Below are 144,179 nucleotides of genomic sequence, written 5' to 3' on the forward strand. Positions count from 1 at the left end.
CTCGCTCCTGTTGCTACTCTCCATGTCTTCGCTCACTGGTTCTGCAGTTGGTGCTGTTTCTCCAGTGGTGCTGTTACTCTTTTCAAAGTCACTGTTGCTATTGTCCATGCCCCACTGCAGGATTTTGTAGCACTTGGCCATTCTGGATTGTGACCACACCTTGCCATCGCTCAACAAGGCAGTGCATGTGTATAAGTCCACGACTCACAGGGGCTCACTGAATTTGCTATCTTCTTTTTGTCCTGGGTGGCCCTTTTTGACCCGGACCAAGTCGCCCTCCGTCAGTGTGGCTTCAAGCACATTATTCCTTTTGTCATAATGGGCTTTGTAGATGCATTGTGCTTGCAGATGCATTGTGCTTTCTCTATGTTGCTCCGGACAATGGCCGGGGACCACTTGCTCTGGAGTTGCATGGTCATCCAGGCTGTATTGTCTCTGGTAAAACGTTCTCTGCCTCTCAGGATTTTAAACGGGCTGTAGCCCGTGAGAGTGGGCGTGATTCGATACGCCCACAACGTGCTTTTGACTTCGGACTCCCAGTTCTTCCCGGCACTGATGGCTGCCTGGATCGAGCCCATGAGCACTCAGTTAAAGAGTTCCACTTGGCCATTGCCCGACGGGTGGTAGACAGGTGTATGTTTGGACTGGATTCTGTTACGGTTGGTGAAGTCCATCCATTTGGCTGATGTGAACTGGGGTCCTTTGTCGCTTGTGATGGTTTTGGGGATGCCTTCCCTCAGGGAGATGTTGGTGAGGAAGGTGATGACGGCGTCTGAGTCTACTGATTCGTTGATTTCGACTTCTGGCCACTTCGAGTATCGGCCCACTAAGACGATTAGGTGTTTGGGTATACCCCAGGTATCTAGAACAGGGCCTACAATGTCAATGGATAAGTCCTCCCAAGGGTTGTTGGGAGTCTTGAACTCTCCCATGGGGGGGTCTCAGGATGATGAGTGTTTTGTCAGCTCTGACGCAATGGTTGCATACTCTCACGAATCTCTCTACTTGGTTGTCCATGGCCGGCCCTCAGTACAACAGTTTCATTCATCTTATTGCCTTTACATTGCCCAGATGACCTTCATGGTTGATGTGGAGAATGCGATTGTATAGGGCCTTCGGGGGCACCACTCTGTCGCCTTGCAGCAGGAATACTGAGTCATCACCAATATAAAGTTCATTGCAGACTTCCCAGTATTTTCTGAAGTTGTCCTTGGTGTGCGTCTTCTCTGGCCAGCCTTGTGTGACATACATCTTGACCTGTGAGAGTTCCCTGTCCTGCTCATAGGTGTCTGCCCAGTCCTGGGCGCTGATGGTGTGTTCGTGATCTGTCATGAATGCAATGCTTTAATCGTCCAACCCGAATGTGTGACAGACCCTTCCATGGCGGCAGCTCTGCTGAGGAAGTCCGCCACCCTGTTTTGTGGACCCAGGATGTAGTCCACGTCGTACACGAAGTCCAAGAGGCGTAGAGTCATCTTTGCAATACGAGGGGTGGCTGTCACATTGTTGCTGGATGTCAGGACTTTGATCAGGGGCTTGTGGTCGGTGCGGAGCGTGAATCGTGACCCCCACAGATATTGTCGGAATTTCTCCAACGCCAAGATGGATGCTAGCATTTCCTTCTCGATCACTCTGTACTTCTCTTTGCTGGGGGTGAGGGATTGCAAGGCGAACCCCAACGTGGTCTCCGTGCCATCCGTTGCTCTCGAGAGAGGACTGCTCCCAGCCCTTTGTCAGTGGCATCTGTGGTCAGGATGCTAGGTGCAGCGCCATCAAATCTGTGTAAGGGGATCGCCCCGCAAATGTTTTTTTTTATGGCAGAGAATTCCGCTTTTGACTCGTCAGTCCAGTAAAAGGCGTTCCTCTCTTTTAGCAATTGACGTAGGCTGTGTGTTTTGATTGCGAAGTTCCTGACAAATTTGCTATAAAACTCCGCCAGCCCTAGGAAGGAGCGGACATCATCCTTGTTTTTTGGTGAGGGAGCAGACATGATGGCTTCCACATTTGCCGTTTTGGAGAGATGCCTGTTTTGCTGATTTCATGGCCCAGATAAGTCAACTTGCGTAGACCAAATTTGCACTTCTCCGATTCCGCCGTGAGGCCGTTGGCCGGAAGCGTGTGCAGAACGGTGTGCAGGATGTTGTCGTGTTCGGCCTTGGACTTCCCAATTACGAGGATATTGTCTTGGAAGTAGAGGACTCCTTGGAAGTCTTTGAAAATTTTATGCATGAGTTTTTGAAAGACGGCCACCACTGATGCAAGACCAAATGGCAACGGTCTGAACCTATAGCATCCAAAGGGCATGATGAAGGAAGTGAGTTTCCGGCATGACGTATGGAGCGATACTTGGTGGTATGCTGCTTTGAGGTCAATGGTGGAGAACCATTTGATACCCTTGGTCTGGGCTAGTAGTTTGTTTATTTTGGGCAACGGAAACTTGTCAACAATGATGTTCTTATTGAGTTCTCGGAGATCGATGCAAAGACGTATCTTCCCGCTCTGTTTACACGCCACCACAAAGGGCGCAAGCCATTCAGCACACTCGATTGGTTCAATGATGTCGTTGTCTTCCAATCTTTTAAGTTCTAGCTGTACCGCCTCTCTGCAGTTGAACGGGATGTTCCTGACTTTGTGGGAGACTGGCATGGCTCCGTCTTTAAGCACAATCTTGTGGGTGAACATGGACATTTTCCCGATGTGGTCGCTGAAAACTGTCGGAGATTCCACTTCGAGCGAGGAATGCGTGGATGGGTCGTCCATCAAAGCACTTGTGTGTCACCGCCTGGGTTGAGTTTGATGCCCAGTGCTCCTTGGTCCGCCCATCCCAGGACGGATGGGCCTTTCTCCGCGACGTATAACTTTGCTGTCGTGTGCGTGCCTTTGAACGCGAACAGGAGCTGACGGAACCCCACCATGGGGATCCGTTCCCCTGTGTATGTGACTGGATGGACATCAGTGGGGTGAAGGTGGTCCCCCACCACGGGGGCGAAGTCCTGGTCCCATATCTGTCTTTGGATGATTGTGTATGGCGAACCGGAATCTGCCACCATTCACTAACTTGCAGGATGGCTTTTTAGGTGCGACGCCTCCGATGCCCAGAATGTGGTACTAAATGCAGAGTATGCTATCTTGGTTGGATTGGTCTGCTCCCTCTTGGTCGTCTGAGTCATCTTGAACGTATTTGACTGCGGCGCTTCTGGGCTTCCGTCTGCAGACTTTGCCGAAATGTCCTGTGATTCCGCAGAAGGAGCATTTTACGTGGAATGCTGGGCACTTCCAATCAGGTGCCATGTGGGAGTGGCTGCCACATTTGTTACAGATCTTTGCTGGCCCTGAGGGGCGCGATTGGGTCCTTTGAATTTGGACGTAGCCTTTCTGTGGGAGGCCGAACTGGAATCGGCCGTAGTTTTGAGGTCGGAACCTTCCGGTTGGTTACCTTGCACACTGTGGGCTGTTGGACCAGTTCTTTCTTAGCGGCAAGTGCGCACCGCTTGGACAACTCGGCTCGCTTGACTATTGCAATGATCTCCGGAAGGGACGCTTCACCACTAACCCATAGCTTCTCCTAGACGCTAGAGTGGGTAGTGTGCATAATGATTTGGTCTCGTATGAGTTCATCGTGCAGGGTGCCTAACTTGCAATTGATGGCTAGCTTCTTGAGGGCCGCTACGTAGTCCTCCACCGTTTCCGACTCCGTCTGTTTGCGTTGGAAAAAATGGTACCGGTCGATGGCTGTGCAAATTACCGGCTGGTAGTGGTTGTCTAGGTCTTCCAGGGCATGTTGGAAAACGTCATCATCAGTAGATGCCCTGGGCTTCCTTACCATGTTGTTGTAAAGGCTCAAGCCTCACGGACCCAGAATATTCAGGAGTATTTTCGTTTGATGTTTACTGGAGAACTCCTCCTCACCTTCATCCTCCAGCGCCGATAGGTAGTTCACGAAATACCCCTTCCAGTGGGCCCATTTCATAACCTGTTCTCCAGGTTTTGGTAAAAAGGGTACCGGGTTGGTCAGGGAGAAGGTTTGTGCGCACATGGTGTGGGGGGCGTGAAAGACGGTGTCTTTATGTGGTGCGGAAGTTGTGTGGAGACCCCTGTGGCCTTATAATGGGGCAAACCCTGTCGTGAGCAAGGTGTCCCTCATGCTGACTCGCTGACTGCTGCGTGCTATGGACGAGACGCCCCTTGCGCTGAGTGGCTGGCACTAGGGTTGCTGCACCTGCAGAGGGGCCTTGGAAGGCCTCTCTGGGACACTTCGTGCAAGGAGGGTTGTCTTGTGAAGGACACAGACCCCTGGAGCAAGTATTGAAGGTGATAGCTGGGGCAGGGGGTTTTGTGAGGTGGGTGACGAAGTGCGCGACGAAACTCACACGGTGGACTTGCTGCCCCCACTGCAGTCAGTACAGGCTGGGCGCAGTGAACAGGTTGCGCCCGCCACAGAGTATGCGCCGGCTCTTCCCTACCTGGATGGCGGCCGGAAAGGCTCCTGGGTTCTGCTGCCTCATCGCAACTGTGGAGTGGGGAGTAAGCCTCTCGGTAATGAGGATCCGAGACTGGTGGGTAAGATTCGCTAGGTTCTTTATTCGTACATAGAAGGGGAGAGCCGGCGATTCCACCTTCGCGTCGCGATCAGACTCGCCGCTGCGTCACGTCACTCCCACGTCAATCCTTTGCGGCGAGTCACGTGACGTTGGGAGGCTAGACTGCGATGCTACAATCATATTGCACAACTCAAGGCTGTTGAAGTGTAAGAAGGATGTGCACATATCACACAGTCCAGTGGAACCATTGTCATGCAGATAATGACAATGGGCCAGCACTGCGTGTGATTTTCTTGTTTGGCTTCACGCTCAACTTACAGCGGGAAGTACATGCCTGGTGGGGGAATTCTTGGATGTTTAGGGGATAGTGAAAAAGAAAATAATGAAGACAAAGGAGAACAACAAAAAAGAAATAAAAAGGACTGAAAGGTGAGAGCAAATATAAAGAAAAAACAAGAGCTTGTCCAAAGAAGCGGAGATGGAAAAAGGGCAAGGATTGACAGTAAATATAAATATGCACTGTATCTTGCGGTTTAAAATGGCAGAACGGTTCAATAAAATTACTGCAACTTTCTGTGTCTGATCTGCAGAATGCTGTTTAGAAAACTGATGAAATGTTAAATTGGCTGAGATTAGGTGTAGTATGCAGGCCTCAGATTCCTTTTCCCACTTCAGGTTTTAAATGGTTTGTTTTATGAGTTACATAGCAAACATTTTCAGGGCTCGGTTTGTGCAAGGCCCTAAGAGTCAAACCAGTCATTTGGCTCCTCATGGCTCTCCCTGCTAATTTGGGTGCTTACCCACATTTAAGAATAATACACAATCGCCTGGTCACGAATTTAATGCTGTTTTTTAATTATCAGCAAAAAGAGAGCTTCAAATGAATTAGACAGCTCATGTGTTATTTCACTTATTTTACATAAATTTCATATAAGACATTACTTCATTTCTTATACGAGGTTTTAACACATTCCAACATGAGATATAGACACATTGTGCTAAACAAATCATAATTCAAAACAGTTTCATACATGAATAAATCATTGCAGTTCAATCTGTTATCAATAAACATCATATAAAGGTACACCAGACTCAATTATGTTTCAGTCCTATCTGCTTATTTTTCAATATAATTCAGGACTGATTTTCACCATAGGGCTTGTTTTAACCTAATGTGCCCAAATTGGACACCCTTTTGTTTTCTGCCCTTGGCGAATGGAGCGACGAATCTGATCGGAAAAGCCCACATTTACGAAGCATCCAATCCTTATCTCCTTCTTCCCTCTCATCCCCTACCTTACAGTTTGTGTCAGTTTGCCCCACTGAGTCACCTACCCAACCGACCCATCTTTATAGGTCGAAACCTATCAGACAGCACAGATGTCTGGTTTGCTAATTACATCTTGGGAACATTTGGAATGTTTCACTGAGAGTGCATTCCGCACGTTTTTTACCATTGGCTTTGTGGTTTGTAACTCACATTTGCTTGCTTTCTATTTGCTAGGTTTATTTGTTTTAGGCTGTCCAGCTTGAGTTTGTCCCTTCCCTTGCTCGAACCTTATTTACTGCATTCTTCCACCTGTACTGGATTTCTGTAAACAGGCTTTACATTTTCTTCTAACCTTGTCACATTTGCTATACAGTCAACTACAGAGGTCAAATGTCAGGCTTTGCCTTCCAGGGAGATTGGTATTTACTTTTCTTTCTCTGACTTCAAGGTGAGATGATTTATATGAGGGTGTGCTGGTCGGAAGTCTGTAGGAGGTTATTTCTTTTCTAGCACACAACAAAATTTAAATGTCTATAAATGAACTGTACAGGTATTTCAGAATATATTGGTAAATTGGAATTAGAACATCACAAATGAAGCAATTTTTTTGATAATTCTGAAATGTGGTGGAAACAAATATACTAGTACCATCAAAACAAATCAACACACTAGGTGATGACATTTCCACACATTATGATTTGTGCACTGTATACTTTTATCAATAAAACGGTATGCCTGTACAAATGTAATAGTCATTTCAATTGAAGATGTGCTGTCTGTAATGGCAGTAAGCTACCGCACCATGCATCTTCTGCTTTACACCTGCCCATGCCACTGCGCTCAACTCTGCACCACTCCACACTGTGTCACTGCGCTTTACTCTGCCCCACTCCACTCTACGCCTCTCTACTCTATGTAAATACACACTACTCCACTCTACTCTACTATGCACCACTACACTCTTTGCCACTGTCCTCTACACTACTCTACTCTATGGCAGTGCACTCTTCTCTGCCCCACTCCATTTTACGCTAGTGCAGTCTATGCCAAACCACTCTATGCTCTACTCTACTTTTCACCCCTGCCCGCTACTCCACCATACTGTACCCGTGCACCTCTCCACTCTACTCTACTCTGCACAGCTTCACTCTACACCACTCTACTCTGCAACACTGAACTCAATGCCTTTGCACTCTACGCCATACTCTATGCCACTGCACTGTACCCTGACCCACTCCACTACGCCACTTCACTCTACTCTGGAACAACCAACTCTACACCACTGTATTCTATGCCACTGCACTCTACACCACCCTATTCCACTCTGCGCCACTCCACTCTACGCCACTGCACTATATGCCAATGCACTCTACATCACTTTACTCAAAACTAATGCACTCTACACCATTGCACTCTACCCCCAACTACTCTGCACCACTGCACCCTAGGCCACTATACTCTACCCGTGCACCACTCCACTCTACTCTGAAACAATCTACTTTACAACATAATAAAAAACATTCAAATAATGCAATTAAAAACTTGACAAGTTTTTAATTGCATTATTTGAATGTTTTTTATTATGTATCATGTTATGATAAATTGAGTGGACACGTAAAAAAAATTGAAAAAATCTATATGATCTTGTTTTAAATAAATTATGTATACTGAGTATATGAAAGAAACAGTTTTTAAAAAAAGAAATAAAATAACATTTAGATACATCAAATGTTATGTTTTGACTTAAATGCAATGTTTGGTGGGCTGTTGATATAATTGACTAAAACAAATGTTATTGTTTATCTAAAATTTGAATACACAGAAAGGAATTTTCTTTTTGGTTGTTATATCTCCCAGTCCTTTCTGGGTCAAACAGGGAAAACTCTCTCTTTTTATAAGAAGACAATCTACTTTATGCCACTGCACTCCAGGGGTGTAGAGTTTCTATTGTCCGACAGCCAGAAGATATTGTTTGGGTTCAAGGACAACAAGTTTTCATGTTTATTTTGTCCTTGGACATAGTATGCCCAACCTCCTGCCGCACCAACCCTTTGGCTGTCAGTTTACAATGGCACATTATGGATTGGGGAAGGCATTGTCTATAGTTACATAATATTTGTATCCATATGTTAATACTGTTCCGACTTATGGTTCATTAATGCATAGCCTTTATTACTAGGTGAGCACTCAAAGGAAATGTTGTAAGATCGAACTGCACCACTGACAGTGGTTAAAGTATAAAAATGTGTACACATGTTTGCAAAGTTTGTAGAGTAGAAAGGCATGGAGTGCTGCGTCATAGAGTGCAGTGAATTACAGTAGATTGCAGTATGCAGTATTGTAGAGTAGATTGGCATAGAGTGTAGTGGTGTAGAGTGTAGTGACAAAGAGAGCATTGGCGTAGCACTCTACGCCAATGCTCTCTTTGTCACTACACTCTACCCCACTACACTCTATGCCAACCCACTCTATGATACTCTAATCTACTGTACTTCACTGCACTCTATGACCCTGTGCTCCATGCCTCTCTACTCTACACCACTCTACTCTATACCAGTGCACTCTACCCCACTTTACTATGCCCACTGCACTCTACACCATTCCAATGCACTCCACTCCACTCTACTCTGCTCAACTCCACTCTACACCACTCTACTCTGCAACACTGAACGCAATGCCTTTTCACTCTACGCCATAATCTATGCCACTGCACTGTACCCAGACCCACTGCGCTCTATGCCACTTCACTCTACTCTGAAACAATCAACTCTACACCACTGTATTCTATGCCACTGCACTCTACACCACTCTGTTCCACTCTGCGCCACTCCACTCTACGCCACTGCACTATACGCCAATGCACTCTACATCACTTTACTCAAAACGAATTCACTCTACACCATTGCACTCTACCCCCAACTACTCTGCACCATGCACCCTAGGCCACTATACTCTACCTGTGCACCACGCCACTCTACTCTGAAACAATCTACTTTATGCCACTGCACTCCAGGAGTGTAGAGTTTCTATTGCCAGACGGCCAGGAGATATTGTTTGGGTTCAAGGACAACAAGTTTTCCTGTTTATTTTGTCCTTGGACATAGTATGCCCAACCCCCTGCCTCACCACCCCTTTGGCTGTCAGTTTACAATGGCACATTATGGAGCGGGGATGGACATTGTCTATAGTTAAGTAATATTTGTATCCATTTGTTAATACTGTTCCAACTTATGGTTCGTTAATGCAAAGCCTTTATTACTAGGGTGAGCACTCTAAGGAAATGTTGTAAGATCGGACTGCACCACTGACAGTGGTTAAAGTATAAAAATGCAAAGTTTGTAGAGTAGAAAGGCTTGGAGTGCAGTGTCATAGAGTGCAGTGAAGTACAGTAGATTGCAGTATTGTAGAGTGGATTGGCATAGAGTGTAGTGGTGTAGAGTGTAGTGACAAAGAGACCATTGGTGAAGCACTCTACGCCAATGCTCTGTTTGTCACTACACTCTACCCCACTACACTCTATGATACTCTAATCTACTGTACTTCACTGCACTCTATGACACTGCGCTCCATTCCTCTCTACTCTACACCACTCTACTCTATACCAGTGCACCCGTCCCCACTTTTCTATGCCCACTGCACTCTACACCACTCCACTGCACTTCACTCCACTCTACTCTGCACAACTCCACTCTACACCACTCTACTCTGCAACACTAAACTCAATGCCTTTGCACTCTACGCCATACTCTATGCCACTGCACTGTATGTACCCTGACCCACTCCGCTTTACGCCACTTCACTCTACACTGAAACAATCAACTCTACACCACTGTATTCTATGCCTCTGTACTCTACACCACTATATTCTACTCTGCGCCACTCCACTCTACGCCACTGCACTATACGCCAATGCACTTTACATCACTTTACTCAAAACTAATGCACTCTACACCATTGCACTCTACTCCCAACTACTCTGCACCATTGCACCCTAGGCCACTATACTCTACTCTGCAACATTCCACTCTATGCTGCATCACTCTACTCTACTCTGCATCACTCTACGCCACTGGGCTCTACACCAATGCCCTCTACATCACTCTACTCAAAATAATGCACTGTACGCCATTACACTCTACCCCAACTACTCTTCACCACTGCACTCTAACCCAATATTCTCTGTGTAGCACTCCACGACACTGCACTCTGCGCCAGTGCATGCAACTCCGCTCTACACCATTGCACTCTACATAACTGCACTCTATGCCACTCTACTCTGCACCCTTGTACTCTGAACGCTGTACTCTATGCCAATGCACTCTATGCCACTGCACTCTATGACACTCTACTCTGCAAGACTGCACTCACTACCACTGAACTCAACGCCACTCTACTCTGCACAACTACACTCTAGTCTGTACCACTCAACTCCACGCACTCTACTGCACTCTATGCCAATGCACTCTACGCCACTACTCTCTACATCACTCCACTCCATGCCAGTCTAATCTATTTTGCACCACTGCACTCCATGCCACTGCACTCTACACCACTCTACTCTACCTTACTCTACATTTCTGCACTCTACAATGATCCACTCCACTTTGCACCACTTCACTCGACTCTGAAACAATCTGCTCTACGCTACTGCACTCTACACCATGCCACTTTACTCGACTCTGTGCCACTCCACTCTATGCCATTGAACTCTATTCCACTGCAATCTACTCTGCACCACTCTACTCTATGTCACTGCACTATATACCAATGCAGTCTACACCACTTTACTCAAAACCAATGCACTCTATGCCAGTCTACTCTGCACCACTCTACTTTAAGCCACTTCACCCTAGGCCACTCTACTCCACTCTACAACACTACACTCTAAGGCACTCTACTCCATTAAACTCTACTCCACTCTATGCCACTCCACTCTACAAAACTCTGCTGCACTCAATCCCACTCTATGATGCTCTAAGCAACTCACTCTATGCCACTCCATGCCACTATACTCCACTGTATTCCACGACACACGTCTCCACTCTGCTCCACTCCACTAATCCACTCTACGCCACTCAACTCTATGTCAATCTACCCTGCACCACTCTACTCTATGTCACTGCACTATATACCAATGCAGTCTACACCACTTTACTCAAAACCAATGCACTCTACGCCAGTCTACTCTGCACCACTCTACTTTAAGCCACTTCACCCTAGGCCACTCTACTCCACTCTACAACACTACACTCTAAGGCACTCTACTCCATTAAACTCTACTCCACTCTATGCCACTCCACTCTACAAAACTCTGCTGCACTCAATCCCACTCTATGATGCTCTAAGCAACTCACTCTATGCCACTCCATGCCACTATACTCCACTGTATTCCACGACACACGTCTCCACTCTGCTCCACTCCACTAATCCACTCTACGCCACTCAACTCTATGTCAATCTACCCTGCACTACGCCGCTCTACTCTACAACACTCTACTCCATTCTGTGCAACAGCCTCTATGCCACTCCATTCTGTTCTACATGACTAAACAACACTCTATGCTACTCCATTCTATGTCACTCAATTCTACTCCACTCTAAGCACTTCCACACTACGGGATTCTAATCCCTCAACGACACTCAACAACAGTCTACACCACTCCATTTCACTCCACGCCACTGAACTCTACATCACTCCATGCCACTCCACGACCCTCTACGCCACTCTATAACACTCCACTCCACAACACGGCACTCCACTCCGTGCAACTCTCCTTTCTGGTCCTAATATTTAACCATGCTGAACAGTAGCCACGCTGGTGTACAACATGGCTAAAATACAGGCCCGTTCCTAGCGGGTGAGCCAGGAGGGTCAGGCCCACCCAAACATGACCATTTGCTCTCTCAGTCAGCTGAAGAGGCCATGGAGAATGTCCAGTGAAATGCTTCATCTATGTGGACTGCCAAACCTTGTTATGTTTTTTCACTTTGTTTAAATTAAAATAGGTTCTAGAACAGTGGTTCTTAACCTGTGGTCCAGGCCAGGGACCCAAGAGGGTCAGCGACACCTACTCAGGAGGTCTGCAATTGCTTAGAAAATTAAATAATACTAACGTAAATATAAAAGTGTATCTAAATAAAGAAACAAAATGGAAAACTGAAATTTTTTAAACATTCTGTGAATATGAAGGAATTTGAAATTGGAGGGTAAAATTAAAGTTTGTATATTCAGCGGTGTGAGAGCAGTGTAAGTGCATAAAAACAGATGACAGTATGGGCGATGGGTGACCTCAATTGAATTTGGAAAAGCTCCAACCTTCTCATTAAAATGTAAAATGTTTATATTTGATTGAGAATTAATTCAATATGTTATCATGTGTGTATTTGTTTGATGAATACTTGTTCCTGTTTGTTTGTGTTTGTTTTGTGGTTGAAATCATTGATATTGCTTATGCTGGTGTCTGCAACAGCCAGTAATAGCTCAGTGGGGGTCCCTTGATTCAAATAATTGATTCAGTGGGGGTCCCCAGATTCCATTAATGATTATGTGGGGCCCCACATACGCCAAAATATTAAGAACCACTGTCCTGTGGTTCCTTAATGACCAGACTAATAATTAAAGTGCATCGTTTTTATAAATGCTGTTTTAAGTATCCTCTGATAAAGGGGAAAATACCGGATTTAGGTGATTTTCTCTATTTTTGTACTGGCTGAGTCTTTCAAATACTGCTCATGATGGAAAAAAGGTGGCATCTCTGGTTCGTGTGTAAGCTCAGATGTAGTTTGACAGTATGCATTGGGGGAGTTCAGGACAGGGTATTACCTGCTAATGCTGCAACAGGTGCAGTGGATCCAGTGCCCAGGCCTGTTAGCATCCTTTTACATCTCAATAATGTCTATTTCTGTGTGGGGGTTCTCAGAGTGTTTATGTAATTTAGCCCATATATGATGTATGCAGCAATATACTGTGGTAATGCATGCCTCATTGGATGAGCAGCCACAAGGGATTCATAAATGCCTGGCTATTATATAAGCATAAATGTGGAATTACAGTGCCTACTAGAGTATGTGTGCCTGGCTTTTCTCTGCCAGATGCTGTGGTATATCTTTAAAATATTGTTCTGGGCTGAATTTATTCTCACCAGTACAGCAGGGTTACAAAAGTGAGCATTTCATATTCCGATATCTCAGTGTTGTTTTCCACATAATTATGGATGTAACGCATTTCGCACATAATCCATCATCTCCTACATAATCTGCAGATTTAAAAAAGACTGTTCATTTCTTAAACTAATCAAAAATTACTGAAAATGCTTCAACTTGTGTTGCCACACAGCTGAAAGTCCTTCGCACAGGCTGACTGGTTACCTTTCTGTTGCTTATTGCTATACTTGGGTGGTAAACTTGTAGTAATGTCTTATTACTTACCGGTAATCTTCATTACCCCGATTGGGGTCCTCCCCGTCCCAGTCCTAACAACGTGAGGCAGTCCTGCCTCCACCCAGCCAATCACAACGCCAGTATTCAAAAGCTACATAAGCCCCTCCCACCTACCGCCATGCCTGTTATCAACAAGACTCCGACACAAACACAGCGGGAGGGCGGGAGGGTACAGGACTGGGACGGGGAGGACCCCAATCGGGGTAATGAAGATTACCGGTAAGTAATAAGACATTACCCCCTCATGGGTCCTCCCCGTCCCAGTCCTAACAACGTGAGGAACTCACAAGCAGAGAACCAACAAAAAACGCAGGACACCAGGGATCCATGCTGAGTACAAATCAGTAAAGATCAATGAACAGCAAAGTCCAAGACGCCAACAGAAAAACAGCCAGCAGAGGCATGCAAAACAACAAGCCAAGAAGGTAGCACAAATACGAGACGGGACAGCGGGTGGCCGCCCAACAAATTCCCGGATAGAAAACTCCAGCCGCCCCAGCCCAGGAAGCAGGCACAGAACGTGTCTAACGACCCAGCACCAGAGACTGAGGAGACAGACCCAAAGGACCGAAAAGGCAGGCAGACCGCCAAACGCACCCACTGACCAACCTCAGAACCGGAAAACCATATCCCCCAAGCCACACCTCCACAGGAGACAAACAGGGCAGGAGAAAATGGAAAAACACCAGGGAACAAAGGTGGGAAAAACCGGAGAGTCCAGCGAACCACCAAGGAAGGGGGAACAAGGGACCCCCGCAGCAGGTAAAACAGGAAAAACACCTCCAGCTGCCAAAGGAAACGGGAAGAACCCCCAGGCAGAAAGACCGGAACAAGCCACAAACCAACCCAATCCGGCAGGAACTCCCAACAGGGAAAAGAAATGAGCAGAGCACCCAAAGCACCCAACCGACGAGCAGAGGTGACGGCCAGCAAAAAAGCCACAGTAGCTGACAACCAGAACAAGACAGCCACCAGCAAGAGCTCAAAAGGGGGCAACATCAGACCCCCCCCCCCAAACAGCAGGCAAAAACCCAAGAAGGCACGAGTACAGGAGAGACCGGCCGACTAAGCCGAAAGCCTAGAAGAAACCGACTCTCCAAAGGGGCAAAAACCACCAAGGAGGCTCCAGGACCCCGACAAGCACGAACCGCCGCCCACTGAGAAGACAAAGCGGAAAGGCCAAGGCCCTGCAAAAAAAATGTCCTGAGAAAATCCAACACAGAGGTAGGATCCCCCAGCACAGGAACGACCCAATGGGAAGAACACAAAGAGAAAAAAGAACCCCAAAGACGACCACAGCACCCAAGGGCCGAAGGCCGACGTGACAACGGGACGCCACGAGCCACCACAGAGGAACAGCCCAAAGACGCCAACCACAGCCGCACAAGAGCCAGGCCGTCAGAAGCAAGTGACATCAGGGCAAAAACCAGCTGTGGACCAAAAAGCGGAGCCGGAGTCAATGAAGTCCGGCCAAACCCGACCCCCGCCAGCAGCAGTAGGAGCAGAAATCAAAGACAGAGAGGTTAACGATACAGACACCTACACAAACCCCCTCACATCCCCAGACTATGCAGGAGGAGAAATAGGAGGGAAGGCACACAGAAAGCCCGAAGGCCAAGGAAATGTGCAGGGGCCATGCAAATCCGCACCAAATTGAACCAAACAAAGAAAATGCGCCGCCGAAGCGAGCACAGAGGGCACAAAACAGAGGACAGGAGGAAACGGCCCAAGCAGCGTCCATGAACGAAAACGCAGACAGTCCTGAACACAAACTCAAAGCCCACAGAGGAGACTCTGCCCAGAGAGAGCTGCGGGAGCCCGAACCACCAGAGGCAGAAGACACACCAATGAGCCATAGTGTCGTGGGAACAACACATGGAAGCCAGCAGGAACAGAGACATGCAACAGGTCCCCCCAAGAAGGCCCAAGCAGCAAATAGCCACGGGAAGGCCAGCACGAATCAAAAAACTCGGCCGCCACCAAGTACCCCAACGTGGCGCCCAACCCCAAGGACAGGCGTCCAAGGACAACAAGAGGAGAGAAGGGAGCTGAAAACGCACCCCAAACACCAGGTCGGGAGAGCAAAGCCACCAGGCCAAAGTAGGAACCAGAACAGGGGAGAGAGGAACCAGAGCCATGTAACCTGCACGGGAAAGGACCCAAAGAGCCAATCGGAAGAAACACCAAGGACAGGAGGAACAGGCAAACCCAAGGAACCACAGCCGTGGAGGCAGCCACCACCTCCTGGAACCGCAACCAACCTCAAAGGGCAGAAGGGCGACCCAGCAGGACCCACAAAAGAGCCAACAGGGAAGAGAACCGAGCCGGAGGGTGAAAACAACCCCCTGCAAAGTGACGAACAGGCCCCGAACAGGAACCAGAAGAAAAATGGCCAGAACCACAACGAACCCCAGGAACCGTAGCAAGGCCACAACGCCACCATCGCCAGAACAGTCACAAGGAGGGTGGAAGCAGAAACCGGACAAAAGCCACATAGGGAAAAGCCAACAGCACCCCCCAGGCGGTCACCCACCCAGGTATGGACCAGACCTGACCCTGCAGTAAAAAGAACAACAGGTGCAAGGAAAGCGGAACCGCCAACCAGCAAAAAACCTGCACAGCAGGAGCCAGCACCGCGGAAAAAACCAGGGGAACAGGAGAGAGGCCGAAAGGCAACTTCCGAACCAGAGAAAGGAACCCATCCACAGCAAACCGCAGGAACCGCGGACCAGCCAGACGGATGGAACGCGAAAAACAGACAACACCCAAATCCAGGGAAGCACCAGGAAGAAGGGAATGACAGACCGCAAGGGGAACAACCGACCAGCGGCACCAAATGGTATAAAGCCCCGGGACACAGAACCGTGCAGAAAGGAACCAACGGGCGCCAGGACCAAGAGCAAAGAGGAAGAGGAACCTTGGCCCGCTCCGCCACCGGAACCAGCACAACAGCGCCCAGAGACAAAAAGAGACCGACGCCCAAAGAAGAAGGTAAATGCAACACGGGTCAAAGGACAACGGAGCAACTGTGAAAACAGCCCAAAAAAGGGGACAGCCCGGAAAGGAATCCGGAAACCAAGAGCGAAGCCCGACAGGACCCACCAGTCGGAAAGCAGACCGGACCAACAAGCCAGGAACAACGGATCCGAGCCCCCAAAACCGTAACAAAAACAGCAACGGAGACAGGGAACCTACTGCCAGATGAACACCAGGAGTGGGACACAGACCCAAAGAAAAAGAGACGTAACTGCAACCACCAGGTCACAGAGACCCCCCTCCCAGGGCACAACAATACCCAAAACCCTGGACGACCAACACCCAGGGGCAGCCGTAGGCGCAACAGAGGCCGGGAACCAAACGGAACACAGCCTCCCCCACCCCCGACCACGAAAGGGCCGAGAGGAAGACAGAGCACCACCACACAGACTGTCAGTAGAGGGAGCCAAAAAGCCAAGGAGCCACAGAAAAACAGACAGTGGACCAAGACACCAGGACCAGGTCAGCCGAGGAGAAGACTCAACCCATCAAGCCAAGACAGGAAGGAAGGCCCGCAAACAGCCAAACTCCACACAACCCATGAGAAGGAAAAGTGAAGTACAGGCCGAACAAGAGCCAGCACGCACCCCAAAAGAAGAGGCAACACATGGAAATGCAGGAAAGAGAGACAAAGTCCGCCAGGCGAAACCACCATCCCAGAAAACGAGGAAAACCCTGCGTATCTGCCGCAAGCCATGCATCAGACAGGATATCCAACAGGACAACATGGCAGGAAAAGGTCAACCACCACAGAGTAAACAAACTGTGCGGAAAACCCCACAGCATCCAGGGATCTAGGGCCACAACCCAGCATCACCCTAAGAAAGACCTATCCTCAGGACAACGCAAAGTAGGCCCTGGCAGCGCATAAGGACAGCCAACACCAACAACTGTGGAAAAGCACAGATTGAAACTATATCAACCCAGGTAATTGGACAGCATAGGCAGGAAGATCTCGTGACCACCAGTAGCCCTTCACAGTATTCAGCGCAGCCCCAGAATCTGCAAAAGGTCATCCACCTGCAGAACCTGGAAACTATGCCGCATGGAAACAGCCAGGCAGGCACAGGTGAAGACGACCCTTCACACATGGTGAGTGAACCCGAGCAATCGAACCAAACAGGAACTCGCCACACAACAAAGGAAGTGCCCAGCAACCTCCAAGCAACACTGCCCCCAATCACCAAATCACACAATGTGAGACCGGTAAAAATAACAATGGGCAGCCCTGTAGTCTCCACCCACAGCCCCAGGTCAAAAGACCATGACCGTGGGGGCCGGTCGCTGCACTAGAACCACAGCGCCGGAACGACCCGGGGCCAGGACAGCACGAAAACTCCCCGCCCCAGCCCAGCACATGAACGGGGAGAGTCCCTGACCCCAGAACAGGAGCGCAGCTGACCGGGGGACCGGAGCAGCCGCACAGAGAGAAAAACCCACAGGAAACAATGCAGAAGTAAAAAACTGCAAATGAAACACTCCTGTGAAATTCACACAGTAAAATAGCGCAGAAGCCTAAAACTGCAAATGAAACACTCACGGCACCGTCCTGAAGAAAGCCAGAAACAGAAACAGGAACCGGGAGCACCAGCGTTCCGACAGCCGTCGGAGCAGAAAAAAAAACAGGCATGGCGGTAGGTGGGAGGGGCTTATGTAGCTTTTGAATACTGGCGTTGTGATTGGCTGGGTGGAGGCAGGACTGCCTCACGTTGTTAGGACTGGGACGGGGAGGACCCATGAGGGGGTAATGAGGTGCAACCTATGCTCAGACAGTGTTAACCAGTGTAAAAAATGACGAAATAATGAAGCAATTCCATCTCAAAATGTGGTGCAATACGCCGCATAATTTGCTTTTTCTTGTCGCACAGTTTATAAAAACCTGACTCTCAATTTGGTCTTCCCCTGCTGCATAATTTCAGTGGCGCTCTGTATATTGATTTGACTCTTTGACTTATTGAATCTACGTGCAATGTGACTGATCATAATTCAGTTCAATAAAGGGCTAACATGTTTTTATTAATTTTTATTTATGATTTTATTAACGACATACATTGTCCGAAACAGAACCACAGCATACAGATTACAACAGATTGAAAGCAAACTGACAGTACATTGCATATTATGCATGCCACCTTCAAACATATTATTACATGTTATACATACATGCGCCGTTACTCAGTTGAATTTCCTGTAAGATAGTCCACCAGAAACACCCAGTAGTCTTGTGGCCTAGAGCCAGTGGGCAGCTCTTCCTCATAGGTTTTCAGGGTGTCTTTACAGTATGCCATATCCTTAAGCCACTGTGTGGTTTTTGGTGTTTCCCTGCTGCCCCAGTGTAGCGGGATTATCCGTTTAGCTAGAATGAGGGCTACCATGCAAAATGTGCGCTTCATAGCACGGATATCCTTGATTAGTCCCAGGAGACATGTTTGTATTGTACAGACAATAGTAACTCCTATCATTTTACCCAGTATCCCCACGACCTCCGTCCAATATGTTCTAATTAGCGTACAGTACCAGTCAAGATGAATAAAATTACAACAGCCAGTCAAGCGCACACAACAGTTGTAATGGCGTAGTTGTTTATAGTAAAGCGATCACCGATAAGATCAAAGACACGATGTTCTTTCCGTCTTAGTTTTTTTAATTGGTGAGTGGTTGGGCCTCCTGTCCAGGAGAGACCAACGAACAAAAAGAAGAACCAGCCGACACGTGTTTCGTCAATCAGGGCAGTTAACCCAATGACTCTTCAGGGCTGTCGGGGAGTGAATGATTGTAGTATCGGGGGACCGGTGATACTTCCAACCCGGTCCTGGTCGGGTTTCAGGTGGGATAAAATAAGTCCACACCAGAGGTGGCACAATCGGTAATGCCCAAATAGTGTCAGTCCATAAGGCGGGTAATGCCTCAAGTATGGACCACGAGCGGCTCGTAGTGCCGGGTGATCAGGAGACGCGGAGTTGCAGGATGCGGGAAACAATCATTCACTCCCCGACAGCCCTGAAGAGTCATTGGGTTAACTGCCCTGATTGACGAAACACGTGTCGGCTGGTTCTTATTTTTGTTCGTTGGTCTCTCCTGGACAGGAGGCCCAACCACTCACCAATTAAAAAACTAAGACGGAAAGAACATCGTGTCTTTGATCTTATCCTTGATCGCTTTACTATAAACAACTACGCCATTACAACTGTTGTGTGCGCTTGACTGGCTGTTGTACTTTACATAAGGGTAGTCTAACACCCTTGGGTTGCAGAGTTTTAGGGTTCTCTCTGCACAAGCAGCACCAACCATTACGACTTTCTTGTGACTACTTAACCACTACATGTTGTGCGCCATTCTATTCTGAATACGAATAACCCCTCTCTGAACTGTAAAGATAAATAAAATTGGCATTGTCAGTACCACATCTTTGGCATTGTGCGGAGACCATATTTATACAATAGGGCCAGGGTATAATATGTCTGATGCAGATATTTGTAATGTAACAGGTGCAGATTGCCATTCGGGGTGAGCATACTAGTTATAGTACAACAGGTCTCCCACTCCTCCTCTGTGAGGGGAGTATCAAGTCTGCTGTTCCAGCGTTCCCAGGCCTTGTGCGTGTTATCCGCGATATCACCCTGAAGCTGTGTGTATAGCCGTGTCACCATGTGCTTATTGTGTGGCGCAGTAATCAACAGTTGCAGGGAATTCAGTTGCGGCGGTTCGTTGGGATAATAGGGATATAGTTTCTTAATAGCTGCCTGTAGTCTACTGTAGGTAAACTGGAAAAGTAACAACTAATTTTGTATGTACCGCAATTCTTTAAGTTACACAAAAGTGCCATTAATATACAGATCTCCCAGTTTATCTATGCCCACTTGCCTCAACAGTTCCGTTCTCACTTTTTCTTGGGTGACCGACAAATCTGGGTGGAACTGCAAAGGCAATTCTGGTGCGTATAGAGGTAGCTTATGTGCTAACTTTCCCATCTGTCGCCATGCTGCATTAGTAGCCTCTATCAGGGCCGGTCCCAGGAATTGGGGGGCCCTGGGCGAGATGGAAGATGCGAGGCCCCTCTAATTTGCATGTGAAATCACAAGAAGTGACATCATAAAAAAACGACATCCAGTGGCGGGGGAGGGTCGCCACACTGCTTTTAAGCAGTGTCACTTAAGGAAAAATAACATTATAATAGCTAAGTTGTTATTTAATTTTTTCATTATTGCTGCAGCTTTGCGGGAGGGACGGGGCGTGGCTGCTGAGCTGACAAAGCAGGGGACTGGAGGAGTGCTTTGCACTCCATAACGTGTACATGAACGTTTGGCAGGCCATTGGGGCCGGCCTAACATTAATGCGCACTTTGCAAGTTCTCCTTGCAGGCTGCATTACAGATGGTAGCAGAATAGTTGAGTGAGTTGCACCCTGGCTGTATAACTACAGATCAGTAGTTTGTATCTATGTGATGCACAATCATCCTTCCAGGGTCCATTATCTGTGCGTCATTATATAGTATAATAGCAACTCCTTAGAAAAAGTGGAATGAAACACTTTTATATGGTAGTGGTAATTCAAATGACAGGCAAAGGCTCAGAATAACATCACCATTAACAAGCACTGGCAAAGCCAATAGGTCTCGCCTATGAGAGCAATTGGCTTTAGCAATGTGTATTTGGCATGTTGTACACTAGCGTGGCTGCTGTTCAGCATGGTTAAAAGTTAGTGGCACACAGTGCCCTTGAGTGGAGTGGCGTGAGTAAAGTGTCATAGACTGGATTTGTTGGAGTATAGTGTTGCAGTGTGGAGTAGGGGGGAGTACAGTGTCATACAGTTGAGTAGAGGGGAGTAGAGTTCAGTGGTTCAGTGGCGGTGCAGTGTCGTATAGTGTAGTACGATAGAGTGGAATGCCGTAGAGTGGAGTGGGTTGGGTTGGAATCGGGTGGAGTGGGGAAGATAGGGGTGGATTGGACTGTAGAGTGAGTTTGATTGAGTGGAGTGAGTTTGATTGAGTGGAGTGAGGTTGATTGAAGTGGATGGACTTGATTGGATTGCAGAGAGGTGGATTGAAATGGGGTGAGTTGGATTGGATTGAGGTGGATTGGAGTAGGATGTATTAGATTGGTTTGAGGTAGGGTGGATTGGCTTGGGTGGATTGGATTAGAGTAGGGTGGTTTGGAGTGGGGTGAATTTTAGTGGACTGGAGGGAGTGGATTGGACTGTACGGGAGGAGGTGGATTGGACTGGATTGGGGTGAATTGGAATGTGGTGGGCTGGAGTGATTGGATTTTGTGGGGTGGATTGAACTGGGGTGGGGTCGATTAGATTGGGGTAGAGTGAGGTGGATAGGAGCAGATTGGGGTGGATTGGACTGCAGTGGGGTGGACTGATTGGGGTGGATTGGAGTGGGGTGGGGTGGATTAAAATGGGGTGGGGTGGGGTGAAGTGGAGTGAACAGGAGTTGGATGGGGTGGGGTGGACTGGAGAGGGGTGGATTTAAATGGGGTGGGGTGGATTGGAGTGGAGTGTTGTGCACAGGAGTGGGGTGGACTGAACTGGAGTGGGGTGGAATGTAGTGAGGTGGGCGGATTGGAGTGTGGCGAATTGGAGTGTGGCAGATTGGATAGGAGTGGGGCAGATTGTTGTGGATTGGAGTGGGGTAAATTGGAGAGGGACAGATTGTTGTGGATTGGAGTGGGGTAAATTGGAGTGGGACAGATTGTGTTGGATTGGAGTGAGGTAAATTGGAGTGGGGCAGAGTGTTTTGGATTGGAGTGGGGTAAATTGGAGTGGGGCAGATTGTTTTGGATTGGAGTGGGGCAGATTGTTTTGGATCGGAGTGGGGTAAATTGGAGTGGGGCAGATTGTTTTGGATTGGAGTTGAACAGATTGTTTTGGATTGAAGTGGGGCAGATTGTTTTGGATTGGAGTGGGGTGAAGTGGAGTGGGGCAGATTGTTCTGGATTGAAGTGGGGTAAATTGGAGTGGGCAGATTGGGGTGGGAGGATTTGAATGTGGTGGAGTGGGGTGGATTGGTTTGGTGTGGATTGTATTAAGTGGAGTGGATTGGTTTGGGGTGAGGTGAGGTGAAGTGGGGTGGGGTGGATTGGAGTGGGGCGGATTGGGGTGTACTGCACAGTTACGTGTCAAAGCATAATTTCAGAAAATACACATAAGAAAGAAGCAATGTTGTGCTTTGCAATAAAATAATCCTTATATTTTGAGAACAGTGTCCACAAGCAAATACAAAAGAAAGCATGAGTGCAAATTAAGAAAAGAAGACTTGGCAAAATAAAAGAAACTTGACTATAGAAAATAAATCTTTGCTATTATTTGTCCTGCTGGGCATGTTTATGCCAGTCGCATGCCTTCTACTTGCAGGGCGCTAAAAGTTAAACAGAACAGAACAGTACCTCAATGATGTCCGGAGCAATGGACGGGCACTGATTAAGTTGACTCAATCAGTGCTTGGTCACTCATCATATCAAGGAAGATGCTTGCTATGTCTACATTTGAAAAGGCAGGTAGCGAGGTTTCGTGGCTACTGTCTGACAGCGTGTCGCACTCTTCCACAATGAGAAACCTTGTCTAGCTACAGCAGATCCTTTCTGTCTACCCCAGCACCACACCCTCACTGCCCTGTTAAACAAGACTCAGGAGCAGCACTCGCCATGGGCTGTCAAAACTGTATCATGAAATCTCCTGCAAGTGATTATATGGACAAGAAATTACTAATTCACAGCCCCTGGGACATAAGTGGGCCGGGGAACTCAAAGTGTGTCATGGAGCAGTTAATCTGCTACAATCATGAAAAGAGGGTCCACAGAGCTCCCTGCTGGGGAATTGGGTGGTTATCAGGTTTTTTTGCACTTAGCTGCATTACCTCTTTAGCCCTCTAATTTTAGCACTGGTGGCATGCTCTGGGAAGCTAACATACTAGTCCCTCTGTGGAATAAAATGTAGTGATCTCACAGTATAGCGCTGTGAGGCCAAGGACAGGGCCCTCCTGCCCTGGGCCTCCCAGGACTACATAATGGATACAAGGTCCTGCAAAGGGGGCCCCACACCAGGACCTTGCAGCCTAATTGAATGCTGTGAGGCCTACCTGCCCTGGGCTTCGCAGGTCCCAGTGAAAGGGGCCCCCACAGATGACCTTGTAGCCTGATCCAGTGCTGAGGCCCAGGGATGGAAAACACCTCCCCTGTGCCTCAAAGCATTAGCAAGACACTTTGCTAAACACTGCCCTCGTGTGCCTTGCTGCTGTCACCTCCTATACCCAGTCTTTCCCACCCCCCACCACTGCACCTCTATGAATGACCCCACGCCGTGAGCAGGGAAGTCGAAGTCGAGACACCTCACTTGAAAACACATTAGCAGAGTGATTGCTTTGGGAAGGGGGCCCTGAAGGAGCAGGTGGGCCGACTAGGAAAGTGTGACCTTTCACACAGAAAGTGGCCCCCATGTGCTTGAGCTGAGCGCGAGGCCCTGGGCAGCTGCCCACACTGCCCATGCCTAGCGCCGGCCCTGGCCTCTATGGTATTAATGTGATGAGCATGTGGGGGGGGCCCGTTGATCCGGCAATATAGCATTCAGCGGGATTGGATTTGCATCCCCGTCCTCAATCGCTATATGCGGCAGAAAGGGCACGTGATGGTACCAATAATGTATGTATTGCGCCTGGGTGCATAGATAGTAATGGAGGAGATCTGGTACCCTGAAACCTCCTTTGGAGAAAGGCAAAGTGAGGGCCCGCAGTTCTATGCAAGCTTGTTTACCGGCCCATATTAATCGCGTTATCATAGTGTTTAAGCGTTGAAATACAGCCTTCGGTGGAGTAATGGGGATGTTGTTAAATAGGTATAAAAGTTTTGGCAGAACATCCATTTTGACAATGGCTAGTCTATCTGCAAGTGACAGCGGAAGCTGTATCCACCATCCAATATTCTCCTCAAGCTTGCTTACCATTACCCCATAATTCGAACAAATAACTATTTCGGGATCTCGATGGTACCAAATACCGAGATATCTAACTGGCTCTGTCTGCCATTCCAGAGGGAACTCCACTGGATGCGGGTGTGTGGTGTCTGTTAACGGGATAATAGTTGATTTGGACCAGTTAATTTGGAGGCCAGAATGGTGACCAAATTTGATATACTCTCTCTGAGGAGGTGCTAGATTTGTGTTTGGGTCTCGTAGGTATAGGACCATATCATCCGCAAAGAGCGAGATATTGATTGATCGTTGCGGAAAATTTAAAGCTGCATATTTGTGATTCTGTTGCACTTTACACGCAAGTGGCTCTAATGCTATTGCGAAAAGCAATGGGGACAGCCCTGCCTTGTACCCCTTGCAATTGTTATGGCGTCTGAGACATATTTATTGACTTTTATTTGCGCTGTTGGCTTTGTATACAGTATGTTAATCAATGTAGGAAGAGCGGGGGGAATCCCATTCTTTGCAGTATAGTTTGAAGATAAGTCCATTCGATCGAGTCAAATGCCTCTGCTGCCTCCAAAAGGATTGCAGCTGCTTTCATGTCTGAGGCCAGATAGTGCGATAATGCAAATAGGGTTCTGGTGTTATGGGTAGTTGATCGATCAGGTATAAATCCCGATTAGTCAAGGTGGCCAATGTTGGACATTAGGGGCTGTAAACGTTTTGCAAGGAGCTTTGCCAAGATTTTAGTGTCGGTATTTATCCATACTAATAATATAAAGAGAGAGCGCAAACCGTTGAGGCGGGTAAGCTTGGATCCACAGCGCCAACCGGAACACCGCATACAGCATTGGAAAGGTCAGGCTAAGCAGATGGACATAGGTTATACACCAGCGCAACATATACTTTAGAAGGGATAAAGCACGTTATTTGACAAAGTAGTCCGTTGGAAGTAGCACCAGCTCTGAGGTGGGCGTGTGCGTTCTGCGAGGGTGGGCGTGTGGGTGGGCGTGTGCGTTCAGTATTCAGCATTGTAATGTGTGAGACGCCTGCAGCATGAGAATAGTGTTCTATCACCGCGAGAATAGCATTCTATCTCGTAGTGAGGTGTGTCCTGCAAAGGTAGGCGTTTGCGTTCAGCATTCAGCATTGTAAAGCATGGAGACGCCTGTAGCCTGAGAATAGCGTTCTATCACCGTGAGAATAGCGTTTGAGCAAGTCATGAGGTGTGCGTGCCGTTCAGCATTGTTGTAGGCGTGTGCATTCTGAGACGCCTGCTGCATTGTAAAGAGGGGGATAGCGTTCGGTAAGGTGTGGCGGCTGACATGTCGTGGTGCGTGGCGTATCAATGCAGCACGCCGTGTTTGGGGAGTGCGTAAACCGACCAAGGCGCACGGCCTCATTGTGCAAGCCAGGATGGCTCAGGGGCATTTGCACACTGTCGATTTGGGAGCAGACAAACACACGCTCACCTTCGGATAAGGCAGGATGGCTTGGGGGCGATTGCACACTGTCTATTTGGGAGCGGACAAACACACGCTCACCTTCGGATAAGCCAGGACGGCACGGGGGCATTTGCACACTGTCCATTTGGGAGCGGACAAACACACGCTCACCTTCTCTGACAAAACCGCAGAGCACAGGCTCACCTTCAGCGGCACAGAGGCGGAACTTCCTCTGAGCCGGCACACAAGCGGAACTTTGGATAATTCATCGGCGGATGGGGGAGAATACCCATTTCACTGACACTTGGCACACGCACAGCATCGCGGTGCCGCTTTTGGACACTGTGAGGCCAAGGGACCTGACAGCAGCCACACATGCTGAGTCATAAGCGGATACAGAGGCACAGCTCACTGTGGCGATTCCTGACACTGCCTGGAGAAGCGGAGGCACATGTTCTGCTGCAAGGGACGACCAGCATTAGCGTGTAGAAAACGGCTCGACTACACAGGTAAAAAACATTTTCTTGAATTGCAAAAGAAAGCGTTTTACTTTTCACAACAACTACATGATGTTGGACCTACTAACCCTACTGCCTTAGCTACTGCAGCCGCTAAAACTGACTTTATTTGTGTGCTCATTAACCTTTCGGGCATTTATGTAGTCAGTCCCCCGCAGGTTCTGATTAAGGAATGCCACAGGATGCCACTTACAAGGGATTTGGACTGGCCACAGAGGGGGAGACAATTTACACTATATAATGGGTGTCGCACAGCTACTCCTAACAACTGCCACAAGTAAAGTGCAGTAACTATTACAAAGGACATGTTACTCCGAAGTGCGCACAATAGGTGAACATGGAAGTATGACCATTGTGCTACTTCATGCCTCGACTCATTCTCATTACACTCCCTTACACACACGCTCGAAGACAGAATACCACCCAGCCAGTGATTCTATTTCACATTTACAAGGCAACTCCGGGGACAATCCAAACATGGTGAAGAGGAAGACACAACTATCCAGGACAACATCTAAAACACGGGCACAAAAAATACAACGCATACACAAAAGCCAAAACCACAATGAGCAAATGGTAGCTCAGATTTCTGCACCGTCGACGTCTGCTGTTTGCAGTGAACAAACTCTGCGCCATTCTCACCGACTTGCTAACAGGAGTGCACGCATCCCAACATCAAGTGCTACAGAGCCTCACTCACAAAACCTGCTAATAGACAGACCTGCCACTTTGCTTGACGTGCACAACACACAACACATCGATGTAACACACAGTATTTCAGGGACACCAGTACTATGTCATCTCCAACAACCACAATTCACTGTAAAACAACACCCTCGCATTGGACACACAGTAAGATCCGCCTTCCAATACAACCCACTTTGTGACTACATCAACCATACAGATATCAACATTGGCAACATGGACAATGCATGTAACAAATGCAACACACTTAAATGAAAGGCTGAACCTCAAGGACTTTGCTGCTCCTCAGGAAAAATACATATAATCAACATTGAAGAACCACCAATACTCATTACACAACTACTCAATCGGACTCACCCGATTTCATATAATTTCCTAAATAACACACGCCGTTACAATACTCTCTTCCAAATGACATCATTTGGGGCTAATGAAGTGAGGGAAGGGAATTTTATGCCTACCTTTAAAATCCATGGGCAGTTATACCACTTAATTGGCAGTCTACTTCCGCAGGAAGGCAAACCTGCGCAATTTCTGCAAATATATTTCCTATCTCAACAACAGCAACTAGACACACGGTTACACATGCTGCCACATTTAAACATACAGCTTATTGAAGTACTACAGGACACTTTACACACACATAACACTTACATTCATTCCCTAAAGTACAACTATGAGATGAATATACAGAAGAAAGACTTGCACCTCCTTATCCACGCTGATCATCGTCCACCAAATACACATCAAGGGAGGTATAATGCACCGACCACGGATGAGGTTGCTGTTCTTTTAGTAAACGAGAATAAAGGGCCCGCGCGACATTATATTACATACTCGGGACGGCCTATTACGTAGAGTGTCAGAATTACATAGATCATATGATCCTTTACAATAGCCCATTCTATTCACAAGAGGGGAGGATGGGTATTGTCTAAATATACCCCAAAACCATTCCCATACTCGGAAAACGGTCACATGCATGCAGTACTATGCCTATACCCTTATGGTTAGATCCGGTGCTTTCAATACCTTGCATTGGTTCCGCAATCTATTTAACCAATGCATTGTGGATATGATGGCAAAGATGATAACGGAAAGACTGGATTTTATTTGTCGTAATCAAACACAACTACGCGCAGATAACTACATCCATTTAAAGGATGCGGTTAATCAGGATCAGCACGTCTATGCACTAGATATTGGACAACACGTTATATTGCCATCTACATTCACTGGCTCACCCAGGTACATGTACGAAAAGACACAGGATACCATGACATATGTCAGGCAGTATGGGAGACCAGATTTGTTTATCACCTTCACTTGCAATCCCGAATGGCCAGAAATTAAACGTCACTTCTTCACAAAACAAAGATCCTGCGATAGACATGACATCGTAGCGCGTGTGTTCAATTTAAAGGTGAAAGCACTAATGAAGCTGCTGACCCAAAAAGCAATTTTTGGTACAAGTAAAGCTTACATTTTTACTATTGAATGGCAAAAGAGAGGACTGCCGCACGTACACATTTTATTGTGGCTTGAACACAAAATACAGCCAGACGAAGTTGATCACAACATATCAGCCAAGCTGCCTGCTCCTGTCAACGTTCAACTACTATTCTAAATTGTCAAAAAAAACATGCTCCATGGGCCATGTGGGGAACACAACATTCTTTCACCCTGTATGAAAAACGGTATTTGTACTAAGAAATACCCAAGGGCTCTCACTGATGAGACAGAAACTGGTGTTAATGGGTATCCCGTTTATCGTAGAAGCCCGGAGCATGGTGGCCATACTGTCACAATCACAGTCCGAGGAGAGGAGGTCACTGTAAATAATCGGTGGGTTGTTCCATTTTCACCTGTACTGTGCCGCAGTTTTAATGCACACATTAATATAGAATACTGCCAATCCGTTAAAGCGATAAAATATATATGCAAATATATAAACAAAGGGTCTGATCAGGCAACTGCTACTATACAAAACAAACACAATGACATAGAAACATATGTCAATGGCCGTTATATTAGCACATCCGAGGCCGTGTGGAGGCTTCTTGAGCTACGCATTCATGAAAGGCATCCCACTGTCACACATTTGGCCGTACATCTACCAAATGGACAAAGAGTACATTTTAATGACACAAACATTAGGCACATAGCACAATACCCACCAGCAACAACCCTTACTGCGTTCTACCAGTTATGTGGGTCTGACGATTTTGCTAAAACCTTGCTATACCACGAAGTTCCACAGTACTACACATGGCCTCATTCAACCTTTACACGTCGGAAACGCGGCCAGGAGGTACTAGGTCACCCTGGGGTTAGAAAAGACTCTGCTCTTAGTAGGATGTACAGTATTCACCCAAACCAATCAGAATGCTTCCATTTAAGGATTCTTTTACAACATGTTCATGGGCCTACTAATTTTCAGTCTTTTGACTGTTAACGGGCAACTAATGCCAACCTATCAGGCGGCCTGTAAACAACTAGGTCTTATTGAAGACGACGAACATTGGAAGCATACGTTAGCTGATGCGGCGCTTTCAGAATCTACAGCAAAACTCAGGGAATTGTTTGTGACCATTTTGCTATTTTGTCAACCATCTGATCCTTTGGCTTTATGGGAAGAATTTAAAAATGATCTATGTGAAGATATACTACACACTATGCGTCAGGACTCTCATAATAACTGTATGCCAATCACCCAAGAAATTTGTGTTCAAAATAGGGGATCATGTCCTGGACATTGTGACCACTTTCCCGTACCTGGGTCTCCTATTCGATGAAAAGATCAAGTTTGCCCCACTGATTGAGGAGAGATCGAGGAAACTTGTGTCGGCAAATGGGGCCAGATTAAATTATGCTCGAAGAATGGGTCGTTGGTCTACTGAGCAGGTGACACTGTATAGCGCGGTTAGTACCTCGAAGGCTATCTACGGAGCAGAGGTCTGGGGTTTTAGGGATGCGCAACAGATACAAGGAGAGGAAGACAAATTTTTAAAAACACTGTTAAAGCTTCCCCAGAGCATCTCAGCAGCAATCACACACAAAGAGCTAGGTACCCCATATATATCTGACCTGATCAGAATGAGACCAATTTTGACCTGGTTTAAAATTTGGCAAAACCCTAATGCCGAATTAACCAGACAGATCATCAAGGACTGTTTACAGAGAGATAGATGGCTCCAAATCCCCTGGTTGAAATACATCAAAGAATCACTAGGGTCCATCAATCAAGAAATGTTATTCTCTGACCCCTCAAATGTGGATCCCTCCTGCAGACATGATGTACATAAGCAATTAATGGAAAAATATGATTGCAGGAGGATGGAACTTGATTCTACCAAATCCACGGTAGTAGCCCACTCGCTTGTATGTAATGAAATTGGCATGGAACCGTATCTCTTTTTAATGTATAGTCAACATGAGAGATTTTTAATGACTCGTTTTAGGCTCAATTTGTTGCACAATATTTTAGCTTACCCGTCTGGTTTTACGCTAACAATTGAGCAGAAGGGTGCCTGCGGCTGAGACAATAGGTCTCCACAGGACACCCTTCATTTTGTATTACTTTGTTCCTTTTATAAAATCCCGAGGCGGAGGTTTTTGGTGGACATTTTAAAGGAATCAAAAATTAACCATGCCAAATCTGCTCTACTATTCCTGCAAAGAGCAACTGAGATGCGTACCTTGTGTGGCATTATGAGTTTTCTAAAAATTGTGATCAAATTAATAAATACAAGGGGCTGATGGTGGACGAATTGAGATGAAATGAAATGTGCTGCTCTCCTTTTTATGTCTAAAGTCTGTATATAGTATTAACAAAACCCTTTTTAAACATGATTTTAATTCTGATGTTCAGTATGTTTTTATGTTGTATGTAATAATATGCATTTTTATGATGGTTTTCAACCATCGAAATAAATAAAGAACTGAACTGTATGCCAATCAACAATGAAATCATTAACCAGGGACTAATAGAAATTGAAGACTCACTGTATCTATTAAGCGAGAAGTCCTTACAAGATTTCAGCCTGCCGCCAGCAGTCAGGACTAACCAAACTGGATACCACAATATAGCTAACGGACATAATATACCTGAACTACATAACTACCTTGCTCAACACTTGCCGAACTTAGTTCCCGATCAACAACTCGCCTACAACACCATAGTTGATAGTGTTGAGAACAACCAAGGCAAACTATTGTTCATAGACACCCCCGGTGGGACAGGAAAAACTTACCTAATAAACCTCATACTAGCCAAAATTCGAAATTCTGGAAAATTAGCTCTGGCTGTTGCTTATTCTGGAATAGCTGCCACTTTGCTAACTGCTGGTAAAACCGCACATTCTACATTTAAACTACCTTCAACTGTTTCCCTTGAATAGGATTCTATATGCTCTATTCGAAAAAACTGACCTTTAGGGACACTGCTTCAAAATGTGTCTCTTATCATGTGGGACGAATGTACAAAGGCACACCGCTCACATATAGAGGCAGTTGACAGAACTCTAAAAGACATTAGAAATTCCTCCAACATCATGGGAGGTGTTACTTTTGTGTTTGCTGGTGACTTTCGCCAAACTCTTCCTGTGGTGCCTAGAGGAACGTGTGCAGATATACTAAAAGCATGCTTAAAAGCATCACACTTATGGAACTCTGTACAATCTATTACCTTACGCACTAATATGAGAACACATTTAGGAGGTGGATATACACTATTTGCCGATCTTCTACTACAAGTGGGTAATGGAGAAATACCTGACACAAATGGCATTATCAACATACATAACTTAGGTAAGCCTCTCTGTACCTTACATGACCTCATACAACATGTTTGCCCAGACTTTCAGCATCTTCTATGCAAAGATTACACAAGGATTTGCGAAAGGTCTATAGTTGCGCCCCAAAACTCTGCAGTACATCATATCAATGAACACATCCTACAACTATACCGGGTGAAACCAAAATATATAATTCCATTGATACAATATTAGATACACAAGACGCCGTGCATTATCCGCAAGAATTCCTCAACTCACTTAACCCTTCCGGACTTCTCCCTCATACACTCCAAATTAAAGTCGGTGTTCCTATCATGTTATTAAGAAACCTACATCCACCTAATCTCTGCAATGGGACGCGCCTCCAAGTTAAAACTCTTTTACCATATGTCATTGAGACTACTATTCTCACTGGCCCTGCTGCAGGACAGTTAGCCCAAATTCCACGAATACCCTTGATCCCTACTGATCTACCTTTTCAATTTAAACGCTTACAATTCCCTATTAACATTGCTTTTGCATCCAGCATAAACAAATCACAAGGTCAGACATACGAAGTCATTGGGATAGAACTTACGAGAGGACTGCTTCACTTATGGACAGTTATATGTTGCATTCTCTAGGTCTGGGAATGCCGAAAATCAATTTATTCTAAACCCTGATTCTCATGAAATAAGAAATGTGGTATACCATGAGGTTTTGAAATAAATTATTCTTACCTATTCAAACCATTGCAGACATTCTTTTTTATACCCGGACAACGTCGGAACAGGCCACTAGTCAAGGATAATGGCCTATATGATTCACATTGTTCAGGGTCTTTACCAGGTTTCAGCAGGGCAATGAGAATGGCTTCTCTCAGTGTGGGAGGTAAAATCTGTTTATCATGGTCGTCACCGTACATTTCTACGAGGTGAGGTGCAAGCTGGTCGATAGATGCCTTGTAAAATTCGCTGGTAAAGCCGTCTGGGCCTGGTGCTTTGCCATTCGGGAGTGTTTGGACCACCTCAGTAACTTCCTCCACCGTAACTGGTTGAGAAAGATAATCTCTTTGGTATCAGACAACCAGGCAATTGCTACATCTACTAGGTAGGACAGAATCTCAGGTGGTGTGGCTATGTCTCACAACGCATACAGTTCTCTGTGCGTGCTCATGAAGGCACGTAATATACTCTCTGTATCGTAGCAAAGTGTACCATTATCATATTTTATTGCCATAACTGTTTGTGGTGCATACCCTGAGCATATTTTGTGCGCCAAATCCCCACCCGGCTTACCCCCCTCGCATATGTGCGTGCCTATTGCCGTTTTGATATATAATTCAATTCATCTTCAGCATGTTCTTGATACTCTGACATAACCCTCCTAATGTCACTCAATAGAGCTGTGTTGCGTGTTTGTTTGTATTCGCGCTCCAGTTCCTTTAATGTGTTCTCTTGTCTGGACAGTTGTGCCCGAATGTCTTTTAAAATTCCCACATTAGTGCTTATACATACCCCACGTATGGTAGCCTTAAAGGCTTCCATAATAAACTGAGATCGTCAGTGGATGGTTGATTAAAATCAAAATAGTCGTGATGGCCTGGCTGATTGTGTCCGTGTATGTAGATTCCATTAGTGCATTTGCATTGAAACGCCACATGTACGGTGGGGGTGTGTATTGTGGGAATTTGGTGGTCAAGAGCACAGGGCTGTGGTCGGACAGAGTTTTGGGCAGTTGTCGTATGCCCCGTGTTCACAATGCAATCTCCTCTGTTCCCAGCCAGTTATCCAGTCGGGACCAGCTATTATGAATCATAGACGTATGCGTGGCCTCCCTGTGTTGTGGGTATCGCTGCCTCCAAATATCAACTAGCTTAGTTTCCACCATATTATCTTGCATCACATTCACTGCCTTTTTGTGTGGTTCTCTGAAGGTTCCTGATCTATCTAGTTGCTCATTTAGAGAAAGGTTTAGGTCTCCCCCCACAGTAAAGTAATTTCAGGTAGAGTATTCAATATACGCTAAATCGATTTATAGAATTCTGGGTCATCCACATTTGGACCATGCGTATTTATTATACCTATACGTTGCCCTCTAAGATGTCCAGTTGTAATGATGTAGCGGCCCAAAGTATCCGTTATGGTGGTATCTATATGAAAGCCTGTCCCCTTCTTCACTAATATTAGCACACCATCTAGCGTGTGTGGAGTAAGTAGAGCTTAGTACCGGTTCTGCCCTGCTGCTCCCCACAGTGCAATTATGCGTGGGGGCTAGGTGAGATTCATGCAACAGAGCAATATCTATTTGAAGTCTATCTAGATATGCAAAATCTGCCTTATTTTTTTCGGGTTATTAAGCCCCCTTCAATAGATTCAGATGAGATTTCTGTAACCTATTTATAGTCTCTGTTGCGATTCATACATATGAAAGGTGTGTACTTCGAAATAATTAAAGCAAAACAAATTTTGTTCAGTACACGCAGGTCCCCATCAACGAAATCAGCCCTCAGCTCAGCAGCATTCCATAACGCCCGGTAGCCAGTCCGGCCCTGTTCCAAACCCCAAAGATGCTGAGGAAGATTTTCAAATGGTTCTTAGTCAACACCGTAAAATTCATCACCTACACCCTCTTTAACAACAAAGTAGACTACAAGACCCTCAATGCAAGTATCAGCAAACATCTAATCGAGAGGCTACAGAACATCAAGAACTCGGCAACCAAAATCACCCTCAAACTCCCAGGACACACACCTCACCTCAAGGAGCTACGTTTGAAAATGTTCATGACACTGATTTTGTTATACAATAACTTTTTTTAACCTTACAATCTGTTAATTCTATGTTTCAGCCAAATCAAACAAATGTGCCATTTGCATTGGAGGATGCACAATCCACACTTAAAGCCTTAAAAACAATGAGTGCTCTCCTGAACTAACTCTTGGCCCATTCAGATAAAAATTCCTAGAACCGGGCGTGCTAAAACCAGTGCTTGAAATGGCCCGGTACTGTCCGATACAGAATATCAGCACTTTTTTTTATTTTGAGAGGTAAAGTGCCTGCACTTCTCAAGACTGACATTATAATTTTAATTGGAGAGTACCAGCACTTCTCAGAAACAAGCAGGTATTCTGTTACAGGGTACCTGCACTTCTATTTTTCCATTTCAAGCATTGGCAAAAACATATCCAGGGCTTTAAGTGGGCCGGGTCTCAAGGGGTCTGAGCACCGGCAGTTTTTTAAAAGGGGCCTCGAAACGGGTCTCTATCTGGCTCTGTTTTGTGCCCTGGCACAGGTGGTCTGTTGTTTTTCAGACTTCAGTGACAGCAGGAACTATGTGTGCTGCTCACACTGCTCACTTCTCACTAGTGGAGAAGTTACGGCACGACCTAAAGGGAAGGGAAATCCTTGCTTTTTACATCGCTCGTGTCTGCTTTTTTAAACACACGACTCCGAGCGCTGGTACGAGTGAGGGAGCCCTACTGAACAGCGCATATTGCCACTTATCTTTTTGAAGGTCAGGAATAGCAACATTGTTGTGCTGTCACCAGGGCTCAAAGTGGAAGCTTTTCACGTTCTATGCAAGCCTAGTTGCTGCTTATTTGTCTTATGCAACTAACAACCAATGACAAAGACGATAGTCCTGACTTGTTGTAGGTATTTTGTTACTTGTATCTTATATCTAGATGTAATGACAGAAACAACAAAATACAAGTCGGGCGGCACACTATGCTAACCACAGACTTTTGAGCTTATGTGTTAAGCCACGCCCCTAATTACATTGCCCACGCCCCTTTGAGAGACCCCCCAGTTTTTTCATCCCACTAAAGCCCTGAACATAGCTCTTGCAAGGCGAGACCTATTAGCTTTGCCAATGCTTGTTCTGTAAGGAGTCCACGACTGCACCACAATTAGATCCCTGGAAGCACTTTTTGAAAATCAAAAGCTCACCGGTCATCAACCTATATTTTTTGCCCCTAAAGCTACCCGGCGAGCTGTCAAAGTAACAGCCAATCAGAGGCTGCCTGAGCTGCATCCAATAGGAGCAGGGAAAATGGGGACCAATCAGAGCCTGTATCGCCCCAAGGGCGCAAATGAAGGAAAAATGCTGGGAACTCCTATTTGCTAGAACTAGGACCCATTACTTAGTCTGTTTTCTATTTCCATTTCAATCACTTATGATTGTAAGGTCAAGCACTAGACGGAGTGAAATGTAATTATGGCGGCCATATTAGGGGTACTCAAAGCACACTCGTATCCAATGAGAAGAAGAGACAGGATTCGTGGCCAATTATAAGAGTAAACAGGACCATCTCTAGCTCGCTGCTCTTTTATTATAGGCCACTGTAACAAACGTGACATGGACACGCCCCGAAGGAAAACCAGGCTTCTCTGTATGCGACTTAAAGATGTCTGCGTTGGTGCTCACCCGATAGTACGGCTGTGAAAACGAACGACTGTGAGGTGACTGATGACAGTCTGAAAGATGGCTACAGCTCCTGCAGGGTCAGGTACGTACGCCTGCAATGCGAGTGTTCTTCAGATGGACGGTAAATCTGCGCTTTCTGGGTATACAACTGAAGTAAATATATACAACTTGTCCTTCTACATAGCTTTGACTATAGTTCTGATAACTTACTCAGCGAAACTTAAGCGAGCCCTCGCATCTTAGCTAATATTTATTTGTATTCTGTTCGTCTAGCGTCATTGTTCATTTGTTTTAAGGAGGGTCTTTTGGTCATTATATATTTAATTTCTCTTACTCTATCGATCCAAGGACCGAGCATTATCCATAGTGCTTTGCAATTGCATTATTATGTGATGCGTGTCGATTCTAAGGCAGTCAATGCTTGTTATTTCTTGTAAATCACGTCTGTTCAACACACACAATATGGTTAATTAGGCTTAGAAAAGACTCGGTGACAAAATAAATAAACAAATGAATCGTATTTGCAGTTTTTTAAGTGGTATGGAAAAGGTGACTGAGGGTCTTTAAGAAGGACGTGGACAAAGAAGAACAAACAGGAATCCTTTCCAAGAGATATGGCCTATGTAATTAAGGGCCTCTCGGTGAGTTTTGTAATTGCACCAATCATGTCACACAACAAATATTCCTAAATCGAACAAGGTCTGCTGGCTTTCCTCTGCTTGTCTGGAGCATCAAACAAAGGAATAAAACAATGATTTGATACAAATTGGAACTTTAAAATGTTTCCGTTTCGAAAATGAGACAGTGAATTAAACACTGCTAGAGTCTGTGGGAGGGTTAGAGGTCTTTAAAGTCTTATCACTCCTGTTCTCCCTTTCACTTCAGTTTACTCAGTTGCACATATGCCCCTTTTCTCTTAAAAACTTTCCGAAATCCACCATCTACATACGTCCCCTCCTTCCTCCTAATCACTGTCCTACATGAACTTCCCTGCATCTCCCCTTCCCCATGCCCCCAGCTCTCTCTTTTTCATAAACCTATTCCCTATACTTCCTTGTAGACACAGCATTTTTGGGGGACTGGAGCGGTTTTAACAGCTGTGTAAACCTCCATCACACACATTTCACCTGAAATGGTAATTACAGTTGTCACACATATGACTGTTGTTCTCTGAGCTCTGCGGAGAGGCCAATGACAGGATGAGCATGGAGTAGGAACATCTGTATGACTCGCAGACACTGTGAGAAACTTGCACTGCCTTCAGACTTAATTGCAGGGCTCTCATTCATCCCTTGTCATGAACACCGACCCACAATATGTACTCACCCAAACACCTGGAGGTGACTCATTTCACAGTATGCAATATAAAAAGTCCTGTGTTGCATTAAAAACAAGCACTGGCGTTGCCAATAGGTCTCGCAGTAGGAAAGTTGGAGCTATTGGTTTTGTAAATGACAAAGCCCTTTATGTTTTTAAAATGAAAACAAAAATAAAAGGCATTGTTATTTGCAATTGTAATAGCTCCAACTTTCCTGCTGCGAGACCTATTGGCAACGCCAGTGCTTGTTATTGCTGGTGCTATTATTTATTTTATTTTTAAATATATTTTTATTGCAGGAATTAGTAAATCGTTACAATATCGACCAGCATTGTATCACAAGCAATATCAACATAGTAAAACCCTCTGGCCCCCCACCGTAAGTTTCGTACACAGCCAACCGGCCCACAACCCTGGGGTCGGGAGGCGATATGCAATGGGGGCTCAGCAGGACGCTTGAGCTGGTCCGGATGATCCACTGTCCGTCATCTGCTTTTCCAAACAAGCCTATAAACCCAAAAGAAACCCCCACCCTCAAAATACTACTAACCAAAAGAAACCCCACCCAACCCCGCCACTAGCGCCTGGGAGCCACCGTCACAGGATCTGCCATGGGACCCACGGGGACAACAATAGGACTAACAGTGCAAATGTTTCACCTTCAGAGTCGCTGGGGGCACAATAATCCCTGAGGGCCTGCACCAACATTTCCCACTCCAACGCGGCCTCCTGCGCCTTCTCATTATGCTGCCTCCAAGCCAGTTGATATCTCAGCGCGCTCTCCCCCGCGGCCCACTTCAAAAGCTCACTGTGCCATCTGCTGCCTGTCGGACCAACTCTTGCCTTCCAGTTCCTGGTCACCTCTCGTTTCGCAAGGAGGAGCCCTAGGTCGATAAACTTACTAGAAATTTTATTCCTGGGGGTATGGGGGAACCAGTGTAGGAGCCCCACCGCCGCATCAAATGATAAGGATCTCCCCGTCACCTCCTCCAGGGTCTTCCCTACTTCCTGCCAGTAAGACGACAATCCCGGACAGGCCCATAACATATGTAGGAGGTCCGCTTCCTGAGCTGGGCACCTAGGGCATTCCGCCGAATTCGTGGCAAAATACCGCCTAATTTTCACTGGGGTCAGGTACGCTCTATGGAGCACGTAATAGTGGACCAGCTGGAAACGGGCGTTATGTGTGCCCTTCCAGGCTCGTCTCACCAACTGGGCCCAGGTCGTCTCCGGGATCTCCCTGCCAATGTCCTCCTCCCAGCGGTTTCTCAGAGTGGTGAGGGGAGCCAACCCTTCGTTAATCAACCTGCCGTAAAGGCAAGTGACCGCCTTCACCGTGCCCGCAGACATCATCACGTATTGGCACACCTGAGATAAGGGGGGTTCCTCCTGCCCGCTCTTCCAGTGTGCCTGGATTGCTCGGACAATGGCCGAGTGCAGCAGAAAATCACCACGGGGGATCTCGAAGCGGTCGATAAGATCCTGGAAGGACAAGAGCACTCCGTCCTCGTACAGATCTCCAACCAGCTGTAAGCCGGCATCCTCCCAGGCCGCCAAACGTGACCAATCCCCTCCATGGGGGAGGGCCGTCAGCATCCCCAACGGTATTTCAGGCGCATATGGTGTTCTCAGTTGGCCTCGGGCGTGAGCCCGATTCCAACACAGGCGGACAGTCCGCTCCTCCATCGACAAATCCCGCAGGGCCAAACGTTGTCGCAGCGCTACAAAGGAGAGAACATGCCTGGCCATGCCCGTTCCCCTCCTGTCTTCCGGGCCCCGGAATTCCCTGGCGATCTCCTGGGTGAGGGTCTGGAGCTGCGCCGCTAGATAATACTTTTCAAAGTCCGGCACCGCGAGCCCCCCCTCGTCCTTCGGCCTCACCAAGGTTTTGAGGGCTACCCGCCGGCGGCCCGACCCCCAGAGGAATCCGACCACCATAGAGCGTAACAGTCGAAACGTGGCCGGTGGGACCCAGATCGGTAGAGTCCGAAAGTAATATAATAGCCGGGGAAGCGCCACCATTTTAAGCAGGGCGATCCGTCCCGCCACCGAAAGCGGCAGCGTGGCCCAAAAGTCCATGCAGCCTCGGAGTGCTCGAATGCTGCGGGCAATGTTCCCATCCAGGAGGTCGGGTTGGTCGTGATAGACGAACACCCCAAGATACTTAAAGCAGTCGGGTTCCCATCTAATCTCCCTATGTAGGGTAGGGGCGGGAGCACCTTTGCGTACCGGAAAGAGACAGGTCTTGGACCAGTTTACTCGGAGGCCCGAGACCTCCCCAAACTCTGTGAGCGCCACCGCCGCTCCACGTAAAGCGTCGAGCGGGTCCTCTAGGAAGAGCAACAGGTCGTCCGCATACAGCGAAACATAATGCGGGCCCGCAGGCGTCCACAAGCCCGTATAGTGGGCTCCCGATCGGAGGTGCAGCGCGAGTGGCTCCACCGCCAGCGCAAAGAGACGTGGTGACAATGAACACCCTTGCCGCGTGCCTCGTTCTACCGGATACTGTGAGGAAATCAGTGGACCCGCCCGGACCCTGGCTGATGCAGAGGCATAGAGAACCGCGGTCCACCTGACAAAGCCCTCCCCGAGGCCAAATCTCCGCAGCACCGTGCAGAGGTAGTCCCACTCGAGGCTATCAAAAGCCTTCTCTAGGTCCACCGACAAGACGACCGGGGACGGGGCATCTACAAATGGCTCCCCCAGCAAACGGAACAGCCTGCGAATATTCATAGTCGTGTTTCGCCGTGGGATGAAACCAGCTTGGTCGTCATGCACCAGGGAACTCATGTGTCCCAGCAGCCTTGAGGCCAAGATGCTGCTCAGTATTTTATAGTCCACCGTCAACATCGATAGGGGACGGTAAGACCCCGGGTCGGACGAGTCTTGTCCCGGTTTGAGGAGAGGAACCACCAGCGCCTCACACATCGAGCTCGGGAGTCGCCCCAGTCTCTTCGCCTCCCTGTAGACCACCAACAATCGAGGGGCTAGGAGATCAGCGTAAGCTGCATAAAACTCCACGGGTAGGCCATCCAGGCCCGGGGTCTTGTTTCTCGCCATTCGTTTAATGGCGCCGCGGATCTCCCCCAATGCAATGTCGGACCCCAGGGCCTTCGCCACTTCTTGCTCCACTGCGCGGAGCTCCAGTGGACGTAGATAATTATCGAGCCGGGCAGGGTCTCGTGCGGAGCGACTGCGGTACAAACGTTCATAATAATGCCGGAAGCAGCTAAGAATCTCCGGTTGAGTGTGTACCTGGGTGCCGTTTGCCTCACGCATACTTGTCGTCAATTGGGACTGGCGCGTAGGGTTGGCCAACCATGCCAGCAGCGCGCTCGATCTGTCCCCCTCTGCGATGGATCGGACCGTATAGGCTTTATAATCAAAACAGCGAAGCCGTTCAACCTCTGCCGCTACCTTTTCCCTCGCCTCCGCCGTTCGTACCTGCAATTCCGGGTGCCCAGGGCGGCGAATTTCAAGCTCGCGGAGTTGCTGGTCCGCTGCATCTAAGTCAGCCAGAATAACGCGCCTCATGCCCACTTTCTTAGAAATACAGTAACCCCTCACCACTACCTTAAAAGCGTCCCATTCTAACGCTCGTGTACTCGCGGTGCCGCCGTTGGACGCAAAATATTCCAATATCTTGTCTCCCAGGTCCGCTCTGAAAACACTGTCCTCAAGAATCTCGGGTCGCAGCTTCCAGGTGGGGACCGCCGGCGCCCCGGGGAACCAGCGAAGGTCCAGCAGGAGTGGGTTATGGTCTGAAATGGTTCTGGACAAGTACTCAGATCGGATCGCTGCCGAAACCAGTTCGGGCGACCCAAGAAAGCCATCCAGTCGGACATGCAACTCATGCAGGCCCGAGAAGTATGAATAATCCCTAGATGCGGGATGATGCGCCCTCCAGATGTCCGTCAAACCCCATCGGGTCTGCCAATCCTGACGACCCTTAGCCGTGCGACGAACCGGAGAATCGGGAAGTGGGGGATGGGAGCGGTCAATATCCACGTCCACTACGGAGTTGAAGTCTCCCCCAAGCAGAAGGGGCCCGGAGAAGAAGTGGGCCAACGAGCCCGATAACCTGGAAAGGAAGGCAGTCTGGTCCACATTAGGAGCGTACACACAGCAAACGTTCAAGTCCCTCCCTCCTAGAGTGCCCGAGATGGCCACGTAACGCCCCTCTGGATCTATCTCTGTTCTCGTGACCTGGAAGGGGACCCCCGCTCTGATCCATATTAGCGCCCCTCTGGCATACGCGGAGTACGACGTGGAAAAGACCTGTCCCCTCCATCTACGCTGTAGCGCCGCCCCTTCCGCCTTGGTCAGATGAGTTTCCTGCAGCAGCGCCATTTGCACTCCCCTACGCACTAAATAAGCGTGGACTTTGTGGCGCCTGGACATAGTATGAAGCCCCCTTACGTTCCAAGTAACACATTTCAAGTTAACAACATCAGCCATTGTCCCATAATGTTCTCGCACAGTCTCCCCGTCCGGGCTCCCACAAAGAAAAGACATCATCCATCCCAGCACTGATGGCGGCCATTTTCCCCAACCAAAACCAAACAACCCAAGAACAAATCGAACTCCCACCCACCCACCCCAGAACAGGACCCAAACTGCGCCATCCAGATCCCATCCAAACCTCGCCTTCTATCAACCCAACAACCCCTACTACTCCTACGGTCGCCACCGTAGGAAGGCCTTAAGGGCCAGGTGCGGGCCGGGCGGAGGCAGTGGGCCCTCGACGCTCAGGCCACCAGGACTAAAACAAGCCCTAAACAGTACCAAAAACCCCTCGGGGCAGAAACAGGGGCACCCCACCCCTCCCTCCCCCTTTGTCAGCATCAATGGACGGCAACCGCCTCCCCCCTGCCGGGCCCCCACCCAAAATAAGGCAGCACACCCCGTTACCCTTGTCCATCCAAAAGGTCCTCCACCGACTTCGGTGTGATCACCGGTGTATGGGCGCTATCAGTCACTGAGTCCTCCGATTCCGATGGTGCCTCCTCATCACCCGGGTTGCCTTCCTCCTCAATGGCTTCGTCCCGTGCACCAGACAACTCCGACAAGACTTCCAACACTCCCCTCCGTTCCGACGACGTCTCTGCAGTTGAGGGCCCTCCTGTGCGGCCGCGGCGATTCCTGATCCTCCTGGATCGCCGTCTCTGTTCCGGCTCATCAGCCTGTTGGGACGAGGAGCCGAAGCCATCTTTCCCTGCCCTGTAAAGCTCAAGCCAGGCACAGACATCCTCCGGGGTGTCGAAGAACTGAGTTTTGTCATCGACAATGATGCGGAGCCTCGCAGGATAGAGGAGCGAGTACTGGATGCCCTCGCTCCTGAGCTCGCGCTTGACCGCCAGGAAGGAGAACCGCTTGCGTTGAGTCTCGTAGGTGTAATCCGGGAAGATGTTCACCTGATTGTTCGCCACTTTGAATGGACCATTATGTCTGGCGGCATTAAGGATTAAGTCCCTGTCCCGAAAGTGCAATAACCGCGCCACCACCGGTCTCGGGGCGCGCCCCTGTTGCGGTGGTCGCGCCGGGACTCTGTGGGCACGCTCCAGAGTGTAGAAGGAGGATGGCCCCTCCGGGGCCACCGTGTCACGGAGCCAGGTCTCCAAGTATGTCACCATGTCGCCATCCTCGATCTTTTCCGGGAGGCCCACTACACGGATGTTGTTCCTTCTGTTGCGGCCTTCCGCATCCTCCGCCCTCTGCTCCAGGGTCGCAATTCGGGATAAGGCATCCTTCATCGTTGCAGCCAAGGTTCGCTGCGCCGGCTCCAAGGTTGTCACCGAGCTCTCCACTTCCTTGACCCGGTCCGACAGTTTACCATGGTCCGCTCTGAGGAGGCCTAGGCTCGTCGCCACCTGGGCAATGTCCTGTTGGAGGGCCGATCTCGTGGTCGCTATCGCCTCCAGGACGCGGTCGAACTGTTGTTGCATCGGTGCGCCACCAGAACTCTTTGAGTCCCCATGTTCCTCTTTGTCCTGGGCTTCCGAGTCCGAGGCAGTCGGGGTAGTCCCCTTGGCTCCTCTAGGTTTCCCCATGTCACCGGGGGCACTCCGTGAAGGTCCCGGAGTAGGCGTCTCCGGGTGTAGATGCCGACCACGACCCTCCCGGTTACTGGTCTGCCAATCAAGTATGGGAGACCTCCTTCTCCAGGGCCCGTGGAGACTTCTCCGCTTCGGCTCACGCCACCGCCACGGCGTCCGAGGGCACCGATGAGGGGGCGGAGACAGCCGCCGCCGAGTCGGGCAGGCCCGCTCAGCCGCTAGAGACCCGGGGTGGGGGTCACCAACTCCACCGGATGATTTGTGGCGCCAAAGTGTCGCGCCTCCCATGGAAGTGGATTGGCCAGGAGAACGTAGCTAGGTGCGGTGTCGTGAGTTGGGCCACCGCCTGGATCACAGGGCGTCCGCTCCCGGGGTCCCCTATACCGTGGGCATCCGCCCAGTCACCCAACCGAGTGCCGACTCGTTGTAAAAAGTCCGATCAAATTGATATCTAGTGCACAGAGCAGCCGGGGATGGCAAAGCCGGGCGCCAGTCGCTGCTCGCGAAGCTCCTCCGAATCAGTGGGTCCGACCAGGGGGACAAAGAAGTCTGGGCGCCATGTTGGGTCGCACTCCGCAACTCCGCAAACTTCGGTTTCACTCCGGATCAACCCTCGTCCGAGCCTCACCAGGGGCCCCGGCAGGTCTCCGTCGGTCCGCTCAGCAGAATGCGGGGTCTGGGGTGCCCCGCAGCCTCCGTTTTACAGGATAATTCCGGGCTCAGTCCCGGAGCCGAGCTCTCAGGCGACCATCGCCATCGGCGCCCAAGCCACGCCCCCCGTTATTGCTGGTGCTATTGATATAACAAAGTCAATTCGTAATTGGCAGAGAGCTGCGGCTCACAAGACTATAAGGGTCTGTACAAGTGCCGCACTGTTTACTGGTCGCCGAGATCTCGAGCTCCGTGAACAGCACTTGTCTGTCTGTAGAGGACCGGGCACATTACCCAGAGCTGTGGCACGCACCGCAGAGGCCTACACCTGACGCACAGCCCGCCATTGGTGACGGAATGTTTGTGATTTCATGAGGAAACGTTACGTACCATATGAAAAAAAGGTTGTAGGATTAAAACAAATAACCTTTGGATCTTGTTTTTATTTGTATTAATTAAATGCTTCCGAGTCCACCATGGGCAATGCATAAGTGAAGTCATATTCGAGGTTATTTTCATGGAGAATTCCGTTTTTTTGTCCTTAATCTGCAAACATGCATGTGCTTTTTATTTTACCTTTCCCAGGACAGTCGTAAATAAGTTTGATAATTAAACAGTGCCACCCGCTCGTCAACTCTGCATTTCATTCCGTGTGCTCTCCGACTGTTCTTTTGGGTGTCTTTTAGGATGCCTCAGTTTAATCAGAGCGGTACAAAAGTTTAAACAAGAAGGAGTGGGCGAGAAGGGAGGGGGGGAATGGCAGCAGCAGATGAGCCTGATTAAAGCTGATGAAAAGGGAGGGGGAGGAGGGAGTGCGATGCGAGCAGCAGCAGGGAAGGGGCGGAGAGGAGGCTCTGATGGAGAGCAACGCAACCACGACCATAGAAGCCCTGCAATGTAAAATAATGAATCACGTAAAGCAGGATGTAAGGCTGTGACTTTGAGTGTTTGAAAGTGAACTCTACAGTTCTTGTTGGGCAGCTCCGAGAATTACGAACAGGGTACATAAACACATGAATACCAATGGTGTGACTAAACGTACACGCCAACAACCCTTTGGCTGCAAGGGTGCACCCTGGAATTAACAGATATAAGATGTGAATAGAGCACCCTCCTCAAGTACTATACCCAATTATGCTCAAACAGTGATGCTCACAAAACACTAGACCCGTTTTTTCACTGCTGAAATCCTTAAATAATTCCCACCAGCATAGACTATTAGAGCGAAAGGGAGAAAGAACGCGAGGCAGTAAGACAAATTGGGAGAGTCAACAAACGATGCGCGCTCTGTGCTGGGTGAGGGGGAGGGCCATTAGCCTTTAAGAACTCTGGGCGAGATCAAAGGAAGGGTGGGAGTGACATTGGCGATCGAGGGGTGAGGGGGTGCAGCCTGGTGAGCTGAAGTGACAGCAGAGAAAACACAGATGCAAGATTTACAAAAGCCAAACATTATAACAATCTGGAAATACTCGTTCTCGAGTGCGTTGCAGCTATCACAGACTGCATTTGTGCTGAAAGAACTGTTCTACTATTGTTACACATAACACATGATTTACAAATATATCTGTATATTGTACATGGTGGGCCACTTGCGAGATCAAAAAATGAAAACAATCCTAGAGCATACGTCTGCTCATTCTCCAATGTGCAGATCTTAAAATAGTGAAATAAACACCAGCAGATCCTGGGACTAGTGTAAAACTGAATTCGCGGTATAAAGTCATAGGAATTTTGAGCGCTCCGGTGCTCCAACAGAACTTTACTGCCAGCAAAAACGACATGAAATAAAGAGGCGGACTCAGCACTTCATGCCCTTCTGGGAAGTCAAAATAGGTGGGGGAAAGTAACGCGTCCTGAACTGGCGACAGCAGTGTGAAGGGAATCAACGCGACCTCGCATTGAACGAAAGTGAATTGGCTGCGCGTCCAAAGGAAACAAGAAAAAAACGCTACAATGAGGATTGCAGCGCGTCCTCACGCTGTTGATAGGTATGAATAGAAGCGTAGTCTGCACGCAGGAAGAAACACAGCTGTGGAAAGCAGTGCGACCTCGCTCTCAAGAAAATACGAGAAGGAAATACAACGAGAAGGGAGGGGAGAATGGCAGCAGCAGATGGTCCTGATTAAAGCGGATGAAAAGGGAGGGGGGAGGAGGGAGTGCGATGCGAGCAGCAGCAGGGAAGGGGGCGGAGAGGAGGCTCTGATGGAGAGCGATGTAATGTAAAGCCATGCTTTGCAGCAAACCCTAACAAGAAGAGACATGGAACTCGGTGGGCTGTGTAGGCAATCAAGCGGAAAACGAAAGCCGTGCAAAACTAGATGGGCCGGCCAGCAGTGAATAATTAGTGGAGAGAGAGGGGAGGTGCAAAAAAGTTTACAGGTTTTATTTTCCGTGGCGGGAGAGCCTGGGTCGGGAATGCGAGCGAGGGGAGGCAGGCAGATTACGAGGGAAGCCGGATGGGGGCGGGAGAGCCTGGTGGGGGAGCGTGAATGCGCGAGGGGAGGCAGGCGGATTGGGAGGGAAGCCTGATGGGGGCGGGAGAGCCTGGTGGGTGGGCGTGAATGCGAGAGAGGGGAGGTGCTGGTGTGGGAGGGGGGAGATGCTGGTGTGGGAGGAGTGCTGCTAGGGGAGGAGAAGCCGGATGGCGCGAATGCGAGAGAGGGGAGGTGCTGGTGTGGGAGGGGGGAGTTGCTGGCGTGGGAGGAGTGCTGCTAGGGGAGGACTGGGCTGGGCTTGGATGCGATGCGCGTGCATGTACACGGGCACTGCATGAAAACCGCGGGGCTGAAAGCCCTTTGGTTTGAAGATGTTTTCGCCACATGAATTCTCGATGCGCTTGCGCGCATCGATAGGTCGCGAGACCTAAAAACTACACACACATGTAAAAAAAAATTGCTCTTAAGGAATGCAAGGTTAAGAAACACGTGTGAAATGTGCACAGGGATTACATCACTGAGATGGATTTTCTTAAGGATTTTTACAGTTGTAACAACATCGATCATTGTCTGTGTGTAAAGTTAAGGTTATGAATATAGATCGAGGTAAGTTCTACTTAAAGCCCAGTGTCCATGTTAGTTACATTTAACAAGCCGTGCAATAGCTCTTGCTAGCGTTTGAAATCCTGACTAAAACATTTGAAACGGCCATCCAAAAAAAGCTTTTCCTCATACCCAATCTTGGATCACTAACTAGATGGCCACTTAAAAAAGCCTGCAAGTAAAAACCCCTGTAAGCATGACTATTCCTAGTGTCTGTGTAATTCGCTGAGTGTTCGTTTGGGTTCAGCGCCAAGACACACATTTTTTTAAGGGTAACCGCTTTGTTATGAATAAAACATTTGTGAAGCAATGTAAGGGGGTTAAAAACTCAAAATACTTCTACTGTGCCATTTTCTGTGATAGAAGATTCTTCCAAACTAAATAGTGTCTACGGCATGTAGAGTGATGTCACAGGAATTTTTTTCACCTGCCGGTTTTATAGCAGTGCAGCAGTTTTAAAAGCCCTGCAAAGTTTCTTGTGTATTTAGCAGGTTTCAGGCAACATTAAAATGTCAAGATAACCCTGGTGATTAATGTACCTGCTGGAGAGTGTCGGGAGTTTTGTCTGGTGGCAATTTTGACTCCTCTAAGTAGTGTTAAGCGTTCATATACTTGTTACAAAGAACATGCACCATGCATATCAAAGAAGACTATTTTATGTGCATAGTTTCGAGGGTTACTGATTTTGTCATAGAGATTCTTGTGTTACTTTGCAGTTCATAAGTTATAATCCTAATCTAGCACAGTGAACTATGAACTGCCATCAAAGAGCTACATGCGAACTGCACGGTACAGGTTAGAAAGTTAAATTCCCCCCCCCCAGTCTTTCATTATCCTGATGTTGCTAAAAAAGGTTCGTTTTGGTTGAAATTGATTCTTAATATTAAAGTCAATCCTATCCACTGTGTTATGTTCTGAATCCCGAGTTAATGCTTCTCCAGACCAAGCACTCTTAAAAGATGGCTACCAGTATGGATGACATGAATTCTACACCTTGCAGTCCCCTTTGCCTTATATAATATTTTCTATGCACTGTTTTACACATGTATGATTCATTGTTTATGTGTGTGTGATGTAAAGTGCTCTGAAACCCTCCACTGGTATAAGAGGTGCTATAAAACAAATGAAATGCATATGTGAGAGGGGCTATGGCGAGCAGAGAGCCATGTGCTAGAGGGTGATAGTGAGGGAATCCTTGAATGGCTCCAGCAAAGATTGTTGTATCCTGATGCATAGCAACATCATCATTTACTATGCTTTAAAAGCGAATACAGTTTAATGTAGAATGTACCATTTTGTTTACCCAGATTTTCTTGTGAAAGCTCCCCATTGTAGTAGTCAGACTCGCTCGCTGCACTCTCTATGAATTGTACGGGGGCTGGTCTATCAAAATTTGCCAGGGCTGCTTTGGGTTCCCTGTCCGGCCCTGCCTTTTACTCCGATCAGTTTAACAGGAATATACTTGTTTTACAGTAAATTGTTAAATTCATTATTTTTAATTTTGGGTGTGTTGGTATGTGTGTAGTGATATGAATCCTATCCGAAACACACACATAAAGAGCTCAGCTGTTCGGCACATTTAGGGCAGATGATCTAAATTAAAATTCTTACTGCAGGTCTTAAAATAAATCCCTTTCAATAACAGGATGACTTTCTTAGTTTTCCATGTCTCATGCTTAGTTACTTGGCATGCAACAAATAAATGCAATGTTACTGTTAACATGCCTCTCAGGTCCTCTCATATCTTCCCAGCTGATTGAGAGATTCATTCACATTTCATATAGACGCAGAAACTGTTGGTGTGCACTGTATCATGTGCTCAGACCCACATTTTAGCTTTCAGGATTCCAAGTTGTACCTCCAGTACTGCCATACGTTCTCAGCTACCACAATTACAAAGTTTGTCTGCTAGGAGAAGTGATCTAACATGAGAAGGTACTTTTTAGGTCTCGCCTTAGCGAAAGTGCGCTCTCGCTTGCGAGGACTATAGCTGTCGGCTCAGCCAAAAACGAGGAGAGACAGGAGCTGGCCACGCGCCCAGCATAGTCAATGGGAGAGGGAGAGGCGCGCATGGGATTGGGTCCCGCGCGAGTCAGTGTCGGAGCTGCTGATGTGCACGCTCACGGCGACGTCTCTGCCGTCTGCCACAGCCCCATGTGCGCGTGGCCATCTCTTGTTCCGTTTGTCTCTACGTCGCACCCCCGTCGTGTAGAGTAGAGCTGAGGTGGAACTGTTTGGCGCCACCTTAACTCACGGCCTGCACCTGGTTGGTTTCAATTTGCATCAGTTTATGGGATCCGGGGGCTCCTGATCCGGAGATGCGAAGGGAAGAGACTGCAGTACCGGAGCACCACGGTAACGGAAGTGCAGCGAGGGAGCCTCTCGGGGTCCCCGAGCACCGGGCCTGAGGAGGGGCAAGGCTGGGCGGACAGAAGGATGAGAGTAGCAGCGAGACCGCTGAGGAGGAAGCACCAGCGCGAGAGAGTGCCCCCAGCAGACCCACCACGGCTCCACCCCCCTCCCCAGGAGAGTACTGCACAACTTGCACTGCAGAGAGTGAGAGCATCTCTAATTATTCCAAAACCCCATCGGGAGGGGGCGTCTCCGGCAGCAATTGTCTCTGAGAACTCCCCAACACTGGCACTGCTAAGGGAGAGCATCTGCTGACCTCCAAACCTACGTAAAAAGAGAGGCCCGCCCGGTGGGAGCGCCCGGCAGCATCCGTGTGGAGAGCAACCAGCACCGGCCTTTGCGGAGAGAGCATCCCCAGAGAGCATCACTGCTGCGCTCCTCCCTCAGCCCCGCCCCACTCCCTTCACCTAAAAATTGAGAACACCGCCAGGAGACGGGGGTCCTGCAGCAGCACTGCAGAAGAGCCCCCAGGAGAGCCCCTCCAGGCGAGAGCGAGCACTCCGGCACTAATACTGCAGGGGGGAGCATCACCCGGAGAGAGCCCCCCCCCTACCCCAGCAGCATCAGAGAGCCCCAAGACAGCGGGCATCACAGGCAGCGCTTGGGAGAGAGCCCAAAACATCCAGCTGCGGAAAAAACCCCTCTCTGCCCTTCATTGCCAGTACTGCGGTGTGGGTCCCACCCCATGATAGAGCACGCAGGGTGCAAGCTTGAGAAGCATCCCGGAGAAGGAAGGGCCTATCAGGAAACCTGACAAAGGAAGTGATACCCTCCCACCCCCAGGACTGTACACTCCTCTCCCAAAACATTAGCAAGGACTCTTTGGGGGACCACCCTCTGACGATCGGTCTCGCGCTGCCAGATGCAATGATGTCATAGTTGGTATTACAGTACAGTGGGTTCTGCTTTGGCTAATTAAAGAAATGGACCCTTGCCCACCCTTTCCGCTCGTTCTCTACTTCTCCTTCCAAGTTCCATGTTTACTTTAAAAAACAACGAGTTTGCCTGTTTTTCTTTTTTCTTACCCATCCGACTCGGATCAGTAACTCAGAAGAAAAAAAAAGCTCCCACATCTTTTTACTTTTTTGTTGTCACGCATTCTAATTTCTGTGGTAAAGTTATGAAGTAGTGACACAGGAGAAAGGGGCCTGGGTGCCAGCGGGCAGGTCCTTTCTGGTTTAACAGTACGGTACAGAGTGTTATGTTTAAGCAAACCAAATTGAAGAAATACAACCTTGCCCCCCCCCCCCCCCACCCGCTTTCCTTCCGTTGTCTCCTTCCATACTTAAAAAAACAAAAACAATGCATTTGCCTATTTTCTTTTTACTTACTGATGCTCCTCATGTTAGCAGAGCAGAGCACTGAGTGACGGCGCAATATGCTTCGAAAATGAGTCTCGTTAGGTTTCATTTTATCGACCTCAGGCACATGAAATCCTGGGTTGGCCCTTCTGGTGCTTGCACCCACGTCCCACAGGTTGCGCACAGTTCTTCTCTGCAGCAAACGCATTAACCCACTATTATGTTAGCTTGCCATACAGACATACTAAATAAAGAAAAAACTTTGAAAGAGCAAGAAAGCGGTGACAAATAATCAGAAACGGAGGAGGCCACTTAGGGATTTGAGGCGCGGCTTGTGAGCTGGACATGGGAGCGCAGTGGACTGCACCGGCGAGGGAGGGGGGGGGGTATAAACCAGGCGAGTCCAGTATCCGCAGGAAATCCATAAACCAAGCTGATGAGAAGTGTTCGAAAGAATTTAGACATTGATCTATTTTACTTGGGATGTGGGAGGGAGGGAAGGAGGGCCGGTGGGGGCCGTGCACGGAGTGGGTGCTGCAGCCGTGCTCTGGAGCACTTTGCTACAGCAGAGAGTGTATCGGCCGTCAGCCTGCATTACGGTGACGTGCAGGGAGCAGCAGCGGTTTGTTTTCATTTATGTCTTCCTGCAACCACCCTTTTGGATCTCGTGGTATGTTTAGTACTGTGGGTTCATGTGCCTGCTGCGGAGAGCGATTCGATTCAGCCCCGGCACATTCAATCATGCTGAAGAATATGAAATGATGCAGTACATTAAAGTGCATAATGTTGGTACTGGCTGTTTTTAGGCTGAGGTTGAGGCAGAGCAATTTTTGGATGGCCTTATATACTATAAAATCCACTTTATTTGCGGTTTTGTTGGCCGTGTAATATTGTGTAGATATTGCACAAGTTTTCAAAGCGTTTCTGACTTTTTAGCCGATGCTAGAAATGCAAAATATATTAGGTTTGCTTTCTATTTTATTTTAGTTTTGGGAAACCGTGGTCAGGATTTGTAAACATATTTACAGAAAGGCAGCGCATGATGAGGTTATCTTGATGTTCTACGGGTGTTGATATGCACCAGAATGAGTGACTGTGTGTCAAGCGTGAGTTGTTTTCAATCACTATTCTTCAGATTTCCTCATTAACCCCGTGAACCTGCCCTCAGATGAGGCACAGGCCTTTATCGCAATTGCTGCCCCATGAATGAGTCCTAAGTCTGCCAACCATGCCATGGAAGGCGGCTTCGTAACACAAACTTGGTATTTATTCTAATCTAGAGGTCCCACTCTTTTGACCCCATTCAGCGAAAGGACAACAATATCTGAGAGATACGGGAGACACTGCTGCCCCTTTCCACATTCTGCTGGGGGGCATCGTTTTGCATTACAACACTGGTTTACAGCACACCCGAGGTAAGTAGCCTAGATGGCAGGGCATTGAAAAGTTTGTTGTGTACGCCTAGCTGGTGTGTTCTGTTTTTGTTATGCTCCTACAATAGCCTTAACAAACCAACTTGTTTCATTTGTGAAGCAAAGGAATTTCTGTGTTAAATCCTTTAACCCCTTCTGTGCGGCGCCGATTCCCCACTCACAAACAATCTTTATATACCAATTACAAATAAAAAAAATAAAATAATGCAAAGCATTGTCATTTACAATGCCAGTAACTCAAAGTTTAATGCTGCAAGACCTATTGCATTGCAAATGCTTGTTAAATTTATTCCACGTTCTTTTATTTGCCTCAGAATTCTTGTTTAATAAAACAGAGCGACTGATATTTATCTTGTAATCTGTGACTTGATCTCTTTTACCTCCGAGAGTTCTGGTTATCATTAAACAACTCCATGGTTTTGTCCTGTTGCATCATGGAAGACTGGATTGACAGATGTTTGTTCCAATGACTTCATCTGGGAACCGGCATTCTCCTGCCACATCATAAAATCGATAGTACCTAAATATAGGGGCATGCAAGAGACCAGACAGTCCATTTTAGTGTGGACACAGGCCCTTTGGCCGCGTCCATTGCACTAGCAAGCACAAGGGCGCAACTTGACCCGACATTTGCGGTGGGAAGTGTGGGGGGGGGGGGGCTTGCTGGCTAACTCTTCTGTCACTGAAGCGGAACAAGCATTTCAAGCAATATATCTTGATAGCCAATATGAGGGAAAGAAGTGTCAAACTGCAGTTTAAGTGTGAGAAAAATTACCCAGGCAAATTTCCTGAACCAACTATCACATGAAGAAATAAATTAGTACATATTTAAAGAAAAATACTACACCAATGCATGTACATATAAAGATACAAATTTAATAACATGATATTTGATAAAATTGATGCATAATTATACAAAAAAGATAAAAGAACTAGTGACATATAACTATATGTATATTTTCAATCAAATGAATAGTTCATTGGATATAAAAGGTAGATGGTTTCCTGTTTTTTTGTCGACGCGTTTCGACACTTGTGTGCCTTCCTCAGGACTGTACCATCACACTAATATAATCAAAAGAACATATTTGCTGCGAAGAGGATAATAATCAATTTGCCATCTAGGTCAGTTTGCGGATTGATAAGGAACCTGATTATTGACCAGTGCTCAGATTTGATAGATTATTCAGATAGATAGCTTGGATAATTTCATTCATATACTGGGCTACTTCTTATCGCCTTGCCCGTGTTTCCAGGGAGTTCTTGTGCGCGTTGATTCCTAAGCCGTGTGTATAGTTTCACTATATACCTGGCTGTGGGTCACCCATCTATTAGTAGTCTGTTATAATCAGCTGGCGACTTCCGGTAATAGCGTCAGGTGATGGTTTCAAAGGTTACAGCAGTATGACGGTTCTTATAGTCATTAAAAGAGTTTTCATAGTCCAGGTCCCGCTTCGGTAATTTCTGCTAAAGGTCACACAGGTCGGGCGGTCTGCGTTATAGCTCTCTGGCACGGACCGTACACCACGGCGCCAGCTTCGGTAATTACTGCTAAAGGTCACAGAGGTCGGGCGGTCTGCGTTATTGCTCTCTGGCACGGACCGTGCACCACGGCGTTTTCACGTTTTCTGGCACTTCTGGCCCGGTGGTGTCCCCTGGACGGTGGTGATCCTGCAGTGTCGCTGAAAAGGGCGGTGGGTGTGAGTCAGTGGTCGGTGCGGGCCACGGAGTGGGGGGGGTGTTGCCCCCCGGATGTGAAGTGGAGTTGCCCTCCGGATGTGAAGTGGAGTTGCCCTACCAGTGGCTGGAATCCTTAAGGCGGTTGCGGTGTTGTCAAGGTTCACGGGGGGAATCTGCTGTTAGGGTGGATACCCTACCTACCCCTGTACTGCTGTGCGCGATTGCCCCTGGGACTGGTGGCCCTCAGCGCCAGTCGGAGCACGAGCCTCGAAGATGACCCGCGATAATGGAGGTGGTGGCGTTGCCAGACAGGGCACCCTTGACAAGTACACTGGGCCGGGGCTGCTGCCGGGTCTGCGGGATCGCAGAGTCCGCTACCAGATAACGCTGCACTCATGGCGGCCATCACCCAGTCACGAGATATGCTGGACGCCAAGATCGGGGCTGTTGGGGCCGATGTCACCCTGCTGCGACAGGACCTGCGGAATGCCGTTGACCGCATCACTGGAACAGGGACTCTGGTCTCAGAGGTAGAAGACGATGTCACGGCCCTGAAGAAGAAAGTCGCGGCTATGGAAAAGGTACAAAAGGGTCTGGCTCTGCGAGTTGAGGATGCGGATGGGCGAGCCAGACGGAACAACCTGCGCTTTGTAGGCTTTCCGGAGGGATGCGAAGGAGATGGTGTGGCGCGCCGAGCGCTTTCTGACCCGGTGGCTGGAGAGGTGGCTCCCCTCAGACGTGTTATCCCATTGCATTGTCATAGAACAGGCTCACTGTGCCCTCATGCAGAAGACCCCCCCCCCCCCCCCGGGTGCCCGCCCCAGGCCAATCATAGCTAAATTTCGAAACTATATGGACCGAGACACTATCCTGCGGCAGGCCAGGACTAAGTCCTCCCTCACATGTGACAATGTCTCTATACTTATTCTTCCGGACTACACCCACATGGTGCAACAGCAGAGACAATCCTTCCTGGCGGCCAAGGCGCACCTTAGAGACCACAAGCTTCAATACGCACTGCTGTACCCCGCCAGGCTGCGGGTAATCTATCGGTCCCACACAGTGTTCTTTGACTCTCCGGAAGAAGTCTTTAAGTGGACTGATGAGACTGTGTGGCTACGTCCCCATACGCCACCGGGCATAGACTTTGAATCCTCTTCCAGCGATGCGGCCCGTGGGGGGTCCCGGGACCAGAGGGGCGGCAGCAGGAGGTCCCGCTCCAGGCGTCCGTCTCGGTCCCGCTCCAGGCGTCAGTCTCGGTCCGGCTCTGCTCGCCGCCAGAAGGAGGCGTCGCCGGAAAAGCAGCAGTTGGAGAAATGACTCTGTTATTTTCCTTTTGCATGGGTGTTCAGCTAGGCCTGATGAAACTTAGGCTGGATCCCGCTCACGTAGTCGTGGACGGGACTGGGTGGGGCTTTTTTCCCCCCCAAGGTAATGGGTGTTTCATTGGGGATCCATTGGAGGGGGTGGTGTTTGTCCCCCAGTTGGGGACTAGCACATGATCCTACCGCGACAGGTACTTCCAAGTATGGGGTGGAGGGTGTGGGGGGGGGTCTGGGGGAGTTGGGAGTTTGGGGGTTTGTTTGATTGCGTATTCATGCTGCTAGTTAGCCAAGATTCGGGTGCGCTGAGCCGGAGTGGCACTGGTGGGAGGAAAAGCTACTTACTATCATGTCTGACACAGGGGGGCGGATAGCTCCTGGTTCTCTGCGTGTGGTTAGCTGGAATGTGCGTGGGGCGTTAAAGTGAAGAGAGGGGCCATTTTGCGATATGCTAATAGAGCTGGGGCTGACGTGTTTTTGCTTCAGGAAACACACCTAATGGGCACGAAGCCTTTTTGTTTACAGTGGTTTGGATTCAACCAGGTCTATCACTCCGGATTCACAAGGGGCTCACGGGGTGTTGCCATCTTGATTCACCGTAGGGTCCTGTATACTAATGAAAAGATATGGTCTGATACACATGGCAGATATATCGTTAAACAGGGCAGGTTTGGGGGCGACCCACTGACTATTAGCAGTGTGTATGCTCCGCTGCCACTACATATGTCTTTGGGGGAACGGCTCTTGGCATTGTGGGGGGATATGCCAGATGCCATGACCATAGTGGGTGGCGACTGGAACGATGTGATGGAGCCCGAGTTTGACAGGTGGAGGAGTGGGGTGGATTCCCTTGGCGGGAGGTTCATCTACCAAACTTCGTTCCATGGTCATAGGGCTTGACTGGGTGGATGTGTGGCGACATATGCATGGCCCTCTTAGGGAATACACATACTTTTCTGCAGTGCATGATTCCTTCTCCAGGTTGGATTATATATTTGTTCCCAGGGGACTCGCCTATAAGGTATTGTCAACTGATATTCTGCCCAGGTCCCTTTCTGATCATTCGCCTGTAGCGCTTACGTTTCAGTTAGGTCTGGGGCGGCAGCCGATTCGGTGGCGTATGTCTGGGTGGCGCCTCCACGGGGAGGAGTACAGGGAGCACTTGACTAAGGCCATAGCAGATTATTTTGTAGTTAATGCTGGGTCCGTTGATTCTCCCGCGACACTATGGGAGACATTGAAACCGACGTTGCGAGGTGTCGATATCTTGTGGTGCGTGGCGGCAAAGAAGGAGCGGAGGCGGGACTTGGTGCGCCAGGAAGCTGATATTGAGGCGTTGGATCGCAGTAGCCGGGAGGCGGATGGAGGTCCGGCGAAGAGACAGTTAATATTGGCCCAGCAGCAACACTCCGCAACTCTGATGGATGAGGCTCGGCAGGCCTGGCTGGCTACGTGCAGTCGGGTGTATCAATGGGGAGATGAATCCAGCAAGATGCTCCACCGCCTGTGTCAGGGTTCCCTGCATGCCCAGCCGTTGCCTCGGATCCTTGATCTGGAGGGGGCGCCAATTGTTGAGGCCCCGGCCATCGCCGAGAGTTTTGCGGCGTACTATGAGGGCTTATATGCACCCCTGGAGTGTCTCCCTGAGGACACTGTCCAGAAGTTTATAGACTATCTCCCCTCCCTCGCCTTCTTTATCAATTGCAGAATCGCCCCTTCTTGCTCCCGCCGCGTTGGTTCCAACAGGTTAATTCGGATCTAGGTGGGTTTCTTTGGGGGGGGGGGGGGCAGTTCACGTGGCTCTGCGCACGTGCTTCCTCTCCACATACACCGGGGGGCTTGAGTCATCGGATGTCCTTTCTTACTTTCAGGCGGCACACCTGCTGGTGCTTAATGAGTGGTGGTATGGGGATCGGGGGGATCCGGCGTGCATATGTTGCTTTACTCCGCCGCTGAGACTGGGCCTTCCCTTGGCCACACAGGTGGTGTTTCATGTCTTGCGGCGGACCCTGCAGAGGATGAGGTGGTGGAATGTTTTGACCCGGGAGACTCATCTGTGGAGTAATGGGCGGTTGCCTCAGCTGGGGGCGCTGCGCGGCTTCCAGGGATGGGATTCTATAGGGATATCGTCCCTGGGCGACGTAATGACGGATCTGACACTTAAATCCTTTCAAGAGCTGCGTACCAAATATGGGATACCTTGGTCCCAATTCTTTCAGTATCTACAGTTCAGGCACGCACTGTCACCCCACCTAGTGGGTCTGGAGTCCCTGCCTGAGTTTAGTCCCCTGGAGGCTAAGTTGTTCATGGGTGCATTGCCAGATCGTAAGATCTACTGCATTTATCAGATGTTAGTCCATCATTGCTCTACTGATTTACAGAGCCTCTGGACAGCATGGGTGGGGGATGTGGGCGACCTCTAGGAAGAAGACTAGGCGGAGGCTCTGGCGAGCCTGCGTGGAGCCGCCATATCCACACGCCTACGGTTAGTACAATTTAAATATCTGCACTGCGTGTACTATACCAGAGTGAGATTATGGAGGGCGGGAATGATAGGCTCCCCGATTGTCTTCGATGTGGGATGCACGAGGGCACACTTCTACACACAGTTTGGGATTGTTCTGCACTGAATAGATTTTGGAGGGGGGTGTTCTTCTGTTTGTCGGAGGTGTTGGCTTAGGAACTTCCATACACGCAGAGACTAGCATTGCTGCATGTGCTGGAGGGTATTGGGGGTAATAGATATAAGCGCCACCTGCTGCTGCTGGGTCTTACGCTGGCAAAAAGGGATATAGCCAGGGCTTGGAAGTCGACTTGAGCTCCGCTGCTGGCGGCATGGCGATCTAGGGTAGACTTCTGCATGGGGCTAGAGCTGCCAATCTTTGTTGCCAGGGGATACCCTCGTAAGCATTTTAAAATTTGGAAAAGGTGGGCGGACTATCTGGAATTGGAGCTTGACCCACCACCGGAAAAAAGATCCATTGTACGTATTTGAATTGAGATGAAGATAGTGATCTGTGGGGTGCTGGACGGACTCAGTGTGCTACATTGGCCATGCAATCCTTTAATTGGGATGGCATATATGCAATCGGGGGTGGTGGGTGAGGGGATTATTGTTTGTTATAAAAAGTCTACGGCATTATTGTGTTTCATTGATGTATGCTGCAGTCTCCGGGTTACGGAGCTATGCGATATATGTGACCTGTGACTAATAAAATCTGTTAAAAATAATCATTTAAAAAATCCAGCTTCAGCGAACCGTTAACTTGGAAAAAATCAGTTGTGCTACTGCAGCATTATATGCAGAATAAAATCCAACTTCTATGTAGAATTTTTTTTTTAATTTGCAGCAGAATAATGAGCTGAAACTAAACCCATGCCCCCTACGCTAAAGCATTTAAAATAGCAGCCAAAACAATGCGAAATACATTCGAAAAGAGGAGAGAATATCAAGACTACATAATAGGGCAACGGCTCAGAGATAGCCCATTTGAATAGATATACAATTAAAATATGTACATAAATTCCTTAAAGTTAAGCAGTTTTACACAAACTGCTTAATTTTTTGGACTAAAGAGAAAGCCGCGAGCTGAAGCAACTTCCTCAACACCATTTTGTAAAAACATCTGCCTAAGCCAGCGACGACAATTCAAGCCCAGTGCTGGACAAAAAACAAAATATGATCCAGATTCTGAATGCTCAGTTCACAAATTACAATTTCCCCCATTTTTCGTGTTCTGGGACCAGTGTGCTGTTAAATCATTTAGAGGTAGGAGATTTAAGCGGAATAAGGAGAACAGGTGTCTTGTTCCATGATCTAAGTTCCAGGTTAAATATGTCTGGGGAAGTCTTGGGGAATTTGTCCTGATTATTATCTTTAATCTCTCTTTAGTATTACAGGACTCAATATCTCTATTAAAACTGATCTTACCACTTAAGTTTTTTATAAAGGATTTAAATTCTAATAGAGGGAGGGTAATCACTGATTCTTCCTGTACACAGAAAAATGTTGGTGCCAGAGAGAAGTCACGATATAAGGAATATTCCCCCCCCATACCACCAAAGATATCTTGACACATGAAACTTCTTAGTGAATAAGGTTCATTATTTTGTAACTGGTATCCCCAACGTAAAGCTCTGGAAACGCCTTGGATATAGGTGCTTATCCGTCCAAGTTCCAATCTAATAGCAGCTGATGGAACTAGTGCATAAAAATTTACACAATTTACGTAAAATCTGGCCTTCTATCCTATCTAAAAAACTCCAGTCCTTTACAGGGATTGATTCAATAGCATAGAGCAAAGTTGATGGAATTTTTGCATTAAAAACAGCCAGCAGGTGTAAACAAGCATTGGCATAGCCAATAGGTCTCGCCTTTGGGACCTTGTAAGTGTTTAGCCATTCAGCACATATTACATTGGCCATTAAAGACAAAATCTGTGGCATATAAATGGCACCAAGAACAAGTACTGGAACCTCCAAAAACATGGCTCGGCTAAGTGGATTTCAACTGTAACAGGCGCTTAAGAAATAGTTTGATCACCTTTTGGTCTTGCCACTGTCCCCTCTGTATGCACAATAAATGACAAAAGCAAGAAAAATAAAAGAAGATTTACATGCCCCGGAGATCAATTTCTACTTTCCAATGCAGTGTACATCTTTTTGTGCTACCCGATAATGGATTTTTTATGCCATGTGCTTCCAGTATCCTGGGGGGTCATGTTTGGTCACTCTAGTGCTATGGTTATGACAGAGAGGAAAATGACTGGGAAGAGTCATGGATATTAAGGTTATTGATCAAGTCTGGCGAGAAAGACTTGAACTTTAAACTAATCATACATGTGCTTTGCTACTCATTCTTGCACTCAAGCATCCATTTATTCATGCATCTATTTAATCCATCCTCTTACTGATCCTTGCTCTCATGCATCGATTCTCAACTTACTGACACTTGCATTCAGCCACTCACCCACTGACCAAAACAAAATTAACAAGCATATGCAAGATAAATTCAAGGAATGAGCATGGATTAAAGCAAACATTACGGTCTAAAAAGGTGGGCACATGCTTGCAATAAAAAGTTACCATACCAGCAGATAAATGGTGCACTTTGCACAATACCATTGAGAGATGGTCGCTCTGTACACATCTCAGTGAGCAGCCATCTTGGAACTGTTTGATGCATAATTTATCACTGATTCGGTCTAGGAGCGCTCTCCCCTGGCCACTTAATGCAATGCTTGGATTTGCATAAAGCACTCGTACTGCGCCTTGATAACACAGGACAGCAGTCAGCTAGGCTTCTGGTTGCACTGGCAATTGAAGGAGCTGGCTAATTCCGGACGAGGCTCGCATCCATTGTAGCACCCATTAGCATGACTATTGGAGTTGCATGCTCAGTTTTTTTATGGTGTTTAATATCACACAAGTATGTCTGGAGTGGCACTGACTTAAACTGGATAGGAATCATTTTAGCATGGCTGGGTAGGAGCAGGTATGTAGGTTTCTGTAACCATGTTATTTTTAATTACGTTTCTCTCCCCGCCCCTCCAGTCAGCTACACTACACCACGGCCAGACGATGTCCCATCCAGCTTCGTGCAGAAGCTTTAAACCCGATTTCCCACTGTTACTATTTCTTTCTGTTGCTGAACCAAAATGGCAAAGGTAAAGAGTTGATCACATAAGCATTTCGTGTGGGATGCACCAGTAATACGTTTTACATCCCTGGGTGGACCGGAAGCGCTGGTACTGGTTTTCTGAAAGGAATTGAATTGAGCGGCATTAGGAAAGGAGACCGGGAAACATGCCTCGGCCCCTGTTGGAGCTCTCCAAATTGCTGCTATCCAAAGCCTGGAATATGCAGTAGACTGTTTGGGGAACTGTGTGCGCCTCGGCATGTCCAAGTGGAGAGACCTGTCCGTGCTGCTGGCCATTCCCTGCCCCTACCAAGCTTTGGGCAGCAGCTGTCTGGGGGCAGCGATCCTTTGAAGTGCCTTGTGCTCGGAGCTGCCTGGGGGTGCTGCTAAGAAAATTATTCCAGCACTGACTTTGTGGCAACAAATCGTGATACTCATTGCTCAACAGTATGTGCAAAGGTAGTAAAGACAGCCAATGTCCTCCAAGTGGGGCCCACGGCTGTAACGCAGTATAGGTTGAGGCAGAACACAAATGTTTGTTCTGTACAAAATAAAGAACACATTATGAGGGAAAGCGGACATGTCCTAGTTGAACATATGAAGAGTCAGACAGAGAGCTGCAATTAACTAACATAGGATTGCACATGTGAAGATCAGTAAAAATGCTTAAGTGCACGCACGTGGGCGAACACATTCCAGAGGCAGACCGAAATAAAATAGTACGATGAAGGAACGTAAAACAAGCATTGGCCGCGCAGCCCTGAAAGTGACACAGCCGTGAAAGTGATCGCGATCGCATGGCGGCCAGGTTCAAAAGCCGCTTACTAAATGTCTCACAGAGCCGCGCATGCACTGGCTCAGCAAGACCTAAATATGCCTTCTACTCATTGCACTATACAAAATGCGCTGACCATTAGTGTGAGACAAAGCTTTACAGGAGCTGTGTTCGATATGAAGTTTATTCTTCATATTGCTTGCTATTATTTTCTCTAAATATAAATGTGCATCAATCACCTCCAGCTTTTCAAGACCAATATACCATTTGAAATTACTCGATTTTCAACTTCTGTTACCTTTCATGATTAAAATGTTACTTTTAAAGACATTGATCTTCAAGAAATGAGCCGTTGTGTAATTCTGTAATAACTGTTTATTTAGCCCTATAGGGGTAAGATCCATAAGATCCATCACTACTTATCGTATGCATAAAGGAGACATGCGAAAGGACTGCTGCCTATCTTTGGTGCATCACCCTCTCGCTGGGAAAGACAGTCGGGTAAATCTGCTAAGTAAAAGAAAAATAGTAGCGTGGCTAATAAACAACCTTGTTTCAAACCATTTTCTATGGGAATTACAGATGTTAAACCTTGGTTTACTCCCATTAATACCTGACGCCAAGTTTGAGAATGTAATGCAATAATTAAGTACAACAGGGGAGCAGGCAATCCCATATAATGTAATTTCCTCCATAGTAACGGCCGGTCTACCATATCAAAGGCCGTTAAAATCTATGAATGATTTTTTCTAAAACCTGCTTGTTCTATAGCGAGGACCTTATTCTCCATGACCCATTCCGTGGGATGATCGAGAATACTGCATGCAAATATTTTCCCCACTGCATCTAATGGAGCTATTTGTCGGTAGTTACCCGGATGAGTTCTAGGGCCATTCTTTTTGCAGGGCGATTAAAATACTTCCACACCACAATGGCAGTGTCTTTCCCCTGAGAGTAACAGAAATTAAACAGTGGGACTAAGCACGTGGCCCTCAAGTGGTTCCTTTTTAATTACTGTCATAGGGATTTCATCCGGACCCATTGCTCCTGAAGATCTAAGTTTTTTTTTTTTTTTTTAAATTTTTTTTTTTTATAAATCCAACTACATCATTCAATGAGTGTCCATAGTTGGATATAGGAGTTTCCAAGGGTTCAGGGGCAGCGGGTAAGAAGCTGGGTGAATTAGAATTTGCTGCGTAGAGTTCTACCAGATGGATTTTCCTATCCTTTTCTTTAATAGGAATGGGGAAAGATTTTACTCTTGTGCCACAGCAGTCCGAAATTACTTCCCATTGTTTTTTGGAGTTATTTTTAGAAGCCGCCTCTTTTAACTGCACCCATGCGGCATCTTTCTTTTATTTATTTTAAGGAGCGTATTTTCCTCTGCCCTTTTCCTCTTTAATAGGTTTATTAAATTACTTTGTTCAATAGTTAAATTCAGGAACTGAGCCCTCACCAATTTATTGATTTCTCTATTTAAGATGAGCATTGGATTACAATGAGATCTCTGTTTGGATGGAACATACAATGATTTACTTAGTGCAGCCAAAGAACCTACATTACGGGAAAAGGCAACCAGAACCTTAATTTGAGGCGAATCATGCTCGGTCATTACTAGATGGTGCTGATCTTATCAGAGCTGTTAAATTTGCTTTTACTTTAGCTGACGCTTGAGTGTTCCATTGAATGCTACCATTTCTTACATTCAACCTTACTGTGCTGCATTTAAAGTTCCTGGGGCCTACCTTAGCACAGATATAATTGAGTTTGGAGCAGATCAACATATGATCGCTAAAATCAGTTCCCAAAACTTCCACACTTATTAGATTACAAAAAAATTCAAAGGAAACAGTTAGATAATCTAGAATAGAATTCCCAGTTGGAGCCTTATGAGTATAATTTGCAGGAATATCGTTTTCTAACCTCCAGTTAGCAATTATAAGATTTAAGCTTCTCAGATCTTCAAGAAATATGGCACCCCTTTTATCTGTCCTGTTTTTATTCGGAAATTGGGCAGTGAGGATTTTTAGGGCTTCATTTTTTTTCAGTGTTACTGAATACCCTAATACTATGTGAGGAAACTTTAGCATTCATATCACCTACTAACATTAAAGACCTACAATCTTCCCTCTCCAAAATAGAGGAGATAAAAACAAATGGGTCTTTTAATAGGTGAGAATAGATGCATCAGGAGGTAAATAGACGTTTACGATTAACAGAGAATTTAAATGCTCCAGGGAATCCTTAAGATTTAACTTAATCGCCTGAATTAAGTTAGAATCATGAAAAAAAAATTATAAGACCAACTAAAATGTGTGCTTATCATAATAGCAATACGTCCTTTAGCATGTCCTCTATTCACCTGGAGTGCTGGTCGGCTCAGCACTATATAGTCTTATTTTATATTTTATAACATTTATAAAGCGCACTGTTACCAAACAGTGTCCTGGCGCTGGAATGAAAGCTCCCCTCACCTAAGCCTGAAGTTTATTGTAAGAAAAGCCAGGTTTTCAAATCATTACGAAAGGCCATCAAATCTGTAATCTGTCTGAGAACCAAAGGCAGAGCATTCCAGGCCCTGGCTGCCCCAGGACAAAGCTCCTGCCTCCCCAGCGAGCTTTCCTTGTCTGGGGGTCACGATCAGCCCCATGTTAGATGACTTAAGATGTCTTCCAGGCATGTACCATTGGAAGTACTGCTTTAAGAACGACGGGCCGAGACCCCGAAGGGCCCTGAAGACTATACACAAGGCTTTGAAAGAGATCCGCATCCGCAATAGACTGTTGCAATAATCCAGGCGAGATAAAACCAGGGTGGTCACCACTGTTTTCTTATACCCATCTGGTAGAAAAGGAAGGATCTACCGTATTATTTTCAATGTGAAGTGGATGGATGACGTCATTGCATTAACCTGTGGTCTAAAGGTAAGCTGATCGTCTACCAGAACCCCTAGATTCTTGATCTTCGTGACTGGAATGCGGGGGTACCCATCCCTTCAGGCCACCAGTTCCCGTCCCACAAGTTATCACTGGAGCCGAAAAGTAAAACTTCGGTTTTAGCCGTATTTAATTTTAAACAATTTCTGGCCATCCAGTTACTAACTGCTGACATACACTCCTGGAATTTGCTGGCTACTCCTTCCTCTTTACCTGGTAGCAGTGACACCACAATCTGCGTGTCATCTGCGTAAGATGTAAGTTCAAACCCATACGATTGAATAACTGGGGCCAATGAGGAAACGTAAACATTGAAAAGGGTAGGACTAAGGGAGGATCCCTGGGGAACACCACAGGGTAGCACGAAAGGTTTAGATTCGAACTCCCCCAGTGCCACGACCTGGACCCTATTAGTAAGGAAAGCTTTCAAGATGTTCTGGGCTTTCCCTTGTATCCCGCAGGCCTCCAATCAGTCCACCAAAATCATGTGATGGACCGTATCGGAGGCCGCCGACAAATCCAACAGGACCAGGGCTGCTCGACCCCCAACTTCCATCACTTTCCTGATCTCCTCAGTCGATTTGATTAAGGCAGATTCGGTACTGTAACCTGCTCTAAAACCATGTTGAGACGGATCAAGGGCTTGTGTGGCCCCTAGAAATGCGCTAAGCTGACTATTCATGGCTCTTTCTATTAGTTTGGCCGGTAGCGGTAGTCTGGAAACAGGGCGATAGTTATTAGGATCGGTAATGTCTAAATTTGGTTTCTTCAACAAAGGAAGGATTGAGGCCCATTTCCAGCTAGATGGGAAGTCACCAGCCACAAACATGTTGTTGAACAGAGTGGCTAAGGTGGCGGCTAAAGGAGCCGGAGCTAGCTTCGCCACAGTGGCCGGGCGGGGGTCTTCAATAGACCAATCCATTGTGATCCAGGTCTCTTGTAGGCAAATTATATCTGCACTCTGATCCTTCAAAAATAAGCGTTTATTTTTATTGGAGCTTAAGCCAGCTGCGTTCCAAGATATTACAGAGATATCCCTGCTAGGAGGAATTCCACATTTTAAGTCTAGGGACCTATTTTCTATTCAGAGCGCCTGCCACCCAACTCCATTTCTCCTCTTCCTCATGTATGGAAGGATCATTCTGAGTCTTTTCCTCTGTGAGTAGCGAGACCCTACTGCCTTCTTTACCTAGGGTGACCTGCAATATGCTCTCAGTCTTCGAATGAGGTAGGCCCCTTTTGGCGATTTCAGAATAAGTATTAGACTGCAGATTTTGAACCACTTTTTTTAAAGCTATCTCCACTTCAGGAATAAGAACATCAATGCAACAACAAAGTAAATTATCGCTATGTAACATTATCAAATGAGAGATAGCTTTAGATGTAAATGTTTCTCTTGCACCCCTAAGATTATAATACTTTTGAAATTGAACCAAGGCAAGGTCATTGCTTCGGATCATTTGAAGGCTGGGGATTTGGGCAAAACATCCTAACAGAGAAGATCTATTCATAAATGGTTCATGGTCACAAAAAAAAAAAAATCCAGAGGCAGAAGGTGAACGATTGATATGGCAAGTTACCTCAGAGTTATTCTCAGTAGTATTGTAAATGAAGTTACCTACAAGGAAGCAAATAATGAGGCATTAGGGTTCAGTATACTCTGAACAATAGGAGGAATGCTTATATCAGATACAAATGGCTCTTGAAAAAAATTCGTTGGAGCACTTACATTCAAAAGAGGTGTACAAGGTCCCAATACGTTGGATTCTACTAGACCATCTTCCTTCTTCAAGACATTTAAGTCGTGGACTAATGATATATTATGGATTACATTTGGGTCGAAGCTAAGCCTTTTTGCCCTTTTATATGAACCCTTTGTCTTTTTTCCTCCTTCTTGCTGACGATGTTAGTTTTATTCTTAGTGTCTTTTTTTTTTGGAAGAGGAGCAGCCAGCGTTTAGACCCTCTACTATAGGATACTCAGGAGGTTTTGAGCCTGTTTTTAGAAAAATAGGGAAAACTTTACGGATTGTACATAAATTAACCTTTTTTTCTTGTGCGAGTGATGTAGATACTCCCCCTGGAGCCAGACTCGCAGGACTAAAAGGTTCTTGAAGAGTGGAGGAGTGTAGTTTATCAAATATATCTTTACTTTCAATCAATCTCAATTTTTTTTTTCCTACTAAAAAAAAGGCTTACCAGCCTGAACACCAAAGTCCCGCCCTTTAGCAAGACGAGGAGAGCTTATATGAATAGGGTGTAGTTGGTTAAAGTTATCCTCCAAAATTAGAGGGGGGGGGGGGGGGGGGGGGGGGGGAAGGCCTCTTCCCAATATTAGGCTTACAAGGGGGAAGTATGCCAGCTTTACCTGACGACAGACTTTGCTCAGAAACTATAATCTTAGTCAGGGTCAAAAGAGCATCCAGATTAGAGTCGTAATTAATTACTGATTTCTCCATTAGTGCTAATATAGAAGACCGCACTCTTTCCAAACCGAGTAATGAATCCGACATCAGCATTTTTGACTCTGGATTATGAATTAAAGGGTGGAAATGCAGGGATAGCTCAGGTGAAATCTAGCCAGAGTATCTAATATACTTGTTCTACTGAGTGTACTACTGAACAGCTGCATTTGTACCCGACGACCCTGAGAAGGAACATAGGTGTTAAAGGACAGGGAATTAACTGGAATGAGATTCCTGGACGACTCTAGATTAAGTGCATGGAGCAACTTGGAGGGCTGATTTGAATTCGTATTGAAATCAGGAAGATCAGGGAGCGTAAAGTCTTCCAATATAGGTTCTCCAACTTTTAGGACTGAATGAGATACCCCTTCGGATTGAGAGACTTCATTAGCAAGAGAGTGGATGATTAAATTTGCCAGCAAAGAGTCAGTTTCCTTAAAATCCAAGTGTTGGGTATCTCTAGACCGAGATCCTCCAGTTTCGGGAAATGGATTAATAGATACTACTGGTGATGATTTTCCAGGAACTACTTTAGCCTCACCAAGTGCTGAATTTAAGCTTATATCTTTTTTTGAGAAAAAGGAAGTAATAATATTGAAACTTTTCAAAATATTTATTTGTAATGAGTTGTTTCCTAAAGGGTTAGCTTTAGTTTTTTACGCTCTCTTGTATATAGCACTCTACCAGAGCGCAGTTTCTTTGCAGTCTTAACTTGGTCCTTACAGCGTAGGACCGTTAGCCGGTCTTCCAGTGCAACCAGAAAGGTATTGCTCCTATTTGCCGATGCGCAGCTCATGCAATACCGGGCACCGACTCAGGTCACTACTGAGATATTGTTACTGGCAATCATAAACAATCGCAAGCTGGCCAAGCGAGGCTCCTGGGGTTTCCAAAGGCTGTATTACAGGGCGTCTCCACAAGACCCCAGAGGCTCACTGCCAGCACCCTCTGTCACTCCCAAGCTTCCAACCAGTCTTTCTTACTCTGGACAGTGAAGCAATTGTAATTATGGCATTAGTAGGCGGTGGAGCATACCAGGAAGAAAATTCAGGACAGTAATGCGCTGTCAAGGGGGCTGGCCACTAAGCTGCCCCCAAACCACTGCCACTGCCCCTGCCGCCACTTCCTCCACTGCCAGACACTATCAGCACTCCATTCCGCCGGGAGGCTCTCTTCCCCACTGGGCTACGCACCCTGCACCCTGAAGCTCACAGTTGCAGGTCCCAGTTCTAGTCACACACCAACAGTACAGCCACCCCCTCTTCTGAAAAACTAGGTGGGAGTGCTGCTGACGCCGCAAGAACCACAAAAACCGCTGATCAGCCGATCGAAATCCGGACCATACATCAGCTGTAAGTTAGTGCGGCAATCTCACTGCTGGGGAGAAAGCGTAGTAGACAGGCTAACAGACAGATAGGCGGGCAAGCAAGAGTGAGCATAAAAATCCCCCACACAATGCTGGCGGGGAAGTTGAGGGAGGACACGGAGCCTGCGATGTGAGAGAACCTGGGGCTCCGAGGGAGCAAATCTCAATTCGCCGCCGACCGCCGTGAAATGACGTCCAGAAGACGGGAGCACTGCAGTGATCGTGCCGGAGGGCAGTGGCAGAGTTCCCGAGCTCCAAGGTTCGACATATCACCTGCCCCTGTGACCTGATATGGGGCGTTAGCGCTGACTCGACAGAGGCGGGCGGCCAGCCGCGGCTCAGCGAGCAGCGTAAAGGCCAAGGGGCGCGCGGAGGCGCGAAAATTGAGGCTCTGAGGCCTTGCTGGGCACGGACAGGCTCTGCTTCCCTGGTGGACGGACGAGGGCACCTTGCGCATTCCCCTGGAGGCTCCCCCACTGGAGCCTAGCATCCACGGTGCAGGAAGGACAGTGGATCCGGCAGGGACGGTGAGAAGGCAGGGGGCTGCTGAGCTGGGGAGGTCAAGGCCCAGCGTGGATCCAGACGCCGGTCAGATTAATTGGCCCCATTTTGTAAAGTCGGCGGCATGTGTGGCGGGTTGAGCAGTGGCCAGTTGGTGCAGCGGTGATCTTCAAGAGGGCGCCCACCACAAGAAGTGTGAACCCCATTGGCAGTAGAGGCGCCCGGTAGAGGCGGTCGGAATTGGCCGGGCCTACACTCCTCCTCTGCATACAAGGCCTATAGCAGCAGACCTTGGGCCATTGCGCGGTCGGCGGTGGTGGAGGCCCGAGGAGAACAGCAAACCCTTGCGAGTCAGCGGCCAACATTGGGGTACTGGCACAAGAGTGGGCTGCCTAGTTGGAACCATACTTGGGAGGCATTGCAGCAACAACGTGACAGACCAGCGAGGAATAATAATGTAAACAACAAGGACCCTCTGTTAGGAAAATCAATTCGTGGTACAGGGAAATATACAGTGTAAATGAAATAGCATAATATCAACCCAAAGAGAGGGAGAAATTGTATGAAGGGCACAAAACCAAATAATTAAAAAACTGGATTTCATTTATTACGTATATATCATATAACAGTGGCAAACAATGTTATTGAATAACATTGTTTGCCACCGTTATATGATTTTTTAATGTATTTGTGATATAAGTATTTGATTATTGTTCAATTGTGCTGTCTGTATAATTGTTTTTTTATTATGCCTTTTTATCAAGTGTTTTTAATGTGAATAAGTATATACGTAATAAATGAAATCCAGTTTTTTAATTATTTGGTTGTGTGCCCTTCATACAATTTCTCCCTCTCTTTGTGTTGATATTATGCCATTTCATTTACACTGTAGACCAGCGAGGAATGACAGGGGGCTAGTGGCAGACGCTTTCTCTCCCTTTCCAGACTGCTACACAGATCCCCTGCTAATAGTGGAACCAATCACCAGCCACACATAGCTCCCTCGCGGCCACGACCTGGGGCGCAAACTCGGACGCTTTGGACAGTCTAGGGGGAATCCGCACTGACGAAAGGCGATTGAACATGGCCAACACAAGGAAGAAGGGTGAACATGGCCAACACAAGGAAGAAGGGTGACCGTACACTCACCGATATGCTACTTAAGGGCCCGCCTAAAGGAGATGGAGGGCCCCCTCCCAGGCGGCGTCGGAGCAACACACAGTACCTGGGGATGGAGAGGTACCCATCACCAGGTCCTTCCTGGAAACCCTGTTTAACTCCCTGAGGGAAGATTTCCCTAACGCTAAAACAAGAGGTGGTTGGGGAGGTCCGGGAGATACGCCGCGAGGTGGACGGCTTGGGCGAGCGAGTGGCGGCCATAGAAGACTTAGACCAGACCAGAAGAGAGGAAGTCTAACAACTTCAGCAAGAACTTCTCCGCTTCTGGGACCAACAAGTAGACCTACAAGCGCACACAGAGAATCTAGAAAACAGATCTTGACGCAACAACATTCGGATCCGAGGCGTCCCGTCTAAAGAAGAAGGAGCGGACATCACGGAGTACCTTCAGGGCCTATTTTGAGAGCTTCTGGGGGAACCTACTGACTTCAAAGTTCGTATTGACAGAGCGCACAGAGTAGGGTTGGCGCGCAGCGCAACCGCCCTATACCCCCCCACCCCCCTTGGATAACCTAGCCTTCCTGCCAGAATTTCCACTAAAAGAGAATTATTCGCGAAGCATTCCAGAAGCAACACCTTTAGTACCAGGTTCACCCAGTGGCTCTATTTCAGGACTTATCGGCCATCACGCTTCAAAAGAGAGAAGTATTCAAAGTCGCCACAACATTCTTGCGGGACCAGGGGATCCCGTATTCATGGGGCCACCCCTTCCGGCTGATTTTCAAATAGAATTGAACCCTGCAACAATTGAGATCCCTCCAGGACACCTGCGCCCTGCTAGGAATTTAACACAACGAGAGGCCTGCCTCACCAGTACCATCCAAGCAATCCTCACGGGAAGGAGGCAAAGAGTCGGCCGCAGACGGTCTCCCACAGCGGAACTGAAACCAGACCCAGCCACTATAGCACAAGAACGGGCCCTGGCCGCCCAGGAGGTGTCCAGAGACACGTCATCGACAGACTGCTTTATTTGTGTGATGGGGACTCTTTGGCACTGCGACAATGTTGGTTCGGAGGGCAGGACGGGCGGGGGGGGGGCCAGGGTGGTCGTCGGTGCTACTTGCTCACTCTGGTAACTTCACTACAGGCCTGTGATACCAGTTTCCAGGCTTGGGACTATGATGCACTGTTGGGACCTTCTTGTTGGAGTTAGGGCAAGGGGTGGAAGGGTGGTGGGGGCTGGGGTGGGCTGGGAAGGTGGCATGGTGGGGAGAAGGGGATGGGGGATGGTTTGTTGGGGTAGTGGGTTTGAGTGAGGGGGGGCAGGGAGGGACTGGGAGGGGACGGGGAGGGCTCCAGTGTGTAGCCTGCATGGGGGAATTCCGAGCACCTTCAGAACCAGTCAGCTTCCTCGACCCTTAAAGTCATTACCTTGAATGTAAAGGGGCTCAATAACCCTATCAAGCGGGGGCGTTGTTATCTTACTTGGAGAACTTGGGCGCTTCAATCTGCTTATTAAGAAAAAAGCGGGGGTTTCCATTCTGTTCGCAAGTCACTTTAAAGGCCAAGTGGAGGGCAAGATCGCTGAAATCAAGGGGAGGCTCCTAGCTTATACTGTGCGGGTGGGCAGGGCCGGACTGGGAACCAAAACCGGGCCTGGCAAAGTGCTCGGCCTGCCCCCCGGGGTGTTGGGGGTGCGAACTCGCTCTTTGCCAGGGCCGGTTTTCGGCTGATTTTGTTACAGGGCCAAACTGTAATTAAAACGGCATCCAGGGGCCCAAAAACGGCCGCCACCGGCGCGGCGCACCGGGGGATTGCCCGATGCCCGCAGCGGCCAGTCCGGGCCTACGGGTGAGGGACAGGTCCATGGTCATTGGATCTATATACGTCCCAAATTCCAGGGAAGGGGCCCAGTCAGACACCTTTGCATTACCGACATGTTACACACTGGTGGGTGTTGAGCTCAACCTGGTGATGGATCATGATAAGGATAGATCAGGTCACCGATATGGCTCCACCATATCGCCGATTTTCCTGGAGGGAAGGAAGTGGATGGCTAGCAGAGGCATGTCTGACATCTGGCGGGAAGCACACCCCCCTCACTACTCAATACACTTTCTATTCACATGTGCACCGCACATATGCTAGACTAGACTAGATAATTTTGTGGGGTCCCCTGATCAGTCCGAAACGGTAACAGATGTAGACATAGTCCCTGCGGGCCTTTCGGACCGTGACGCGGTAACACTTGCGATGACCGTCCCACGTATATCAACTCAGAGAGGCTGATGGCGTTTGCGGGGGGCCCTCCTACAACGACAAGGGGTTACTCAACAAGTGCACAAACTAATCACGGAATACCTAGCTCTCAATGACTCGCCTGATGTACCTGTGACAGCTGTATGGGGAGCACTAAAGGCCGTGGTGCAGGGAGATCTCATTGCGATTTCGGCAGCTGAGGCTAAGGACAGTAGGGAAGCGCTTTCGGCGCAAGTGTCGGAAGTGTCGGACCTGGAGAGAGTACACAGCCACACCGGGGCCCCAAGGGTTTGGCGACAACTAAAAGCGGCCAGGGCGCAACTGGCGGGACTGGACGTAGATCGCGCTGAATACGGGCCCTTGGGCTGCGACATTCTTACTACGTGGGGGGCGATAAAACCGGGTGACTGCTAGCGAGTAAGCTCAGGACGCGGGTTTAGAAGTCCAAAGTCACCACTATACAGGGCATTCATAGGCAGGAGCTCCGAGATGACGTTAAAATTGCGGTTGCCTTTCGGGCTTTATATGCCTCGCTCTACAGTGCGGATCCATCTCTGGTCGTCGAGGGGGAAACTTACCTCAAAAAGGCAGCGGTCACGGCTCACTAAAGCGGGTGCTGCTTCCTTGAACGCACCTATCCGGATGTAAGAAGTGATATCCGCAATAGCCTGCCTGAAGCCCCTCAAAGCGCCAGGGCCCGACTGCTTCTCTGCTGGGTTTTACAAGACATTCCGCCCCCTACTGGCGCCCCTCTTGACTAAGCTATTTAATTCTTTTCAAGGGCCGGGCTCCATTCCCCCAGACATGCTTGCGGCCGACGTCATAGTTCTGCCTAAGCTGGGCAAAGATACTCCGCAGTGCGCTAGTTACAGGCCCATATCCTTGCTCAATCTCGACCTTAAGCTTTTTACGGGAATCTTGGCAGCAAGACTAGGACCGTGTTTACCAGGCATCATAGAGCCTGATCAGTCGGGATTTATCCCAAATAGGCAGTGCAGCGACAACACCAAGCGACTCCTCCGTGTCATAGACCAGGCCCACTACAACAACTCCGAAGTGGTGTTACACTCTGTCGACGCTGAGAAAGCGTTTGACAGGGTGGACTGGGGATTTCTGGACAAGACGCTAGTGTGATTTGGTATTGGGGATCGCTTCAGAGCTTGGGTTGCCAGTTGCTTTGACTTACCCAGGGCTTCCGTCTGGGTCAACGGCATTGTTTCGCAACCCTTTGACATCAAACGGGGCACCAGACAGGGGTGGCCACTCTCGCCCCGACTCTTTGCGCTTTACATAGAACCACTTGGAGTCAGGGATAATCCTAATATAGAGGGTGAGAGGGTGTGTGAGGGTGAGAGGGTGTGTGAGGGTGTGGGTGTGTGAGGGTGAGAGGGTGTGGGGGTGTGAAGGTGAGCGGGTGTGGGGAGGTGGGGGAGGGTGTGAGGGTGACGGGATGAGGGGTGTGAGGGGGGTGTGAGGGTGAGTGAAGGGGTGGGTGAGGGTGTGAGGGGGTGGGTGAGGGTGTAAGGGGGTGTGAGGATGAGGGTGTGTGAGGGTGAGAGGGTGTGTGAGGGTGGTTGGGGGTGTGAGGGTGAGAGGGTGTGAAGGTGAGCGGGGGTGAGGGAAGGGGAGGGTGTGGGGGTGTGAAGGTGAGCGGTGTGTGAGGGGGAGAGGGTGTGAAGGTGAGCCGGTGGGGGAGGATGTGAGGGGGTGTGAGGGTGACGGGATGAGGGGGGGTGAGAGGGTGTGATGGTGTGAGGGGGTGTGAGGGAGAGGGAGATGGAGAGGGTGTGTGAGGGGTGGGGTGAGGCAGAGTGATTGTGAGGGGGTGTGAGGGTGAGGGGGTGTGTGAGGGGGTGAGGCGAGGGGGTGAGGCGGTGTGATGGTGAGGGGGTGTGAGGGTGAGGGGGTGTGTGAGGGTGAGGGGGTGTGAGGGTGTAGGGGTGTGAAGGTGTAGGTGTGTGAAGGTGAGCGGGTGTGGGGGCTAAGGGGAGGGTGTGAGAGTGTGTGAGGGTGACGGGATGAGGGTATGTGAGGGTGTGAAGGTGAGCGGATGTGGGGGTGAGGGAGGGGGAGGGTGTGAGGGTGACGGGATGAGGGGGTGTGAGGGTGAGTGAGGGGGTGTGATGGTGTGAGGGGGGGTGAGGGAGAGGGAGATGGTGTGGGAGGGTGAGGGGGTGTGAGGGTGAGGGGGTGTGTGAGGGGGTGAGGCTGAGTGATTGTGAGGGGGTGTGGGGGTGAGGCTGTGTGTGTGTGAGGGTGAGGGGGTGTGTGAGGGTGAGGGGGTGTGTGAGGGTGAGGGGGTGTGTGAAGGTGAGAGGGTGGGTGAAGGTGAGAGGGTGGGTGAGGGTGAGAGGGTGGGTGAGTGTGAGAGGGTGTGTGAGGGTGTGGGAGGGGGTTAGAGGGTGTGTAAGGGTGAGGGGGGTGTGAGGGTGTGTGTGAAGGTTAGGGGGTGAAGGTGAGGGGGTGTGTGAGGGGGAGGGGATGTGAGGGTGTGAGGGAAGGTGAGGGACAGGCATTGGACATTGAGGGACACAAGCATGGAGCACTGAGAGGAGCAGACACTGGGCAGTGAAGGACACTGGTTTGGGGCAGTGTGGGCCATGCTCTTTTAGTACTGAGACCCACTCATGTTGCATTTGGAAACCTACTCAGGCTCACAACAAGAACTGCCATTGAGCACATACTTTTACAACTGAAAATGATTTGCATCTCATTAGTTTCTATTTCTTCGGGCTCACACAGTCACAAAATAGGTTCCTTAATTCTTAAGCACCTAAGAGCTCAAGGCAAATCACTGAACTTAGACGTTTTGGTGGAGAATTAGAAATACCAAGTATTAGGTGGAGAAGTTCTATCTTGCAGTTTTTACTGCTGACTCATAATTTCTTTTGAACTTCAGACAACCCCTATTTGATTGGACTGCAAGGCCCTAGTTACTTTTCAAGCAGAGGACAGGCTTATGTACCACACTTTTGGGTCTTTCTTAAACTCTTTGGCGCCATTTAAGCAGCAGAGCTCCACATTGCTCCAGATGAAAATGGCACAGGGGGTTGGGAGCTAAGCAAGCTGGAAGCAATCTCTGTATCGGCCTTCCTGACTGAATAACCCATGTATCACCAGATGGATCGATGAGGGGAGGACAGTTTCTAAGATTGCAAACCCGTACAAAGACCATTGGCGCCTCTTTTCCATTATTTTGACAAGAAACAATAAGAACAGGAAATAACAGGCATTGGCAAAGCTAGTAGGGTTCACCTTTAGCTTTGCAAAGGTATTAGCTTTTCCAATGTCTTTTTTTGACAATTCCATTCAGCATCAGCAATACCAAAAAATGGTTATTGCCGATGCTGAACAGTGTTTGCAAATTTGAAAAAGTGCAATGGTGCATATGCGCACGTGTCACCAGGCATGCATGCCTCATGTTGGTCGGGCAAGCCCAGCATTATCAACCATGTGTCTTGATAAAGTAGCCACTTTGTTTTTTGTTTACCATTCCAAAATGGCACACTTATTTTGAAACCGTGAACAAGAAAAAACATGAAAAAAGCATTTTTGCTAGAACGGTGCAGCCCACCAAAAAACTGCTGGGTCCCAAAAAAGTTTTCAAAAACTGAGACAGCGAAAGATGAGCAACAGTGGAATGGATGTAATGAGCAAAGGGATCCGTAGGGGGCAGTAACAGAGGAGCTTCAATGTTGAAATGAAAAATATTTAAAAGAAATTGAAACAAGTTTGAATGCAGTTAAAGGGTGCAATTTCGAAAAATGCTTGTGTTTTTGTTGGGGAAAGACCGGTTTATGTTTTATGTTTAGGACCTGCAATTCAAACAGAGGGCATACACAATTTGAACTGGGGTACGATGTCGGGCACCAGTTGAAGCTGAGCAGAGGAAAGGCAGTGCTGGGAGGGGGGCTGGGCAACCATGCCAGCATTCCGATTCAAAAGCAGATGGTTCTGTTTATGACCTGCGGAGCGCGTGAAGTAGCTGGTGGCAAATGGAATCTGTTCTCGTCTTGCTTTGTGGGAGGGGGTAGGGGGAGCGAATTCCTGTGCACGCGCCTGGCTCACATGAACTGTACGCGATCTGCAGTGGGTAGACTTTTTAGGTCTCCTTACTATAAATCTTGCCTACCATCCCTTCGGAATGGAATAGACGAGACCTAAAAACCATTGCAAGTCGCTGCTCAGTTTTTGGCTCTGGGTTCGTTTGGGTTCTTGGTGAACCTACAAGTCCTATAAATCCCCACAACCACTAAAGTCCAGCGGATGGAACGGTATATTGCTTTCAAAGACTGTCATAATTAGAAGAAGTTACATGTGAAAACGTTGACACAAATGGCTTTTTTTTTTTTTATACAACTAATTTTCAATTTTTCCTATATGTAACTGTTAGTTTCTATAAAGAAACCTTGAATGAGCTACACAAATGACCCCTTGCTGAATTCAGAATTGTCTACTTTTCTAAAAATGTATAGCTTTCCAGGATCCATTATTGCTTTCATACCCATTTCTACCATTAACTGGAAGGAGGTTGAAAGCACAAAAAATATCAAAAATAGGCTATGTCCCAGAAAAATGAGAAAACTGTGTAAAAAACGTTGGTCTTCTGACAAAAGTCTGTCATTCCTTTAAAGCTGGGAAAATGGTGATTTCAGCCCCACAAACTCTTTTTTTGATACTATGTGCAGGGAAAAATCCAGACGCTTTCATTTGCCGCACTTTTTTCCTATTTTTCCACCCCAAAAACTAAATCTAGCTGTATTTTGGCTAATTTCTGGGCCCCCCTCCAGGGGAATCCACAAACCCTGGTTACCTTTAGAATTCCCATGATGTTAGAAGAAAAGGCCACAAATTTGGCGTGGAAACCTTATGTGGTCAAAAAGTTACAGGGGCTTACGTGCGAACTACCCCCAAATAGCCAAAAAAAGGCTAAGCACGGGGGGGGGAGGAAGGCCTAGCAGCGAAGGGGTTAAAAGAGCCTCAATTTAGGATGTGTCATCTACAAAAACCTCCCTCTTATATGTTTTAATAGACTTTAATGTTGCTCCATCGGTTATGAAAAACTAAGCGGGGTTCACATGACAACTCTTGGTTCACTACTAGCCATGGCCACTGGAATTATGCGGTAGAGGAGAATCAAATTATGCAAAAGTGTTGACTAAGTTGTGCGTCAAGAAAAAGCAAATTGAACGGCTTAATGCAGCTCATTTTTTGATGGTATTACCTCATTTTGTAATTTTTGCACATGGTAACACTGTTTCTGAACGATTTCACCTAATTATTACCAATTTAACATCTAAATGCAGCATTAAGCAACAGAAATCTGACCATTAAACCTTTGTGAAGGGCTTTTCAGATCGAAGCACACGTATCACTGTGTTAGTAAATTTAGATCTGTTTAAGCTAAAAAAAAATATTTTTTTAAATGTATTCTATGTTATTATTATCTTAATATGGCTATATCTTTTCTACTTGAACAATAATGACCACTTTGCGACTGCACCATGTTACCCGCCGTATTCTGTCAGCAGTCTGTAAATTAATCTGTTCACTGGGATTTGTGTTACCTACATGATTTTCAATGTGCAATCTTCAATTATGCACAGACATGCATTATTTGTGTTCTTCAGCCTGGTTAGATTGAGACCTTGCTAATCACTGACGATTGTATCTCAATTCTTAATGACACTACCTCTTTGAACTTGAAGTCTGATACTTCGAATTCCATTATTGCCTCTGGTTGTTGGATAGATGTGATGTTTAGTACGTTGGTTGCTATCGAATATAATTGCTACCTGTGTCATCAAAGTCTGGAAAAGCATCCCAAATAGTTTACATTACAGAAGCCACAAAATTCTTAGAATTTCAAAGTCATGCCCCGCTCGTAGACACAAATTAATAGTGGGTCCATGTGGTCAAAAAGATGCACATTACTTGAGAATCGTGGGTACAATTGCATTTGCTGGATGACTACAGAAAATTGGAGACTCCCGGCTCTCTTGCATATTCGTTACATCAAGTCTGTGAAAAGCTGTTAAAGTAAATACACAAAAAATATTTTTACCATTTATTAAAGCACAACTCAGAATATCCACCTTTGCAGTGATGGGGAAAATTGTTCCAAATGACCGCTCAGTCCTTGGGTATTATATTGCCTTGCAAGCTCACATGGCCTACTATTTCTCTTGCACCTGATCAATTGAATCCCTTTGTCATCTGGATTAAATGTTTAACCTCCTCCATTTTGTTTGCCACTCGTTGATGTTTATTCAGGTTCTATTAAAGTTCCAAGTATTGCTGTGCCATGTGAATGTTGTAGGACAATCCAGCATGCAGTCATGAGTAGGTTGTTAAGTGATCTTATTCTAACTAAGTTGACCGTGTTCTAACAGCTACCCTTGGGCTTCTTGGAAAAACCCACTTTTAAAATGTTCTTGTGCTCAAGATGATTTTGTATTTTAAACAATTGATTCTTTACTGTATAACCTTGTGTCCTTGCGGGCAGTATATCCTCCTCCTAGTTTTGTTTTTTTAGGCTCTCTTGTTTTCTTGAAACATGCTCTCTTGCATCTTTAACATCTAGTAGGAGAATATCTATAGAAAGAGGCTGTGCATGGCATGCAGACGGCTTTTAATTGATTTTGCCTGCGCGCAGTCAGACAGTGTTTTTGCTGGTCCTGGTGTGACATGTTGGCTCTTTTTAGGTCTCGCCTGTCGATGCGCATGCGCATCGAGCAAGCTAGACTATGGGGGCTTATCCACTCTTTATCCTACTTGCAAGGAATCGTGGCGATTCCTTGCAGTGCCCGTGACTTTTAAGCTCAATGCGCATGCACATTGAGCTTAAAAGCGCGTGCACATCAGTTCCCTCATCCGCACGTCGCATTTCTCCTCCCCCCTCGCCCCCTCCCCTGCCCGCCGTGTCGCATTTCTCCTCCCCCCTCCCCTTATCTGTCTTCCCTGTCTGTTCCCTCTCCCCGCTCCGCCCCCTCCCCTGCCCGCCGTGAGCCCCAGGGATTCCACATGGCGATAGGCCTCAATGGACTTACGCTTCAGTCTGAACCTCCCTGTCAGCCAATATGCCTACTCCGCTAGTGCCCACATATCCTGCCAAACACTGGCGTACGCATTCCTGTAACGAGCAGGGATCTCCTAGCAAGAGCCTTGTGCACACGTGGTGAAGGAAACTCTGCGACAGAGGCCCGACCTCGCAACTTCCAAAATGTTGGCCCTGGGAAATCCTCACGTCACCGGCCCCTGGCGGGCCTCCACAGTAAGTTACTTCACCCTGCAAGCCGGGCTTGGTACCTCTGGAGCGGATCGCTCACTACCTGCTCGCCGGCTCGTGCCCTACCAGATTGCGGGGATCGAGAGCAGGCAAAGCCTTGCATAAAGTGACGCTGTCTGGCCCAAGCAACCCCCGCTGAGCATACTGCGCCCCACGCTACATCAGGGTTACCTCAAGTACGCTTATAAATCCACCTCTTTCATACCCCGAGCTACTCTGCCTGCATCCTTGCCTGAAGCGCACTTTTCCTGTCACTCTGGGCTATCTAGGCCGCTCCGACACCATCGCAATTGTGGCGCTGAGAACTTCCGCTACCCTGAACTCTGCAGTCTGGCGGGCAAAGTTTGGTGCTGAACGCCCATGGAGTCGTTTCCTCTACTGCGGAGGGGGCTGGGTGCAGCAGTTACACTGCATGTAGGGCATTTCACCAGCACAGTGCCACTTTCCTCTGAGCTTGACGCCCTGGGCCCTCTGCATTGTGGCTGCTGTAAGATATTAGACCTTGCCCCTACGCCATTGGCACTCGTTCGCACGTTTTCCAAGCGCAGTAGCGGATGCATCGTATCCACAACGCATGGGTAATAACTTGTTGAATTGAGACTTCTGATCATTGCTCCAGGGCCTGCGATACTGCACTACCTTGTGCTTAGCTGCTCTCATTCTAGGCTGGCATCCCTGCACTGCTCATCTCCTGTGAACTCTACAGTGGTTGTGCATAAATTTAATGTACCTGCTGGACATGGTGGGGCATGTACTCCCTTTGTTTGAGTGGTTCGTACTTTGATCCTTAACGTCATTGTGCGAATCACCCTTCTTGCAGGTGAGGGCCCCACCTTCCACCCGTAGTAAGGACGCAGATACATAAGCACCCTTCACTTGTTGGACTTGTGAGATGCACCACCGCTGCTGCTGATACTCGGACGCCATTCCACCTTCTGTTTGAGGAGCCAGCACGTGTGCGCTTCCCACTCCTGTTGGACACTTTGTCCCCAGTACTAACTGCTCCTACGATCATGGGTAAGCCAAATGGCTGTCAACCCAAACTTGTTTTCGAAGCCAAAAAAGCTGTTACATGCTCTGACTCTGAAAATTGGGGACAGTCAAGTGTTGAGCCCCTGCCCGCCGTGTCGCATTTCTCCTCCCCCCTCCCCTTATCTGGCCTTCCCTCCGTCTGTTCCCTCTCCCCGCTCCGCCCCCTCCCCGCCGTGTCGCATTTTTTTTTAAATCACCACTTACCCCCTACCCCCCAGCAATGCCAACACTGACGCCGTGCTCGGTGTTTCTCTTGTTATTGCATTGATTTGAGTTCGCTGATTGTTTTGTAAAGCTCTCACCCACCCTCACCCACCCTCACCCACCCTCACCCTCACTCACCCTCACTCACCCTCACTCACCCTCACCCACCCTCACCCTCACTCACCCTCACTCACCCTCACTCGCCCTTACTCACCCACCCTCACTCACCCTCACCCACCCTCAACCCCTCACCCACCCTCACTCACCCTCACCCACCCTCAACCCCTCACCCACCCTCACTCACCCTCAACCCCTCACCCACCCTCACTCACCCTCAACCCCTCACCCACCCTCAACCCCTCACTCACCCTCAACCCCTCACCCACCCTCACCCTCACTCACCCTCACCCTCACTCACCCTCACTCACCCTCACTCACCCTCACTCACCCTCACCCACCCTCACCCACCCTCACCCTCACTCACCCACCCTCACCCTCACTCACCCTCACTCACCCACCCTCACTCACCCTCACCCACCCTCACTCACCCTCAACCCCTCACCCACCCTCACTCACCCTCAACCCCTCACCCACCCTCACTCACCCTCAACCCCTCACCCACCCTCACCCACCCTCACTCACCCTCACCCACCCTCACTCACCCTCACTCACCCTCACTCACCCTCACTCACCCTCACTCACCCTCACTCACCCTCACTCACCCTCACTCACCCTCACTCACCCTCACTCACCCTCACTCACCCTCACTCAGCGCATCTTCACTAAATATATTTAATAAACTTTAAGCTATTGGCAATATAAAATAAAATCCATTTTATTTACGTATTAATTATTAATTTTTTTTTAAAGCCATTGATTTTTTATATCAATACATATAAGTCACATATAAGTCCCGTTAATACAAAACATGTTGCTTTACAAATGCTAGAGGTGTCACATTTACAAAAATTATAACTATTGGCTTTGTAAAGAAGAAAGCTATTAATTTAGCTATTTAGAAAAAACAACACATAAATAAAAAACAAAAAAATAAATAACACCTATAGCTCAAACTTTACTACTGCGAGACCTATTGCATTTCCAATGCTTGTTTGGTATTGGAATGGATTTGACTGCTCAGTTCTGTGTCCATTGGTACTTAACTCAGAAATTTCAGTGCATTCTATGTAGATGGAGTTGGAAAAAACAAGTTTTGCCACAGTGACTGCATCTAATGAGAGTTGTGCTACCTTGTTGCCCAGAAAGGAAGTACTATTTTTGCCCATTATAGTGGAAAGTCAAACATTCAAAAATTTGAGGCATAGTGGTCATGAATGGTCTCACTCACTTGCATAACTGTCCCTTTCGTTCTAATGAGGGGTAGTTGATTCTCCCTTAGCCAGATGTTACTCCTCCTTTTTCATTTCAACCAACAACTGGACATCTCTCCAAAAATCTTGAAAATAATGGTGAAAAATTTAACAAAAGAGAAGAGGTTCATACTAGCATCAATGTGTTTTAGCTGTGCAGCCATGAACATGAATCTAGCCACCATAAAGTTTACTTACATACTTATAGTGAAAAGGCATGAACATAGAAAACTAACTGCCTAGGGATATAATTACAGGCGCAAACAATATCAAGCCATAAAAAATTACACACTTCTACAATTTCTTACTAAAATTGTACAATTTCGTTAAATTATCACAGTGTACATAATTCAAAGGTGACTGCTGTATTCCTTGGTACGTGATAAGTGAAAATATATTTACTCATTCATATAGCCAAAGGGCTACGGCTTGCAGCACAAATCACTGATATTACACTATACCGCCCAGGTGGGCTCAGCTAATGGTGATTAGAACGTCTCTAGCAAGTTGTGATAGGAAATGTTACCAGTTCATTCTGGCTGCTACTAGCAGATATTATCTCCCTTTCCACTCCATACTGCCCCAGAAGACTCTGCAACCAATTCATATCCTCAATCATTTGAACCAAATAAACTCTTTCAATCTAATAAAAAAAAAGATTTATTGGATTCTTAAACCTGTAATCCTAGCAGCCCAGGCAGTGCTTTGAAAGACAAGTTATGAAAAGCATATTTTGGAAACTGTACAGCAACAATACAACTAAAATTGGCTAAAACGGGGGCAGTTCACAAATAAACATACATTTTCTCATTAATATTGAGACCTTGAGGTTTATTTGACTCCATTTTCAAAGTACACAGTGACTCTAGCTTTCTAAGCTCTTTTCCCGATCTCCTTCTCCTGCACTTCTTGGTACATTGTCAGTCCCACTGTACCATAACAGTATCTTGTCCTCTTTATGGAAGTTCTGAAAGTGCCAAGCCAAAGGGGTTCTCATGTTGATTGTGGTAAATATTGATGAATCTGCACTTCTTCTTTTTTCTCCTGGTGGTCCTAAATAGGGCATTTTCCCTCATACATTTGTTCACCTTACTTCTTGCTGTACTGTGTACCTCTTATGGAATAATACATGATTTAGATAAATATTTTGGGTCAACTCTATTCTATTTTGGGTCTGAATTAGTTCCATTTAACCTCTGCTTCTGTCCATGCTCGAATACAGATTTGGGCAATGGGTTGAAAACGTTTTCCACATAATTATGGATTTGCCACATAATCCATCATCTTCTTTTGATTTAAAATATAAATAGTTTCTAGCTTAAACGGTTCAAAAGTTACTAAACGCAGCGACACATAGTGGCTCCTAAAGGGAAGGGCCTTGCAAAGGTTAAATGGTCACCTTTCTGTTGCTTTTTGCTATATTTGGGTGTTAAACTGGTACCAGTGAGGTGCAACCATTGCCAAAACAGTGTTAACAAGTGTATGTGACAAAATCATGAAACCATGTCCCAAAATGTGAACCACACCACATAATTTGCCTTTTCTTGCAGCATAATTTGGCCCTCTCCTGCCGCATAATTACAGTGGCCCTGATTTAAAAGCCAGACCTATTAGACTGCCAATGTTTCTTTTTCTTGCCATTTACAGACCACTTGTGAATTTCTATTCTGACAAAAGAAAACCACAAGCGGAAGAACAATTGAAGACTATATGAGCTATTCATACCATAGCTAAGGCAGCTTGACTGCTCTCTGGGTGATGTCTACACCTACTTCTCATATGGAATAATGAACCTCTTGACTCATACATTGAAAAGAATTTTGCAAGTCACCTTGGAGTTCTGTGTTTTAAATGTGCTCAGCCTGTGGCCCAATGTCTCTACATGGCCACAGAACCCCTCATTGACTCGCAGTATCCCTTTCCTCTACTGCTGAAGGTACATTATGTAATGTGTAATGCCGTGTGTCTTTTTTGGGAGCAGCAGAAGTGGGAAAAACCAATATTATAGCCGTCATTTCTAACATTGAACACAATGATGAGTGCACTTGAATACAGGGACCTAAATTAGCAAATGTAACTGCTCGTTCTAGCTCAACCAAACCTTTCTGTGCTTATCCTAATTACATAGTTGTAAAAACATTATCTGGTTAAAATAGAAATCCATTAGCTGTCCTTGCCCCCTGAAACAATTAGTGGATATGTGCCTGTTATTCCAAGAATCAATCTTTTCTCTGTAAAAGCCCAACAGGTAAAGCAGCAAAGGTTAACGAGTAGGCTGTATGTATTGAGAATTCTAGTTTGTGTTTTTTGTTGTTGTTGGTTTATTTATAGTTGTATTCAATGAAAAAACAAAGGTTACAGCGATGTTATAGTTAGGAAATAGATTTTAAAATACCATAGAAATTCACAGAAAAAAACAAAGGTTACAAGGACATTGTAGTTGGCTCAGATTATACATGCACAAAACCACAAATTCAGCAGTTCTAGTTAACTGAGCTAACTATAACTTGCACCCACGTAGTGCACTTCTTGGATGTGTGGTTGGGCGCATCAGTGGTTGTATCTCTGTGTGTGCGGTTGTTTGAGAGGCTGTATTCTTGTTTGGCTGGGTTTGTCAGTAGCTGTAATTTTGTGTATATCTGGTTGGGTCAGTATCAGTGTTTGCCTGGATGTGAAAGTGACTCTATTGGTGTGAGAGACTGTGTTGTTGGGTGTCTAACTGTGCGCCTGAGTGTGTATATTGGTATTGCTCTGGGTCTGTCAGTGTCTGTAACAGTGTCTGCCTGGGTGTGTCAGTGTCTGTATATGTGAGTGTACTGAGTGGGTCAGTGTCTGTATCAGTATGTATATGGGTGTTTGAGAATCTGTATCAGTGTTTGGCTGATGGTCTAAGTGGCTATCTCTATATGTGAGTTCCTGTATGGGTCTGTGAGCGGGTGTGTGAGTGGTTTTGTGGGTGTATGGCTGGATCTGTGACTCCCTGTATGGGTGGTTGTATGGGTGTGTGAGTAGCTGTATTGGTCCGTTACTGGATGTCAGTATGGCCATATGGGTGAGTGAGTGCCTCTATGAATGTCTGTATGGGTGAGTGATTGGGTGAGTATCAGTGTATAGGAGTATACATGAGTGTATGAATTTGTAAGCTGATTTTTTTTTTATTGTAGTTTAAAACACCCTGGCAATATAATGTTATGGAACAACACTGAAAAGACTTTTTAGTAAAAGTGCTTTTCTCCAATACGAGGTGCCATTGTTCTGTATATAAAGTGAAATATGAATTAGTATTACAATTCTTTTAAATTAAAAAATAAACAAACAATATCAACAATACATAACCTCATAATTTAAAGGAATCTGTGGGTCTGTAAGTGGATGTTTAAGTGGTTGCATAGGTCTGTGAGTGGGTCGGTGAATACCTGTGTGGGTGTGTGAGTAGGTCTGTCAGTTCCTGCATGGATTTCTTAGTTGGTGTGCGAGTGCCTGTGTGGCTCTACAAGTGGGTCTGTGAGAGCCTATGTGGTTCTGTCAGTAGGTATGAGAGTGCATGTGTGGGTCTGTGATTGGGTTTGTGGTTTGGTCTGTGAGTGCCTGTATGTGTTTGAGTGGATGTGTCAATGCCTGTGTAGGACTGTGAGTGGGAGTCCCTATGTGGGTCTGTGAGCTGATGTGAGATCCTGTGGGGGTTGTGGTTGGGTGAGTGCCGGTGTGGTTCTGTGAGTGTCTGTGTAGGTCTGTGAGTAATAGGGTCTGTGAACGAATGTGTGTGGGTCTGTGAGTGAATGTGTGTGGGTCTGTGAGTCTGTGTGAGAGTGCCTAGGTGAGGGGGTCTGAATGCCTGCATGGCGCTGTGAGTAGGCGTGTGAATGTGTGTATAGGTCTGTGAGTGGGTGTGTGACTGCCTGTGCGGGTCTGTAAATTGGTGCGAAAGTACTTGTGTGAGTGTCTGAGTCACTGGAAAGTGTGTGTGTGTGTTTTTTTTAAGTCGTCAAGATTCATGTATCTGTCACGGGTCTACATGGGGGTGCCGCACTGATTCTCGTGGGGGATCCTCCGATTCCCAAAGTTGAGGAAAAAAATAATAGAACTCCTTTTCGTACCCAACACAGGTCCCTCTATCACTCCTCTAACACACCCATGGAGCCAGGGTACCTCTACCCTGACCTCTTAATTAATTTTCAGATACATTTTAAGACCCCAGAGCTGTTCCCCGATACTTAAAATGGCAGCTGCAACCTCCCGGTCAGGTTGTGGTCCGCTAACCATAGCGTTGCCAGTGGCACGTGACTTTGCGGATCCGTTACAGGGGATCCGCAATGGGTCGCCTCCCTAGATACACATTTTTGTTTTTTCTTTAATCACTCTGCTGATCGCTAATCACTACTGAACAGATTCATACCAAATCACAAAAATGGCTGTTTCTAGACCAAGAGCTACCTCTCTGCCAAATTTGGTGTAATTCCGTCTAGTAGTTCAGGATGTAATAGTGTTTAAAATCCCTTTTGCATATTGCATGGGAATTGCACATTTTTTGACACCCTCTCCACCTTTTCTTGACCTCCACTTGACAGATCACTCAAACGTTCTATGCAGAACTAAACATACTGTGCTACTTTAAAAAAAAATCAAGAAGATTCGTCAAACTGCGCCAAAGTTATAAGCAAGTCAAAAAACTTCTTCTACGGAAACTAGGTCCTAACTATAACTACCTACTGGTGACTACCAGTAGGTTATACGTGGGGCTGGTACAGCGAATATGCATATGCAAATAGGGGTGAAAATGGCCGGGGGCATATCGTGCCTACAAATGGTGGACTTGCCAGTAGACCTGCGAAGACCCGTACAGCTGTCTTCTTTATATAAGATGCTAAACAAATGGCTACTTGAATAAACACTCTTCCTCTATAGGCTGCTGAACGCATAGCTGCCATGGGAGATGTTGTCCTACATGCATGTTTTTAACTTAGGGTACTATTTTAGTGCAGTGCAAAAAAATAGTCGAGAAAACCATTCTGACGTAGACATTTGTGGCTTAATCACTGCAGAGGCAATTCTAGTGGGTGATGATGGGCTAGCATTATTGCAGGTATGGAGGAGCAAGCTAGAAGCCGAAAGGAGTTCTGAGATTGATAACAGTGGCAGGAGCGTGTGGTTATTCAAAGAGAGGTTACTCTGAGAAAGAATTTGGTATGTGATCAGTGGGGATGTATAGAGTCTGTCGTACGATTCCAGAAATGGTGAGTAGTTTGTGCAAGCAAAGGGTGCACTGGAAAAGGTGACACAGATGGTCTCACAATAGGAAACATTTTTATGGCTCGAATTAGAGTGTAACAGGAGGTTGGGAAATGCAGAACATTAATGTGTTTTTCAGAATGTACGTCAGCGCTAGGCCTTATGGAGGGGTGCTTACAAGAGTTTGAAGTAGTAGGCAGTGGGTGGAAAGCGGATGGAACGTGAAGTGACATGTTTTTGTGTGAAGGTTATTCATGCAATGGTTTGCTGGCTCATATAAAAAAAGCCAGGCTAAAATAGACTCCGATGTCTGCCAGTACAAGCAGTGCTAGGTACATTTAGCGACAGAAGCTGTGGGACCAGATACAACATTGGAGGAGCTAGCGTTAATTAACTGGTGACGGTAAACTGTCCAGAAAACAATTAAACAGGATACCAATGTTTGTAAAATAGTTAATCCTGCACAGAATTCTGCCAGTAAAATTCATTCAATATATGCATAATGAAGCCCACATAGAAATGCTGAAGGTAAAAAACATTGTGCTCAGAAGATGCTGTACCAACCGGTGGGACTCCATATGTGCCCTGGTCTTGGCCCTTCACTTGCTGCTTGACACACTGGGCCTGAGACTATTAAAGAGCTCACCCAAAGTAGGCACGGGTGGAGATTGAATACCTCATTAATCAATGCATCCTACAGATTTCGGTGGTTCTTTTACTGCCCTGGTGAAAAGATGAGGAGTAATTGTGGCCATTTGGTTGTTGATGGTTGGTTCATGCATGGCTCCGGCGAGTAAATCCCATTCATGTCCTCCATACCGCTCGTCCACTGAACCCCTTGTCCTGCCTCGCGTAGCTTTCTGGGGCCAGTTAAACACAAATACTCTACCCTCACGCAGACCAAAAGTATATGTTGGTGTTAGGGCAGGTATAATAGGGTAGTGTAAGTAGTGCTGTCTTGTGCATGAAATATGACTTCTGCACCATTAAAATCTAACTCTTTGGTAAAATTGAGGGTGGTGGTCTGCAGATCAGTGCACTGAAGTCTTACCATGAATTTCTGCACATCCTGGTGTGTTGGCTATCTTTTTTTTATGGAAGGTTGAAGTGTCTATTATTGATATGTCTCAATTGACAAACGTGCCTGTACTTGGCACTGTGGCGAGATGGGGAGTGATGGATTTTAGCAGTAATGCAAAGGACAAAAAAAAAAGTGCTGAGTGCCCATTTCATTTTATTCGAGCAGCGAAAAAGAGTCAAGGAAGTACAAATGTACGGTGCTGATTTAGACTGGTGGGCTAACAAAATGTAGATTAGAAGAACAGGTGAAAATCTGAAAAAGATCGGTTCAGTTCCTGACTCTTCAGCTTAAGATCACCCACATCATCGAGAAATAAGCATAGCTGAGAAAGAATGTGGAAAGCTTTTAGTGGTAGCCTCAAGTATCGTCTTCATTAGCTCTACAAGGAAGAGCATGTGTTTATAAAATGGTACACCATTACAAAATCTTGGAGTAGTCCAATAGATGGCTTTCAGACGTTTTGTGCAGAGGTCAATCTGCCATTATTGTCACTAGGGCAGATATAAAAGTGGTTTCAATGCAGCAAATATAAGGACCTGAAACTTGGAACAAAGGCGTTGTTTGAGGGGTTCAGTGCAAATGGGAGCTGTGCCGTGCACACGGTTTGGCCTAGTTACATATGGTAATAAAATATCACTTTCCATAAAAAAACAAAAAAAAAAAACTAGAAATTCATTGAAAAAAACAAAGGTTAAATTGACGTGATAGTTTGACGAAACTGTCAGTATAAGCGTAACTTTTTTATAAAAAAACCCACTACAATTCACAAGTTATAGTTATTTCAAGTAACTATACCTTGCGCCTTCACCATGCACTGCTTATCACCTTTCATGTTGCAACACTCATGGCATGTTCTAAGACCTCATTTATAACCTTAATGATGACAACATTGTGCATGGTGAGGCCAGTAGCAGAAAAATGTTCAGGAAATAAGATGTAAAGAACGAGGGTGGAACCTTCAGGATGATGCTATATTCCTAAAAAAGCTAGTATCTAAACAGGACATTGCAATGGTCCAGTGTGCCATTGAGCATTTGAGTGAAATGGATTGAGGAAGAGAGCAGAATGTTTGTTAAAGCCTAGCTGTAATATTCAAGCATCGCAGCACTTCTGTGGTGTGTACCTCAGGAATCATGGGGTTTATCATCAAGCTACTCAACACAGTAATCAGATTTATTTGTAAAGAATCGGTTGGGATCTGTTTGCTTAACCCTTTGGGTGCCTTGGACATAACTGTTATATCCTCAGCTGTGGCTCTCCGGTGGCGAGGATGTAACTGTTACGTCCAAGGCACACCATTCAGAAATCCCTCTGCTGTGAACAGCAGATGGATTTCCTTTTTACTTTTTCAGCCTCAAGAGCTTCCCCAGCTTCACGAGGCATTTTTAGGTCTCGCCTGTCGATGCGCATGCGCATCGAGCTTGCGAGTCTATGGTGGCTTATCCACTCTTTATCCCCAACTTGCAAGGAATCGTGGCGATTCCTTGCAGTGCACGAGAAATTTAAGCTCAATGCGCATGCGCATTGAGCTTAAATGCGCGTGCACATGCCCCCAGCCGCCTGCCTTGCCTACTCTCTCACACAGCCTCCCCCAGCTCCACCCCCTCACTTCTTGATTGCACGGCCGCTAGGCCGTGCCTCCTCTACTCTCCTCCTCCTACTCTCCTCCCCGTCTGTTCCCGCACTCCTCCCACACCCCCGCTCCGCCCCCTCCCCTGCCTGCCATGTCGCGTTCAAAACTTTTACTCCATGCATAATCACGGAATGCGGAGCTTCTAAAAATAGTTGCTTTCATTTTCTTCCTTCCCTTTATGCACTCCTATTCTCAATTATTTCTACATTCCTTACTTCTACGAACTCCTGTCTTTGTGCCCTTACATTGAATTTGCTCTTTCAAGTACGTTTTCATTTTTTCTCTCACCTTCATGCATAATTCCCAAATACTGAAACTCTGCTTGCTAGCAGTCCAGTCCCGCCACACGTCAAGTACCACCGAGTCGGATAACAGTAAACATCTGTTATCTGTCAACAGCAGCACGCGAGATCTTGTGGGGTAAAGTGGCGCTCTGTAAATGCATGTTATATAAGAGAGAGAGAGACATTTTCAACAGAGCAAGAAGGTTTCAAACATCCAGGCAAATCACCTCACATTTCTGGCAGTTTTATTCACATTCCAGTCTATTTCCGAGATTGTGAGCTGAATCGCGACCCAGGAGAGGACTCGAAACCACTTCCACATGGCATTTTTTCCACGTACGTCCAAAGAATGGAATGTTATTATTATTATTTTTTTTGGGTGCATGCACATTGTCAAACTTCTCCCGGGCTGCTGATTTAAAGCTCGGTAAGCCCCCACAGAGCTGCTTTTTAATTGCTTCCGAGGGATGCAGGTCAGATCTCCAGTTAGCCGCAGCGCCTTGTGGTTGCAAAAGCCATACTGTGGCTTTTATTTGCATTTGGAAAACATTTTTTAACTTATTAATGGCATGTAGGTAAATCATTTTTAATAAACGGAAGAGAAGCCTAAGGTAGAGGAATACCGTTCACAGAATTATGCTTTAAGGTCCTACTTAAAAGCATTCTTTCATCGTCACATTTTTTTTAATAGTTTCCATAACCTCGGCTAAACGAGCGCTCACAAACCTTTCCCTCTCCATTTTTAAAGAGGACTGGATTTTCACTTCCTAATTGGCTCGAACCATTGATGCGGCATTTCCTATTTGAAGAAAACGTCTCATTTAAATAGCTGCGCTTTGGTTGAATCTGTTCTCGAAATTTAGCAATCGTAAAGTGTAACACTAAAGAAAAATGTAAATTACTCGCAGGAACGGCTGTCAATGCCGGAATTCGCCCCCGTGCGCCTTGAGGTGGCAGGAGATGTAAGTCGCGGCCTATGCATACATTTGCATCTTTCACTGAAGAATATTTCAGCGCTCCCACAAAGGGTCTTAGCTCGCTTACCGTGTCACTGTTCTGTTGCATGACAATCTAATCACCACCTTGTTTTGGTGAATCAGATTTTATCTGGGCAAGCTATTATCTGGTGAGAGCTTGAGTTGGCAAAGAACAGTTGCTTTTAAATCTTTTTTTTTTTTGTTATAATTTCATATGTGCTGTGCGTTCAAATACAGAGGTCAAACGTTAGCTTATTTCTTCCTACAAATTACTGCTCATTTTATCCTGGAGACTGGTGTTTGTTTCTTTCTCTGCCTGCAAAGTTAGAGGATTTTGGGAAGAGAACTGTCTGACAATTGTGCTGAAGTACATGGAATTTGTCTTTTAACTCACATTTAAGTAGCTTGTAACTCCACTGCACTCCTCCCACACCCCCGCTCCGCCCCCTCCCCTGCCTGCCATGTTGCGTCGCATTTCTCCTCCCCCCTCCCCACAGCAATGCCCTCCGTTCCTACTCTCCTCCCCTCGCCGTCTGTTCCCGCACTCCTCCCACACCCCCCAAAGGCCAGGGCTAAACTATAGGCCGCCGTCTGTGTAATCTCCTGCCATCGCCATCTGTTCCCCCTCCCCAGCCGCCAGCACCTCCCCTCTCTCACCCCGCAAAAAGCAAACATTTAGACAGCAATCTCACACCATTACACGATGTTTCCTGGTGAGTGGAATACACTGATAACAACCTTGTCTTGCTTATGCATATTATCATAGGAGCCTTTTAAAGTGATTCAGCTACCATTATCATTATTTAGTGGAGCTTGCTGTTTTAACAGCTGATGCAGCGATTGATAGCACAATAGCAGCCATACAAGTCAAGAATGGTAGCACTCTGAAACTGGCATTTTCCTGGCATTGTCCTGGCATTGTCATATTTTTCCCAATGGTTGGCAGTCATCTGTTAATGTTCATGCAGTTCTTTAGTACTAAGGAGTAATCATCGTCCCATTCAGGATGCACTCGAGTTATCGCTCTGGGTTTGGCCAGAGAAATCTGAAGCAGTCTGGATGATCTCATGCCACCAATTCTTCAAAAAGGTACAATAAGAAAAGCCTTTGTGTTGGCTTCAGCTTTTAACTTCCATGTGTTTTTCTTGATTTGCCATTACTTGTGTGTTCTGTTTATTTGGGCTAAGGCATTTCGTGGATGGCTACATTGTTCCAATTTGTGTTTCAATTGGGTTTTGTGATGAGGGATCAAGCAGTCATTCTGTTACACTGTGCATTCGACGTGGTATGTAGGTTGTAATTATCAGACAGCTTGTGTATTTTGATGTACTTACTTTGCTGAAGTTATGACATTTTAATTGCAGATTTATAACATTTTTGTTTAGGAAGCCTCAAAGGTGCAAGGACAATATTGGATTATGCAATATTTTCCTGTACATGCTTTTTAAATTCAATGCTTAGGATGAACATTTAATTCGGACTCCTTTTCATAACACTCTATTTAAGAGTAACAGCATAACTCTTTGCCTGATGTCTGTTTTGCAAAGGGGCTCTACCGTCAGGTAGCACCTTTTACAGGTTTTATCTTCCTTGATGTGGGTGGGGTAGGCTCTCTCCTAAGTTGTTACAGCTAAATGTGGCACGGGCTATTTAAATAAAATCTTCCCAGACAATGAAGCAGGGTTTTCCGCCAAGGCTATTCAACTAACCCTTGTATGGTCCTGACTACACTTATAGAAACATATACATTGGTCTGGCCCAGTCCTACCAAACTGTGACTTTGGACATATATTAGGGTGTTATCAGGGTCAATAGTACTTACTATCGACAGTGGTTGTAATTTAAACAGTCTATAAGCAGTCCTCTGAAGTCATTAGATGTAGCTCACTCACCCTCACCCTCTCACCCTCACTCACCCTCACCCTCACTCACCCTCACTCACCCTCAACCCCTCACCCTCACTCGCCCTCACCCCCTCACCCTCCCTCACCCTCACTCACCCTCACTCACTCACCCTCACTCACTCACCCTCACCCTCACTCACCCTCAACCCCTCACCCTCACTCACCCTCAACCCCTCACCCTCAATCCCTCACCCTCAATCCCTCACCCTCACTCACCCTCACTCACCCTCATCCACACTCACCCACACTCACCCACACTCACCCACACTCACCCACACTCACCCACACTCACCCTCACTCACCCTCACCCACCCTCACCCACCCTCACCCACCCTCACCCACCCTCACCCACCCTCACCCACCCTCACCCACCCTCACTCACCCTCACCCTCACTCACCCTCAACCCCTCTCACCCTCAACCCCTCTCACCCTCAACCTCACTCACCCTCAACCCCTCACCCTCACCCTCACTCACCCTCAACCCCTCACCCTCACCCTCACTCACCCCCCCTCACCCTCACCCTCACTCACCCCCCCTCACCCTCAACCCCTCACCCTCACTCACCCTCACTCACCCTCAACCCCTCACCCTCACTCACCCTCAACCCCTCACCCTCACTCACCCTCAACCCCTCACCCTCAATCACCCTCACTCACCCTCACCCTCACTCACCCTCACTCACCCTCACTCACCCTCACTCACCCTCACTCACCCACACTCACCCACACTCACCCACACTCACCCACACTCACCCTCACTCACCCTCACTCACACTCACCCACCCTCACTCACCCTCACCCACCCTCACCCACCCTCACTCACCCTCACCCACCTTCATCCACCTTCATCCACCTTCACCCTCACTCACCCTCACTCACCCTCACTCACCCTCACTCACCCTCACTCACCCTCACTCACCCTCACCCTCACTCACCCTCACTCTCACTCACCCTCACTCACCCTCACTCTCACTCACCCTCACTCTCACTCACCCTCACTCACCCTCAACCCCTCAGCCTCACCCTCACTCACCCTCAACCCCTCACCCTCACTCACCCTCACCCTCACTCACCCTCACTCACCCTCACTCACCCTCAACCCCTCACCCACCCTCAACCCCTCACCCTCACTCACCCTCAACCCCTCACCCTCACTCACCCTCACTCACCCTCAACCCCTCACCCTCACTCACCCTCAACCCCTCACCCTCACTCACCCTCACTCACCCTCAACCCCTCACCCTCACTCACCCTCAACCCCTCACCCTCACTCACCCTCAACCCCTCACCCTCAATCCCTCACCCTCACTCACCCTCACCCTCAACCCCTCACCCTCAATCCCTCACCCTCAATCCCTCACCCTCACTCACCCTCACCCTCACTCACCCTCACCCTCACTCACCCTCACCCTCACTCACCCTCACCCTCCCACACTCACCCACACTCACCCACACTCACCCACACTCACCCACCCACACTCACCCACACTCACCCACACTCACCCTCAACCCCTCACCCTCAACCCCTCACTCACCCTCAACCCCTCACTCACCCTCACTCTCCCTCACTCACCCTCAACCCCTCAGCCTCACCCTCACTCACCCTCAACCCCTCACCCTCACTCACCCTCACTCACACTCAACGCCTCACCCTCAACACCTCACCCTCAACGCCTCACCCTCACTCACCCTCAACACCTCACCCTCACTCACCCTCACCCTCACTCACCCTCAACACCTCACCCTCACTCACCCTCAACCCCTCACCCTCACTCACCCTCAACCCCTCACCCCCTCACCCTCACTCTCACTCACCCTCAACCCCTCACCCTCTCACACCCTCACTCACTCACTCACCCTCACTCACTCACCCTCACTCACTCACCCTCACTCACTCTCACTCACTCACCCTCACTCACTCACCCTCACTCACTCACCCTCACTCACTCACCCTCACTCACTCACTCACCCTCACTCACTCACCCTCACTCACTCACCCTCACTCACTCACCCTCACTCACTCACCCTCACTCACTCACCCTCACTCACTCACCCTCACTCACTCACCCTCACTCACTCACCCTCACTCACTCACCCTCACTCACTCACCCTCACTCACTCACCCTCACTCACTCACCCTCACTCACTCACCCTCACTCACTCACCCTCACTCACTCACCCTCACTCACTCACCCTCACTCACTCACCCTCTCTCACTCACCCTCACTCACTCACCCTCACTCACTCACCCTCACTCACTCACCCTCACTCACTCACCCTCACTCACTCACCCTCACTCACTCACCCTCTCTCACTCACCCTCACTCACTCACCCTCACTCACCCTCACTCACCCTCACTCACCCTCACTCACTCACCCTCACTCACCCTCACTCACCCTCACTCACTCACCCTCACTCACCCTCACTCACCCTCACCCTCACTCACCCTCACCCTCACTCACCCTCACCCTCACTCACCCTCACCCTCACTCACCCTCACCCTCACTCACCCTCACCCTCACTCAGCGCAACCACAGCATCTTCACTAAATATATTTAATAAACTTTAAGCTATTGGCAATATAAAATAAAATCCATTTTATTTACGTATTAATTATTAATTGTTTTTTAAAGCCATTGATTTTTTTAATATCAATACATATAAGTCACATATAAGTCCCGTTAATACAAAACATGTTGCTTTACAAATGCTAGAGGTGTCACATTTACAAAAATTATAACTATTGGCTTTGTAAAGAAGAAAGCTATTAATTTAGCTATTTAGAAAAAACAACACATAAATAAAAAACAAAAAAATAAATAACACCTATAGCTCAAACTTTCCTACTGCGAGACCTATTGCATTTCCAATGCAATAGGTCTCGGAGAATTTGAGTTAGAGCTTTTAGAAATGTTTATGGCTTTTTTTTTTTTAATTCTTTAGCATTGGCTACAGGAAACAAAAATGCTAAAGATTTACAAAAAAACCCATAAACAATTCTAAAAGCACTAACTCTAATGCTGCGAGACCTATTGCATTTCTAATGCTTGTTTGTTTTCAGTGTAATGACAATCTGCGCGCATGGTCAAGTGTGAATTGGGCCTGTCTTCCTCATGGATCCAGCTTTCGCCCTGCCGTCATAGAGTATGGGGGTTGATGCTAGACCTTGAGTTTAACTACCTTCTAAGGAGCTGATGGTGTGCAGGGTGCTTCCTACTGCTACTATTTGGTACTGCACAGCTGGAATGCACAATGTGGTCACGTGGTCCAACAGCACTTACCGAACCATCCAAAGCCCAGTTTTTTTTTTTACATTGCTGCAAAGGCTTGGACAGACAGTGTAGCTTGTTAGTATACTGAAAGAAGCCTTGTTGTGTGATAGGTGAGGGATTACAGCTAAAAAGACATTTTAAAAAAAGTGGTAATTCCTGTGCACGAGATTCGATTAATGTTTGAGATCAGTGAAGGGTAAGACAGCGAAGTAAAGTGGGTGATGCACTTACTTAAGTGAGACTTAAGTTGTCTGACGCGGAACAGTGCACCAGCTGAGAGAACATAATTTTATCAAGAATTTATTTGAAGACTGCGCCTGGCTTTGCCAACTACATTATAAACTGGGTTGTCATTGACGCCCTGTTGGCCCACACAGTACAATGTAACACACCTAGTCCTGTCTACCACCAGAGCAGTTTACCTAATGGTGCGATGGATTGATCATATGCTGTTCTGGAGTCATTCAGTAAAGCTTTATTCAGCACAAATTGTCTGAGTTATAAAAGTACAAAATATTGCAATAAATTATTAGTGTTGTTAAAAACCTTTTTTTTCCCAGTTACCATGCCAGGAGTTGCCGCATAGGATCCAGCTTACATAGTTTCCCAGGAGCCGAATACGAGCTTCTTCTATTCATTGTTTCATCTGTCCTTGGATTTACGTTCTTGTAAAGCTTACTTTGCTGTTCAGGAGCCGATTACGATCTTCTTTTTACTGTTTCATCTGTCCCTGGGCCTGGACTAGCAGGCCAATAAGTTTATACTCAATTGTCTTCGCTAAAGGTATTTTTCATCTAATTGTGATAACTGGGATCCTGTGACAACTATTCTCGAGTGTGAACTACGACAGGAGCACCAGATACATTATTTTTCCTTGGATGATGCATTCCTTGACTGGTGCTTATCTATGCTAGCTCGTATGGGCCAAATTTTTCAAGTTTCCATGCCGATTGGGCACTTACCAATTAGAGCCCTGACTAAGTTCCCACATGGAACGAAACGCGTCAGCTGTATGAATTTCTTGGTAAAATTACCGAAATAAAGAATTTAACTATTTGGACTAAGATTTTGTGTCGGATTTCAATGAGTGCTCCTTCCGCTTCTTGATTAAACCTATTGACCAAAATTGTGCCCTTGGACGACGGGGACAGGAAGTGTCGCACCAAAATTGAACTTATTGTCGGTCATCCTGTTCTTTATTCTTTGTAAAAACCTTAATGTCCTAAAACCAGAATTCCCACAGTGCCAAAGCAGTTAAAATAAAACATGAAACGTGAATAAAAATAGAATTCGATACAGACTTCATGCATTAATACACCAAATCAAATAATAGCCATATGGTCAAAATTAGATTCTACAGACACTGTTTACATTTAACCATGAAGCCCTAATGGTGTCACCAATAAAGCGAAGCATGGAGTTAAAATAAATATATTAACCCTTATTACGTCATCAGGTTTCCTGAATCATCTAAGAAAGCTCTAATGCAGATTCCTCTGGAGAAAAACATGGCAATCCTATAGCATACTCTTGTTTCGCCTAGTTCATACAAAAATGTAAATGTCGCCTGATGGTAAATAATTCTTTTGTAAAATTAAGGGTTTAAGATGAGATTTCCTAATGATCTGTTACAATTTACAGAAAAGTGCTATGTGGACTGTTATCACAGGAACATTTTCTGGTGCTGGAGTCCGTATAGAGGTTTCATGAATTTTTTTTTTTTCTCGGTCTTAATTCTCTCCAGGTTTTCAGAACAAAAACCGGGTTGCCATCTTAGCTGAACTAGATAAGGAGAAGAGAAAGTTGTTGATGCAGAACCAGTCCTCGTCCAACAGCCCTGGAGCCAGGTACAGAACAACTTTTCTAAGGCCAGTAAATAGATGTGCTAAACATTTTTCGGACTGTGCGATTTCCTTGTTTATTCTGCAGTAGTATAGTTGGGGAATCGTAGATCACATCCAAGAAATGGGATTTGACCACATTGTGATCACAATCTGAGATTAGCTTGATACTTAACTGCCTTCAAGGGGTGATGGAAAAAAATGCAAACAAGCTGCATTCGAGTAGATTTTTATGCCAGGACTTGGTTTCCACCTTCTTGGGGGGAATGGTCCATCCTGTACGTTGTTCCAACACATACCGGTGAGTGTCTCAGTGATGCCTGCACACATTGCGTGTGCTTTCTCAGTATCTGCCTTCATACTGCATGATGGGTTTGGGTGATGGAACGCTGTACACTCATGCCTGCCTTCAAATGTTTAAAAGCAATGGTGGCAGTATAATCCGTTTGGTCCGAGTTGTATTGTAGCTTGGAGCCGCTGTTGGAAGTCAAAGGCAGTCCTGTTAGATACCTCCACACTTTTACTAACATTTGTAGAAGAAACGAAGATATGCTTTGTGTGGCACTTAGGAAGTCTGTCAAGGTATAATGAAAATGTTATTCTGTACGAAATACAATGCACACTGAATTTTGTTTGGCATTAAAAATTAATCACCTGAATCAATGATACCTATTTTGGCAGCCTAAGAATAAAGTGTTGAATTCAAACCTAAAATAGTTCAAACATATGCCTGGCCGATTACATGCATACTTTGGAGCTATTTTGCCAGGAACTTGTAACTCGCCATTTGCGCAAGGATGTTTGCAACTAATCTGTACGCCCTTTGGTTTATCTTATTAGGATACAAACTAAAAGCTTGAAAGTTACAAGCAGTGCTATGCTATACAGTTGGCACTTTAACCATCTAAGCTATTTTTTTCGATTTTTCCAACTTGTTTAAAGGAAGAATGCACATAGAGAGCTCTGTAGGGCGTGCATTACCCACCTTAGTTATCTTACCAGATAACACACCAACACTATCCACAAGTAAAGAAGCCATACTGCATAAGACATACCTTTACCATCACATTTTAGCATACAGCCAATGTCTTTGATTGCAGAGTTTGTATGAATAATACTTATGTCATGCATATATCCTGTAGCCCACGGGCTGACTGCCGCATGTCTCTGCAATTGCAATTCGACTCAGCTTTGTGGGTTCAGACTAAACTACTTTAGCAGTTCTACGGCTAGAGTACATTGAAGGCTGCAGTGCACAGAACCTAGCTCTGCTCAGAGAAAAATCTGCATTCTGGAATTGCAAAACATTTACTCTGGTAACCCATAAATTGAAGGTCAAGGTGTGTCAGAGGAAAGGGGTGGAGTTACGAGGGGCGGGGCTTGAAAAGCAGAGTCAAACAGTCAAATTATACATTTATGTAAAAGAAAAAATCCTCTACAAAGAAATTTGCAACGGGGACAAATGTGACAGGAAATCAATTATATCTTAATTATAAAGAGGCTGCATTTTAAAATATGTTAGTTAAGACATCTGCTGTAGAGATCTTTGTGTGCCCACAACTTTGAGGGGATTATAATCGTAGTAAGAAAACTCTGATGGTTAATGCAGGTCTGGGTGAGTTCTGTTTGCCCAATCACAGTTTTGACGCATAAAGTAGCATTAATGATAAGTTAGAGGGCAAGGGAAACTCACTCAAATTGAATCAATGCCTAGGGGACATGAGAAAAATGTAAAAGTTGAAATATTACCACTTAAATCTTACCGAGACTGGTCCAGGTCAAAGCATCAACAGCCTGACTTCAAACAACGTTTGCAGGTAATCCCTGTGATGGTGTTACCTACATTCCATAATCCCAGCAGGGTTCCAGGACCACAGATATTCTTTGTGGGAGCCCTTTGTGAATTTGCATTTGGTTTAAAAGAGTTGAGCATAGAAAATGGTTTCCATTAGAGCATGCCTGATGGAATGCCCTGTTTTGCAATACTAACCGTACCCTCAGACACATCTAATTTATTCGCTGAGATTCGGGAATTTGCTTCTTGACAGGTTATTCTGCAGGATTCCAGTCTAATCGGGGGTCCATATCCACAGCCTGGTTTTCAGAGCTCCCACTGTACATCACTGTGGAATTCAGAAAAGCTCAGAGTAAAACCCTACCAGTATCCTTGAGTCACATATTTTATTGAAATATGCCCCTGGCCTCTTCCATGTTCATCCAAAACCTATAACGATCTTTGTTTTGCCACTCACAAAATATCCTGCAAAATGAATGCTTTTGCCCAACGTTCGTTTTATAGTAGTTCTTGTTACTGTGTTTTCTTTCATTTTCCTTTTAATAATGTCAGTCTTCTCGGCCTGTTGTAGGCGTCTGCCCACAACCAGTCCAAGTCGCCATTGTTTTCCCAGCGGTACATCTGTTAAATATGACTTGTACAATCAAGTATCTTGCTTAGAGTCAGATCTGCTCAGCACATACCCAAATAATATATAATGCGTATCACAAGATTAATAATCCTAAAACCCAAAATTATTTAAGAACCAATAGACAATCCTCCAAAGAAAATATGCTGAGTGCCAAAGTTTTTGTGAAAAACTTGTTTTCTTCTTTATTTAAAGTTTTGATGGACAATCATTCATTTAAAATACAGTGCAAAAACATAGCCATCATTGCCAACGTGGCGCGTTTCGTCTCCATGAGACTTCTTCAAGGCTTTCTGTAAATAAACAACCAACTCTAGAGTAGCACAGCGTCGAACTTCAATGGTAAGATGAGATATTCATTAAAAAACGAAATCGTTTTATTTTTTGGAAAGTCAAAGTATTTTTCTGTTTATTAGACGTGTTGTAAATGTCGTCAAAAATCTCCCACGGTAGTACAATTTCCCCTGGTTTCTGTTTGTGCAGCGTTCAGAGTGGCGTCCGAGATCGTAAAAACAATGTACAGGGTTGTACGTTGCTTTCCTAAAAAATAAAACAATTTCGTTTTTTTCATGAATATCTCATCTTACCATTGAAGTTCTTGACGCTGTGCTACACTGGAGTTGGTTGTTTATTTACAGAAAGCCTTGAAGAAGCCTCATGGAGACGAAACGCGTCGCGTCTGCAATGATGGCTATGTTTTTGCACTGTATTTTAAATGAATGATTGTCCATCAAAACATTAAATAAAGAGGAAAACAAGTTTTTTCACAAAAACTTTGGCACTCTGTATATTTTCTTTGGAGGATTGTCTATTGGTTCTTGAATAATTTTGGGTTTTGGGATTATTAATCCTGTGATACGCATTATATATTACTTGGGTATGTGCTGAGCATATCTGAATCTTGTGTTTTTGGCTATCCAAAAGTTGAGGGAACTAGTGAGGTCAGGTTCCCAGCTCTTGCACTACCATAATTGTTCAATCCTACATCAATATACTTGTACCAGTGCATGATTTTAGTGCCCTGACCTTTTTTCTGGTGTGTTGTAAGTAACTAGCTTAGTCTGAATCGGGGCTTTCTCAGGTTCCCTGGTCTGAAGTGCTACAATAACAGAGGGTGAATACTGCACTGATTCTTGTATTCAGCGTTTACATAGCCTAACCCTGCCATGGTTCCCTACCTAGCCTTTGTGCACCTTAATGCTACGCCATATACCCCAGAACTGCAGAAGAGAGAAAGGTGGGCGGGTGAGAGCCAGTTTATGACAACCTGGTAAAGATGGTCAAAATGTATGTTGGCTGGGTTATTGATTTGTAATGTGGCAGGTTGGAGAGAACACTTTTAGATGTTGGGGCACAGAGTCGCTGGATACCACATGTGGTGCTGGGATCCAAATGAGAACAATCTCCATGTTTCATTTTCTTCAAGAAGTACTAAGCGTAAACTGATTGACCTCCAGATACTTATTACTTACTGTTCAAAGGGTCTAGCAGCACCCAGTCATGGAAGGCAAAGAACGATATTAAAATGCGCAGTTGTAAATCAAAAGCTGGTTTGTTTTATTTAAAAGACCGTTCTGCTTTGGCAAATACCTGCTTTCTACAATGATTTGGGCAGAATGTATATTGGCATGCGTTAATAAACAGGTGTTAGTGTTTTAGGTTAGATTGCCTCCCGATATATTAGTAATAAATTAAGGGCCTTATTACGAAGTCGGGCAGACGGGCATCCAACAGTTTGTCTTTGGCGTTCCACCCGGCATCTGAGGCATCAGTCCGACTTCCGTATTATGATTCAGACAGTCTGACCAATGCCTGCGGGGTAATCTGCTACACCTTTGAAAGGCTGGAGGAGTCCGTTGGGGTAGGGGGCGGATCGGAATCCCTAAAATGGAGGCAGTGTGTGCTCAGGCTTACGATCCACGTTTCCAACAGCCTTTTCAAGTCTATTCTTTCGCCATAAAAAGGCTGGTGGAAAGAGTCTTTGGGGGCCCTAGCAGGGCTCCTGTCATCTGTGGGCCATGGGGGGGGCACAAAACATCCATGCATTGTGGATGCGGTGCCTGCCACGCAGTGCATGGATGTTTAAAAAGTGTATTTTTCCTACTGCAGCTTGTTCTGCGGTCCGCAACACAAGCCGCAATAGGAAACATATGTTTTCCAATTGGCATAAAGGCGGTCACATTGTAATTTTGGAAGCTGGACCGCTGACTCCTTTTCGGGCGATCCGGTTTCCTACACTATGCCAGTTGGATGATCGTCCGACGGGCATTGTAATAAGGCCCCTAGTGTCTAAGTCCTATGTGCATCTCACTTTCTCACTGCTTACGTTGGCACTCACAAGATAACACCCGTCTGTAGGTGGTAATCCATTCCAACCCTTTCTAAATAGCTATGTCTGAACTGTTATTTTCTGTTTCAGCATTGCCCTCTCTCGGTCCAGTCTGAATAAAGATTTCCGGGACCATGCAGAACAGCAGCATATAGCAGCACAGCAGAAAGCTGCTCTGCAGGTAAGTCATTGCGTCTAAAAATAAAATAAAAAAATCAGTACTAAATTTGTGAAACAAATATTGTGCCTACCACATTTAGATTTGTTTTTTGCCTTCTGATAATAATTCGAATACTGCAATTGTTCATTTTAAATTTGTATTTTTCTAGTTCTTCTATCATACCCATAAATAGTTGGATCATGATCACAATGGAATTGCTGTGCATAAAACCTAGTAGGCTCTGTAGCTCCAGGTAGTCACCACCTGGCCGTTTTGTATAATATTAAGAACATCTTCTAATCGAGCCTCAAATCAGGATTTATCATCCTCAAAGCTGCTACACTCTAATTTTTATTCGGTGAATAACAGCAGTAGGAATATTGCTGTTGAGCATATTAGATTAAAAAAATATTTCTGTGGTAGTGCGCAAGTCATAGGTGTTGACATGCTATGTATGGTCCGATCAGACAGCGTACCTCATAATAGTCGCAGTCCTAGTCCAGTTCATTGATTTTTTTTGTTTTATTATTTATTTATTTATTTGAGCATTCAGCTCATTTTAGTAATGTAGAATAATCCCAAACTTGTGTCTATTGCTTGTACTTTGGAAGTTTTCATGTTCTAAGGTCCAGACTGAATTTAGCAAAACATCACGATGGCCTTTGGCTCTCTGTTTCCCTGGTAACCTCACCACAAATCATCAGGAAATTGGTGTGAAAAATGTCCAAATGTGCAAGGCATCTGTAACATGGCAGTTTCCATTATTTATGCCTACCTGGTTAAGAAAAAGTATGAAAGCAGTTCCGTTGCTGCTTTATTGATTCCAAGTTCTGGCTTGAGTCTTAGTTTTTCTTAAGTACCGTAGAGCATACCACTCAATTGTCCCCCTTGTCCTATGTTATCCGTACAAGATTTTTCAACGTAAGGGCTTTGTGTTATCCTCCTTCAGACTTAAGGTGCTCCACCATCTTCCAGTATTTAGAGGACCTTGGTTACATGGCTCTTCCTATACAAATGTGGTTTCAAATTGGAAAGAACAGCCACCAGAGTTCTAAATTAAGTCTTGTAGAGGGCAAGTTATTCAAGTTCACCATTGTCTAACTAATATGGAATTTTAACTGGAAATTGTTTGCTGAAAGGTGGTATATTGCCTTAATTTAGGATGAGCCCTTAGTCCTGTCTGTAAAATTCATCTAGAAGGTGTGAGTAGCCTGATGTAAGGGAATCCTATATCTTATGATATATGGTCACACCAAAGATCTGTAAAATTAAGGTTTTGTGCCCTCCGTTATCCTATATCGGAGCTTGTGTCAATCTAAAACCGGAAGCCACTCTCTCGATTAATATGTAACGACCCGCCGTTTAACATGGTCTTTAATGAAGAGGATTATCTGGAAGTAGATTGCACCTTTTTAATGTGAAAAAACAAGATGGCACTCGCTTTCAGCATCCCTGCTGGTTGGCACCAGAATTATGGGACCAGGCGATCAAGTGTAACATGTTTCTACTGGTCCTCCCCACTGCAGGAGTCAAACACCAGGGCGGACAGTCTGATCATGTTTCTGCATTCTACCTCATTAGTTGGAGCGTCACTTGAGATTCTTTATCTTGTGGTCGGGGCATATTATATTTAATACATATGCATATTTACAGTTTAACATGCCAGTGAAAATAAATGTGGCCCAATGAAACACGTTGTTTGAAACAAGTGTAATAATAAAACTACCTAAACACATTTATGCTTACAGGGGAAAGGTCATTTTCCATAATATTATCTTAGTGCAGAAGAACTTCAGAAATCCATATTACAGTCATGTTACAGTGGAAAACTTATACCAGGCTCACAAGAGCTATGAAATGAAGTCTTATCTTTCTGCTTGAACTAAACCCATTGTACGCTGGTTAAGTTTAAATAACTTTTGTGAAAAAAAGATTGTGGTATATATGATACATACAGCTACACCAAGAGGTTTATATAGTCTGTTTGTTGCCATTTTATAGAGAGAGTGGGGCCTGATGGCACACTCAAATTGCTGCCTTTCATGAGTCATGATACCGGTATTCAGGAGTGCCTTTAAATCTCATACTATATCGCATTACTTATTTTCTTTTCCATTCTCTCTTGCTCTTTTTCCATTTTCATCCGAGCTTTATCTTTCTGGCTGTTGTTTTTTTCTTGCATCTTTACCTTTTTCTCTTTAACTTACCCCGCACTTTGTCTCTTTTTAATCGCAAGAAGTTCTCAGAGGCCTGCAGAGTGCCTCTAAAATTCTTGCCTAAGGGTTTTTTAGGTTATGTCCTAGAGATCGCTCTAGCTGTCTCACCAGCCTCTTAGAATCAAATACATTCCTAAATATAAATATGTGCATGGAAGGGCTTAGGGTCTATGGGAGCTTGACATCCAGCTCTTCTACTGGATAAGTGAAGGGATTCCGTTTCTTCTAAAAATGATTATGGGTATGCCCTAAAGATATATCCTTTTATGCAAAGGGTTACCCATGCCATGATTAACAAATAACATAACAAGCTCCCAACTAGTGATTTAGCCCATTTGGGTGATATTTACCTACCTGATTGAGGGGAAGGCACATAGGATGAAGCTGAGCAGTCTTTCCTTAATATAAAGCGATATCTCTGAAGTGGTCGGTGAGTGCATAATAAGGGATACCCGTATTGAACAGAGCAAACTTAATGTCAGTTTATATGATGGCGCTGACTTGTTTGAGCTGTGATACTGCACTCGCGGCCATGTCAGTGGAGTACGGGACTTGATTCACCTTGCCATGATGAGGATTAAGATGCTAGTTAAACTAACATCCTTAGCCAGACTCTCTGGGCTTGTGTCTCATTTGTTCCCCTAGCGCCAGCAGACTTAGCGCGGGTATCCTTCTTATCACTATTACTTGCCTCCCACGCTTGGCTGCTTGTAAGCAGCAGTCAGTAAGGATCTCTAGTCCCCAACCACCCACATATATTTTACCACAGCTCTGTGACCAGCCTCTGCCATTATGAGGATACCACTTTTTATAAGCCCCAAGTAGGTAGGGTCCTTGAGAAGCCCAGGTAGGGCTATCGTTTTAATAAACCAGTTCTAAAAAATAGTTACCAACCAGCATGCATGTCCCTCTGACTGTAGTTCTGTGGTACTGCTCAGCTGTACACTTAAATCAGACTCCTCTAAACCTCTCTTTGTGACTGCCCTCAGCTGGACCCTGACTCTTGTATTGATTATTTGGGGATCTGCGGAAAATACGGTACTCTGACTTTCTGTAGTTTGTTTGTAAAAATGTTTTTTTAAGTTTCAGACAAACTCCTATTTGATGGCGTCCATTTGTATAAGTCGAAAGTGAGTACTAGTAAAAGTGTAATTTCTGATTTGTATTCTTGGTAGTTGATTATTCGGTTTGGCAATGAATTGCCCCTTTAACAAGAATACTCTACTGTTTCACTTGATTTGAGAAACCTATGTAAGTATTTATGTTGCATCCTTGGAACTATCCATTTGGGGAATGAATAAAATGGCTATTGCAATTCATACTCTTATGTTATTGTACTATCTCTGCCTTTATGTTTTCTCTCTCACACTAAATTACTCTCTTTTGTTCTCCAAGAGGCTAAACACTAACAGCCTGTACAAAAAAAGGTTGTCCGTATCCATACAGTCCTGAAAAAAGTGGATTTGTTTTGTTTACATTTATTTGATATTTCTTTTAAATTAGTAAAGGAAACGGGTAAACCATGTGCTTGAGTGGGATCCTCTTGTTCCAGTAGTCTTTGTGAGAGTTCCTCTTCCTGAAATGTATTTACTCATTTATTTAAGGAGTTTTATATAGCGCAAAAGTGACCCTTCTGAGTATCCGACCACTGTACAAATACACAACAGGTACTCCAAAACGCTGGATCAGAGACACCAAAAACCTAGACATCAACAAACTTGAGATCTGCTTCAAAACCGACCTACCCTCGCCCACATCACCTCTGTCCGTGACCTCAATGATCACTACTCTGCTACAATGTCAAGCATCTTGGATGACCTAGCCCCTCTTAAACTAAAAAGAACTCCAGTCAGAGATAGAAACCCATGGTTCACTAGTTCCCTAAACGACGAGAGAAGATCCCTCCGGCAATATAAAAGAGTCTGGAGATAGTACCCCTCGGCAGATCACCTAAAACTTCTTCGCCAGGCCAGAATTACCTACAACAAGAACATCGTTAACTCAAAAAAAGAATTCTTCAAAGCGGAACTAGGAAATGCCCAGAACAGACCTCGCAAACTCTTTGAGATTGTCAAACTCCAATCGAACAAACTGTCCAAAACAGCGAAAGAAAACTCCAAGTCTCTCCTCTCCGCTGAGGATTTCTCCTCATTTTTCGCAAACAAAATCAAAACCTTAGATACTGAACTCAAGGCCGCCTCCTTCCCCCCCCTCCGAACTTTGACCCTCCGCCTACTCCCCCTTTGCCGCCATGGTCCTTAACGAAGAAATTAGCACACTGGTCTGAATTTGCACCCTATGATGAAGTCGCTGACGCGAAAATCCTTTACTTCCTGAACCCCAACAACCACTTCAATGACCCGCTCCCTTCAAATTGTCTTGCGACCGTTGCCAAATCTATCATTCCTAGCTGGACTGCAATAATTAACGCCTCCCTGCGACAGGGATCAATTCCGACCTCGCTGAAAGCAGGCCAAGTCCTACCCATTCTGAAAAAGCTGTTGCTGGACCCAGCCTCCCCAGACAACTTTAGACCAATTTCCAACAGTACGCTCCTGGCTAAAGTGCTGGAAAAGTGTGTACAAAAACAGTCACCACATCAACAACTTCCATCTACTCGATGACTGCCAATCAGGCTTCCGACTGGGGCACAGCACTGAAACCACCATGCTCCACATCGTTGATGACGCTCTTCAAGCCGTTGACCAAGACAAAACCTGTCTCCTGATCCTCCTTGATCTATCATCGGCCTTCGACACAGTCAACCATGAGATGCTACTCGGACGCCTCAAATTTAGGATACGATTAGATGGCACAGTCCTCGACTGGTTTAGTTCCTACCTCCAAAACGGATCTCAGAGATTCCTAATCGATGGCGAACTGTCCGCTCCCGCTGTGGTCACGATGGGAGTCCCTCGGGGATCAACATTGTCCCCCACCCTTTTCAGTCCTGCGCACTGCAAATATCTCCTTCCATATGTACGCTGATGGCACTCAGATCTACATAAAAATCTCATCTCTTGCAGAGATCCTCACCCTGAATGAGGCCCTGAAGCTGACCGTCAGATGGCTCTCCTCCAATCAACTCAAACTCAATGCTAAGAAAACTGAGTTCTTCTAATCTCCCCGCCCAAGAGCAACCCTGAGATCCAGACATGGATTAAAGCTATCACCGCCTTAAACTGTTCCCCGACCATTGTGAATTCGGCCAAATCTCTGGGAATTACCTTGGATTATAACCTAAATATGCGAGACCACATCAACGCAATGGCGAAATCGACCAGATTCCACCTGAGCTACGTATGGAAATTGAAACCCTTTCTAGACGCTCCTGACCTAAAACTCGCAGTCCAATCATTAGTTATCTCTCGACTGGAATATGGTTGCTCCACCCACTCTGGCTTACCCAAGATCTCGCTAGCAGCCTTAAAAGCCTGCCTCAACGCAGCCGCCAGACTACTTACAGGCTCAAAAGAATTCGATCACATCACTCGAAAGCGTTAAACTGGCTTCTTCGAGGCTAGGATTCACCTCAAGCTGGCATGCATCACGCACAAGGCGCTACACTTTAACTCCCCTGCGTATCTTGCACAGAAGCTTGTGTTATCCGGAGAAAACAGAAACTCACGATCGGCCAAGGCCCTCCTACTTAGGAGAACAAAAACCTACAATCGGGCTTTCGCTGGGATTGCACCAAGAATATGGAACTCCCTCCCTCCCGACATCAAAAAAATCCCCTCCTTAGCACGCTTCAAAAAAGAGGCCAAGTCCTTCCTCATGGGTAAATTCCTTGGCTAAACTCGTTCCCACAGCCACCTGAGAGACTATTGCCTTATCCTCCGACCTTGTACATTACTCTTGTGATTAGTGTAATATTTTTGTCCTGCTGTATAGCTTATCCTATCCCTCAATGTACAGTACTTGTATGATATCCCGCCTACCTACGACCCCTTGACTCTGTGTGCTCTCCAATGTACTAATCTCCTGTGTTTGTACCTGTCTTGACCTTGTATTACTTCTATGAATCTGTAAAGCACTCTGATACCCTCACGGGTCTTGTTTGCACTCTATAAAACCTTAAAATAAATAAATAAATAAACACAGGAGGAAAAAACAGGCGATAAACAGATAAAAATACAGTTAGCAGTATGTTGTGCAAATAGGCTGTAACAGCAACCACAAAAAAGAACAGGTAAGAAACAAAATATATGCAATGAAGACAAACCACTTTGAATACTCTGGATACAGAAATGTATATAGGAAAAATAGTCTTGACTTGGTGAACTCAGGACAAATGCTGAAGGCCTCTATTCAGCAATAGCCTTTTTAATTCCGTTTTCAAGGGAGTAGTTGAAGGATTAGATCTAGTTTCAGGAGGAATTGTGTTCCACTTTCCAGAGACGGAGCGATTCTACGTTTTTTCCTTTTTGTTGAACCTTTGTGGCTTCAACAATAGAGAGTTAGAGCTGCCGCCGGGTAGACAGGAGTGTTAAGCTAAAAAGCCTTATTGGTCATGCAGGCTATCTTAAACTGAAATCTAGCTTCAAAGGGAGCCATTTGAGATATTTCAGATCAGGTGTAATGTAGTTGCGTTTACTGTATCCCATGATGAGCCTAGCGGCTGAGTTCAGAGTGGCCCTTTCAGGAGCCAGCCTGGCTTTTGGTAATCCTGTAAGAGTGGCACTCCCATAGTCTAGGCAAGCGATGACTAGGGATTGGACTGCTAACTGAAAGTCCTCTTTTAAGGACAGGTTTAGGCATTAAATAGTAACGAGCATTTACAATACAATGGTCTCGGCATTATTAAAGGTAGAGCTATTGGCATTGCTTATTTTTTTAAAAATCATAAATAAATAGCATTGTCATTTACATTGCCAATAGCTTAATCGTTAAATAAATGGCATTGTCATTTACAATGCCAATAGCTTAATCGCTTGCATATACATGACCCATTGCATTTTCACCCACACAGAGCCACACGCACACACAGTCATTCACATAGAGCCACCCACACGCACACAGAGCCACCCACACACAGAGCCACCCACACACAGAGCCACCCACACACAGAGCCACCCACACATAGAGCCACCCACAAAAAAGCTATCTACACAGGAGGAAAAAGTAAGATGGGCAGAAAGAAAGACAAGAATGGAAGGGGAAAGGAAGAGTGAAAGAAGGAAGGAAACTTCGAAACAAAGAAGGAAGAAATGGTGAAGGGTGGAAGGATGGATGGACTTTAGAATGAACCAATTGGAGTGATGGATGGAGAAATGGAACGATAAGTAGCAGAGTGAATTGAGGATTGGTGGAAGGATAGGTGATGGGCTAGTGACTGGATCAATGGCTAAAAAGATAAATGGATGCATGCATATACCGACGAGTGGATGGACAATGAAGGAAGCATGCAAATGTGGATGAATGAAGGGTGAACGTGAGAACCAATGGATGGATGTGTGGGGAGACGGAGGAAAGGAGAGGGAGACCGACCGAGGGAGACAGAGATACAACTACATTCAAGACACTTTTTCCTACATTAGTGGGCACTAAAGGTACCCTTTCAAGTTTATACTGGGTGCCGCTCTCATATGAAGCCCCTCAGACACAGTGGTGGCTATCACCTATTAGAAATGGTAGGGCGTGCAAACGAGATGTGGGTGCCAGTCCATGCGGGCACATACATCAACAAAATTGCTGACATGCATTACATTGTTGTAATCTTAAAACGGTAATGTGGAGCAATGGACTGACGAGTAAAATATTAACAACACATATAACTGCAGGACGGGTAGGTTACTTTTTTACCCTTGGGTTTGGCACGACTTAGTGTTTGTGGGGGAAGGCGGGGGGTTATTACTTTTTCTTCCTCATATATCATTTTTGCATATTCATACAACCAACTGGCTTTGTGTGCGAATATGCACATGCTGGTTGTGACTTGACAGCTCAGTGGACATTGTTGTAAACTGTTACTAACATTATCTAATAAAAAAAGTTTTGCAAAAAAATGAAAGAAGATCATGGCCACACCAAATCAAAAGTCAGGCAGATCATTCAAACGGAGGACATAACCTGGGACTGTGGGACAAAACAACAAGTAGAGAACATGGCCGCCAACACACTTGGGTCCTTTAATAAGCTGCAACCATTCAACTGCTTCTATCATCTAAAGAAAGTCGATAGAAGAGATGTCATCCTCATAATTAAAAGTCTCTAAGATATCAGAAGAGCAACATGAAATGAAAAAATTACAGAACCATCAGTGAAGGCTGAGATTAAACTGCCCAATTCCTAACATCATTGAAAAGCTGATTTAGACAATAGTTTCCTTAATTGCGGTATTCATGTCCTTGGTTGGTTCAGTGCTTGATTCTTCAAACGTATCAGCGTACCTATAAATAATTCCGAAGGAGCCCCCCCAATACTCCTGCCCACTTTCCAATTAAAATTCCTAATCACCGCAGCCCGCACATGATTCAAGCCATCATTACATAAGCTTATACACAAGGGTAACAAATCAGTTTTACACACCTGAGTTTTGGGGATATACAAATAAAAAATACAAAACAAACATGGCCCACAGCTTGGATGTTGAGTTAGCCGGGCTTCACTCGATTGTGTCTTCAAAAGCTAAAGAGCAGGTAGAGCTGGAACGATCAGTAGTTTGCCAGTCATCCAGAAGCAAGCTGTGCAGTGTAGATCCATACACCTCAGCAGCCAATACTTGCAATCTTTCAACAAGTCCACCATGGAGCGGAGAGTGAGACAGTGACACTGTATGTCCCAGTCACCATCATGTGGAAGATTGTCTCTCATAAATCTGGTGTGCAGCAAGACCCTGAAGATGGCTCAATTTTTGGCAACAGTTAATCCCGACAGAACTAGTTCACCAGAATGTCCGAAGTCTGGAGCTTTTAGAGGTTTCTGACCGATCACACACCGAAGGGTAAAAGTATGATTTCTCAAAGACTGCTACCATTGTCTAGAATCCACCAGCTCAGGACGAAGGCTGAGCTTCTTCAGGTTCTCGTAGCCAACCACAATGACAATGGTGGAGGGAGTGGCAGAAATTATGCCAGCAGACAGGCCCTTCGTGAGGCCCCAAGGACCTTTTTCTGCTATCAGCTATCGGAAAGTGTTTATGATGGAACTCTTACCTTCCACCTGCACCCTTTCCCGGATCACATCCATAGGGTTGGTGATAGTGGATGCTGTGGCTGCAGCTAATGGTCCAGAGACAGCCTGGAGCACTAGATGCGGACAGTCATTCGGAGCGAGCCGAGAGAGCTGTTCTGCATAGAAATGATAGAAGGGCCACCAGACGGCACTGTTTGGAATATATGTGAGCAAAGAGGCCACGTAGCCTCTGTAAAAAACCGTCAGTCAGTCTGCCTTGAAAATTTGCACAATGATTTCCTTAGTCTGTCCCAGAGCTACTGGATTTTTCCCATCGCCAGTGTGCACTCGAAAGCTTCCCAAAGTCTCCGCTTTCCGTTGCATCATGAGGTGCTGAGAGATCACGTCAATGGGGACCGTGATGCTCTGTGCCACAAGGGAGGCAGAACTACCAGCCACTAATGATTTCACCACTTTGCTGTTAGTGTACTCTGATACATATTTGCGAGTGAGCTCATATGTTGTTACATAGTACTGATCCGATATCAGGGTAAATGTGTTGACCAGGAAGCCCCGGTAGAAACCAGACACCTCTTCTGTCCGCAGAATCTTTAGAAAGGCTTCAAATGTACCATTGTAAAGGCTTTTCCCCTTCTGAATCTGCAGACGGGTCCGAATGAGTGTAACTGGATAAACGCTGACCCGAATCATCATAGTCCTGCACACTCCAAAAACATAAAAACCCAGCAATGTGCCTCAACGCCCCCCTCTGTACCAAACAACACCGGGCTCCACTCACCGGATGTCTGGGGACGTCTCCTCCGGTCTGTCTCCTCTGGGGCGGCACCACTCATCCCGGTGTGGGGCTGACTGAGGTCTCCTGCGCAGCCCGGTCCGTCACGCGCCAGGTAAGCTGCAGACTGGGAGCGGGGCTCTTTTTACACAGGAGAGCCCCCGCTGGTGCTGATCTCTGGCCTGGTCCGCTCCTGAGACCGGAGCTGCGCAGCGCTGCCCACGAGCTGGAGAACAGCTTCCTCCTGCCAGGGGGAAGCGGAAATGGAGCCTGCGAGGCTCTTCTTTGTCCCACCGTCAGGCGAGGGCGCCGGCTCCTCTCTCCCGCTCTTCTTGCGCTGCAAGGCGGGTTGGCAGCCGTGTGGGCACGAGAATTGGCACAAGTGCGGCGTGGGCAGCCGCGATGAACGGAAAGCGCTCCCCAGCGCTTTGTGGAAATTTAAAAGCGCTAGTGAAGCCACCAGGAAAGCAAACAAGACGAGAATTGGCACAAGTGCGGCGTGGGCAGCCGCGATGAACGGAAAGCGCTCCCCAGCGCTTTGTGGAAATTAAAAGCGCTTATTCAATAAACTAAATCTAAAACGGCACTTACTTCTGTGGATTTTATTCTTGCTACAGCTCCCAAGCGCTAGTGAAGCCACCAGAAAAGCAACGCAAAATGGCGGCCGCAACTCTGCAAATTTCGGATTCGGGGGCGTTTGGCCGTCCCTAAAAGGGGCGGGGCTTAAAAGTGGAAAGAACCGCACCAACACGCCCACGAATCCGAAAGAGACGGAGCTTCTATGGAGGGACGCCTCTCTCCTCCAATGGCTGGCCTCCGTTTAGGAAGCCAGCCAATGGAGGAGAGACTAGGAGAGAGGCGGGTTTAAGCTGCCACACTAAGACACATTAATTCTCCGGACTTCCGGCTGGCAAGCCAGCCTACGGTCCCTCGACCTAAAAAGCATTTTGGTGTAAAGGTAACATGCAGACAAACCTACATAGTGATTTAGTAGACCCAGGAAGGAAAGAACCAGGATAAGAAAAAAAACTATTAGAAGAGGTAAGAGAGAAGGGGGGATGGAAACGTCTGTCCCACAACACAACGCAAATACGGTTCTTGTGACAGTGATGACCTTGTTGAGTTAGGCAAACTTTAGAAAATAAGTTTCTCTAAGAAATCTATCCAATGGGCTCCAAATACCTCTATATAATCTACTGAAATTTGGAGAAGGGCCTTGTGAATAGTGTGTCCTATGGATAGAAGTTACCCATGCACACAATGTGTGAACTGTAATATGAATAAGCCGATTTCCAGGCCAATACGATCCGTTTAAGTTCAGTGGTTAGCAGAAGGTAACAAAGGGTGTATTCTGTTTGGTTGGGAGTCGTAGGGGTTATGTGGACACTAACGTCCCAGGTACGGCAGTGTGAAACTCTAAAGTGATCTGCTGTTTAAAGACATTAGATAAGCACTCGGCGACTTTAAAAAAGTAGGCTTTATTAAATTGCTGCTGAAGAACATGTGTTCAGATTCCTCAGGCTTCTCCTTTCAATTTCTACATATTTATTTAGAACTTAGATTAGACTTTTTTATACAGAAAGTACAGTTGGATTAATTCACACTTAAGAATATTAGCATTCAATATGTGCATAAAACCAAAATAATTATGTACTTGAGCTGCTCTTAATAGTCTATTTGTTTTCTTGGCATTTACACCAATTATGTTAAAAACATGTTTTTTATTGGCTTGCAGTTAACGCTCAATACATTTTAAATCGTATAATCATGACTTTATTGGTGCCTGGACATATTTAACCTGATGTGTTTCTATTTTTTTCAGCACGCCCATGCACATTCATCAGGCTATTTCATTACACAAGACTCCTCATTTGGAAATCTCATTTTGCCAGTATTACCACGTCTTGACCCAGATTAAATGGATGTAGTTCTCGTGTCCTCCTTTTTTTTTTTTTTTTTTTGACTTGTCAAGGCTGCTGTCATAAACTATAATACGATAACTCTGTAGTGATCAACAAAATGTAACTTTATATGTTTTTTTAACTGTTAAATATTTTTTGTATACTTTTCTTTTACAAAAAAACATAAAGCAAATTTGCTAAAATCTAAGTGTCTCCCTTAATTCTTTGCATCTGGTTCAAACATGCAGTTGAGTGGATACAGATAAATGCAAATAAACCATAAGGTGGATAGTGCAAGCAGAGTAAATGTTAGAAAATTGTACCTTCATTTGTGGTGTCTAAAAAAGGTGTGTCGCACGCTGTCTCAGTAATAGTGAGCAAATAATGACAGTTGTGACATTAACCTTGTTTTAGGATGTATGAACAAATAATATAGGTTTCTTTGTATGCATATTTGTCCTGCCTCACTAGAGCCCCAGCGGTGCAGTGTTCCTGAATGATTTTCAGCCAATGGGTAATGAAGATGTTGCTTTACCATTTACGATAGAGCCTTTCTGTCCAAAGCCAAAGTCTGTTCTACCTCCCCAGTAGGAGGCCACAGTAGTACAAATCACTACCCCGCACAGAACAACAATGAGAGAATTGCCAAAACATTTGTAATTCCAGAAGTCTTATATGCTAGTTTGGCATACTGATTGTACAAATAGAATATTCATAACCTAACCACTGAAACTAATGTTAATAAAGAAAAGAGGGCAATGAAAAGATTAAAGCAACAGCAGAGTAAAGAGCTATGGGATAAAAACAGTGGACACCTCATGGGAGCAGCACCAGACCGGTCATAGTCTGTGTTCTTTTTCTCTTGCCATTTCAACGCTGGACGGTTTATCAGAAAGACCGGTGGTCGGGTTATCTGGTGTTGACCCTCCATTGTTTTTACCATACCGTTCTTTACCTTGCTGTGCTTTAATCTAAATGGGCATCATTTGTTTCACAACATCTATATCGGTGATAAGGCTGCGAATATGATATTTTTCCAACCAGCATGCTTAACTCGTATGTAGGATATTTGAAATCCATTGATGTTGAGTTCTCGGTAGTGATTTGTACGTTTATGAATTATGAAAGTGAAAAACAGACAGAGGTGGAATTCTCCCATTCTCCATTGATTTTGGGGGCCACTTTAGACTAGTAACCTGCCATGCAGTTATCACTTCAGTGGAATGCAAAGCAGAATCACTGTCATTTTCTGTGTACTCCTTCCTGACTAGTTTATGTTCAGTTGCCTGAAAATGCACTGTCCGAAAATTGTAAAAAAATTCAGGTAAATTTTAATACTTTTATCCATTTTAAAAATACCTTTTATAACATTTAAATATATATAGCTTTATTTATATGTACCTGTTTGTGCTATAGCTCTTTTTCTTCCACTCCCCTCCCTACCTAGAATACGTTTCCTACCTTCCCATGAAAAAGAAAAGGGATAAAAAAAGAACCTTTTTTAGGTTTAGGAAAGTAACATTCAGTCCACATTATTTCTTAGTACGGCTGATTATACTTGTGTAACATAATTTGAAATGAGTAATTTATGCTTTACATTGTTGCTTCCTAGAGTCCCAGGTCTGGGTTATTCTCTATTTAGTGCAATTTCTAAGTGGTATTGTTTTCATATTCATTCTGTATTATGGTACTTTATAAAGCTTTTCCATGTCATTTTGTGCTCACAATGGACCGCTGTAGGAAGAAACTTGGAATAGCAGTCGAAAGAGTTCTGTCTGGTGAAACTCCTCAGCAGTTATATGAACCAGAGAAGCCCCTGAAGCCAGGGATTAAAAAGTTCTAAAGCCAGGGACCCTGGATGCCATGACATCTGGCTTCATGATTCTGGAGGTCCTTTGGTTGATCTTCCAGCGGCTGATTGAACATTTATTACATTTTTTTGGGAGCTCCTTATAGACCGCATTACAAGAGCCCGGTCATCACATTACTTTGTCTCTTGTAAGCTTCACTCGGTGATTAGTTTACGTTGAAAGATTGTCCTGTGCTTGAACATTTATAGGTTTAGGTCACTAATTACAGAGTTGAATTGGGGAGCTACCAATAGATCTGTATGCAGTGATTATTTAATTTTGTGAATGGTGGACCATGAGGACCCTAAGAATTTAAGCCATTCAAAAGGAAGAATGTCATGATCTGGTCCTCTCCGTGTGAGTAACTGCTTTTTTGCACCATCCAGTCATTATGAGCATTCATTTAATACAGGTTCATGACAACCTTACGGTTGTTCATAACGAAAACACGATCATGCCATACATTTGTAAAAAACTTCTATACAGATGCTGATTAGAGCCCATATATTGCATGCACATCCCCTTTTTGTTAGGTCGAGTTTACTCGAACCTATTACTGTCAATCCCAAAAATTCCTAACAGGCGGATTTCAAACAGTTCATGAGAAAAGAATCACGTGACGAGCTCCTCATGCACGAGCTTGCCTGAGCCATCCCCCTGCCAGCAGCATTTCTCCTGCACTCGGCCCAACCCCCTCCCTCTCCATATGGTGCGCTCTGCCTCAGGCCAGCATCTCTCCTCTCATAATTATTCATTCACTGCAGGGCCTGCGTCTCGTCACCCTTTCTCCCCCTGCCAGCAGACTTCAAAGGCTCCCCCAGCGTGCGCTCGGCTGGCCTCACACCCCATCACCATATGCTTGTTTTAAACGCGATGAAGTACAACCTTGAAAGTCAGTAATGTAGAACTGCTTTGCCTCTCTGCGCATCTTTTTTATTTTCTTCTCCCGTGCTTCTTGTGTTTTTTAAACGCTTTACTCAGTTGTGGTTAAGAGCTATTTACAAAATTCAAACCCAGTTAATGTTTATCATGGGGCATTCGCCGCCGAGGGGGAAGTCACAGGAGAGTGTGAGAGGAATCCCGCTGCTGCTGACAGCTGCGTACATTTGCATATTAAAAGGTGCAGCTCGGCTCGAGCCCCGGACACAATGCACACGCCCCCTCACAAACCATGCAAGGAATCACCAGCTCTAACCAACACTTCGGCCCCCTCACTACGCACTTTCAGGGTGATTGCTTTCGATTACATGTCTGGCGAAGGCAGAATGGTCTCGATCATACGTTTGTTTCCCTAACGTGGTTCAATGGCGAAGCTTGCTTGTACCTTTGCAATGTCCTAAATACATTTATTAACAAGTTAGACGGCTCACTTAGAAAACTCGGGGCCCACCTCACAGACTCGTATACTCATGAGGTACACTAAACCAGTACCACCAGGCGGAGTGCTAACACTTGTTATGGGCTGAAAGGCCAAAACTAAGACCGGTCCTATATAATAATGCAACCTTTTGTAATACAACCAGTTTCCCTTGTTCACTTAGTTGCAGCACAACATAAGATTGCATCTGTTTGCTGGCCATCGCCCCCATCACGCTCTACATTGCTGCTTACCACATCCCATCCTGTTGCTTGTTTTACTTCTGTTACCCCACCAGAAAAACTAAATGCAAACCGAAGCCAATCCCGCGACCGGGGATGTCACCAGCACGCCACCTTCCCTCCATGCATGTCTCCCTCCCTAACCTCACCCCCCTCCTCCGCACCAAAGTCTTAAATCTCCCATGTGTCCTACTCACTGCTAATCTCCAGTCACAGGTCCTAACTGCCATCCACATGCCTCCCTCGATGGTCTCTCTTCTCACAAACCTCAGTGTTGCATTCTGGGACTTGTAGTGTCACTGTAAGCATTAATAGTGTTTCTCCAGTATTAGGGGTGTCTTTCATAGATTCACATGCCTGAATCATTCCCCGTCGTCGGAGTGGGAGTCCCTCGGTACATAAAAAAGTAATAGTATGCCAAAAATATATAGCAAGTACCAGTTATACTAAACCAGGAAGTAAAGTAGCCCCAGCTACAGTAGAAAAAACTTCCACATTAGTGACCATCCCTGTCATTTTGTATAGCCCAAACTGCAGCCAATCAGGCGACAGCACCCACCAGAAGGTTCTCCCCAGATGCTCAGGCTGTCAGATTTTTTACCGCACGTCGTGTGAAGGGAGTCTCCCCGAGCTCTGCTCAGTTTCTTCATCTACTTCATTTATATTAAAAAAAAAATCTTCATATTTCAGTTTTGTGATGTCTTCTTTCATGAAGTCTATTTGTTGACCCTGTGTCGCTTGTGGAAAGCTGAGACCGTTTCCGGTTATCTTCACGAAATGGATCATTTTCTCTGCCTGTCGCTGACATGGTAGGATGAGAAGGGGATGTTCTTGTGATTTGGCTCTACCCCACTTCTGATGTGGGAGGATTTTCTTTATTTATATGGCACCTTAATGTTGCAGTGATGTTGTTGGCTTTACTTCACCAACTGAGGTTGCTTCAAAGGTAAAGGGTCTTTGACCTCTCGGAGTCTGCCTCCCACATCTACGCCCACGAGATTTACTCTCAGGCGTTTAGACTCGTTCTGCGCACTTTTCTTCTGAGAACGTGCCAGCTTGTTGACAAGACGCTCTTGTATTTTTCGACGACAATCTGCCGTCTCTGGTGCTCTACGGTGTCACAGGGCTACAGGATCCTGTTGACAGTGCCCTCTTATGCACTGGTTGTAAGTCGCAGGGAGCTGCGCAACCGTCAAAGAGCTTCATCAACAAACAGCTTCATCTTCGAGTGCATTTTTTCCTCGTCGATGGTGTGCCTCGTCGACGACGAGTTTTGCCTCGTCGACGCTAAGCCTCGTCGACGGTGTGGGGTGCATCGTCGACGGAAAGCATCGTCGACGACGAGGGAGCTTCGTCGACGACGAGGGAGCTCCGTCGACGACGAGCCTCGTCGACGGTGCAGGGTGTCCCTCGTCGACGGTGAAGAGCAATCGTCGACGGTGAAGTGCAATCGTCGACGGTGAGGAGCCTCGTCGACGACGACGAGGGAGCTTTGTCGACGACTAACCTCGTCGACGGTGAAGTGCAATCGTCGACGGTGAGGAGCCTCGTCGACGGTGAGGAGCCTCGTCGACGGTGAGGAGCCTCGTCGACGGTGAGGTGCCCCGTCGACGGTGAAGAGCCTCGTCGACGTTTGAGAACCTCTTCAGCTGACATAGTCACTGAAAGCTTTGGCGACGGTTGGCTCAATACCAGTGGGCCACTGACAGTGGCCCTTTTGACAGGTGGTCCATCGGCAGTTGGCCATTGGCAGTGGGCCCAGCATCTCTTGGCTGCCAACAGTGGACCTATAAACAATGGAATTGGGGACATGAACAGTGGGCACATCGACAGTTGGCCCGCAAGCTTTAGGTCCGTAAACAGTTGGCCATTGACGACAGTTCAGCTTAGTTAACAGCAGACTCGTCGACGACATTCTAAGTCGACAAAATGCTCTGTTCATCAATCAACCTCAGTGATGGTGAGTTTTATTATTGAACGTTGGCCAAGTTAAGGACCAGTTTCGTTGACGACAAGAAGTACGTCTACGGAGGGTTTGTAAACTGACAGCATCAGCAGTCACCTCCATAGTAGTTTAAGGCTGCAACACTTTTCCTATGTGGACACTGAGGGTCATGTTTTTTGGTTGACCTCTTTGATGCTGGACCCAGTCCATGGTTAGGTTCATCGAAGCTTGAAACAGTTGGGTTTATGTACAGTGTTCCTGTAGCCTACTTATTAGTCGTAGCATCCTTTCAGCAAGATCCTCCGGATGGAGTGATGTAGTTTTACTCGACGCCATATTTTCTTGGAATGGCTTAAGTCTTAGCCAGACTCTTAGCCTAGGTTTCTTGGGAGGCCATGTCCTGTCCTTTGGCGAGATCTTGCATGTCTCTTTATTATTCTATCCTCCGGCGGATGTTCGCGGATTGCCCTCCTCATGTAAGGAACGGTGACGCGCTTTCGCCAAGCCCTTGTCACCAGGATAGAGGCGGAAGGTTTTTTCTCTTTAAATTTTAGATTGGCTGAGAGTTTGAGCTCTGCTTAAGCCTAGATTGGCGCTGGTGGCTCTCTCGAGCCTCAAGCACATATTTCCAACGCCAGACATTTCAACGCGCTTTTCTTGTCTCTCAACTTCAATCAGACCCATTTTTTGCACGGGCGACCAAGAGACATCCTCGCAACTTGCTTCTTCTTTGACGTCTACTTTCTCACTACAGAGAAGGTCAATGCTTCGTATTGTTTGGGAGGAGAAGTTGTCTACAAGAGCTGCACCCACAGTTCAGCAGGCAATCTTTTAGCTATCTTAACCAGATCAATTTTTGACATAGGGACACGGTATGTGCGTATCCATGAAAACCCCTATACTGACGCTTCTAGAATTTTTTTAACAAAAAGGATGGAAGGAGATCATCATCAACAAAACGCAGTGCAGTGCACATTGCATCTCCAAGTTTTTCAACATTGTGTTGCGGAGTTAAGGTTGGAAGAACCCTTAGTTTTTCGCCCACAAGTTCACACTGAGATAATGGACGTACCTTTTGATAGATGTTCCTTCTGGGCCATCATATTGGCCAGACAATACCGAGCCTTCGGTTCTCTACAGTACGAGGATCAACCCGTTCGTGGTGCCCGAGGACAGGTTTCACATTTTATTCCAAGAAGTTCCACCCAGTATCAGGTATACAACTGTACTATTCGACTCTAATTCGTATACAGGAAATCGTTTTTCCAGGAAACTACGACTTACTTTAGAGCCCATCCTTAGTCCATTCCAAGGGGGATAAGGGTGGAATATCTCTGGGATTTAATTTGGTCACCGATGCCATTTGTCCGTTGGGAATTCTAATTGTGATGTCATGAGGACATGCTTTTGAATTTGGCAATTTCTTTTCTACTACGCCTTCATGGTGACCGCTTTCACCTCATCTGCGCGAGTCATTCACAAATTTACTTATGGATACATCAGGGACCGTCGGAGTGGTTCTGAATCAAATACGGAGTTAGGTTTTTTTCCTCTCAGTTCCTCATTAACTAGCTGGTCAGAAATGTAGCGCCGGATTTTTCGTCATCTCTGCGCAAAATTTTTCAAATGTTGTACCTCAAGAAGGTTTTTCAAATATTACTGCCAGAGGACTTGACAAGTGCACTCGACCTCCAGAGTGTCAAGATTCAGGTGCCAATCCTTTCACAGCACGGGACGTGGCTCCTCTTTACTCTAATTTTCTATCACAGGCCTATCTTTTGGGACTCTTGGTCCACTCCACGTGATTCTTATCTAGATCCTGGCAGCCTATCTGTGTCTGCAATACATGCGCATTCATCATTTCTGAGACAAGTTTATTTAAGAAGGATCACTGTTTCAATGCCTGGTTTTTATCAATATACCATGTCAAGTCCCAATTATTTCTAGTTCTGACACAGAATTTTCTAGAAACAGCAATCAATGCAAATCCAACAACGGTATGTTGTCTCTTACGACTGAGAAGCCTGCAGCTCTTACAAGATGTTTCTTTTACGTACATTACAGTCTATTTCATTAGATTCTCGAAATTTCAACTGGCCATGACCTCCACCTGCATCCTGTTGGTTTCCTTCTGCACAGGATAAAGCTGCTAAAGCAACTGCATACCAGTGGTTTCAGGTCGCTGATTCATTTGAAGATCTCATTACAATCACTCCTCGATGCGAGAGGTCTTTTCTTGGGTGAATCCAAGACAGAAGTTTGTACACAAGGTGTGTTTTTTCCTTCAAAAAGTTCAAAGTGCACAATTACCATAGACGCATCCCTTGGGAATTGGGGAGCACTCTTTTAGGGGCTGAAGGTCTACGACAAATGGAGCCCTCAAATAAGGGGCTTAGTACATCATTCTGCTGAGCGAAGGGTCATCTTCTTTGCCCTCCAATTTTATTGCGCAATAATTTCAAGGAGACAACTGTATTGTGGCGCATAGACAATACAACTGGTATGCACTATGTCACTAAACACAAAGGGCTAGATCAGTTCTGTTGCCTCAGGAAGCCTGTGATCTATGGGCATGAGCGATACAACGCACACTCAACTTTCTGACGATTGCATGTTCCTGGTACAAGAAACAGTCTGGCAGGCACTCTCAGCAAGACGGCAATTTCCACTCTCGAGTGAGTTTTTCTTCGACGGAAGGTGGAGGCATCCCCACAAAGATTTACAGGGAAATGCGTTTGTCGTCCAACTGATCTCAATCTGCTTCCGTTTTCCACCGATACCTTTGGGTCTCAAAGTTCTGCGGAAGAACAAGATAGAGTGGTGTCGAGGGTTCCTCTTTACCCCCGAGGGCTTCGTCAAAACTGGTTTACTGAGTTTCTCTTTTTTCCATTCGGAGTGCGAACCAATTCGGTCGGGTCCACCTCCGGATCTGTTTTTCTTCCAGAGCGGCCAGGTTTATCACCAGGAACCGCCATCTTTGAGGTCAGGGGCCTGGCCCCTGAGTGCCTTTGGTTCGCCCATCTAAAAATCCCTGCGGTTTGCAAGGAGGTGTTCGCCTTAACAGGGGCACGGTCTCAAATGGAAATGTTTTTGCGGTGCCTGATATTGTTCGGCTGGACTTCATCCTTTTACTCCTAAAACAGAAACATTTAGCTGGCAAGTTCAGGATTGCCTCATGCAACTCTGATAGTTTTTTATTGGCAGAAGTTCCAGATGCCGACAAGATAGGACCACATCTTTTTATTCTTCAAGATATATAAATCAATCCTTCAAAGGAATTTTCAGAATGTTTTTCCTACACCAATTAGTCCATTACCATTGAGACATCTCAATGTGGCAATAGCGCAGTTCATATGCTATCCTTCGATCCTATCCTCAGTGATGATCAAAATTGACTTACTTGAAAGGGGTCATTTTCTTTTTCTTGGCTTTGACATTCCTCTATTAGAGTCAGTTAGGTTCAGGTTTTATCGGTTCTTCAGCCCTTTCATACAGTTCACTATGACTCTGTGGTGGTTCGCGTTGCTCCGGAATTCATACTTTCGGTGCCTCCGGAATTTCTTTCGGAACGAGCCTGTTAATTTAAAGGCATCTTTTCCTCCACCACTGTCAACAAATGGGTTTTGCCTACACTTGATATTAGGAGAAGTTTCAAATTTTCTACTTACATGGGATAGTTCGATGTCGCAGATCCGAGCAATTAGTTATTAACTAGGGTACGATTTAGTTAAAACCCAACAGGATCTTGATGAACAGTTGCATTATGGATCTCTGCTTTGATCGATTTTTTGCCATGCACAAGTTAGACAGCTTTGCTAGCAGCCCCTAGAGCGCACTCTGCCAGGGCACTGTCTTCCTCAACTGCTTTGTTTGCTGGAGTTCTTCTCCAGCAGAGCGACAACCTAGGTTAACAGGCATGCTTTCACCAATCACTACTGTTGGTTGCAGCCAGTGAGACCGATGTTTACATGTGTCAAGCAGTTCTATGTAATCTTTTCAACTAAGGTGAGCCTCTGTTCCCACCTCCTTTTTTCCTGCAGTCAGACGCTTAGGATACCGTTTTTAGTGTGAACATTCTTCACTAGATGCATTCTATCATGCTTCGGGCTGTATTAATGCATTTTATATATTTCATGATAATGTGCACAGTTTTACATGCTGGGTTACTATGGCGTCTGACTAGCAAGGATATTTACTGCTATCTACTCTGATTCAGGCATGTGAATCTATGAAAGACACCCCTAATACTGGAGAAGAACAATAGTTACTTACCTGTAAACAGGTGGTTCTCCAGTATTGGTGTCTTTCATAGATTCACATGCACCCGCCCACCTCCCCTTCAGAGGCTCTTAGGATACATTGGTTTATTATCACTCCGTGCAAGAAAATCTGACAGCCTGAGCCTCTGGGGAGAACCTTCTGGTGGGTGCGGTCGCCTGATTGGCTGCAGTTTGGGCTATACAAAATGACAGGGATGGTCACTAATGTGGAAGTTTTTTCTACTGTATCTGGGGCTACTTTACTTCCTGGTTTAGTATAACTGGTACTTGCTATATATTTTTGGCATACTATTACTTTTTTATGTACCGAGGGACTCCCACTCCGACGACGGGGAATGATTCAGGCATGTGAATCTGTGAAAGACACAAATACTGGAGAACCACCTGTTTACAGGTAAGTAACTATTGTTCTTATGCAAAGTGGCATTTTCTACGAAACCAGCAGTGGCTCAATGGGTCGCGCGTGACATGGAAGGTATGTTCCCCACGTGCCCATGCATCTCCCTGTCGCCACCCCAGTCTCCACCGCCCCCTCTTCCCTCCGCCCCCACGGTCGCCTGCGTGCCTTCTCTACACCAGGTCCCATCACCCCTGCAGAGCACCCTCGTCTCCCCTCTCTCGCCCCCGCCTGTTGCGCCATGCCTGCAAACGCGGTGCAGCTCCACGCATGGACCTGTAGGGGGCGCGCTCTAGGCCTGGCTGCTGCGAAGCACACACCGTTTCCTACAGGGTCTGTGCAGGCCGAGCCCAGCTCGCCTGCTGCACAATGAAGCCTGCAAACTAACATGTGACCATCTACCGGCCTGGGATGTCGGCGGGCTCTGCTCTGCTGTGCTGTGCTCGCATGCCCGTGGATCTGCACCATACTTCAAACATCACTCAAGCCTGAACTCACCAAACCGCTGCACTGAGACCCGAGTACTCTCTGCATGTGGTCTATACCCTCTATGGAGATGGACCCATAAGCTCTTTGTTGGTACTCCGACTTCACTATTACATAGAAAGTGGCGTTTTTGACAGCTGAAGTCCAGCACGTTTTTATTGATCAACATTTCAGGCGCACTCCTCTAGGGGAAGGGTTTGATCGGATTCTACTGCTCAGAGTGCAAACTTGATTTTGCTGCTGCACTGTCTTTATTGAAGATCCTTTGTAGTGCAGAACTAGCAGGCAATATGCATATAAAGTTTAAAGCTCTTCTTTTCTTTTACTTGGTTATTTTAATAATTCGGGTGACACGTGGAGGTTGTTGCTGTAATTGTTTAGATTGACGTTTTTATGTGTTTTTTTTCCTCAATTTAGAGGGCGCTGTGAAACCATAGGAATTCCATATGGGTTGTGCCATTAAACTTTTTAGTGCATCTCACGGTGAGCAAATAAAGTAGTTTGAGGGATCACAGCATCACTCAGCACCACCACATTATCACTCAGCACCACCACATTATCACTCGGCATCAGAACAGCACTACTCAGCACCACCACAGCATCACTCAGCACCACCACAGCACCACCACTGCACCACTCAGCACCACCACAATATCACTCAGCACCACCACAGCACCACCACAGCATCACTCAGTGCCACCGCAGCACCACTCCGCGCCAACACAGCACCACCACAGCACCACTCAGCACCACCACAGCACCACCACAGCACCACTCAGCACCCCCCCCAGCATCACTCAGCGCCACCCCAGCATCACTCGGCATCACCACAGCACCACCACATCATCACTCAGCGCTACCCCAGCATCACTCGGCACCACCACATTATCACTCAGCACCACCACATTATCACCCAGCACCGCCCAGCACCACCCAGCACCACTCAGCACCACCACACCACCACAGCACCACCACAACACAACTCAGCACCACCACAAAACAACTCCGCACCACCACAACACAACTCAGCACCACCACATTATCACTCAGCAGCACCACAGCACCACTCACCAAGCACCACCACTCAGCACCACCACAGCATCACTCAGCACCACCACAGCATCACTCAGCACCACCACAGCATCACTCAGCGCAACCCCAGGTTATAGGTGTCACATTTGCGACAGTTATAACTATTGGCATTGTAAATGACAAAGCTATTAATTTAGCTATTTTCAAAACCAACACATAAATAAAAAAATTGTCATTTACAAGACCAATAGCTCAAACTTTCCTAATGCGAGATCTATTGCATTGCAAATGCTTGTCTTCTGTGTATTAGCATTGCCCATAGTTCTTTAGTTACTGGCTGTAGCTTATTTTGATGACATTTCTAGAGATCTCTATGAAAACTTTGAGCTTTGTGTTAATCCATGATTCATGGGTGGGTGTGTACATGCGTGTGTTCTCCCCTGTCCTGTGTGGGGATGTGGTGGAAGTATTTGGTTGTTGTGTTCTCAGTGAGGTTTGCGATGGTGATGGGGGGTGCGGGCTCTGTATGTTTGGATGCGTGTTTGCCTTTTTTGTGATGTATGTGCTTGTGTGTGGGTGTGCTGTTTGGGTCTATGTGTTGGTGACTGCAAATGTATGTGTGTGCTTTGGATAGGTTTAGGGATAGGGAATTGGGATGAGTAAGAGGCAGGAGGATGAACACAAGTTTGGGGGATGAGAGGCTGAGGTCAGTGAGGAGGCAGGATCCTGAAACGATCTCAGTAGGGCAGAAATGGCACAATGAATGCCTTCCAGGTAGGCCACTGTCTGCTGCAGATGACTGCCTTGGCCCTTAATGACATTAAGCAGTGCAGTCTGACCCATATAGGAGTGCCTCAGGAGATCAAGAACGTCTTCACCGAGTGTGGCGGGGAGCGGGTCAGGGACGGGGAGGGGCGGCAGGGACGGGGAGGGGCAGATGTTCCTAGAGCGAAGGAGAATGGTCCCTCTTAAGGGCCCGGGCATGGCCAACTGGGTCGGGAAGAACTGAAAGGGTGGAGATGGAAAGTGGGGTGGCGGACAAGGAAGATGTTGGTAGATCTCCTGTTGGGTCCACCGGCAGTGTCCACTTGAGTATGCCTTTGATGACTCTGATGTATTTAAGGATGCCTCCTCTGTGGCACTCCACACACCCTCTCAGCCACTGGGTCCCTCTGTGTCAGAAGTACCGTGGCCAGCTGCTTCCCCGCCGAGGTTGGCCCTCCTTCGTTTGCCTGGGATGAGGCTGCAGTGTAAATAGAAATCAGGTTATTGCATCTGCAGTAAGACACATGACCATGAGATGTTAACACTAAATATTTCAAAGGTGCACAGATTACACCAGCTCCAAGATTGAAAAAATTGGCTCCACTATTAGCCTGAACACATTAATGCATGGTACATAAACTGTAAACCGTTGCTCACAGTAATATCATGACCCTACACAGATACAAGACCATAAGGGAAGTTTACTCCATGTCATCCAAATGTATCTACTGGTATTGGTCCCCCACCTTCTACACTTTGGCCCATTTGACTCATCAGTGAACAAAAGCAAACAGCATAAGTTGTCACATTGTCCTAAGGACATCCCCATTCCATCTTTGGACTGACCACTTTATTCTCACCATTTGCCAAAGACAATTGGTCATTCAAGGCTCATGTGCCACAGTGACTATCTGCGACATCAAAACATGTAATGTATGTTTGTTCCCAGGCTGTTAGCATATTACAGTACCTATCATGTTGTTCATAGCTTCTCCATTTTATGAGTGTGAGTAATGGGTCAGGATATATGTCTCACACTCACCAATGTGTACACAGTCCTGGCTGTGGTAAAACATTGTTTAATTAACACAATTAACTTTCAAAATAATCTCAGTGGCCTACACACATATATGTCTGACTCAGACATAAACCTAAGAGTGTTGTGCGGTCACTGCATCAAAGGTGCATGTCCTACTATGTCACATGTGCTAGGCCTACCATCACATGGCACACAGTAGTGAGTAAGTATCACTCATTTCACAGTGTAGACAATTGGCCTGTTGGGGGCAATGGTCAGCCAGGTTATTCAACAGCATGAGATGAACCATCACTTGAGTCGGCCATGTGACAGCCAAGTCACATTCATGGATAGGTGATTGGTCGCTGCTGTGTAGCAGGTTGATACACACAGTAGGCAAAGGACGTCATTAGTCTCCTACCACCAGACCCACACATTTGTGTACTCCTCTTGTGCATTTGAACTCGGGTCTGCCTTAGTTCAGATGGTGACAATCATGCCTGTGAGCTGGAACATTTTTTAAGACCAACTCTGGTCATGACTTACCCCCTTGTTCCTGCCGTTGGGCCCTCAACTGCCCATCAAGCCTGGAATAGGCCCCTGTATGCAGGCCATTAGGGAAGGGGGGGTGGGGGGGGGGTGCAGCATGTACCTCACACATGTTGGGAGGCCAGCCCCAGCTGGACCTCCACGATCTCCCGGGTCCAGCGTCTCTGGTCCTCTCACCTCTTGCAGCAAAGGATGCTACGCTGCCTGTATTCCCCCAGGGTCCGGTACCTTCTTTGCAAAGGCCTTCCAGATGTCACGCTCCTGATGGGCGTTGACCTGCATAGATAGAAGAGAGGAAGCAAACATTTTGTAAGTGAAAGTTAATGAACATCAGTTTTGATGTCACACAAGTGTATTACATCTGCCACAAGCTCACACCAATAGTGAGCACACACCATATGTATATTACACATACTGAGGTATACAAACACCCCAATACACACTTCAGTAATAATCAGCGTAATCCCATTATCCCTGTTAATGTTCCCAAATCGCAAAGATTCCCCACTCACATGAAGTAACCCAGTGGCGAGCTACATGTACTGTGCTGTCCCCTACAATGAAACCTGATGTAGGGATGGGGGCTGGGGAGGAAGTAGAGGGGTTTTAGGGGGAGAGGGGAGGGGGCAACCTAACAGGCAAACAAAACCAGGTCAGAAATTATGACTTGGCGTATAAGCAAGAAAGGAAAACGAGCACCTCATATTACGAAAAAGAGGACACATCAAAGTATACAAAAAAAATAACAAATGTTTTTAAACCTATAAAATGGCTAAACTAAAAATCTTGACTATCGATATATGTGGACTCAATGATTTAAACAAAAGACAAAAAAATAGCGATTGGTCTTCAATCAATTGGGGCAGACATCGTTTGTCTTCAGGAGACCCATGTCGAGGGGTCCCAAAGACATATATTAAAAAATCTGGGATACAGATTAGTCATTGCAACAACACAGGCAAACAAAACATGCGGGTGGCTATTTTGTCACGTGGTGGTGGAATTAGTTTCATAAGAGTAGCTGCAGACTCATGTGGCAGATGGGCAATCCCAGAGGCCCAATGTGCTATGGGGAAAAAGTTTACGATTTGCTCAATCTATGGCTGTGTTACTGACGAACCAGACTTATTACAGTTCTTATCTAATGAACTCGCACATTGGCCGACACCCATGATTGTCTGCGGCGATATTAATCTTAACCTTCCACCAAACTGGTCTTCTGGTCATAACTTTAATTATCAAGGTAGGAAACCTAAAACTTTCAAAGCCCTGGAAGCGCTTTGCTATACTCACGGGCTAGTAGATTGCTGGGAGATTAAACACCCATACAACCCTGGCGATACTTTCTTTTCCTATCCCCACCAAAAACTAGCCAGACTGGATTATTTTTTTGTTTCACACACAATTGTCTCTGATTGCTCTATAGATCGGCTACCTAGAGTTCTTTCTGACCCTAATCCTCTAACTATTAGCTTGAATATGGGGATGATACAATCTGATCGTAGTATGTCAGCCTTTGAAAGAGCATAATTGCGTAATGAAAAATACTGCATACATATGGAGAATTGGATCCCAGAATTTCTAAAGTTTAATATGGATAGTGCCCCTTTGGAGGTCGTATGGGACGCACTGAAAGCAGGTATAAGAGGTGAAACACTTAGATTTTCCTTAAACAACAATAAAGTAGAAAAGCAAAGCCAGAGCGATACAAGGTGGAAATAATATAGAAAGGGAGGTAAGAGATGTAGCTATCGGAAGGAATCTAATATCCGAAATTTTCACAACAAAAGCAATCGGTAAGGCTATAGTGAACAAGGAAAAAACTTACGAATTGAGTGAGCGGGTGGGTCATCAATTAGCTATTCGTACAAGACAGCAGAACTCCGAAAATACAATTAAAGCAATTACAGACCCAATCCTCGGAGCAACTCACGACCCCAAAGAAATCAGGGAAGCTTTTAAGCGGTATTATTCTGAACTTTATACTGAGACAGGTAATAGCCAGGTTAATATTGATGCATATCTAGAACTAGATACACGGCCCTGCTTATCTGAATTGGATCAAGATGTGCTTTCGGATACTCCGGACTGGATAGAAATTTTACTCTCGATAAATAGTCTTCCTCCAGGCAAAGCAACAGGCCTAGATGGAATCCCCCTGGAATTTTATGCCAAATTTAGCAGTACACTGAAAGATATTCTAACCAACCTTATGATCCACATTTTTCAAGGTGGTCACCTTCCGGCATCTTGGGCCCGGGCAAAAATGATTGTCTTCCCCCAAAAAAATAAAGACCCCACAGAATTTGGGACATATCTACCAATTACATTAATAAACAACGACTCAAAAATTTACTATTATTAGCCACTAGACTATCAACAATAATCCACAAAATCATATATGTTAGACAACACAAATTGGTCCCAGGGAGATCTACCACAGATCATATTCAAAGGGTGATCACACTTTTTGGCATGGCAGAAGTAGCAGGAGACCCTATGGCCCTGATACTGCTAGATGCAGAAAAAGCATTCGATAGGGTCTCCTGGCAATATCTTTGGACAGCCATGTCAAAAAGTGGGATTGGGGATCATTTTATCAAAGCAGTTCGGGCGATGTACACCTCCCCTGAAGCCGTGGTTATGGTCAATGAGTACATACCAGATACTATTAAAGTAACTAGAGGCACAAGACAGGGCTGCTCCCCTCTACTGTTTGCCATTTTTATTGACCCATTTATTTTAAGGCTAGAAACAAATCCATTTATAGAATCCAGGAAAACCATTAATGGCGAAACAAAGACATTGGCTTTCGCCGATGATAATGCAATAGTTACAGCCGATCCAAAGGAGGCAGTTAAACAAATGGAAGAAGAAGCGGAAAAGTTCCCGAGCTATTTCAGGGTACAAATTGAACCAAACCAAAACCCAGATCATAATCAATAGTCAAATCAAATATTTGGACGATAGGGTTGTCGATAATGCATTATATCTCGGTGTCAATATTACCTCAAACTTAAATAATCTAGTAAGCCTTAACTTGAATGCACTCTTAAAAAAAACTGAAAAAAGTCTAATTAGCCTGCATAATCTACATTTAACGATTATAGGAAGATGCAACCTTATCAAAATGATTTTTTTTCCTAAATTCCTGTACTTTTTTCGTACCATCTGTCTAAATTTTGACCCATCAATATTTAAAGCTATAGATAATATTTTTACTCTATTCATCTGGGGATATGGGAAAACGCGTAGAGCCCAAAGATTCATTAACCTCCCAAGGGAAAGAGGTGGTCTGGCATTGCCCAACTTTAAAATTTATTGGTGGGCTACTATTCTTAAGTCCAGTAGAGTGCTTTTAATCCCCAGGCAGGAGTCTAATCCAGACTGGTCAGTCCCAACCCCACAGGAACTCATTCTTGGCAATGAGACAGGTGATCATTTGTGGAGGCTAACACAACGTGCAGGTGAAGGGAAACATGGCGGCTGCTGGTTAAGCGGCCGCGGTGCTCTGGAACGAGCTCCTGAAGAGATTTCAACGCCGTGCTGAATAATGGTCGGATTTAGAGGGATACGTCGTTAGACTAATGTAGGATGACAGCCAGTCGATAATTGCCCCCGTTTGTATCCCCGTTGAAGAGAAATAACATACATTTTTGACGGCTGCTCAGCGAAGCGATGCGGAGCTGCTGCTCAGTATCTGACGGGACGTGCTGGGCAGTCCGCTTTCTGTGTGCATGCGGAACTGCGGGACTCAGAGAGAGTGAAGGACGCTGGCGAACGGGTTGCTTTCTCGTCGTCTGCCCTGAAGGTTGGGACGCTAGTAGTTCGGGTTTTGGGGGTGTGGCCGATTGTGATAGCATGTTGCAGAGATCCCTGCCACATTTGCCACGATTGTTGCAGTTGCCGTTTTGCAGGCCGGACCGCGCAGTATTGCGAGAAACCGTCTCTGGAGAAGCAGGAGGAGATCTAGGAGTCCATAACGAGGCCGGTCCCGGTGGGGTAGAAGCGGAGGCCTTTTTTTTTTATCCTCTGGGGCTCCCTGAATATACCGTTGGATCCAACCCACGGAACACTCTACAGGAATCATCAGCTAAGAAGGTAAAGCCGCAGCTACGCCTCTGGTCTGCCGCGCTGGAGCTGAGGAGAGGGAGGAAATTGCGAAGCCTGGGGCATGTTATAAACTCACGTTGCACTCCAGGGAAAGCAAACTCTCAGGAAATAAAAGTTCATTCTTTGTTACCAACACCAGTTGCGGATACAGTGGAGGGGTTATCTGCCCTGAAGAGTGGTAAGGCTGCTGTGTTTGCATTAGACCCTTGCACTGTAGTATCACCAGGGCGAGAGGGGTCACCAGGGACGGTAGCGGACCTTTGTACATCAGAGGGGGTACCACCTAGCCTGAATAAGGGTCACGGTAAGAGAGGGCGGAAGAAGAAAGCGGTCTTGTCAGAGTGTAAGGGTGGGGAGTCAAGTCTGTCTGGTGGAGCAGTTGACTACTGGTGAGGTGATAGCAAAAAAAAAATCCTCTTCCTATTTAAATATAGAGGTTAAATCTAGAGGCACCAAACACAGTTCGAAGTCTAAGAACAAAAGTCCTACAACTGTACTATCTACAGGGTCAAAAATCACTCCTTCACTCCGCTCCTATTTTAAAGTCGTTCCCCAAATATTGCATCTTTCAGAGGATCACGCCATGGCATCTGTTTTGGAATCCTCTCCCTCACCGCTGCCACTGGAGATAGTCTCTCCTCTACCAGGTCATGGAGCTGAGGAGGAAGAAGGAAGGGAAAAAGGGGTAACAGATCTGGTCGTTCATAAGTTGGACCTTGGAGGAGGGGATCGGGATCGGGATCAGGCTCAGCCTCCACAGAGAGTGAGTTGGACCGGGAAGAGGGATCCGGGTTACAGCCTCCTCCGGGACGGCTGGAGTTAGAGCAGGGACGGTCTTCGGCTACCCCTTCAGGAGACCTAGGAGACGCAGATGGTATGGAAGTTAGTGCCGTTGGTGCCACTGGAACCGTAGGAGGAGAATGTGCCGATGTGGAGAGCATTACTGATCAGACTGAATGTCCCACGGCCCAAATCGAATCTGAGGCTAAGGATGAATAACTCCGGCTTCCATATCAAGTATGTTTTCTGCCCTCACGATGGAAATAAGAAGGGGTTTTGCGGAGTCTTCAGCGAACCAAGCCGAAATAAGGAGCTACTGTGGATCCCTCGATAACAAAATCGATGGGCTCACTATAAGAACAGGTGTCCTTGAAGAGACAACAGCATCACTAACGACTTATTTGGACCAGGTGAAACTTGACATCCAGAAGCTCTCCAGAGAAGAGCAAGCACTTAGCGAAAGGATGGAGTCATTAGAAAACAATGCAAGGAGGGGGAATCTCTGCATTTTGATCGTACCAGAAGGTTCTGAGGGTTCAGATATAAAACAATTTATTACTGTGTTCTTGAAAGAGTCCCTAAGCTTGGAACAATCATTGGAAGATCTAGCATTGGATATTCAAAGAGTTCACAGAGATCCCTTCAAGCGTAATCCCCTGAGATCTAAGCCCCGCAAAATTTTGGTCAACTTCCATACGTATGTGATGAAAGAGCATATTCTCAATCTAGCGCTCAAACACAAATCCTTAGCTGGGAAGGGGTTTACCTTTCTAATTAGGTCGGATCTCTCGGGAATAACTTTGGAGAAACAATGGGAATTTGGGAGGCGCCTGGAAGCCTTTAGGGCGCTGGGGGCCACAGCCCAACTAACGTTCCCGGCTGCCATAAATTATGTATAATAATAAAATGGTTAATATCAGGTCAGTATAGGCAGCCGATGATCTACTGATGCAGATGGGTAGCAAAAATAAAGTATAAATAGCCTGTAGATTAGGCAGCATAGATAGCGGATTAGAGTGGTTTAACTCTTCTTATATACCTTAGTATCAGTGATGCTTTCTTGTGCCTAAGTTGTTTCTTCTCTTTCCTTCGTTATCTTCATTATCTAGTGTATTGCGATCTTAATTTCCTACTAGTCATAAAGGAAAATATTTGGATTTTGTATTATTCCTTGATCGATTTTTCATGCTTATGGCGGGTGTATCTCTCCGGGAGTTCGCGGAGGGGCGCTAATCAACTGGACATTGTTTCGGTTAGATATCGCAAGGGTTTTCCATGGGGTGGGAGGTGGGGGGGGGGGGGGTCACGTAGGTAGGGTAGGTGGTGGGGGGGTTGCAAAAAGGTAAAAAGGTCCTCAGTAAGCCAAGATGTGTTAGAAGGGAAGGGAATATGCAGTTTTTTGGAAAAAATTTGGGCAGCGAGGGGTTGGTATAGCCTCATCTGTTTTTTCTTTTTTCTCCTCTTTGTTTGATTCTTATAACAAAGATGGGTAATATAAAATACTTCTCCTGGAATGTTAATGGCCTGCGCACCAAACCAAGAGCAAATAAAATTATACAATACCTGCGGGATACGGAAGCGTAGGTCATTATACTCTAGGAGACTCACTTAACTCATTTAGAAATGCTTGATTTGACCAAGAGAAATAGGTGGATAGACTTTGCAGTTTCTACTAGCCAGACTACAAATACTAGAGGGGTCTCTATCATCTTCAAAAAAGGGGCCAAAGCCAGGCTGATATCTCAAGTGGTGGACCCAGGTGGCAGATGGGCCATCGCATCTGTGGCCATAGCCGGTTCTCAAATTATAGTCCTTGGGTATTACGGTCCTAATCAGGATGATCTGTCTACGTTGGATGCTATTTTCCTTCATCTGCTTTCCGTTCCGGAGCCTACTATAATTTCTGGCGATTTTAATGTTGTACTAGACCCTTTGCTGGATAAATCTGATAATAGTTGATCTTTAGTATCATCCAAGTCTAGGTCAGTGTTACAGTCCGCAATGAAACAATACGGATACCTGGACATATGGTAAGAAAGGTCCGGTAGACAGCAAGGGGTGTCCTTTCGGAATTACAAATATAATCATCAGTCAAGGATAGACTTTATTTTAATTAGTCTGAGGCTGGCAGAGCATGTTAGATCCATTGAATACCTACCAATACATCTTTCGGATCATTCTGCTGTGGTTTTGGAACTAGTTCAAGGAACGGAGAGGTCTCCCTCTAGATGGTCCTTTGACCGGTCACTTCTCTCTTCTCCAGATGACAGGGCATTCCTCAAATCGGAGGCACATAATTTTATGTTAATTAACGATTCAGAAGCCACGAGGATCATCTGGGACTCGTTTAAAGCTTACTTGAGGGGTCTTATTACAGGGAAAGTATCGTACAAAAGGAAGCAGTATAGGGAGCAAATTTCCACCATTGAAGCAAAGATACTTCAACTCCAAAAGGTCATAGATACTAGTCCTGGGGCTGACGATTTTACCATAGATAGTCGTAGAAAGGAAATGGTGAATTTGAAAGCTAGCTTAGTCTCAGTATTGAATCTCAGATTGCAGCAGAGATGGGAGGCAAGTAAGTTGGCCCATTTTGAGTACAGTGAGGGCGCGGGTAAACTATTGGCCTGGAAGACTGTAGAAGAGTAGGGTCTGCTATCCTATGGTCACCCCAATTTCTGCTTTTTGCTTCACTGGTTTTCGACTTACTGAGGCTGTGGGCCTGCTAATCAGACCCCCAGCCTGCTGTTCTCTCTCTAAATTCACAGACATGTACTATAGGTACATAACCCAATTGGAAATGGACTCCTTGTCAGCCCCTGTACCATGCACTATAGGTGCTCAGGGCATAGGTGCCACCAAGGACTACCAGGGGCTGAAGCATAGCTTTTGCCACCCCTGGCTAGTTCTTAAATTGACACAACTGGCTGATCACTCAGCTGGGGCAAGTGGGTGTAATCACCCCTTGCTTAGATATAGTATACCTATATCTGGACACATATAAGCCTGTGAGACACTCCTATGGAAGGCCTTATCAATCCTGGAGGCAGAGTGCGTGGTTTAATGTGAGATGGTGCTCTGGCATGAGCTGAGCCTGTCTGCAGCCGTTGGGAACAACTCCCTAAGCTGATCCGGGATAATGCTATACCATATACTATTAAGTGCATTATAATCCTCGCGGTTATATAGCAACTTTGGTTTGGCTTTATCAAAACATGTCGTGTAAGGTGTCATACGATTTGGAATACTATCGCCTCGACAGTTCTGTCGACGGGGATAGCATTCCACCCCTCTAGAGGGAGAAGACATGTTACTTTACTGAAACGCGGTTGATTTTTAAAAGGGCCTCAGATCCACAAAATGGATGCTTCTGCCACAGACACGAGTCTGACCTCCTGCTGCTGACCGAAAATCAGCAGCGGAGGCCTGTACAAAGGCTTTCCTGTTGCAGGGCGGTGTTACGCCACCCCAGACAGGAGATAGTGGATTGTAGCAGGGAGGTTTGAAAGAAACCAGACACTGCCTGGGGCGCACAAGGTTGCCCTTTGCATAATCCGGCCAAACCGGTTCTGGGGCACACCAGCCCCTGTACCAGCACGGCCTGGATCAAAGGAAAGGGGTGTATCCACCCCCTTCCTGGGTCCCACCCATAGGAGGGGACCTAGCAGGTAATCCAGTCCCCTAGATTGGTATAAGAATGGGAGCAGTGCCAACGCACTCAGATTATCCTGATGAAACATTTGAAACAAAACTCTGGACCCTTCGACATCCTACTCAACGTAGAAGACTGAAGAATCTCCCTTGTGGTCAAGGAGTGACCACCCTGTGCAAACAGGCACCATCCAGCACCTCAACGTCTGCTTTGTTGCAGTTCCCGCCGGAACTCGAGCGACAGAGATCGACGAGATCAAGCTTGCCTGCCTTCTTACAGCCCGATCCACAGTCCCTGCAGAGCTGAGACCCGTGGAGGCGACCGGAAGCGTGGGGCACGCCATCTTGAAAAGACCACGAGACGCTGACCGTGCAGCCCACGAGTGACCCCTCGAAGCTGTACACCGGGGTTTGAGAAGCCCCAACCCTGAGCCACTCTTGCACCGAAGCTCACCCCTCTACACTTGAGGAGTGCTGCGTGGGGCCCTTCTGTAAATGTAAATTGTACCCTTCTGCTTTCTTTGGCTCGACGCGTTGGCCCGGTCACTTGCCAGCTGGCTTGTGGCCCTTGTGCCGGCGAAAACCTAAATACGACTTGTGATTCTGGTTGCTCCAGACTTGCACCAGCTCCTCTGAGAAGGAGCACCCGCTCTGACCCTCCTGGTCCGACTGAGAAGCAATCTTCCATTCCTGCGTGGATTGCTCTTGCCAAGTGTTGTTTGCTCTGATCTTGAAGCCGACAGCGCCGACGGTGAGAGCCTGCGTGGGACAGCTCGTGACCCGCTCCTGGCATCGCAGATGCCCCAGAGCCCACGTGGCAGCGGAGAGAAGCTCCTTGACAACCACCTGATTGCGCCCAACATTGCCTGGTTCCGTCCTGGTTCCACCCTGGTCACTGCTGAGTGACCCAGACTCTGTCCCCTCTGCTTTCAGGTACTTTTCTACTCTGATCCACCCTTGGATCACACCGGACACTTCTCCTTCACATCGCCTGCAGCATCTTCAGCTTCAAGCACCAGGAACCTGCGTGACGAAACCCGACGCCACTTCGACCCTATGCACCTGCTTCCTGTGGGTGAGGTAACATTGCAACGCCGGTGTTCCCACACTGGTACACACCTCTAGGGCCTGTGTCTAAAGTTTTGTCCATCTAGGTTCAGCGGAAGTATCCTTAAACTCTATTTGTGTAACTTTTACGCACCATTGACTTTGCATTGGTGCATGCGTGTGCTTTAAGCGCTGCACCCGAATCCCGCGGGCTTTTCCCGACTTCTGCATTGCTTGTCCCGACTGCTCCCAGCGATTCCCTAGGCCCTAGGCCTAACCACTGTTCGATTGGTATCTCTTATACCACTTTCTTAATATATGGTTTTAGTGTCCACCCGCCCTCATCCATAATTGTGCAACTTTGTATGTTATACTGTGCTTTTGATTTAACGCTTGTGCCCCTTTGCTCATAAAGAGTACTGGGGATTATTTTAGAAATAAACACATATATTTTTACAATATATACTTGTGTGGTGTCCTTTCATTTGATATTACAGGATTGTGATTGGTAAAACAGCTCGCTTAACACGACCTCTTGAGTTTAGCCTTTAAGGCTGCTTAGTCTATGCTACAATTAAGATAGCTTGTCTATAAGGTTGACTTACAACCAGACACTATAAGGGAGTGTTTGGACTGATACAAGGTGGTTCCAGAATTGGAAACATCATATATCAGGCCAACTTCTCACAAAGACCAAAGTAGATCAGGTCCGGAACAACATAGCCGCCATCAATGTTGGTAATAACTCCTTTTCATCAGACTTTGATATCCGGAAGGCCTTCAGGGAGTTTTTTGAATCCATCTACAAGAAGGACAATGGAATTCGGCCAGAGGCGGTTGAGGGTTGGCTGAGAAACATCGATCTACCTTACCTCACTTATGAACAGTCCCAATTTTTGGATAGCATCATCACTGAAGAAGAGGTTAGGGCCGCCATAAAAAAAGCAAGCAAGGTAAGGCTGCAGGGCCCGATGGGATACCGGCAGAAATCTATAGAATTCTAGAGGCCGAGATAGTTCCCTTTCTCACTAAGCTTTTTAATCAGATCCTCCTTGAAGGTCATATCCCACCTCTATCATGGGACAATGCCTCAAATCACGCTTATTTTGAAACCTAAGGACGTCTGTGAATAGTATAGGCCAATATCGATTTTAAATGTGGACTATAAGATCTTCACCACAGTTTTGGCTTCTAGGCTGGCCCTGGTTGTTCCTTCGATCCTTCATGTTGATCAAAAAGGTTTTGTGAAGGGGCGACAGTTATACGAGTTAACGTATGACTTAATAGGAGCTATTGATGTAGCTGTGGCCCAGAACCTGCCCTTGACCGCCCTTCCGCTGGATGCAACTAAGGCCTTCGACAGGGTCAATTGGGTTTACCTGTCGGGGGGCCTTGGCCAAGTTCGGCGTGGGTGTGGGGTTCCGTCGTGCAGTTGGCCTGCTGTACAGTAATCCAACGGCGCGTCTATTGGTCAATGGAGACCTGTCGGACCCCTTCTCCATAACCAGAGGGACACGGCAGGGCTGCCCACTCTCCCGCCTACTGTTCGATCTTTATATCGAACCCCTCGCACAACAACTGAGGGGAGAGGTCTCTATTAGACCCTTCTCTTACAGAGGGTGGGAGAGGAAGGTTTCCCTCTATGCCGATGACCTGCTTATCCTCACATCAGATGTGACTACCGCTCTCCCTGTAATTTTTTTAATTGCTCGGGGGTTCGGTCGGATATCGGTATGTCAGATTAATACGACAAAGACAGAGATGTTGGTCTGGAACGATAATGTGAGTGCGTTGGAAGTACAGGCAGGCGAGTAAATGCGGTATTTGGGCCTAAATATAATAAAAGATATCAATAAACTTGCCCTAGTAAACCTCACAGCAGTGGCTAAAAAATGTAGAAAATTATTGCAGTCATGGTTCCACCTTCCATTGACCTTGATTGGGAGAGTTAATTTGATAAAAATGTTGATTCTGCCCAAAATTTAATTTCTCTTTAATACCATTCCCCTTTATTTTGATCAGGCTTGTATATCCAAAATACAGTCAGATATCACATCTTTTATTTGGAACAAACAATTGCTGAGACTAGCCTGGAAGAAGCTTAGACGACGATGGGAGAAGGGGGGCTTAGCCGCCCCTGATTTAAAACTATATGCTTGGGCGTTTCAGCTGTCCCATACATGTATGCTACTAAAAAGGCCCGCTGACCACGGTGTGGGCTTAATGTTTTCTGCTATGTTGGACGGGGAAGGTATGAGTCAGTCGGGCTATCTATTTAAATTTGACAACCCAAATTTTTTTTAAAAGATTAAACTGAAGGTCCTTTATGGACTGGCAAAAATGTGGGGTGAGGTAACAAACTCGATTAAACAGGGGTATTTCTGCGATAAGACACCGTTATGGGGGCTACCTGAAAGTCCAGCATGGCTAGAGGACATCTTAGCCGTGCCCTTAAGAGAGGCGGGCCTTGAAGTATGGGGAGACCTCTTCTACGAAGGGGACTTGCTTTCATGGGAGCACCTCCAGAATAGGATAGGCTCAACCATATCAAGGTTTAAATACTTACAAATGAGCAGCTGGACGCAGGCTTATAAAATTCTACCCACTAAAAGAAACAGGTTTCCACTTGGAGGTTATAGCCAACTAATTACCAACTTAGTGAACATCGGACCAACTAAGAGAGAGATCTCGCAATGGTACAAACTTTTACTCGAAGAAACAGATGGGGAATTTAATTTACCAGTCAAGTTGTGGGGTTCCTCATTAGTTGACCAGGATGTGCAAGAACTTTGGTCCGCCTCATTTGAGCTCTTAAAGAGTATTGTAAAGCCTTCATGGCTACGTAGAAACCACCTCTATACCCTCCATAGGGCGTATTACTCCCCCCTGAGACTATCTAAATTTGCCATAGGTAATCCAGTTGCATGTGCTAGGTGTGGGATGGTGGCAGCATCAGACACTCACATGTTTTTTGAATGTCCTCGGATAGCTACATTTTGGGAAGCAATTGCCAATACCCTTACAACATCATTGGGTTTCCCAGTTATTATTGATCTGTCTCTAGTGATTTTTGGGATCCTAGCAGGAACACAGAACGCAGCTAGAAGCCTAGTGTTTTATACTGTTCTCTTAACAAGGAGGGAGATTTGTAGGAAGTGGAAGGACCCCTTACCTCCTTCCCTTAGTGACTGGCTGGCATCTATTCTGCATACGTCACGAATGGACCTCGCTAGGCCGGGGAATCAAAGCAAAAGAGCTTTTTGGAACATGTTTGTTTGGGCACAATGAAATATCGGGGTTTTTCTTTTCCTGGGTCCAATGATTACACTACTATGGTGCCTTTTTGGTGTGTTCACCATGTGCACAGCAATTATCCGGTCGTAGCCCGGTCCACGCCTGGCTGTAACTATCCCCAGTGGTTGCCAAGTATGAGGCTAAGCCCGAAACAGCTGAGGGATGGTTGGTCCCCCCCACTACGTTTGCTCCCTCCCGGTTTTAATACTGAGACAGCTAATTTAAGGCTTGTTCTGTACGGCATTTTTATACCATGGTGGAAATGAGGACACAAAAAAAAAAAAAGCAATCGGTAAGGCTATAGGAAAAAACTTACGAATTGTGTGAGCGGGTGGGTCATCAATTAGCTATTCGTACAAGACAACAGAACTCTGAGCGGGTGGGTCATCAATTAGCTATTCATACAAGACAACAGAACTCCGAAATACAATTAAAGCAATTAGAGACCCAATCCTCGGATTAACTCACGACCCCAAAGAAATCAGGGAAGCTTTTAAGCGGTATTATTCTGAACTTTATACTGAGACAGGCAATAACCAGGTTAATATTGATGCATATCTAGAACTAGATACACGTCCCTGCTTATCTCAATTGGATCAAGATGTGCTTTCGAATACTCTGGACTGGATAGAAATTCTACTCTCGATAAATAGTCTTCCTCCAGGCAAAGCAACAGGCCTAGATGGAATCTCCCTGGAATTTTATGCCAAATTTAGCAGTACACTGAAAGATATTCTAACCAACCTTATGATCCACATTTTTCAAGGTGGACACCCTCCGGCATCTTGGGCCCGGGCAAAAATTATTGTCTTCCCCCCAAAAAATAAAGACCCCACAGGACTTGGGACATATCGACCAATTACATTAATAAACAATGACTCAAAAATGTACTCTAAATTATTAGCCACTAGACTATCAACAATAATCGACAAAATCATATCTGTTAGACAACACGGATTTGTCCCTGGGAGATCTACCACAGATCATATTCAGAGGGTGATCACACTTTTTGACATGGCAGAAGTAGCAGGAGACCCTATGGCCCTGATACTGCTAGATGCAGAAAAAGCATTCGATAGGGTTTCCTGGCAATATCTTTGGACAGCCATGACAAAAAGTGGGATTGGGGATCATTTTATCAAAGCAGTTCGGGCGATGTACACCTCCCCTGAAGCCGTGATTATGGTCAATGGGGACATAACAGATACTATTAAAGTAACTAGAGGCACAAGACAGGGCTGCTCCCCTCTACTGTTTGCTATTTTTATTGACCCATTTATTTTAAGGCTAGAAACAAATCCATTTATACAATCCAGGAAAACCATTAATGGAGAAACAAAGACATTGGCTTTCGCCGATGATATTGCAATAGTTACAGCCGATCCAAAGGAGGCAGTTAAACAAATGGAAGTAGAAGTGGAAAAGTTCGGAGCAATTTCAGGGTACAAATTGAACCAAACCAAAACCCAGATCATAATCAATAGTCAAATCAAATATTTGGACGATAGGGTTGTCGATAATGCATTATATCTCGGTGTCAATATTACCTCAAACTTAAATAATCTAGTAAGCCTTAACTTGAATGCACTCTTAAAAAAAACGGGAAAAAGTCTAATTAGCCTGCATAATCTACATTTAACAATTATAGGAAGATGCAACCTTATCAAAATGATTTTTTTTCCTAAATTCCTTTACTTTTTTCGTACCATCTGTCTAAATTTTGACCCATCAATATTTAAAGCTATAGATAATATTTTTACTCTCTTCATCTGGGGATATGGGAAAACGCGTAGAGCCCAAAGATTCATTAAACTACCAAGGGAAAGAGGTGGTCTGGCATTGCCCAACTTTAAAATTTATTGATGGGCTACTATTTTTAAGTACAGTAGAGTGCTTTTAATCCCCAGGCAAGAGTCTAATCCAGACTGGTCAGTCCCAACCCCACAGGAACTCATTCTTGGCAATGAGACAGGTGATCAT

The 144,179-nt window shown here is 46.4% G+C and overlaps 1 protein-coding gene and 1 pseudogene across 2 annotated transcripts; one reads left to right on the forward strand and one right to left on the reverse strand.

The window, feature by feature from the left end:
- Positions 1-35,982: 35,982 nt before the first annotated feature.
- INIP (INTS3 and NABP interacting protein) lies at positions 35,983-115,596 on the forward strand. Of its 2 annotated transcripts, XM_086962051.1 has the most exons (5): positions 35,996-36,151; positions 98,359-98,461; positions 103,298-103,388; positions 106,667-106,713; positions 115,315-115,596. In XM_086962051.1, the coding sequence occupies exons 1-5, from the start codon at positions 36,127-36,129 to the stop codon at positions 115,418-115,420; spliced, it is 372 nt and encodes a 123-aa protein (XP_086818177.1). In that variant the 5' UTR covers positions 35,996-36,126; the 3' UTR covers positions 115,421-115,596. The 2 variants fall into 2 exon arrangements, with proteins under 2 accessions (XP_086818178.1, XP_086818177.1); XM_086962052.1 differs by lacking the exon at positions 106,667-106,713 and having other exon boundaries at positions 35,983-36,151.
- On the reverse strand, positions 112,556-113,434 carry LOC147728192 (solute carrier family 25 member 44 pseudogene; annotated as a pseudogene).
- Positions 115,597-144,179: the final 28,583 nt, after the last annotated feature.

This window comes from Lissotriton vulgaris, chromosome 3_1, assembly GCF_964263255.1.
Source record: "Lissotriton vulgaris chromosome 3_1, aLisVul1.2, whole genome shotgun sequence".
NCBI classification, from domain to species: domain Eukaryota; kingdom Metazoa; phylum Chordata; class Amphibia; order Caudata; family Salamandridae; genus Lissotriton; species Lissotriton vulgaris.

Excerpts from the sequence above, each read along its gene's own strand:
- INIP (XM_086962051.1), top strand. The coding sequence starts at position 36,127 with ATGGCTACAGCTCCTGCAGGGTCAG. Across the intron at positions 36,152-98,358 it reads TACAGCTCCTGCAGGGTCAG|GTTTTCAGAACAAAAACCGG; the intron begins GTACGTACGCCT and ends AATTCTCTCCAG. Across the intron at positions 106,714-115,314 it reads TCCATTTGTATAAGTCGAAA|CACGCCCATGCACATTCATC; the intron begins GTGAGTACTAGT and ends TATTTTTTTCAG.